Source organism: Aedes albopictus, chromosome 1 (assembly GCF_035046485.1).
Source record: "Aedes albopictus strain Foshan chromosome 1, AalbF5, whole genome shotgun sequence".
NCBI lineage: Eukaryota > Metazoa > Arthropoda > Insecta > Diptera > Culicidae > Aedes > Aedes albopictus.
In genome coordinates this window covers 148,907,081-149,020,985 of record NC_085136.1, presented here as the reverse complement: position 1 = coordinate 149,020,985, position 113,905 = coordinate 148,907,081, and the positions used below count along the sequence as shown (strand labels likewise).

Here is a 113,905-nt window from a genome sequence, read left to right as displayed (position 1 = left end):
TATTGGCATTCCTTGCGAAATTCCTCCTGTGATTTCTTCAGGAACTCCTCTAAGAGTTCCTCTACGCACTTTTTTTTTAGATTCCTTCAGGATTTCAGCGATTTCTACAAAATTTCTTCCAGAAACCCCTTTTCCAGTTAGCCTAGTGGTTAAGGCTATGGATCGCCAATCCGGAGACGGCGGATTCGATTCCCGTTCCGGTCGGGAAAATTTTCTCGACTCCCTGGGCATAGTGTATCATTGTGCTTGCCTCATAATATACTAATTCAGGCTGGTAAAGAAAGCCCTCCAATTAATAACTGTGGAAGTGCTCAGAGAACACTAAGTTGGAGAGAGGCAGGCCAAGTTCCAGTGGGAACGTAGAGCTATACAGAAGAAGAAGAAGAAACCCCTTCTGGAATTCCCTCAGAAATTGATCCTTGGATTTCTCCCTGGAATTCTTCAAAGAATACCTCAAGGAATGTCTCTAGAAATTCCTTCAGGGATAGTTCCAGGATTTCTTTGTGAATTCCTTTGAGGATTCGTCTAAAAATCGTCCAGGAATTTCTCTAAAAATTTCGCTAGAGATTCCTCTAAGAATTCCTCCGGAGATTGATTCCTCCAGGTGTTCCACTAGAGATACCTCAAGGAATTCCTCCAGAAATTCTTTCAGGGATTCCTCTAGCGATTCTCCAGTGATTCTTGAAGAAAATCCTCCAGAAATTCTCCAGGGATTCCTCATGACATTTATGCAGGGATCCCACCAGGAGTTCTTCTGGAGATTTCTCGAGGATTACTCTAGGAATTCCTCCAGAGATTCTCAGATATTCCTCTAGAGATAGCTCAAGGAGTTCCTCTTCAGATTCCACCAGGGATTCCTCCAGGGATTCTACGTGAAAGTTCTCCAGTGATTCTTTAAGGGATTTCTCTACGGATTCCTCCAGGGATTCCTCAAGGAATTTTTACAGTCATATCTCCAGGAATTTCTCCAGCAGTTCCTCCTGGGATTTCTCCAGGGATTCATCTAGGCTTTCCTCCAGGATTTTATTGAGGGACTTCTCCAGGAATACCTTTAAGAATTCCACTAAAAATTCCTGAAGAAATTCCTCCAGGAATTCCTGAAGAAATTCCTCCAGGAATTCGTCCTGGATTTTTTTTCTGAAATTTCTTCAGAAATTTCTCCAGTAATTTCTCTAGGAATTTCTCCAGAAAATCCTCCTCCCGGAGTTTATACAGTCATTATTTCAAGAAGTCCTCCAGAGACTCCTGAATGAATTCCTCCTGAGATTTCTCTAGGAATAAACATTCAAGATTTTTTTCATGAATCTCCCAGGAAATTCTCCAGGAATTGCTCTCGGTATTTACCCAGGAATCATTCCAGGTATTTCTCCAGGCTTTCATCGAGGCATTTCCCCGGGGACTCCTCCAAGAATAACTCCATGTATTCCTCCAGGACTTCATTCAGGCATTTCCCCAAGGACTCTTCCAGGAACAATACCAGGAATTACACCAAGAATACCCATGAATTATCCCATGAATTCCTTCAGGATTTTTCCAGGGACTCCGCCGGAAATTTATCAAGGACTTTCTAAAGTAATTTATCCTGGAATTACTCCCCCATGGATTTCTCCAAATATTACTCCACAGATTCTTGCGGGAATTATTTCATGGATTCCTCCAGAAATTCCTCCAGGAGTTCCTCCGATGATTTCTCCAGTAATTCATCCAGAAATTCCTCTGGGAATTATTCTAGGAATTTTTCTAGGAAATTTTTCTGAAATTTCTCCAGGGATTGCTTCCAGAATTCCTCTAGAGATTGCTCCAGAATTTCATTCAGGGATTCCTCCAGGAATTCTTCAATGGATAGTTCTTTGGAAGTACAACAAGAAATCCTCTAGGGATTTGTCCAGGAATTCCACTTGGAATTTTGCCAGGAGTTGGCCCAGAAGTTCCTTCAGACATTCCTCCTGAGGTTTCTCTAGGAATTGATACACGTATTTTTCTTAGAATTCCCAAGGGATTTTTCAAAGAATTTCTCCAGAATTTTTTCTAAAGATTCTTCCCGGAATTTCTCAAAAGGTTTCTTCACAAATTTCTCCAGGAATTCCTCCCAGGAATCCTCTGGGAAAATCCTCCAAGTATTCATCAGAATTTCTCCCAGGGTTTGCAACAGGAATGTCTGCAGTAAGTCCTTCAGTATTTTTTTTCCAAAAATTTCTCCAGGGTTTCCTCCACGGATTTACCCAGGGATTTCTTTTAAAATTTATCAAGGGAATACTCCAGGAATTCGTCCAGGAATTTCTCCAGAGACTCGACTAGAAATTCCTCCACAAATTTGTCTAGGAATTCCTCCCGGAATTCTTCAAGCGATTTCTTCAGCAACTTCTTCAAGCAATTCAGAAATGTCTTCAGTAATTTCTTCGGATATAATTTCCGAAATTACTCCAGATATTCCTCAGGCATACCTGCAGGAATTCCTCTACAAATTTTTCTAAAAATTTCTTCAAAAAATTATTCAAGGACTCTCCCAAAAATCCTGAAGAGAATTTCTCTAGAATTTCATTCAGTTATTTCTCCAGGAATTCTACTAGCACTGGCGTAGCCACGGGTGGGGTGGGGGTTTAGGGTTAACCACCCCCCCCCCCCTGAGCCAAAACCTCTGGAACAAATTTTTAGTATAAAGCGCTTTACGACGAAAATTTTTTTCGGCTGCGCCGTTATTTTCAAACTACGAATTAAATTACTCATTACTGTTTGCAATATGTAAGTGTCATATCAAAAAAGGTATCATTGATCATTGAAAAACCCTCCCAGAGACAATTTCTGACTACGCCACTGTCTACTAGGGATGGTTCCTCGGAAGTATCCCAAGAATGCTTCTAGATATTTCTCCAGGAACTCCTCCTGGAATTCCGCCAGGAATATGTCCAAAAGTTTCTCTAGGCATTCCTAGGCATTGAGGTACCTTCAGAAGTTGGTTCAAGGATTTCTTCAGAAATTCCTTCAGGGAGGTTTCCAAGAATTCCCCTGGGATTCTTCCAAGAATTTCTCCGGAAATTTCTCTAAGGATTCCTTCTAGAATCTCCCAGTAGGTTTCTTCACAATTTTTTTCAGGGATTCCTCCCAGAATTCTTCTTAAGAACCCTCCAGGAATTCATCCAGCGATTCTTTCAGGATATCTGTCAGGGTTTGCTCCAGGAACTCATCCGGAAAATTCTGCAGTAAGTCATCCAGGAATTTTTCCTGGAATTCCTCCAGGGATTCCTTCAAGAATTCCTCCATTGATTCATCCAGAGATTTCTCTAGAATTTTTTTTGGGCATTTGTTCAGGATTTTCTCCAGCGATTTCACCAGGAATTTGTCCAGAAGTTCCTCCAGGATTTCCTCTAGAGATTCCTCTCAGAATTGCTTTAGGGTTTTTTTCAAGAATTCCTCCAGGGATTTCTCCAATAATTTCTCCAAAAATTCCTCTAGAAATTCCTCCAGGAATTCGTCCTAAAATTCCTCCAAGAATTCCTCCAGAAATTTGTCTAGGAATTCCTCCCAGGATTCTTCAAGCGATTTCATCAGAAATTTGTCTGAGAATTCCTTCTATTTGCTCTAATGATTCCTCCAGGAATTCATCCAAGGATTCCTTCAGGTATGCTTTCAGAAATTCCTCCAGGGATTTCTACACGGTTTACTCAATGCATACGTGCAACAATTCCTCTAGGAATATCTCCAGGAATTCTTTCAGCGATTACTCCAGCAGTTTTTTTCTGGAATTGCTCCAGGAATATCTGTAGTTATATCCTCAGAAATCCTGGATCTTTTAAAAAATTGATGCAGGGGTTCGGTCAGAAATTTCAAAAATCCGTTCATCATCTTTTCAAGGGAATTACCTGAAGTTTTTTTTTTGAATATTTTGAAGGATTTCTGTAGGAATTCCTTTGACGATTTGAATTGGAATATCTAGTTGCTACAGAAATTCATCCTGCAATTCTTTCAGGAATATATCCTGTTATTCTTTTACAGTCTTTGTGACTTACTTCAAACATAATAGAACTTACATGCTAGAAGCACTTTCAGACATTTTTCCATGAAATTTTCCAAGAATTTACACAGTTCAGACTCTTTCGGAATTCTCCCAGGGTTTCTTCCCGAAAATTCAGTTGAAAATGCACCACGAATTCCTCTAGGAATTGATATCACAATGTTATCCACTGATATCACAATGTTACTGTCCATATACGATGGCGCCTCTGTTTACATGCGGTTAATGGTAGAAAAGTTGACTTCATTGATCCATTCCTTCAGGTGAATTCCAGGATTTTTTCAAGAATTCCATCATTTGAGATTTTTTCAAGAATTCCATCATTCCGAAACTACTACGAAAATAATTCTTCAAGAAAATATTTCTGTAGGGTTTACATTCAGAAATTCTAACAAGGCCTCCTCGAGGGTCTCCATTAGTGATAGTGTCAAGGTTTTTACGAGAATACCTTCAAAAATTTTTCCAAGTACCTTCCTGGAATACGTCAATTGATGAGTATATAAAACTGAGGGTTTATTCTTAGAGGAATAGAGATCCAGGCTATTTCAAGATTGCTAATAAGGTAAAACAAATTGGATGATTATTTACTGGAAAAATTCCAGTCAATTATGTACACAATTTCTAAAAATCTTTGGACGGGTTTCCATTTGCGTTATACTGGAGAAAATTTTGAAGGAAATCATGAAGAAAATTCTGAGTTAGTCCTAAAAAGAGTTCAGCTGTGATTTGTTGCGATAGTTTTGTAATTTGTAATTTGCAATTTATTATTCAATGTAAACCTGTCAGTTACATAACTTTTAACCAAGTCAAGGACTATCAGATGAAGATATCAACAAACAAATAGGTGTAAGCTCCATAAGAAACAATGCACGAGTAAAGAACCACGCTGATTTGTGTAGAATAGACGATCTTTTTTCTTTCCAACGCAATGTTCAAAATGCAACAGCGAAGTGTGAAGTAATGCTATATGAATATAATTATTTTCGTGTCACGTTTAGTTATAAAAGGCAGTTGGTATAAATTTGCTAAAGCTGCTCGCCTCTGACCGAAAAGCTGGCTACGCCCTAGTCTTCTTTTCCTTTTTGGCGTAATGTTGAAACTGAAAAATACACGATGCGCAAGAAACTCAAGGGTATTATAGTGACCGACTAGAAATCATCTTCACCTTCAATTATATGGGCCTGTTTGTGCAAGAGTGGACTCTACGCTGTGTCGTTTTGCCTTTCTCGTACACTAAGTGTACTGGAAAGGCTATATGTTCACTCCAAAAATGACTTTTCGATAGAAGGCCCGGAGGGTCGAGTCACATATACCAATCAACTCAGCTCGATGAATTGAGGTGATGTCTGTGTGTATGTATGTGTGTGTGTATGTATGTGTGTGTGTATGTGTGTATGTGTGTGTACAAAAAAAACTCACATCACTTTTTGGCAGTAAACCTGAACCGATTTTAATGACCGACGGTTTATTCGATGGGGAATCTGGTCCCATTGTTTCCTATTGAAAATGGTTTTGATCGGTCCAGCCGTTCCGGAGTTATGGCCATTTAGGTGTTCCGGATCGGTAACCCAGGAAGGGGCCAGATATGAAAACGCTACAAACCCATCCATGCGACACATCAAACTACGGCATATTCGATAACTTGATGAACGGTAAGCAGAAAAATGGTCTCAGACCACATCTGAACCGGTAGTGTCCCGGAACCGGTTCCGGGTGTCCCGCCGGAAGTGGCCAAACATAAAAGTGCACTAAACCCATGCATGCGGCATATCAAACAGCAGCTTTTTCGATACCCTGATGAACAGTAAGAAGGAATACATTCTCAGACCATATTGGAGCCGGTAGATGTCCCGCCGGAGGTGGCCAAGTTAACCAAACCCATGCATGCGACATATCAAATAGTGGCTTTTTTGACATCCTGATGAAAGGTAAGCAGGCAAATATTCTCAGATCATATTTGAACCGGTTGTGTTCCGGAACCGGTTCCGGGTGTCCCGCCGGAAGTGGCCAAATATGAAATTGAACTAAAACCATGCATGCGGCATATCAAACCACGACTTTTTCGATAACCTGATGAACAGTATGCAGGAAAGCATTCTCAGAACATATCGGAACCAGTAGTGTTCCGGAATTAGACCTGTGCGCCGCCGCGCCACGCCGCCGCCGCCGACACTTTTTGCCCCACGCCGACGCCGACCGTGATATCGGCGGCGCGCCATACGCCGATGTTTGTCACGCCGCCGATTTTCATTTTTCACGCCGATAATCAGTGCACGAACAAAATTTTGTTAACATTAAGTTGAGATAAAATACTAAAATTTTTTCGAAGCTTCCTCTGAAATTCTAATCAAAGAATTCTTCAGAAGTTCTTTCAGAGATCTCTTCAGGAGTTTCTTCAAAGATGTCTCCAGTAGTCCCTTCAGAGATTCTGGGATGCCTCTAGGAGTTTCAATATGCATTTTTTTTTTCAGAAGATCTCTCAGGAAGATCTCCAGAAGATTCGTCAGGGATTCCCATAGGAGGTCCTTCAGAGATTAATCAGAGAGTTTCTCCAGGGATTTCTTCTGAAATTCCTTCAGGATTTCATACAGGAATTTCTTCAGGAATTATTCCAGGAATTTCTTCAGAGATTCCTCTAGGAGATCTCTCAGGAATTCCTCTAGAATTCCAGCAACGGGTTTCTCCTGGCGTTCTGTGTTCTTCAGAAATCACTGCAGGAGTTCCATCAAGGGTTCCATTAGGAAATCACTCCAAGAATTTTTTCAACAATCCCTCCTGAAATTCTTTCAGAGATTCCTCTCGGTATGCCCCATGGAAATTTTTCAGAAATTCTTCCAGGAGTTCTTTAGGGATTTATCTAGGAGTTCCTTCAGATATTCCTACAGAAGTTCCTCCATAGATTGAATCATGAGCATTTTCGAGGATTCATGCAGTACAGTAGTTCTTTCAAGGAATGCTCCAGAAGGATTCAGGGATGCCTCCAGGTGTTCATTAGGAATTCCTTCAGAGGTTCTCTAAGCTATTTCAACAGGAGTTCTCTCGGGTATTCTTTCAGAAATCCCTTCAGAGATTCTTTCAGGAGGATTCATAGATGCCTCCTGGAGATCCATCAAGAGTTCCGTTAGAAGTTCTTTCAGGAATTCTAACAAACGATCCTAGAAATTAGTCTAGGAGTTCCTGCAGGGATTTCATCTGAAGTTCATTTGACTTTGTAATGGTTTTCCCAGTCTTGACAAATACAGCTATTTTCGGAAATCCATTCATAATTTAGTATAATAGTTCCTTTTAAGAATCCTTCAGGATACCCATAAGGGATTCCTCGAGAAGTTCATTTAGGAATTCATCCATGAGTTCTTAAAGGGATCGCTCTTGGGGTTCTTTCTAAGATTTTTCCAGGAGGACCCACGGATGCTCCAGGAGTAACATCAGAGATTTCCTACAGGAATTCTTTCAGGGAAATTTGTTAATTTTTTTCGAGAATTTCCTTAGGAATATAACCAGGCATATCTCAAGGATATTATTGTGGGATCTCTCATGAAGTTTCTACAAGAATTCCTCAAGGCTCAAGCATTTCCTTCCGGAATTCCTCCAGAAATTCTTTTGGGGACTCCTCCTGACAGTCTTTTGGGGATTCCTCCTGGAAATTCTGCAAGGATCTCTCTACCCAGAAAGATTCCCTCGGGAGATTCCGCTGAAAATCCTTCAAGAATTCCACCTAGAAATTCTTCGGAGATTGTTTACGGAATTCTTTCGGGGATCCCCCTGACATTCCTTCAGCAATTTCTCCTGTAATTTATTCGGGGATTTCTCTTGGACTTCCTTCAGGGGTTCCTCATGGACTTCCTTCGAGCATTCCTCCTGAAATTCCTACGGGAATTCCTCCTGGAATTTATTTAGAGATTCTTCAAAGAAATCATTCGGAAATTCTTTCAAGGATCCCTCCTGATATTTCGTCGTGGATTCCTCCTGAAATTCTTTTAAGGATTTCTCCTGATATTCCGTCGTGGATTCCTCCTGGACTTCCTTTGAGGATTCCTCCTGGAATTCCTTCGGGATTCCTTCTGGAATTCCTTCGAAGATATAACTTGAACTTCCTTCTTGGAATTCTTCCGGGGATTCCTCGTACAATTTCTTCGGGGGTCTCTCCTAGAGTTCCTTCAGGAAATCTTCCTGAAATTTCTTTGGAGATTTCTTCTGGAATGCTTTCGAGGATTTGTCCTAGACTTGCAGTATGACCCATAAAAAAATGCGACAGTTTTCAAAGTCATTGTTCCCCTACTTCGAACTGATTAACCTTGCATGTATCTATTGGCTAGTATAGTATAGCCCTTAATCTGATAATGACAAAGGAACGTAGACTGATTTCATGCACATGCCTTTGGAAATATAACGTTGAACATATGGATGTCGGAATCGTCCACGCGCCAGAGGCCGTTTTTTAAGGATATAATTTTCATTCAATTGCTTTCATTCACATTCAATCAAATTTTATTTTTAAAATAGTACTTTTATGGCTGGATAAGGTCTTCAGGAGTTCGTTGGTTCGTCGGACAAGAACGAAAAAAATATTAACTTATAAATTGAGAGACATTTTCTGAAAATTGAATTATTTGACAAATGATAATTTTTAGAAAATATTATGTTTAAAGCATGAAATTGTTTTTAAGTACTTAGTATTTGTACCTATCATAAAGGTAGGTTTATATTCCTTCACCGACAAAAAATATTTTGAAAAATGCTCAAACAGTGCTAAGTTTTTTATCAATTTATCTTAAAAACGGTTTTTAATATGTAGCACCTTTTTTAGTTTTTTGTTTCCTAAACATTTGAAATTATTTTTAAAATATTGTTCAAACATGGGCATATTAAAGAGTACATATTTCTTCATGGTTTCCATGTGTTTAAAATTTTTTACCTTAGTTCATTTTGCTCTGAAAATTAGCGGAAAACTAGATTTTTTTTTAGAAATTGTCAACAATTATAAGGTATCCCATATACGTAACCAATGAATATTTTGACAAAAAATTTAGAGATCCTGTATGACAATTACCTCCTTATTGTATCCAAATCCAAAAAAGTTTAATTCATTAGGATTATTTCATTAAAAATCATCAAATACCGCAAAAAAATGGAATGTCGCATTTTTTATGGGTCATAGTGTACTTCATGGACTCCATCAGAAATTCTTTCAGAGATTTCATTTGATACTCCATCGTGGATTTCTGCTGGAATTTCTTCAAGGTTTCCTCCTGGAATTTCTTTGATGGAATTCCTCCAGCAGTCCTTCTGGAATTCCTCCTAAAATTCATTCGCGATTCCTCCTGGAATTAATTTGAAGATTCGTCCTAAAAATTCTTCGGGATTCCTTCGGGAATTCCTTCAGGAATTACTGCTGGAATTTCTGTGGGGATTCCTCTTGATATACCTTGAAAACTATCGAGGATTTCGGTTTGAAATCCTTCGGATATTTCTCCTAGAATTCTTCAGAGATTCCTTCTAGAGTTGCTCCTGTAATTTCTTCGGAGTTTCCTCTTGGAATTCCTTTGGAGCTTTCCCTTCCAATTTCTTCGGAGATTTCTCATGGAATTCCTCCTAGAATTTCTTCGGGGTTTTCTTCTGGAATTCCTTCGGTGAGTCTTCCTAGAATTCTTTCGGGGATTCCTCCTTCCTGAGTTCTCCTGGAATTCTTTCGGGGATTTCTCTTGGAATTCCGTCGGTCCTCTTAGATTTTTCTTAGGAATTTCTCTCGGAAGTTATTCAGAGATTCCTCCTGGATAAATTTCGTTGGTTCGTCCTCAAAATTCTTTGGGGATTATTTCTTGAATCCTCCTTGAAATTCCCACTGAAATTATTTTAAGGATTTTTGCTGGAATTTCTTTGGTGTACTGCTTAAATTCCTTTGAGATACGCGCTGGTATTCTTTCGGGATTTTCTCTTGGAATTCTTGCGAGAATTCCTCACAGAGTTCTTTCGGGGATTTTTTCAGGGACTCCTCCTGAAACTCCTTCGCGGATTCCTCTTGGAATTCGTTCGGCAATTCCTCCTAGAAATCTCTCAGGGATGTCCTCTGGAATTGCTTCAGAGATTCCTCTTGGATATTTTTCGTTGACTCCTTCTAGAAATCCTTAGGGGATTATTTCTCGAATTAACTTAGAAATTCCCACTGGAATACTTTCGAGGATTCTTTCTGGAATTCCTGTTAAGATTTCTTTGGGGATTACTGATGAAATTTGCTTGGAACTCGTGCTTGATTTTTTTTAGGATTTCATCGTGCAGATTCTGCGGGTATTTCTTTTAGAATTCTTTCAGGACTCCCTCATGGAAATTCTAAGAGCATTCCACCTGGAATTCCTTCCGGGATTACTCCTAAATTCCATTGAGGATTCCTTTTTAAATTCCTCCGCGGATTCCTGCTGGAATTCTTCTGGGGAATCCTCTAGGAATTCCTTCGGAAATTCTTTATAAGTTTTCCCAGGGTTCTCTCTAAGAAAGATTCTTTAACTATTTATCAGTGATTCCAGCAGAAGTTCGTTAAGGGTTTCATAAAGCAGTTCTTATAGGGATTATTTCAGAAGTTTCTTCATGGATTCCTCCAGGAGATTCTCAAGGGCTACTCCTGGAATTCTTTCGGAGATTATTCCCGGAAATCATTCGAGGATTCCTTGTAAATAGTGCGACCTTATTATCAAATGTGAAAACTGCAGCAAAATCTATATTTTATCCCTTAATTTGCAATGGAGTAATGCAACAAGCACTAATACGGATACGGGTAATGTCACAATAGATCTAATTACTGGCCACAGTGACGAACCCGAACAGGAATAAAAAAGGTTTTCATTCAAACGTAAGGTTATAAGTACACAGGGTTAAATGTTTGACAAATGAACTCAAGAAAAAAAATCTGTTTGACATTAATGAAAATTCGATGGAGTCAAACAAGATGTTTGACCATTGGTTTCTTTTTGGTCAAATTCTTCATCCTGTGTACTAGCATAATAATAATTCATGCCATCAATAATTTTGAAAAAGCGAAGACTGGACTACAAATTCTACAGCGTAAAGACAACTTCTTCGTTTTGCCAATGTTGACATTACGGTCAAATTTTGGTCACGCCGATTCACGCCGCCGCCGCCGAAAGTTTCCACCGGCGTGACGCCGATGACGCCGCCGCCGCCGGCTAAAAATGGCCCTCACGCCACCGCCGAGTAAAATAAAATCGGCGCACAGGTCTATTCCGGAACCGGTTCCAGATGTCCCGCCTGAGGTGGTCAAGTTTAAAAGTTAACCAAACCCATACATGCGACATATCAAATCGTGGCTTTTTTGATATCCAGATGAACAGTCAGCAGGAAAATATTCTCAGACCATATGTATCTGAACCGGTAGTGATCCGGAACCGGTTCCGGGTGTCCCGCCAGAAATGGCCAAACAAAAAAGTGAACCAAACCCATGCGACAAATCAAATCGCGGATTTTTAGGTATCTTGATTGGCAAAAAAAAAAAAGTTCCCGGCCATGTTTGGAACAACCGGTAGTATTCCTCACCGTTTAAGGTTGCCCCATCGGAAGTGATCAAATGTAAAGGAGAACCAACCCCATAAATAGCTGTTTTGGTAACCTGATGAACGGTTAACAAGAGAAACAATCATAGACCACACTTTGGAAAACCAATACTGTGCCGAAACCGGTACCAGGTGCTCCGCCGGAAGTGGTCAAATGTAGAACGGAACCAAACGCATGCACACCGCGCATTAAATATCGGCTTTTTCGATGACGCGCAGAACGGTCAGCAAGAAAAGTCTCAGGCCACTTTAAGACTACCGGTAGTGTACCGAAACCACTTTCGAGTGTCTCGCCGGAACGGTCGAAATGCACAAATAAGTGTTTGACAGTACATCAAATAGCAGCTTTTTTGAATACACGATGATCGATTCGTAAGAACATAGCCTCAGACCATATTTTAGACAACCGGTAGTGTCCCGAAACCAGTTCTGGGTGTCCCACTGGAAGTGGTCAAATGTAAAAGTGATCTGTACCCACCCATGAATGAGATAAATCAATCGTGTTTTTTTTTGGGTAACCTAATGAACGTTAGCAATGAAATAGTCTCAGACTATATTTGGGAGACCCGGTGTGCTCCGGCACCTGTTCCGGTACCGCATCGAAAGTAAGAAAATGTACCATGCAACATATTACATCACGGCTTTTTGAATAACCCGAGGAACGGTTAACTAAAAAATAGGCTCACACCACATTACAGACTACCGGTAGGGTTGCACAACCAGCGTTTGGTGCTTCGCCGGAACTACGAAAGTAAATAAAATCAATGCAAGTGATAAATATGTGTAAGAGAACAAAATCTTACAAATTAAACCCACATACAAACAGACGTCGGACTATTCTCACTACCTATCGCTCTTGTTTTCAACGGTCAATAAGATATAGCCCTTAAATGTTCAAAAAAAAAATTTGTGATCTGTGATTGTGTAAAGAGTTATAGCTTAGCTTGTTAGTATCGTCTTGATATTGATCAGCCTCCAGTGTTAGTGAAGGTGCTCAACAAAGTGCTCAAGCAGTCAACTGAGAAGTCTGATATTTTTCAGCCCTGCTTATACGTTGAACATAACGTCGGACTATGTGCAATCAATAAGTTTTAAGTCAATTCAAAGATGTCTTTGATAAAATGCTTGATTTTCTATAAAAATATTTGGATTCAGAAACACTTTGACTTAAGTTGTCGGAAAGATTGTGAGAACATGTTCGACGAGAAAGGCACTATCACCACTAGGTGGATTAATTTGGGTTTTTTATGTAATTAATTGACAACACCCAATTTCGACCATCCTGCCATGGCGGAAATAAAGCAACTGGTTAGTATCTTTGTTGATCTCATAGTACGGTATAAATACATGTACAAATATCACACTTATGATATCTATTTCTGAGGTAGCAAATAGGGACGATATGTTTTCCCAAACAGGCCTTTTTCTTATTATGTGACATTTATTTTCTCTAAAAGTTCAAAACCTTCTTCAGAAATTCCATTGCAAATTCTACCAGTTTTTTTCCCCATGATACTTGAATTACACATACATACACAACATACACAAAATACATTAGATGCAGCTAGAAAATCCAGAGGTTCTTTGGGATAACCATCCAAGAATTTCTTTAAAACTATCATTGAGATTTCATTTCTCGGTGATTTAAAAAAATAAATTGTATAAAGCATTGCTACTTATATAATTCTGGTTCTAATAGACTAAATTGCATATGCCATTTTGGATAATGATCTTGACAAGTTGACAATAGTCTCCAATAATTATTAATTCAAACACATATTATGCCAAATGCATTTCTATTATATATCTATGTTTGTCAATAAGACAGCGGTTTTCAGATTTTTTTTTTCTTATTTATATATATAAAATCATGAAAATTTTCAGGGGGGGGGATTAGCAGATTTCGGGGGGGGGGGGGGATGGGTGTTGTGAATACGTTGCCGTGACTATGATTATATTCGAAAAATATTCGTAGTGTTTCGTCTGTTTGTCTGTGGTTTAACCTTTTGGAGCCGATTTGTTTCGCCGCTGTCGACGCAACCTCGCTGGTGTCGAACACGTTTGTCATATATGACCCCTCCGGCTCCAAAGGGTTAAGTCAAAAGTTGCCATTTTTTATAATTTTTATCCTAGAGGCGAGTGAACCTAGCTTTAAAACTTCTATAACAAAAAAAATAGATAATTTTTATTTTGAAACAAATATTGCTATCAACGCGTAGACAAATTTTCAATCCGTTCATGAAAACCATAGAAAACGGATAAACTTTGTACTACGTCAATGGTAATTTTGTATTCTATTTTTCCGTGTAGTTGTAACGAACGTAAATGCAACACATTAGGGTGAATTAAGCCATGTTTAGCCAGTACTCAACAGATAGCACCAGTTGCAAACGGCAGGCGGGCTTTTACTCCTTATCGACTGCCGATCATGCATATGTATTGTTGTTCCTGTGGTTGTGTTTGGATTCTTCGAGACTATGACGATGTTCAATGGGATGCTAGTAGAAGGAGTGGCTCATTATCAAACTTTCAATCTGCAAAACGTAAATAGTGGGTCAAGCTCAGTCACTGATAAGACGAAAAAGACGCACTAAACAGGAAATAAACAGCTGAAAGACAAGTGTTTGTGTATTTTTTAGTAGGGCAGTAAGCACTAAATATGTAGACGGCGATCAGAAGAAAGCGTAGAATAGAAATCAAGTAAACAAGAGTTAGAAAGGCGAACAATACTAAAAGAAGGTGAATTATTTGACCGATAGCTCAAGGACGGGTTAATTGAACGGTAGGTTAATGGTCCGATGACCTTGTCCAGCAATGTCAATGCTGCAGCAGTAACCAACAGTAGCCCAATGGTTTCGGTGGTATCTTTCGCGCATCTTATCACCATCGCTACACGTTTCGCTGTGCACAGCCTCGACGCGGCGCGTCCGTCGTCACACTTTTTGTGCTATGTTTGGCGATAAACAAGTTTTCATCCAAAAGCACCGCTACGATAAGCTAAATCTGAAGCACACACAAAGAACGCGATGATGGATTTGAAGAAGAACTTGGAAAACCAGGAAGGGAACCGCGTGCGGCAGAGGAGCGTCGACGTCGACAGGCGTTCATTTCAGTATAGCTGAGCAGCTCGACGGGTCCGGACGCGACAAGTGATTTTATCGGAGGAAAGTTAGTGTTTGCGCGAAGAAAGCCGTCAGTGCTGAGTCAAAGCGTCTGGAGACAAAACAAAGAAAAAGTGTGAACTCAACTCAAGGGTGTATAATTGTACCCTGCATCTATATAGTGAAGGGTCGGTTGGGGAGAGTGCAGTGCATAATTATTTGAAGTAGTTGGAATCGCAGACGATCGGGCGTTGCGTGCAGTGCAATCACGCTGGAAATCTAAGTGAGTCAATATAATTGCCTAAAGCGTTAATTGTTGCAAAAACTGGTTCATGCATGCATGCGGGCATTTAGAGTGTACTTAGTACAATCTCGCGATTTTATCTAATCAATAAATTGATTCTAACTGACTTGCACACGGATTTACCTTATCGGCGGGTGAACCGCAAAAAGTGTATCTTATTATAAAATCAATCAAACGGAACGGTTTTGCGACAGATTTATGGCAGCTTTGTTTTTTTCCTTTCCTGTATCCCCTTTTTAGAACTCCGAGCACGCTTGAATGTTTGGAAGCGTACGCGTACGGTTAGTTCAACGAGCAACTCATATCAGCAGATGACGCAGTTGGAGAAACTACGCCTGCCACTAGTGGTGGCAGGATTGTTTGTGTTCTCAAACCTGTTGATCACTGGCGTCTCGCCGTACCGGGTTGGAGTGGGGCGAGCGGACTGTACTGGACCCCCAGTCGAGATTGGATTTGTAAGTACAGCACTTGAATGTGGTGAATCGGGTATCTTTTGAATGGCCATAACAAGTTGCTAAAATCAGTGTTTCTCAAACTAAAGGATGCTACTTGTAATGTACTACAGCAAATTGCAGGATTTTTTTTGATTCAAAAGAGTGAAGAGGGCATACAGTTTGAACAAATATATGATTAATTCGTAATTGGATAAAACACATGAATTCGGAAAGTTCTTGATATCGAAACGTTGGTAAAATCTTTCAGATGTTTTATGATTAAAGACTTTTTCCAGTGCGGCTCTTTAACGTTCTTAGCTCCTTAAAGATAACAGATCAAGAAATTTCTGAAGTATTAATTTTCTCTATTTGTTAAATTAACGTCATAACGTTTTCACGTTTTCGCGTAACAATATTCAACACTATTTATTCCTGACACAAGGTAGGGTGTGGAACTATTTGGGAACGGGTTTCCATTTAAGGCACTTTCCGCTTTGCTTACCAACGGGCTTCATTTAGATACAAAGGCCGTAGAAAGTGAAAGTCCCATTCGCAGCTGTAAGGCGCCTTTTTACATCGCGGGTAAGCAAGGCACGCTAGCGGTTCTAATAATTTCAATTCATAAAATTGTACGAATCAGCCTTTTTAGATTCGTCGGAATACCATGTTGTTCAATGGGGCCTGCTTCACACCTTCATCTTTAAACATGTAGACCAAAATCATTCTAATTGTGATCAGCCGGACGATATACAAGCAAAAGTAGCTCATTTATATATCCATTAACGAAATGATACTTTATTTCTACCTTCTCGGAGATTGTAAGAAGAAACAAAGGTAATCTATAAAATAACTGTTGTTTTATGTGAGCGTATCTGTTGAAAGCATATCTACCAAGACAGTTTGAGAAACACTATAACCGCAACTACTGTGACTTGTTTCGCGCTGCCATAAAACTGGTTTCCCCCTTCATCGGAGAAAGCACATTTAACCTTGCATCATCGACTGACTCCTCTTTCATCCCTTTACAGATGGGCTACGCCGAGTTTTCTCAGCGGGGTCATGGTATCCACTTGCGACAATTTTCCAGAGCTTTCATTTTCGAGGATGAGCTGGGCGAAAGGATTGTATTCGTTAGCGCAGATGCCGGCATGATGGGACACGCCGTCAAGCGGGACGTGATCGATCTGTTGCAGAAGAAGTACGGTGATCTGTACCGGTTCGAGAACGTGGTTCTCAGTGGAACGCACAGCCACAGTGTGCCTTCGGGATTCTTGATGTCGTTCCTCTACGACATTGCCTCGCTGGGGTTCGTTCCGCAAAATTTCAACGCACTAGTGGAGGGCATTACGCTGAGTATTGTAAGAGCGCACGAGAGCATGCAAGAAGGACGAGTTTACGTTTCGGAAACGGAGGTTGCCGATGCAAGTATCAACCGCAGTCCAAGCGCTTACGAAAACAATCCTAAAGATGAACGAATGCTCTACAAAGATTACACTGATAAGAAACTTGTACAAGTGAAAGTAGTTGATAGCGAGGGAAAGCCATTAGGTGCAATCAACTGGTTCGCCGTTCATCCGACCTCGATGAATAAAACCAACTGCTTCGTATCGAGTGATAACGTTGGATACGCGTCAATTCTGCTGGAACAAGAAATGAACCCGGACAGTCTACCAGGGCAAGGGAAATTCGTGGGGGCAATGGCTGCGTCCAACTTGGGTGACGTTTCACCGAACGTCATGGGACCCAAGTGTGAGAAAACGGGTCTTCCGTGCGATTTGCTAACGTCTTCCTGTCCTAGCGGTACAGGATCGTGCATAGCTTCCGGTCCGGGGAAGGACATGTTCGACAGCACCCGAATGATAGCCAAACGGATTTACACTGCGGCGTCGGTAAGTGATAGTAGATCGTAAATACCTCCCAATGCGTTCCCTGAGTGGGTAAGCCTCTTTCCTCCATGCCAAACAGGATATCAGCAACTTGTTTTGGTAAAGCTGAGCACACGAGTTGGTGAGCACGTAGACAATTTCTTCAGTTGTCGGCTCATCCTCCATGATGTCAAGTAACGCCTCGGGCGCTTTAAATTTAGAAGCACACGGTACAGAAGCGTAATTTTTACAAACGTCAAATCAGGTTTTCAGATGCGTGGTTTGTGCGACTTGCATGAAAACGAAGGCGTGTGTACATTAGACTGGTCGACTTTTTGGAACAAAGCTTAAGATTTTCAGAGACTGTTCAATATTTGAGTAGCTTTCAATAATCGGCGAATCACCCTAATATAAAAGTTTAGCATATCACGGATACCTGAGGCCCTATAAATATGTTGTCTACAGCAAAGTTTCTCAGTTGTTAAAAAAAACTTTTTTTCAAGTGGCATCTTCAATGGACTCTATGCCCATGGCAATCAAAAAAAATCTAGGCCTAGCAATATTGAGCTAAAGGAACTCTCATGTAGATCTAATGGAGGGAGATACAAATGGATGATCTAGGTGGTCTTGAGGGGGAACAAAAGAGGGTCTCAGAGAGGATTTTACATGGGTTAACCCGGGAGCGGTCGCGTGGTGTACTGAGTACACGCACCATGAAAAAGCACGCTTGTGATTAACAGTGTGAGTGCTCGAGGGTTAAGAAGGGATCTTAAGGGGTTTTAGAAGATTTAGGAAGGGTTTTTGATGGAGTTTTGTCAAATATTCAAGGATGTTTCAACAGATTTTATGTGGACAAGGAGTTCTAGAGAGGTTTCAAAAAAGTTTTACGGGGGTTACAAAAAGGTTTCGGATGACTCAAGGATATCCGTTATTTTCAAGAAATTTGTGGGGTTTAAGTTTCAAGAGTATTCTGAGGAATTTCAAGGGAGCTTCAGAAAGTTTCAGAGGTGTTCTAGGGTGTCTTAGAGAGTTCCAGATGGTTTTAAGGTCTTTTGAGCTTCAGAATAATCAGCGCACACAGCCCACAATCCGGAAGAATTGATGATGAACAAGGACGCACTCTACGCGCAGCTCGAACGCGAGTACGACCACTGCCCAAGCCAAGAAATCAAGATCATCATTGGAGAATTGAACGCTCAGGTAGGCCAGAAGGAGGAATTCATACCGACGATTGAAAAGTTCAGCGCCCACGAATTGACGAACGAAAATTATATATGACTAACTCTAAAAACAAAGTGTAGCACCTTTTTCCAATACAGCCTCGCTTACGACTAAACTCGGAGATCATCGAAGCAAACAAAATCGAAAATCGACCACGTTCTGGTTGACGAATGGCACTTCTCCGATATTATCGGCGTCAGGACCTACCGTGGCGCTAGCATCGACACTGATCACTACTTGCTGATGGCCAAACTGCGCTTAAAGCTATCCGTCATCAACAACCGCCACGGTACAAGTTAGAGAGATTGAAGCAACTGAATGTCACCTCAGTACACGCGCAGAATCTCGAGACAGCGTTGCTAGACGAGGGTGAGCTCGATTTGGTCCTTCTAGAGAACTGCTGGAGTATAATCTAAGCAACAATCGCTGACGCGACCGATAGCAGCATTAGGTACGTGAAACGTTGTTGACGAATCGAACGATTCAACGAAGAGTGCAGAGCGATTTTATAGGAGAAGAATGCAGCGCTGGTAGTAACGTTTCAGCAAGGGACCCGACAGAACGTGGAACATTACAAACAGAAGCGGAAGCAGCAGGCTCGTCTCTTTCGGTAGAAAAAAAAAAACGCCGGCTGGAAAAAGTGGAATGCGAGGAAATGGACCTGCTGTGCCGTTCTCAAGAACCACGGAAGTTCTACCAGAAGCTCAACACAATCCGCAAGGGCTTCGTGCCACGAGCCGGTGTTCATGCCGACAGGAAGAATTGCGAACGATAGGGCAAGCCTAAGCAGCAGTTTTAGCCTGTCTATAAACTACCAAAGTCTTACTTACCTTACCGATCAGGCTAAGGCCTGGGTGGCCACTACTGTATATAGTAACCGTCTCCATTCCACTCGGCCCATGGCTGTTTGTCTCCAGTTCCACCCTCTTTGTATGGTCTGCAGATCGTCCTCCACTTGGTCGCTGGTCGAAGTTTATGCTCCATAAAAATTTCGAGGTTTTATCAACAAAAGTCTTCGAGGGGAGGAGAGGTAATTGATATGGTCAAAAATGTGAAAACGTTGTTGAAAGGTATGCCTTACGACGGACAGGGGCATTTTCAAGGTGGTGGAGGACTTCGCGTTTACCACGGATCAAAATTTAAATATTGCAGACAACAACGTTAGCCTGAAATACGAAGGCACAGCATCAGTGGCAGTCGGGCAAGTCCGCTCTTCTTTTACCACTCTCTGCGAAAGGTTGGAAAGTTGTGTCATGCCGCTTGTTGCGGAAGTCATCCTCCCCATGTTGTCGCTGATAATGCTCTAATCTACATCCAGAACTTGTTCTTGATACAGCGCCCAGTTGAAGTTCAGGTAGTCTGTCGAACAATTTCTGGAGAAGACTGATATTTGATAGATGTTTCTCTAGCGTCTAGCCCTACTGCCTTCAGATGTCCGCAAAGCTTTTGAAACACCAACCCAAAGCTGACTAGTGCTTCGAACCGATCGGGTTTCGGAGGGGTGTCGCCCGATCCTTCGCTACTGAGTGTTCATGGGTTCAAACCACGATGCCGAGGTGGAGGAAACGGAGGAGAACAAGCACGTCCGCAGACTTATCCTCGTTGCGATTGATGATTTATTGAGCCGTTTCGTGCAGGTCCCAGTACTGCTTCTTCGTTTTATTCCGTACACGAATGGCTCCGTGTTCACGCTGGCGACTTGCTGTCATTTGTGACTGCAGCTGCTGCTCCATTTCACGAAGGCGCTGTAATTGGCTCTCCACTTCTGCTACTTGAAGTCGAAGTGCGTGCTTCGCATTCACGCTTCCGCTGCTCGAGTTGATTGCGCAAATCTTCCTCTCCTAAATGCGCAAGGTCCCAATTCTGGATTTTCGATCTACCCGTTCACGATCCTGCGCCGTGCTGCAGTTACAGGCTGGATGGATATTCGATTTACGAGATCGACTGCCCTCTTACGTCTGGTGACGATATCCACTCGGGGATTCTCCTGCTGGTCCTGAATGACCCGATGTTCCGCTTCCGGCTTGCGATGCAACTGTAGTGCATTTTGTTTCTGTCGCTCTCCTGTTCAACACGTCGGCGCTTGTATTGAATACCGAAATGGTTAATCTTTGGAATTACGCCAGTGTTCGTGCCGACTGGCACCGCTTCTTCAACCTTCAACAGATCCTCATAAGGCTGAAGATTTACGAGTGCTAATTCGTCGCGTTCGTCTTGGTCTACCCCGACTACACCTTCGAGAGATTTCTCGGATTCGTCTCCGATAGTGATGCTTCCCAAAAATCGTGAAATTTATTTCACCACAATATAATGCTCCTGCTCCGTTGTAGTCGATAACGAGGGGAATTATTGCTGCCACAGCATTCAATGGTGTTGACGAAGGATGTATCATCTTGTACCACCTGCGGACGACCAGATCTTGCACAACCCTGTTGATCAGCAATCACAGACGCCGGTTTTGATTGATACCACATCGGAGCTCTCTTCTACCTTGGCTTGCTTCACCCAACCTTCAGTGCGTTTCTCACTTCTCTGGCTGCTCCGTATACTACGGATACTTCCGTCTTCGTCGCCGTCCTGCTGGTTCAGCAACTCATGCTTCAAGACGATGTAGTGTTTTTCTCGTTCCAGCTTATCCTGCAGTTCTCATTCGTATTGCTCTCTTTTCTTCTCGACCTTCCCGCGACTCAGAGCGAATTGGTTCATGTACAGCCCCAGCCCCGGCCCCAGAATTGATTTTCATACACACAAAAGTGGTTGAACGCATAGCGGTCGGGTCAACATTCGCGGATGAAAAATGGTATCAGAAATTGCAATGCTGACGCCGTATCATATACCACTCGCAACTCACCTCCGTCATTATCGCCTATAATATCGGGATAAATGAACCATTCGACGACGAAGTCGACACCTTGTCGTTATCGGTCGGTGATACGTTCGCATTCTCCTTCTGCATAGCCCTCGTTCGTGACTGGGTCCGTCGAACGTTGTCCTGGAGATCCATATCGATCAGGATAAAATCTTTAGGAAATATTGCGATCAACTTTGTAAGAGTTCTTCCATAGGTTACCAATCCCGAGGGATTGGGTGAAATCACATCAATCACTTTCTGCTGATAGTCACATTTTGCCCGTCATCCCATCATCGTTGCCGTCAGATCCAACGACAACAGATAGTGACTGTGTTGGTGAATACTTTTCAAACCTTTTGAAATGCTCATTAAAATCTCTCCAAAACTCCCGGAAACCCCTCTGAACCTCTACCCCCTGTAACGCCTCTGAACCCCACCTAATATCCTCTGAAACTTCCAGGAATGATCCGAAAACCCCCTGAACTCTCTTAGACTCCTTATAACGCCCCTGAAACTCTATGAAAACGCCCAATACGCCATTGAAACTCCCTGTAATGTCTCAAAAGTTCACTGAAAATCCTCTGCAATCCCCTGATATGCCTCTGAAAATCCCCTGGAACTCCCTCAAATCCCTTGTTAAGCTCCTAAAACCTGCTGAAATTTCGTCGAAACCTCTCCAGCCCCTGGAACTCCCAGAAACCCAATGTGTCGTCCCTAAGCCCTTGAGCAGATTCTCTGAAATTCTCTTGAAAAGGTTGGATTTCCAGGTGTGTTTAAAGGGATTTCAGGGACTTTTTAATAGACTGACACTGCTTAGAACGGCTCTGAAACCCCGCGAAACGGTCACACTCTGAGATGCCTTGGAATGTCCCTAAAACCACTTTAAACTCTCTTAAATACCCGTGTAGTACGCCACCCCTTTATCATCCCAAATAAACCATTAAAACCCCTACCTCTTACACTCCAATCTTGCAGCAGGCCTGGGGGAGGAGGGGTTGAAAAAGGTCAATTTTTGCGTGACCCTATCCGATGGTATTAAAACAGGATCCAGTGTTAAAAAAAAAGTTGGTTGTCGAAATAGGTTAATTGATTTTTCCGTGAATTTCTTAATTCCGATTTGTGGCTCCTCTTCTAGCAGCACCAATGAATAGACAAGAACACAGTTCATGTGTTTTACGTCATGCCGGTACTGTATAGAACCATCATTGTATATGATTCTAAGCTAAAGGTACGCTGCTACACTTTCAAAAATGTATCATATCTCTTGTAAGCCAGTAATGACGTTTAAAACAACCCAACGTGCTTTCAATTCAAAGATGATACAAACAAAATGTGCGACGCTTTGTTGAAGTTCACATTCAAAACACGCTAGTTCGGTACTTGGCATCTATTTACTGACGACGTAGTTGTTCTCAAGCGAAATCAAAAAAATCATATGCATGATATGATTTTTTGCGACTTGTTCTTAAGTAGATTGATTAAAAGAAGGCACGTAAAAGAGAACGCCTCCATTTTCGGCGCAATTTGTTGCTCGAGCTGTGCCTTCAAGCGCTTCAAAGTGCTTGTATCGCTCACTTTGCGCATCGTCATGATACGCCCGATGATACGCATAAAAAGTCTTGGCATAAATGAATGAATTATTGTTCTGTATTACTTTATTGCTGATGCGTGTATCTCTAAGCGTATGTATGAGTAAAACCACGGATTATCCCACTAATTCGATTTTTATCCTAATTTCAGAAACTACTTCGCACGAAGAAATCCCGCGAAATCCGGGGTCCCATAGCATTTGCCCACAAATTTATCGACATGACGGCGGCCACGGTACCGTACTACAACCGTACTAGCGAACGCAACGAGGAAGTGCACGGCTGCTATCCCGCCATGGGATACAGTTTTGCGGCCGGAACCACTGACGGACCGGGGGCTTTCGATTTCCGGCAGGCAATGCTCACGGACACCACCTTCTGGAATACGGCTAGAGATTTGATTGCTGTGCCTACATCGGACGATAAGAGCTGTCATGCTCCCAAGCCTATTTTGGTTGCTAGTGGTCGTACGACTTTTTCGTATGAAACGCAACCGAAAATTGTTCCGGTGCAGATTCTGCTACTGGGAGACTTCGCTGTAGCTGCTGTTCCGGCTGAGTTCACAACCATGTCTGGTAGACGACTGAGAAAGACAATTGAAGAAGCCTCTCTGGAAGCTGGAGGGAAAAAGGTTAAGGTTGTGGTGGCAGGATTATCAAACATGTACACGAGCTACGTTGCAACCCCAGAGGAATACGCCATTCAGCGGTACGAAGGAGCATCGACATTGTATGGTCCACATACTCTAACAATTTATTTGCATCATTTTAATGCACTTATGAAAGCCATAGTTAACGGAGAATCTGTTGAGGAAGGGCCTTCGCCACCGTTCGAAGACTACAAACAGATAACGCTCTCTACAGGGGTTGTATACGACGGGCATCCGTTTAGAATGTACTTTGGAGACGTGCAAGAACAGCCCAATGAGAGTTACACACGAGGAGAAACAGTGCGAGCCTCGTTTGTGGCGGGTAATCCTCGAAACAATTTAATGCACGAAAAGACTTATTTCACGGTCGAGAAACAGATGGGCGAGGATCAGTGGAAAGTGATAGCTACGGATGCCAGTTGGGAGACCAAGTTCAAATGGATCCGAAAGTCCACATTGTTTGCCTACAGTGATATCGAGTTCGAGTGGCAAACGGGACCGGAAACAGACGGAGGGGTTTACAGAATACAACATTTTGGATACTGGAGATACATTCTGGGCGGGACCTACCCTTACAATGGTACTACTAGAAATTTTAGCATTTTATAGATAGGAGATTAATATACAACAATTGTATCGAAATTGTGATAGAAACGAAGTAACAAGAACTAGTCAAATTAATATGAGTTTACTTTAGCGGTTTCATTTCTGATGACCATCCTTGTGTTTATGCCGCTTCTCGCAGCAAAGCATGCTCTCTAGTGTCCTTGTATCAATACTCCTTCTGCTTCAAGCTTCGTCAAACTCTCATGTCCGACGTTCTTGCTCTCTGCGCTCCACGCCTTTTTGTGTCAATCGGATCAAGAGCAAACACCAAATTTGCTATGGTGCACATCGAAACGGTTACAACATGCCAAAGAGGGGAAGGTTGACGCCTTCGTCATCATAAGATGGACGATTCTAAGTACTCAGAGGTCCTCAAAGCAATCAAGAGCAATGCCAGCTCGTACAGCCGAAACTCGCAAGGGCACCACCTTGCCAAATGTGTGGCGGAATAGGTCCTTGGTGAGGATGTCGAGGTGAGGGATCTCATCGCGGAAGAAAGATCATAAACTTTGACGAGATCATGGACGTGGAAAAGCTCGTCACGGAACTGCAGCGCCAGTGCGAGGTGCAGAAAACCGCAACAGCCATTCGGCTACGGAAAGGCTTACGAATAGCATTGGTCCTGCTACCTGTGGCGGATGCTAACAAGCCCGCTGAGATAGGAAAGCTCAAGGTGGGCTAGTGGGTATGTCTGCTGGGTATACACGAGCCACCGGAGGTTTGCTGCAGGTGTCTAGATCCGGGATACAAGTCGTGGGTCTATAAAGGCTCTAATCGGAGAAAGGTTGCAGTCGATTTTGAGTTGAAGGGCATAAGGCGGAAGGAAGGTACCCGGTGTGTCTCCGTGGTGGGTGATCAAGCAGTTCACGCTGGAATGTATGACGATCGTACTGACAGCACAGACAAACAGACATACTACTTAGAAGAAATTTGTTTCAAAATCATCGTTTGGCATCTCACTAGCACCCTCTATAATGCTCAATCCGAAGCATTCATTTGCAGGTGTTGTTTCCCTCGGTTCGATGTAACAATTTAGCAGGTGACGACTCCCTCGTTGCGTTACCCATTCATAAAACATGAATGAAGGTTCATGATTGAGTCATTGTATGTAAACATTGATCGGCGTCGCGTTCATTTCTCTCGAAAATTGAGAGGTGGTGTAGGCACAGCAGCGCCACCATGACACATGCGAGAACAGTCCGAACCACACTGCATTTTCAAAATGACCGTTAAATCGTGCGACGATTGTGATTTGAGTGGTATGTCTGTTTGTCTGTGCTGACAGGGCGATGGCCTGTGGTAATAGAGGGTGACTTCAATGCCTGGGTGGTGGAATGGGAAAGCAGTTTCACAAACCAGCGGGGTCAGATCCTGCTAGAGGCACTGGCCGGCCATGCCAGATGTCGAATTGGCTAATATCGGTGCCAAAAGTACCTTTATCCGGTACTGGAGGGTAGACAATGCCTACACCCACAGCGATCTTCTCTGATGGTTCGTTACAGTATCGGCTACTGCAGTGGGTAGAGGAAGGGGCAGCTAGGCCAAGCCCTCGTATGTGGAAGCCATCCTACTTCAACGACGAGGTATTGAGGGAGGCGCTTCGCTGTGCGCGAAACTTACCTGTTCTAAATGGTGACCAGCAGGTAGCGATGCTACCAGAAAGCAGCAGCACAAGGGAGCAGTATTCAGACGGCTTCTAGAATCGAGTACTAGCGGACGACGCAAAATGGAGTCAAAACTGCTTTCGCAAGACGAGGTGTTGAGATTAAAGCTCCCGGTGGGCGTGATCCTAATCAGCTTCGCAGACGATTTTACGCCAGAGGTCTACGGTGAATCGATTAAAGAAGTGGAATTGACTGCAGCCTACTCGATTACAGTTGTGGAGGATGGATGAGCTCTAGAAGACTCACAATCATCAGGAGGAAACGGCGGAACACGTTTTGTTCGTGTGCCCGCGTTTTCGCACAATGTAGGACCACATGCTTGCAAACGACTCCGGCTATCGTCCAAATCATCTCGGAGCTGTAGAGGTGGCGCGTAAACGTCGACTACGCAAAGCAAACCAGTGTCCTGCGGTCAAACTCGACCCTCTTTGGAACAAGAGGCCAAGCAGAGAACATTCTGGTAGCGTCGCTGTTGTGGCGTCGGTGTACAGGGTTGGATTCAAACTCGTGGATGAAAATGGGTCCCGGTATCACTTCTTAATAATTGGAAGCAGGCATGATGACCTTGGTGTCCTTCTAGAAAGAGCGCGAGTTAGCAACGGAGCTACCCAATTGGCGCTAAAAGAATGCTGACGACTTTGCTGCAACAAGTTGGCAACGGAGCCGCCAGAATGGATACAATGGAGATTGCTGACGACGGCATACGGGCGGATGGCAACCATCGGTCATCGGCGCGGGCCAGCTGGGGACATGCGACGACGAAAAGTGCTAATGCAGGCAAATGAAGTGTGATTAATTGAAATATTGTAATAAAGGTTTAGTTCGATTTCGGCTTTAGGGTAGTCAAGTAGCTTTTTTTAAAAAGAAACTTCCATCCGAGAATTTTCAACTCGCGCCATGACGTTCGTTTCCGCGAGATCAGCTGCGTATCTCGAGGCTGCGATGTGCAATAGCGCCTCTGCGAAGCAATGCCTTGCAGTCCCGCAGAGACGTTCGGCTTAGAATGGAAATGGTTTAGTGGGTCGGGATTGTAATCCCACCTTCTTCGTCGGCTGTGAGAGACGGTCTCCAATCCCATACTAACTGAACTTCCCGCATGCTGAGCCGTTACTTACAGAAAAAAATGAGATATTTTTTAGGAAGAGCAGTAGAAAGAAAACTACACTTCGGTTGACGGTTAAACCACGGCATAAATATCACAAGGCAGGCTAGTAACCTATGTAAACATCATTTTTGGATGTAAACATGTGACGTCGTTCTTATCGTTTTACGTTGATCAAATTGGTGAGGAGTACTAGATCATTGTGTAAACGCCTATGAACGATTTGAATTACGTCATCAAAAAACTGTCAGATTTCCGGAAGGTATCTCCTTATAAATATTGTACACCGTGGGTTAAACTAGTAATAAATATTCTACGCCTACTGTGATGGGCTGAGGCGTCGCTTTGGATTACATATTTAAATTCAAGCTCTGCCCGCCTACTGCTACTGATGACCTTGTGCAGATCTGGATTAACTCCTAATTGTTTCCGGAGGGTCTCCAATCGCACACGATGTAATGGCTCGGTCAACATTTCGACTAGCATCTCTTCTGACGGACACCTCGCTCCATACGATCACTTTCCATCAATTTTATGCAGCTCTGGTTGTTTTCGTACACGATGACGGGATCAGAAGATGGAACTCCAACGTCCTCCAGTAAACGCTTTGTCCAAATGAGTTCCTGACATCCTTCTGCTAGCGTGATCGGTTTTCAATTGGACGGACTTCATTAGACGGAATCCATATTCTTGTTCCATATGCGCCGCGGACTTCTTGAGGCCGTATAGGCTCTTCTTCGGTTCCGGAATAGAATCCCTCGGGTTAGTGCATATAGATAACTTCATCCAGCTTTCCGTTTAAGTACACCATCTTGACATGCCTCACGAACCAATTGTTGCGGGCAGCGACAGTCAGCAACGCACAAAACGTGGCTTGCTTCGCCACGGGCGCAAAAACTTCGTCGTGAAGCCTTCACAACTAACAATTGCAAGTCACAAACAAGCAAGCTTGCTGAATTGTTGCTTAATAATGGTAATGATAGCTGAACTAAAATTATGCTCTACACATTACTGTTTAAATGATTTTTCAATTGAGAATGTAGTCAATGTTCGACTTTCCTCATCGGTATCAACAATGATAAATTAAAGCACTTTTCAAAAGTTTAACAAGAAATTTATTCGACAAGCATTGATTCCTTATCAAAAGAGTTTAACAAAACATTTGTCTGCATCTTATTAAGCTGATGTATCGATAAGCATATGCTCCTGAACAATGTGCCTTTCACTTGTCAAATAAACGCCTTCAGCCCGTCATAGTTTGACTCGGAACTTTGTTCGGATTATGGGATAAATCATGGCTAAAACTGTTTAGACAACCAAGTTATTAAAAAACCATTATTTTAAACGAATTACATAAAATAAAACAGAATAGAATTAACATTGAATTAACATTGAGTACCAAGAGACGTAATGAACGTAAAAATGAGGCATTCATTTATTATTATAAGTCTGTAACAAGATATCTCGTACCTTGATTATTATATATTTTATCTTCCGCAGCAGTTCGATTGTACGAGACGCTTGGATCGATGCATTTGACATTTCAGTGCTATCGTGTTTACTGAATATTGTTCTCACAGTCACCTAGATAATCAAACAGCATTCAGAAGTCGACACATTTCAAGTATCCCTAAACATCCTTATGCACTATTTATTGAACATAATATCAAAATTCCATGACAAAGGCATAAATAAAAAAAATGGCTAACGGATTTTCGACTGAGCATCAGTAGATTACCTGAACAGATGCTGTGAATGCCAAGACCGTACCGCACCACAAATTGTCATACATTTTTAAAGATCGATATTTAATAATAGAAATAAAAACATATTCATATCGCAATAAGTTCGTCTGGAAACAATATTTTCAATAAGGACCAACACTTTTTGGCCACATTCGATACAAGTTTTCTCACCGTGCGATAAAAATACTGACATCGAAACCAGAATGGAAAACACGTGTTTTGGGCTGAACAGCTGTTGAAGTATAAGGCGTTGTTCAGTTGATTACCACGTGCTGTGCTAATTCACCACTGCTGAACACTAGTTCAGGAGTGATCATTATTGAGTCATGGGAAGATTATGTTTTGCTTTGGGTGTTGCATCTCACCATCTCTAGGATGGCGCAGATAGGAAGACATGCGGCTGTCAATCGACAGGTCTCGAGTTCTAATCCGGATTTAGGCCATTTTATATGTAATTCTTATTTCATAACAGGTGTTCTCAACATGAGGGCAAATAATTACTCTCGTGAGAGTTCAACATTTTTGCCAAAGCTGAATAACAACTTTCTTGTACATTCGTAAAAGTTTTGAACAACAAAAAATTAAGTTGGTGCACAACATGATGCTTTATAACTTCTCCAAATTTGTGTGAACAAAACCCGAACATAGGTTGTACGTGAAAATAATTCAAATGTTATTCAACATTATGCCGAATCAATTCGTCATAATGGTGCCTGTTAAATGAGTGATTGTTAGTTGGGACGAGGTGTTGAGATTAAAGCTCCCGGTGGGCGTGATCATCAACAGCTTCGCAGACGATTTTACGCCAGAGGTCTACGGTGAATCGATTAAAGAAGTGGAATTGACTGCAGCCTACTCGATCACAGTTGTGGAGGATGGATGAGCTCTAGAAGACTCATCATCATCAGGAGGAAACGGCAGAACACGTTTTGTTCGTGAGCCCGCGTTTTCGCACAATGTAGGACCACATGCTTGCAAACGACTCCGGCTATCGTCCAAATCATCTCGGAGCTGTAGAGGTAACGCGTGAAGTCGAGGAGTGACTAGTTCAGGTGGTAATGAAGAGGTGGACCAAGGATTTGGAGTCGACTACGTAAGGCAAACCAGTGTCCTGCGGTCAAACTCGACTCTCTTTGGAACGAGAGGCCACGTGGAGAACATTCTGGTAGCGTCGCTGTTGTAGCATCGGTGTATAGGGTTGGATTCAAGCCCGTGGATGAAAATGGGTCCCGGTATCACTTCTTAATAATTAGAAGCAGGCATGATGACCTTGGTGTCCTTCTAGAAAGAGCGCGCCATGATGTTCGTTTCTGCAAGATCAGCTGCGTATCTCGAGGCTCCGATGTGCAATAGCTCCTCTGCGAACGGAAATGCCTTCTAGGCAGTCCCGGAGGAGAGACGCACGGCTTGGAATGGAAATGGTTTTTTTCCTTCTAAACCATAGGGGGATAATCTGCTCAACAGACACCCTAACAGAAGGTTAGGGTAGTGTAGGTCTGACAGGCCGTCTTCTACAACAAAAGTAAAATCCAGGACTACTCTCTCCTCGTACCCACTAAACCATTCCTATGGTCGCCAAACCCTACGTCTCTCCGGAACCACCAAGAAGGTATTGCTTCAGAGAGGGGCTAGTGCACATCGCACCCACAAGGCCTAGCAGCAACGAACATCGATGACTCGCTTTGGAGAGTCCATCACGGTAGCATGCTGGCGCTTAGCCAGTTTCCCGAGTGGTCCTCGCCACTCCCTTTGTCCTCGGAAGGCGGGCAGGGTCAACCCCGCCCGCACCCTACTGCTGAGCGGACATCAAGAACTGATGCCCACGTGCAACCCGATCTGACCTGCCCGTAAGGAAGGGTATCACTACCTTTCAGGCCCTATCAGATGCACCCGTAGGTTGCAGACAGCAGGATCTCACCTACCCCGACCCTTGCCGGGGACCCCTTTCCAACCACGGGCTCGGATCCAACCCAGTAGACCGACGCCACGACAGCACCGCTACCGGGACTTCCTCTCCGCGGCCACTTAATCGTTGTAAGGGTCGATCTCGACCGCAGGGCACCGGTATGACCTACGAAGCCGACTCCGAACCCCTGGACCACCTCTTGTACTGCATCTGGACTAGCCACTCTCCGAGTCCACGCGCCACCTCCTCTGTAGTTCCCAGACGATATGGGTGATAGCCGTTGAAACGGCGTTCCAGCCAAACTCATCCCTACACATCCTCTGGACCAAGTTGTCCGGATTTGTGTCCTCCCCGCATGTGGCAAGCATGCGGTCACGCATTGTGCGAAAACGCGGGCACACGAACAAAACGTGTTCCGCCGTTTCCTCTAAACCATTGCACGCTGGGCATTCGGGAGAATCCGCATGCTCGAAACGGTGTAGATACTGTCGGATGGTATAGTATGGACGTAGCAACACTAGCCAGAAGCTTGCGCTTACTGGCGTACACCGCAGAGCTATTGGACATCATCCGGGACAGTGCCGCAATAGCTGTGGAGGCTCTTTTACAGGCATAATCGACGTGGCTACCGAAGGTAAGCTTATCGTCGATCATCACGCCCAAGTGTTTGACGGAGCGCTTTGACAGGATAGTACAGTCTCCTACACTGATCTCCGTCTGCTGTTCCGACTTCAGGTTGTTAACAACCGTCACCTCTGTCTTGTGGTGAGCCAGCTCCAGTTTCCTGGACCGCATCCACGCCTCCACAACCTTGATCGAGTGGTTGGTAGTCAACTTTACCTCCTCGATCGTTTCACCGTAGACTTCGAGCGTATTGTCGTCGGCAAATCCGAAAATCACCACTCCCACTGGATACTCTAACCTCAACACCTCGTCGTACATGACATTCCATAACACCGGACCCAGGATGGAACCTTGCGGGACTCCTGAGGTTATGTAAAAGCACTTCCGACCCACCTCCGTGTCGTAGACTAGTACATGATTCTGAAAGTAACTTCCGAGAATCTTGTACAGGTACTCCGGTATCCCAAGACGCAAGAGTGCATCGGCAATAGCAGACCAGCTGGCGCTATTAAACGCATTCCTTACATCCAGAGTCACTACCGCGCAAAAGCGAATTCCCCTCCTCTTAGGCTCGAGTGCTTTCTCGGCGGTTCGATATGATGGCGATATCCGTCTCCCACTCAGAAACTGCCTGACAAAGCAGTTGCTGAGCCGCATCACAGTGGTTCAGGTTCAGCTGCGTTACCTGCACTGTGATTTGTTGTTCACTGCGGCTTTCTTGAAGGCCGAGCACCTTGGACCACCCATCGGATGTCTGTTGTTCGAGGATTTCCCGGTACAGATCATGCAGATGGGCGGACTCGTGCAGCTTTGGGCCTTATGACCTTCAGCGCCGCATCGCCTGCACAGTTTGCGCCTGTCGGGGCCTTTGCAGTCCCACGACTTGTGTCCTGGTTCCAGACACCTGAAGCAAACCTCTGGTGGCTCGTGGAATGTCAGGTGACATACACACCAACCCACCTTTATGCTCCCTACTTTAACGGACTTTTTGACGTCCGCCACAGGTAGCTGACCCAAAGCTATCTGTGTCCCTGCTGGCCCTTTCCGTAGCTTAACGGCTGCGGCGGCCACCTGCACATCGCACTGTTGCCGCAGTGCCGTGACGAGCTCTTCCACTTCGGTGATCTCATCAATGTCCTTGACCTTCAGAGTCGCCTCATGTGTCAGAGCCCTCACCTGCACACCCTCACCAAGGACCTCCTCTGCCAGCCTCTTATAGGTGGCGCCCTTGTGCTCCTTCTGGCGCTTCAGCTCCAGGATCATCTCGCCCGTACGAGTACGTCTAATACTGCGTACGTCGGCTCCAAGACCCTCAAGCTTGGCGTCGCTTCGCATCATCTTCAAGACGTCCGAGTACTTGGACTGTTCCGTCTTGATGACGATAGCGTCGCCTTTCTCGCGCTTGGCACCTGCCCTCTTACGCCTTGGCTTGGCGTCCTGCGCTACTACCTGCGGATTCTCCTTCTTCTTCCTCTTCCGCTCTACCTTCGTCCAAGGGGGGTCCTCCCCTTGGATCGCCCTACTCTGTGGCTGTTGAGGGCCCACTAGCGGTCGCAACCCCTTGTTCCCATCGTTCCGGGACGGGCCAGCCTTTTCAGGCCCACCCTTCCCAGCTATCCGGGAACCCTGGCTGGGGTCCGACCTTCCGGCATTATTACCGACTTTCGGGGTAATGATTCGCCTGGCCTTGCGAGCACCGCCAGACAGCTCCTCGCCTGACGGTTGCCTCGCCCGCTTCTGCGATTGCTTGCCCCGTTTGTCGCGAGCAGTCGCTTCCGCCTTATTCGGACTTCCTGCGAAGGAGAAGGCCTCCGTTTGGGTAAACTTCGGCACTTTCTCATTTGCAGGCTCCGCTGCTGCAGCAGTCAGCAAGGCGAGTGCCGCGTGCTCCTGCTTGGTATCGTCGATCGACGCCCTAAGTCGAAGCAAGGCCGTTTTCAGGTCCTTGCTTATGTTCGACTTAGTGGACGCAAAGTCGATGATTTTGCCAAGCTGCTGCTCAGCCACCTCTATTGCGGACCGTCCTTTGGATCCACGGTTGACGGCCCTCAACAACCACGCTCCGTCCATAACCTCCACCGGCTGGCTTGCCGGGAAGTGGACTGGAGCACCCACGCTTGAGCTGCGTACGCAACTCCCAGCGCCTATCTCCTCAATTCTCCTTGTCGGAGATCTCATCAACCCGCTTCTTGCGAAGGGGTTGATCCCACCACTATTTCCACCTAGATTCGGATTTTTATTTGACTTCATGATTAAATCCCACGAGTAGCACGGGAAAGAATGTCCACCACGCCAGAGCTCTGCATTAACGCGGTAAGGGACAGCTTACTGTGGGGGGTGCCCAGGTGCCCCACAGGCTCCGTTAAAGATCGAGCATCTTTTTCACCCCCTCGATCACTCATTCCTCGGCACGGGTCGCTTGACACCTTGAATTGGGGTTAGTAGTCCTATTCTTAGCCGGCAACTACGCGGCTGACTCGCAAGCGGGGGGGGGTGCGTCAGGCCCTAGGACATCCGTCCCTGCTGCCCTGTAATGGGAATGGAAATTAGTTTAGTGGGTCGTAAATGTAATCCCACCTCCTTTGTCGGCTGTGAGAGACAGTCCCCAATCCCACACTAATTGAGCTTCCCGAATGGGTGTCTGTTGAGCCGTTACTTACAGAAAAAAATGAGATGTTTTTTAGGAAGAACCGTAGAAAGAAAACTACACTTCGGTTGACGGTTAAACTAGTAATGAATATTTTATTCAAAATCTATTCTACGCATACTATGATGGGCTGAGGCGTCGCTGTTACATATATATATATAAATTCAAGCTCTGCACGCCTACTGCTACTGATGACCTTGTGCAGATCTGGATTAACTCCTAATTGTTTCCGAAGGGTCTCCAATCGCACACGATGTAATGGCTTGGTCAACGTGTCGACCAGCATCTCTTCTGACGGACACCTCGCTCCATACGATCACTTTCCATCAATTTTTCGCAGCTCTGGTTGTTTTCGTACACGATGTCGGGATCAGAAGATGGAACTTCAACGTCCTCCAGTAAACGCTTTGTCCAGATGAGTTCCTGACATCCTTCTGCTAGCGTGACCAGTTCAGCTAGACCAGGTAGAGCTCAAGGCCACCCATGATTACTTCCTGAAACTCCACTGAATGACACCTTTGTATCATATTTTGTGGTTGAAAACAATAATTAAGATAGGACTTCAGGTGCCTATTGAACTTTTGCGCCAAGATTGTGATACTCACCGCAATATCCGGACGCGTAAGGCAACATACAGTAAGCCTTCGATCAAGCTGCAAGTTGCCTAGGTCGAGCGGAGTTTTTGCCGGCTTGGCGTTCTCTTAACTCAATCTTCCGAGAGACTTCTGGATGTACGCCTGCTGGTTGTGCTTGAATCCATCTCCGCAACGTTCCAAATTGCATCCCCAGGAAATGTCGGACATTGCCAAGGTTTGTGACAGCGAACCGCTCCTCAAGATGTCGCAAAATAGAATAAAATTCTTTCTCGGATTGTGTGGCCACAATTATGTCATCCACGTATATGAGGATGTGCTACTCCTTTCTTCCAGATGTACAGACACGGATCGGCTTTCAATTGGACGGACTTCATTGGACAGAATCCACCTTCTTGTTCCATATGCGCGCGGACTGCTTGAGGCCGTTTCGGCTCTTCTTCAGACGACAAACGGTGCGTTCGGTTCCAGAATAGAAACCCTCGGGTTGGTGCATATAGATAACTTCATCCAGCTTTCCATTTAAGTACATCGTTTTGACATCCATATACCTCACGAACCAATTGTTGCGGGCAGCGACAGTCAGCAGCACGCAAAACGTGACTTGCCTCGCCACGGGCGCAACAACTTCGTCATAACCGACAAAAAAAACTTTTGCATGAAGCCTTGTGCTACAATCCTCGCTTTATATCTTTTGAAATTTCCCTTTTTGTCCTGTTTGGTTTTGAACAACCACTGCATGCTCGTCGGGTGGCAAGTCAACAAGCTCTCATGTGATGTTGTGCAGTAACGCACGATATTCTTCCTTCATTGCAGCACTCCAGTGGTCAGCGTCTGCGGATCGTGACGCTTCGGTGAAATTGCGAGGGTCACCACAGCCCTTGCTCACGAGACAGTTGATAGTGAACACTCCTTGTTACGTTTGCTGCTGGCTCGCTGCGGGAACCGACGTCACTCGTAAAGTATCGGCGTTTGATCGATCCTGATGCTATTCTGGAAATTGGTAGGAGGGTAGACCTTTGTTCAGAAGATAAAAGTCATGGCACTTGCCAGGGAATACGCGCTCCCTGCCGCTGCGTCTCACGAACTGGTGTAGGCTTTCTAAGTGGAAGCCGGACTTGATGACGTTTCGCTGATGAAGACGACGTTGCGACATTTGAAGACCTTTCTGAGCACAGGATCGTACAGGCGGTATGCCTTGGTGTCTTCGTCGAAGCCAACGAGACTGTATTAGGTACTTCGAATTGGCATTCCATTTACTCCGCTTTTGCTTCGGGATGTGTGCCATTACCTTGGTACCGAACATACGGATGTGCGCCAAATCCGGCTTGCGGCCACTGACTGCATTCTTTTACCGGAGTTCGCTTGTGCCCCCTGGTCGGGGAATGGTTCACCAAGTATGTGGCAGCTGCTACCGCTTCGGCCCAGAATGCCTTGGGTAGATTCGTCTCAAAAAGCAAACATCGAGCCTTATCGGCAATTGTTCATATCACGGTCTACTTTGTCGACGCTTGGTGCCTACTGCTACTCACAACAGTTTTTAACTGGAGTGCCATTTCCTCGGCTATCATTATTCTACTTCGTCTTGGAACTTCAGAGAACTTAAACCGTTTTCATAACCTGGGGATGATAATCTGTATAATATAGAGGCAATAACAATATTTATTATCTCTAAGGATATTTTTTGCAGTTGGAAGAACAGGTATGAACCTAGTGTATTTCCTGTTAGAATTTAATTTCGGTTAGTATTATAAAACCTTTTAAACTATGTTTCACCTATCTCACACGAGTTGGCAGCACGTTACCACTATGAAAGGCGGGCTTTATAAAGCCAAATATTTTTTTCTCTCCCACCATGACTGCTTGTCTCATTTTTCTCTCTTCGCTGAGTTCTGTTTACATTTTGGTTCGTTTGTTATTATTCACCATTTCGGCTTCCACACGGTAGGCAGCGCACAGCTGAACGCCGGCTCGAACATATGATTCATTGCGCTTCTAAGCTTGGATAGGCGGGCGTCCATACCACACTCTCCGTGACGACTCGCGACGGTAAGCTTCCCAACACCACCAGCCCAATACACGCTCAGTGAAATGGACAAGAGAAGACGAATGGTGGTAGGTATCTTCCGAACATCTAGAACCGTGGTGAGGCTAATAAACCAACTGCTGACGATTTGCTGATGGTACCGTTTTCCTGTTTGTCTGCTTTGCCTGATGCCTTCGCTTCGCACCCCAACTCGCAGTCACAACTTCCACCGTCACGGTCTAGACTCTTGCGTCGCATGATGTTCGTTGTTCGCTATGGGCATGGGGGTAAGAGTAGAGACAGTTTTTGCTCATTCAGAGGCAAGATTGATTCGATTCAGTTTTGTTTGTGAACTCGGTCGGTAAACACGCGGAACAGCGATTCTAGAGGCGTCACTCGAACCGGACGACGATTTTGTTGATTTGCGCGGTTAGTGATTGTGTGTATCGTGTGTGTTATCGTTTACAATTGTTAGCAGGATAAACCTGTTTTTAAGCAGGAAGTTAGCGGATTGGAAGTGATTGGAAATTTTGTGTTTGATAGAATTGGACAACGTTTGACAGGAAGCAAAATAATATTCAGGAAGGACAGTCGCTGTTCTGGAATATTACGACAGAAAGTGGCTTTCTAAAACTAGTATAAGGTAGGTGATAGGTGGATAATTGTTGAGAACTTATATGGGACTAACACTAGTTTACAATGTAGAACGTTTATCTTGAACTTCTATCACCGACCATAAATGTTTATGCATACTAACAATTTGGAAAAGGAAAAAAATATAAATAGGACTGTTTTTGAGTAAGCTGAAAATTGTGTTTAACACTGTATAACACAGAAAAAATAATTTTAAATTTAAATTGTTATACAAAAATTCACGCATCTTGCGTTACAGAGAACCAATTTCAAATCATAGAATACAGTTTCTGCGTCAGTATTACGTGGGCAGTGGAGGGTATATTGGGAACGTCTCCGTACAATTTTGTCAATTTCAAACCAAATGTCTTGATTTTTTTTTGTACACGACTAGATACTCTACGTATCTTACGGCGTACCAAATGTCGAATTTTAATTTAATTTTTAATTTAATTTAATTTTTTTAATTGATTTAACTTCCTAATTAGCGAACAAGCTCAAAAGTAGAGTGTTTTAACTTATTTTGTTAATTATCTTTGAAATATGCGTGATAAAATAAATGTTTTTGTTAGGAAAAGTTAGGCTCCCTGTTCCGCTGTACAATTTGTTTGATTTAAAGCATCCCTAGAAAAGTTCCTGGATAAATCCACGTAAAAAACCTGGGAGGAATTATTGGAGAAATTCTTACAGAAACCCCTGGATACAGCGCTATAGGAGTTCATGTAGATTTTTTTTGATAAAGTTATGCAGGAATACCAGCATGAATTTTTGGAGGAACCCGAGCAAGAGTTCCTGAAGAATTCCAAAAAAAGCTTATGGAGGAATCACTTGAGGAATTCCTGAAAAAATGTTAAAGAGAAACATCTGAATGGATCGTTATAGAATCCCCGTAAGAATTCCTGGAAGAATTTTCGGCGGCATTCTCGGAGAAACTCTTGCAAAAAATACCTACAAGAAACGAAGCAGAAACTTTTGGAGGAATCGCAGAAAGAATTTCTGGAGGAACCCCACCTCGAATTCCTTAAGAGTTTCTAATGGATAAATCCCTGGAAGAATTACTAGAGCAATTCCTGAAGCAATCTAAGCAGGTAATCTACACCGTGGCCAATAAGTTCTCATACAAAAAACAAATTAAGAAAATTTTATTTTTCTTCACATCTGTGATTCATATTTTAAATACTGATTAAATAAAACATACAGTGTTTTTATAACCCTAGCAGTACACTTCCGTTTTCTGAAATTGGTTTGCTCCGGCACGCAAGAAAAATATTTGAAAAGTTTTTCATTCTACTAGCCTATGGTCTTATGGTTCTAGAGTCCATAAGATTGAATTTTGAATTTTTATCCCAAGTATTGTACCAAAGCTAAACTTGGGTTAATTTCCTTGAAAAGTGATTGTTACATTAAAAAACAAAACATTATGAAACGTGGGTTCGATACCCGGATGGTCCAGAAACGTTTCATAATGGAAACTTCCTTAACTACCTTGTTGCCTTTCTCGTACACCAAGGTGTACCGAAAGGCTATATGTTCACTCCAAAAATGAAATTTTGATAGAGCCCCCGGAGGGGCAAGTTTCATATACCAATCTACTCAGCTCGACGAGTTGAGATGATGTCTGTGTGTGTGTGTTAGGGTGTCCCAAAATAGAAAAAGTGTTAAAAAGTTAACTTGCTCACCCTTAGAATGATAGATTAGGGTCCTAGCAACAATAGTTCCATACATGAAAACTCAATCAAAAAATATTTAGAGGTTGCACTCATCGATTTTATGAAAAATGGACGATTTTTGGTATTTTTACCAAAAAAATGCTTATATGAGTTGAAAAATAAAAGAAATAAAAGTCATCAATCAAAGTAAATCATAGTTCAAGGTCCCGCAAACAAAGTTTGGAGGGAGTTTAGGTCGACAAAACTGATTTTATATATTTGGCAAAGGTTAAAATCTCAAGAAATCGCGATTTTTTTCACCAAATTTTTCAAAAATGCTCAATTTATAAGGATTTTGAAATTTTTCGTGTGATTCGCGATTCCCTTATTTTATAGCAAATTTTATGTAGATGATTTCGGCTGAAGACAGTTTTGAGCTATCTCTTTCATGAGCTGAGATATCGGTATGATAATGATAACACAATCAATGACAAAATCGTGTTTTCTTACGTTAATCGATTTTGTTCACTAGTTTCCATGGCTACCATGCAATTAAAACAACACACGACAAATGTTTGACATAATAGTACATGCAAGTGTACATTTTTTAAGAATGTCAGGAATTATTGGGTTGCTTTGATCATTACTGATTCATACTGCATGACAGCCACAATATGTAAAGGTTTTGAGAGTTAATCATCGTTTTATATCTATATATGCTGAACATAACTTTTCACACCCGATTTGTGAATACGAGAAGAATTTTTTTTCTTAGATTTCATCTGTTGATCAGATAACAATAGTAAGCCACCGATTCAAAACTTGTAAATTTGGTTGTAAATTATGTTTTAACGAGTAAGCTGCGCAGCAGAAAGATTTTAGCATTGACATTTCTTAGCTTAACACCTCTTGTAACATATTAGACCAGTCACTACACACTTAATTTTGAATTTGTTTTAACGAGTAAGCTGCGCAGCAGAAAGATTTTAGCATTGACATTTCTTAGCTTAACACCTCTTGTAACATATTAGACCAGTCACTACACACTTAATTTTGAATACCGTGTTCGGTAAATTTTTGACGAAAATAGAACAGCTGAATACAGCTATAACGGATTGTTTACCTTTTGCACCCGTTTTTGACAGTTGATGTACTGAGCCTCAGTAAAATCGATTACCGAAGCTACCGAAAAAGTTCTGCTGTTCTATTTTCGTCAAAAAAGTACCGAACAGGCACTTCAGGATTGCGTGTGTAAGTTATATATTTTTTAATAATAGTGGAACCTAAACATCCTAATGCTTTCTAAAATCCAACCCTAGCTGCAAATATGTGCGCTAATAGTTTGTTTTTAAAATCAAATTATATAATAGATCTCAATATTATGTAAAGAATCTGCTTTAGTTAAAATTCGCGAAAAAATAAAAAACTATAAAACTATATTTTTCTTTCTTACAGTTTTTATTAGCTAATTTTAGTTGTTTTAATGTTAGAGCAGAAGTTCTGGTATAACTAGAAAGAACCTATATGTTAGCTTAACAAGAGTAGCAACACCTATTTAAAAAGGTAAACATTGTTGAGCGAACTACACATCACTCAAGATACATCATAGAACTTCACACATGGAATTTGATTGTGTGACTTGCGATCACTTATATTATTAAAATTTCGCAACGAGTCACTTTTTGAGTCTTTCTTTGAATCAGTAAGCACAATAGAGGTAATAAACTATAGAGGGAGAATGTCGCTGGCGTCGCCGCCGCAACATCTCTTGCTGGCGAAGATAGGGAGGGATATAAGTATCAAAGCGAAAAAGTATGCAGTTTGACAGATAGATACCCGGGATGTTTGCGAACGAGAACAAAGGGAACAGCAGCGACATTCGTCCTCTATAGTTTATTAACTCTATTGTAAGCACAATCAATGTAAAACTATCAAAGTAACCTATTTTTTTTCTGGAAATCTTCAAAAATGTGTACTTGCATAACATAACATGCCAAACACTTGTTATTTGCTTTTTTTGCATGGTAGCCATAGAAACTAATGAACAAAAACAAATAACATAAGAAAATTCGATTTTTTCATTGATTGTGTTATCATTATTATGCCGATATCTCAACTCATGAAGGAGATAGCTCAAAACTGTCTTCAGCCGAAAAAATCTACACAAAATTTGCTATAAAATAAGGGAATTGCGAATTACAGGAAAAATTTCAAAATCCTTATAAATTGAGCATTTTTGAAAAACTTGGTGAAAAAAATCGTGATTTCTTGATATTTTAACCTTTGCCAAATATATAAAATCAGCTTTTTCGACCTAAACTCCCTCCAAACTTTGTTTGCGGGACCCAGAACTATGATATACTTTGATTGATGACTTTTATTTGTTTTATTTTTCAACTCATATAAGCATTTTTTTGATAAAAATACCAAAAATCGTCCATTTTTCATAAAACCGATGCGTGCAACCTCTAAATATTTTTTGATTGAGTTTTCATGTATGGAACTATTGTTGCTAGGACCGTAATCTATCATTCTAAGGGTGAGCAAGTTAACTTTTTAACACTTTTTCTATTTTGGGACACCCTGTGTGTGTATGTGTGTGTGTGTGTGTATGTATGTGTGTGTGTATGTGTACAAAAAAGGTCACCTCACTTTTAGATAGTAAATATCAACCAATTTTAACGATTGATGGCTCATTCGACGCGGCATCTGGTCCCATTGTTTCCTATTGAAAATGGTTCGGATCGGTCCAGCCGTTCCGGAGTTATGGCCATTTAGGTGCTCCGGAACAGGTACCCCTAGGAGGGGCCAGACATGAAAATGCACCAAACCCATGCATGCGACCCATCAAACCACGGCATTTACGATTATCTGATGAACGGTAAGCAGGAAAATAGTCTCAGACCATATCTGAACCGGTAGTGTTCCGGAACCGGTTCTGGGTGTCCCGCCGGAAGTGGCCAAATATCAAATTGAACATAACTCATGCATGCGACACATCAAACAGCGGCTTTTTCGATAATCCGATGAACGGTTAGCAGGAAAACAGTATCAGACTACATCTGAACCGTTAGTGTTCCGGAACCGGTTCCGGATGTCCCACCGGAAGTGGCCAAATATAAAAGAGTACCAAACCCATGCATGCGACACATCAAACAACTTCATTTCCGATAACCTGATGAACGGTAAGCAGGAAAACAGTATCAGACCATATCTGAACCGGTAGTGTTCCGGAACCGGTTCTGGATGTTCCGCCGGATGTAGCCAAATATAAAAGAGTACCAAACCGATGCGTGCGACACATCAAACAGAGCCATTTTCGACAATCTTACGAACGGTAAGCAGGAAAACAGAATCAGACCATATATGAACCAGTAGTGTTCCGGAACTGGTTCCGGATGTCCCACCGGAAGTGGCCAAATATAAAAGAGTACCAAACCCATGCATGCGACACATCAAACAGCGGCATTTTTGATAACCTGATGAACGGTCAGCAGGAAAGCAGTATCAGACCATATCTGAACCGGTAGTTGTCCGGAACCGGTTCCGGGGGTCTCGACGGGTGTGGCCAAATATAAAAGAGTACCAAACTCATGCATGCGATACAACAAATAATGGCTTTCCTGATAACCTGATGACTGGTTATTATATTATATTTGGTATGGGGAAGACTTCCAGAGTCCAAAATGGCGATCAGGATATCCAAAATGCCGATCTAAAATTTAAGATTGCGGCTCCGAATTCAATATCGCGCCTGTTTAATTGAGTTTTAGGGCCTGAAACAATGCATTATTGGTATATTTGGTATGGGGATGATGTCTGGATTCCAAAAATGGCGACCAGAACATCCAAGATGACAATCTTTAATCTTAAATGGCGGCTTCAAATTCAAGATAGCGTCTTTTTCTTAAGAGTTTGAGGCTCAAACATCGAAAGCCAGATAAACGATATGATTTCTGGTATGATGAAATGGATTTCTGTTAATTGTATGAAAGTGCGATACACATAAACATTTCGCTTGAGTTTTATTGAAATGGGGTTTCGAAGGCACGAGAAAGGCGCCATCACCGCTAGGTGGATTAATTAGGGTTTGTATAAAATATCTTCATGACTACCACACGGTATACATATGCAACATAGCCATTGGCAGTGAGGAATCTCAGTTAATAATTGTGAAAGTTCTCACAAAATACTAAGCTAAGGAGCAAATTTGGCACAAATTTCCCAAATGGAGGAGAACGTACTTCTGGAGCCGACCTACTAATAAGCTGAGGAGCAGGCTGTGTCCCAGTTGGAACGTTACTCCAGAAGGGAGAGAGCGAGAATCTATCAGCAATTTAAATCGATATTGGTTTAAAACATTTGCAAAAAGGTTTAGGCGTTTTTTTTATCGTTGAGATGAACCAGCCTCGGGTTGAAAATCTCATAAATAAAGACATAAAAAAATTAACCGTTTTCAAAAATTACATGAGATTTGTTCATTGTGTATTTTTATACGACGCCAAAAGACATCAACTGAATGAATGTTGATTATAAACTGGCAATGGTTGAGTGAAAAACACTTTTAATTTTCTACTTCAATATTAAAGGCTGACAAAATCGGGTCAAAAAGCTGACAAAATCGGGAGTAGACAAAATCGACAAAATCGGGTCCCCACCGTAGATTTGCAGTTACGAGCTGAATTTTTGTATGTTTCTGCAATCAAATGGTACAAAAATCGTTGGTATTGATACCGTGGCTAATTCAATGCTGTTTTACTCGAACAGCATCAAATAAGACAAGAAACCATAATAGCCACGCTTATTACAACATTTCAAGGCAGAAACCGAGGTTTGATCATCTCACCATACAAAAAATCAGCTTATTATTTTCACCGAATTTGTCCCATTGAAAACCAATAAGAAACTGTTTGGAAATGAGGATCGTCAAAAACAGCAAAGGGATTACACCAAAAAATGTCTGGTGAAGTTTTGTTTCATGCATTAAATACATATTAAATTTCAGAAAAAAAACTTGAAGATTTTTCTAACAAGGATCAGGCCATTTAAAAATAGTAGCTACTCCAATAATCACATAGCGAACTTTAAAAAAAAATGTTGGCAAAATAATCAGTAATAAAAGTTTCTAGCCGGATGTCTTATAGAACTATGTTTCCCAGGAATGGCAAAAAATTTGTCAAAGAGTGTTTTCCTAAAATTTTATGAAAACAGTTTTCTCTGAATACAACAAAAATAATAATAGAATATTACTTTAGACATGCATCTTTATTATTAGTTCAATAACTTCTCCAAAACTGATATTTGTTGTTGAATCCCAGACGATATTTTTTTGAGTCTGCTGTTTGACAAGCAATTTTGAAAACATCACATGGGTCACATGGGTCACATCTTCAAGGATTTCTTTACAATTGCCCGTGATTATGTGTCTCAAGATTTCTCAGAAAACTTCTTTGAGAATATCCCCATGAGTTTTTTTTTCCGAAGAATTCTTTAGGAGTTTTTCACAAGTTTTTACCATGAATTCTAATAATTTCTCAGAAGAATTACTTTTGGATTTTTTAAGAAGATTGCGCCAGGGGTTCTTTTGAAGACTTCTCCAGGTTATCGAAGGGTTCTTCCAGAACTTCCAAGTGTTTTTTTTTTTCGAATATTATTTAAGGAATTTTCATTCGTTCAGAAATTTCCGCACTAACTGAACACAAAAATGGAACAAAAAAAAAACAGGTCAATATTATCGAATTGTTGCTTTCATTTCAAAACCCGTTACTGTTGTGCTATTGTTGATAAGTTGATCAATAGTACAACAATAACAAAACTGGTACTTCAACAAAACATGTTATTGAAATGTAATTGAGTTAATGTATATCAATAGCTCGACTATAACTAAATGAGATTGTCCAACAAAATTTGTTATTGAAAAGCTATACCTTGATAATTAAATAATAACAAAACAAGATATAAAAACAGGTTATGTGATTTCGTAGTTATTAATTTGATATTCTCCTCTGATCGGGCACCTGGTCCGCCCATCGTGCTCCCTGCGCTACTCCTTCTCCTTCTCCTTCTTGTGCCAACCAGATCGGTAGCAAACTCCAGCTATGCAGGGTTGTTGTTCGGCATTCTTGCAACATGCCCTGCCCACCGTATCCTTCCAGTTTTGGCCACCTTCTGGATGCTGGGTTCGCCGTAAAGTGCAGCGAGCTCGTGGTTCATCCACACATCGTTCTCCTACACACAGCTGAAGATCGTCTTTAGCACGCGTCGCTTAAAAACTCCGTGTGCTTGCAGGTCCTCCTCGACCATAGTCCATGTCTCGTGTCCGTAGAGGACCACCGGCCTTATTAGCATTTTGTACATAGTGCATTTGGTGCATGGGTGACCCTTTTTAGACCGCAGCTTCTTCTGGAGCCCGTATTAGGCTCGACTTCCGATCTTGATGCGCCTTCTAATTTCACGACTCACGTTGTTGTCAGCCATCAGTAAGGATCCGAGGTGAAGGAATTCCTCCACCACCTCGAAGGTATCCCCGTCAACGGTAACATTACTACCCAGACGGATCCGGTCGTGTTGGATTCCGCCTACCAGCATGTACTTTGTTTTTGAGGCATTCACCACCAGTCCGACCTTTGCTGCTTCGCAGTTTCAGGTGGGTGTACAGTTCTGTCACAGTTCTAAATGTTCTAGTGATAATGCCCATCTCGTCCGCAAAGCACAGAAATTGACCGGATTTTGTGAAAATCATTCCTCGGCTGTTGGGCCCGGCTCGTCGCATAACAACTTCCAGAGCTATGATGAAGAGTAGGCATGACGTCCATAATTTTGTTACCCATAATTTTGTTTGCAGTACCCGGTGAGATTCGAATGAACTGGATAGTTCACCCGAAACCCTTACGCAATTGTGCACACCATCCATCGTTGCTTTAGCCAGCTTCCCAGCAAAGCCATTTTCGTCTATGATTCTCCATGGCTCTGCGTGGTCGATACTGTCGTATGCCGCTTTGAAGTCGATAAGCAGGTGATGTGTTGGGACCTGGTATTTACGGCATTTCTGGAGGACTTGCCGTACGGTGAAGATCTTGTCCGTTGTCGACCGGCCGTCGATGAAGCCGGCTTGATAACTTCCCAAGTACTCATTCGTTTTTGGTGACAGACGACGGAAGATGATCTGGGATAGCACTTTGTAGGCAGCATTCAAAATAGTGATCGCCCTGAAGTTCTCACATTCCAAATGGTCACCTTTCTTCCTTCCACTCCTCCGGTAGATGTTCAGTTTTCCAGATCCTGACTACCAGCCGATGCAGACATGTGGCCAACTTTTCTGGGCCCATCTTGATGAGTTGTCAGCTGCTTTGTTGGTTTTGAGCTGGTGATAACTTCCCTCAGCGTGGGAGTTGGTTTCCGTCCTCCGCTGCACTGGCGTCGTCGTTTCCTCCTTTGCCGTGGTCTCCCGTGCCTACGTTCTCCACGCCATTCAGGTGCCGATCGAAGTGCCGCTTCCACCTTTCGATCGTCTCACGTCCGTCCGTCAAAAGGCCCATGTCTTTATCCCTGCATATTTCGGCTCGCGGCACGAAGCCGTTGCGGGATGCGTTGAGCTTCTGATAGTACTTCAGTGTTTCTTGGGAACGGCACAGCAGTTCTATTTCTTCGCACTCCGCTTCTTCCAGGCGGCGCTTTTTCCGCTTCTGTTTGTAACGTTCCACGTTCTGTCGGGTCCCTTGCTGCAGCATTACCACCCTCGCTGCGTTCTTCTCTTCCAAAACCGTTCTGCACTCTTCGTCGAACCATTCGTTCCGTCGATTCCGTTCCACGTACTCGATGGTGCTCTCGGCTACGTCGTTGATGGCTGCTTTCACTGTACTCCAGCAGTCCTGTAGAGGAGCCTCATCGAGCTCGCCCTCGTCTGGCGAGCCGGTTGTTTCAGTCGCTCTAGGTTGTACCGTGGCGGTCGCCGGTATCGTACATTGTTGATGACGGAGAGTTTTGGGCGCAGTTTTACCATCACCAGACGGTGGTCGGAGTCGATGCTGGCGCCACGATAGGTCCTGACGTCGATAATGTTGGAGAAGTGCCGTCCGTCAATCAGAACGTGGTCGATTTGAGATTCCGTCTGCTGTGGTGATCTCCAGGTGTAACGATAAGGGAGGCTGTGTTGAAAAAAGGTGCAACGAATGGCCATATTTTTGACGGCGGCGAAATCAATGAGTCGTAGGCCGTTTTCGTTCGTCTGCTGGTGGGCGCTGAACTTAGCAATCGTCGGTCTGAATTTCTACTCCTGGCCTACCTGAGCGTTTTAATCTCCTATGATGATCTTGACGTCGTGGCTTGGGCCGCGGTCGTATCAGAACATTGGCTCAGGCGGCACGTTCTCCGACTGATAGGAGATTTGTGCCTGGCACTTTATTGCCATTCATCACTTACCTGATGGGAGAAGAAAGAGGGAGTTGAAAAGGAGGAAAACAGGAATGGATATTTGGGAAAGGAGTGAAAATTTGTACGGTAAAGGATGATAACGTTCAACAAGCATCCCAAAAGATACTTGAAGAAAATACAGGGGATAGACAAAATGATCGGGACAAGCAAAATTTTCACTTTTCAAAAAATGTTCAACTTGCTGTAACTTTTCGAAAAATGCATAAAATATTCTCAAATTTTTACTGTGAGTGCATCAACTAGTTGTGCATCAGTAGTTCAAATTTGAAAGAGATCGGGCCATTCTTTACGAAGTTATAAAGATTCTTGAAAAAGGTAAAATTATCCGATAGCCCACTTTGAGCTGTTATATATCCGGATTGAATGAATCGATTGAAATGAAATTTTGACCATTCATGACTTATATAATGAACTCTGGAAAACATTTGACTTAACATGAAATGTTTAACAAGAGACAAAATTATAGCGATTTTAATTTTTTCACGATTTTTTAGTAAATTGGTCCATTTTTAATATACATTCTATAACTTCTTCAATTTATTGGTGGCTATGTTGTTACTTTCTTTCAAAATACATTTATATATAAGTCAATTAGAGGAAAATTAAATGAACTATAATTTACATCTTGAATTTTGAAACGATGTTGATATTTTGGAAAATTTGGTGTTTCATTAGAAAAATAATGTAATCGTAATAATTTTTTTCCGTGTTAAAAATATTAAGTTAAGTCAATTGTTTTTCATAGCTCATTATATAAGTCATAAATGGTCAAAATTTCATTTCAATCGGTTCATTGAATCCGGAGATATAACAGCTCAAAGTTGGCTATCGGATAATTTTACAGTTTTCAAGAATCTTTATAACTTCGTGAAGAATAACCCGATCTTTTATAATTTTGGACCTCTGATACACATCTAGTTGATGAACTTACAGTAAAAATTTGAGAATAGTTGATGCACTTTTCGAAAAGTTACAACTAGTTGAACACTTTTTGAAAAGTGAAAATTTTGCCTGTCCCGATCATTTTGTCTATCTCCTGTATATATGTAGGATTTGACAAAAGGATTCAGTATGAAAACTTTAATTCAACCCTACATTCAGTTCAATAAATTATGCTGAATAATGCTGAATAATTACGACTTTACACACTTATTTTAGAGTCACTTGTTCGGCTGTTCTATTTTCGGTAAAAGTTCGGATTACCGAAGTTCAGCACAGTTTTACCGAAGTTCAGCTAGTTTTTACCGAACGTTCGGTAAACATTACTGATGGTTCAGTAGAGTTTACCGAACGTTCGGTAATTTTTTGACGAACTTCGGTAATATGGTGCTGAACATTCGGTAATCTGAACTTTTACCGAAAATAGAACAGCTGAATACGGTACTTTATTTTAAGTGTGTACGGCCTAATAGGCCCATCTAATGTATGCCCATTTTTATGTCCTGCATGATATGAAGGCATACATTTAGTATCAGTATTGTACATAAGGAAATGTAATAATAACGGTAACTGTAACAAAAACGTCCGGGGTGCATTTAAGGGTTAGAGCAAATTGAGGTCTCAAGAAGATCTAAGGAAGGAGATGGCGTATGAGTGAATTAGGCAACCTTAGGGAGGGATACATCAAAGGGTCTCAGGGATGATTTCACAGAGTTCCAAAGGGGTCTCCAAGCGAATAAAATATTTCTGGGGGGTTGATGTTGGTTTTAAGGGGTTTCTGAAGATTTTTTGATGTTTGTTCAAGAGCGCTTCAAGCACTTGAGCGTTTTAGTGATTTCCATGGGCATTTCAATTCATTCAGGGAAGCATCAGGAACCGCTGGAGCTAACATTGGCGTTTCAGGGGTCCTCCTTCAGTTTATGGGAATTTTCAGATGAGTTTCAGTGCCTCTCAGGAACGTTGCAGGAGGTTTTGTGGAGCATTCCAAAGGGCTCAATGGGGATTCTGAGAAGTGTGATTGTCGTATGGGGTCTCAAAGGCGTTTCAAAGGGTTTCTAGATAAATTTTAGGGAGCCTTTTAGGGTTTTAGAAGCGTTTTAGGGAATCTCAGGGTGTTGCAGAGGATTTTCAGAAACGTTTCGGGGGTTTCAAAGGGTCTCAGGGCGACTCAGAGGGCGTTTCAGAGGTTCTCAGAGAGTTACAGGAAGTCTTCAGAGGCGTTTCGGAGGGTATGATTGGTATTTTAGAGGGCCTCAGGAAGAAATTTCAGGGGGTTTAAAAAGGCATTCCAGAGATCTTGGGAAACTTTGTGAACACATGAATTTCCTAATATGCCTTTGTAACCTTCTGAATGTCATTAGAAGAGGATCAGTGTCGGCCACTATTGAGGAGAAGAGCAACAGACGTAAAATTGTGTAAGCTGGGGGCTAGGAATCAAACCAATGATCATCCGCATATGAAGCAGCCCAGATGCGCTACAGGCCCCGGCCGGAGTTAATATTGGTAAAACAGTTATGCAACAGCAATGTGTTGTATGCCTTAAGCTTGCTGTACCGGAGCCAAGTGGAATAGTGTGTTCATACTCAGGTCCGATTTATTTTCTGACAATTCGTCTAGCACTGCTGTAGAAAATGTAATTGCTAAACGATTGATTACGAATTCATGGCAAATTTATAAAATTTTGGTCCATTTCGATGCTAATTGAAAGTTACATCTTTGGGTTCTATTTTCTCCAGTACCTACTTTTGTCGAATGTTACTGTTATGCGGTTATGGGCAGTCTAGTAACTCCGTAGTCTAGAAAAGCTAAGGGCATCTGGCTAAAACATTGTCGTGAGTTCTAGTCCTACCAAAGCACATGGATTTAATATCACAAATTATTTAGCAATTTGTCTGTCGAACATTAATTCCTATTGGGTACGTGAACATCGAAACGTTATAACGTTAACCTCCGGAAGAAGCCATTTATCCAAAACGTAAGGCACATTTTTTTTAATATGGTACTCTGGACCCAATGTTCAATGTAAGCGAGCTAGATCCAATTCTTCAACGATTCACATTACACCAAACACGCGTAACAAACTGTCGTAGTATGATTTTCGTATGCAAATTATGCAATACTCTTTGAATCAATATTCTCTGGATAAAAATGCTAAATGAAATAGCTTGCGTCATAAACCGTATTACGACAATTAATCAAAAGAGGGCCGCTAGTCAAATTTGGCAGCGTTGTTAGCTCCCATGGATAGAATTTTGATTGCGGCTATATTCTGTTTCACGCAACACTGTCCCATATTGATAGGACACCGTATGTATCATTAGGCATTTAGGCGTAGAACGGCAGAATAGTGATTATTATGCAAAGCTTACCTTAGCTTTAAAAGTTTGTCTCTTCTATGACGACAACGGATACTCTTTTACCCATCTTGATCGAATGCCAAGAATAATTTTGGTTCTGTTGTACTTTTTTGTTGTTTTCTTTGAATTCGTGTTTAGGTATGGGTATGGATACCTATTTAGGATAGAAAATTTAAAAAGGTAAATAAAAGTTCCCCATCAACAATAGAACGACGAGTACACACCCCGCAGCATAATCTAATCGATGGAATCAGCCACTGAAGTACAAATCCACTTCCACTGCATTCCTTCCGTGGTTCATCATTCTTTACTTGCGATCTTCATCCATATCGGCCATCAAGTGCTGATAAGGCGATGATCAACAGTCCGTTTGCGTTTCTCAAGTATCCGAGCGGATTGTCATATAACCGGCATCGTTGTCAGCTTGCTGGTTTAGTTCTAATCAAGCTTGACAACCGCATGACGGCGCGGCGTGTTCGTTCTGGTGAGACTGCTCTCATTCTTGTTACTCGTTGTCCTAGAGCTCGGTTCGATAAACAGTGCCTAAGCGAGGATTGCTTCAGTTCGGTAGATCGTGCCAACTAGACTTAATAGTCGCATGCGACCTGTGTTCTACAAATCCAATTGGTAAGAACTCGTGCCAAAAGTTTCCATGTCGTAAAGTTTTGCGCCGAAAGTGAAAGCTTTCCGCTTGTTCTGAGGTAAATCAATTATCCGCTTGTGTTTCTGTAATTGCCCCTACCGCGGGTGCCGTCGCTTGCAACGCCGGATAATTGTGGCATTCGTCCGCATCGTCGTCGCTTTTTTTTGCTGCGCTCAGAACTGGAGGTCGACGATCTACCGGTAAGGTGGACCAGGTTCGGATTCAGCATAGGAACTGCAAGGAAAACGTGCCTCTAGAGATGAGTGCTACGGTGCGATGCAGTGTAGAGTAATCAAGGCTGTTGGGTCGACTCAGCATGTGGGTTTCGAATGAATATGTGCAGCATTGTAGGAAACGTTTCTGTCTTTCTCTATCTCTCTCGGTATAAAAATATCATCGCGATGTTTAACGATGTCGAGTGGCTTGTTGAAAAATGACACTTGTAAGGTAGCGTGAAGAGGAGATAAGTGGCCATCCAGTTCCTAGTGGTTATTGAGTAGTATCAGAGGATTATTCTCCGGTGAAGAAATATGGCACTGGGTAAAGAATTTGTTATTTTGCAAATAACACTGCTTATAAAGAAACTGACGCAAAAGACATTGTGGAAGATTATGATCAGCATAATTTAAGTGTAAGAAACCTTGTTATTTTCGTTTAAATATTGCAAGACTTTGTGAAAGATCTGTGTCAAAATAATTATTATCTCAAACCGAATTTTATTACTGCAGAGTGAAAAAAAAATAGCATCAGATTTGTTTTCTTTTATCATTTTCGTCATGAATCACACTCATTACCTTTTTCGTTTATTGGAAGTGTGTGGGTAATTGAAGGTATTTCAAGTGTCAAGTGCAAACAAATTATCTCCCAGTTCATGCTTGAACGTAATTCAAATCATTGCTCGAAGGAGGTCGAACCACCAGTATAATTACTTCATCAACGGCGTCATACTGGTCTTACTAGGCATCCAGCTTCAAGTTCGAACCGCCCGTTAGCAATCATCTCTCAATACGCCAGAACACATAGATGGGCACTTGAATTCGAGAGAGTGGCTGCTTGGACAAGGCAGCATTAGAGGAAAAAATAATGACTCATCAATGACGATTGATGAATATATGCCTTGAATTGTGGAAACTTGAAATGATCTACGAAGGAACTTTAACTCATGTACCAGTACGTCTGAGATATAATTGGTGCAAACCCCTCAGAAGAATGAAGGAATGATTGGGTATTATCGATAAAGGATAATTGGTGGTCATGGAACACCACTACGCGTGAGCAGCCTTTTTTTATTTTTTTTTATCATTGTGCAGGAAATTGTGTAGTTCCAGGAGTTAAATATGCAATCAGTTATTTGCAACTGAACTCCCAATTGTTTATCAGCCATGTGTTGATAAGATTTGGAAACAATAACAATAACATTCACATTGCCGCCAAACCCTTTGTCTCTCCGGAACCACCTAGAAGGCAATGCTTTAGAGAGGGGCTAGAGCACATCGCACCCAAGGTTTGCTGCGTAGCCTGCAGCAACGAACATCAATGACACGCTGTGGGGAGACCATTAAGGTAGAATGCTGGCGCTTAGTCAATATCCCGAATGGACCTTACCACTCCTTTTGTCCTCGAAACCACCTCGTCTGGGCCAAACTGTTCTACAAGCATCAAGAACTGATACGTGCAACACGGTTTGACCTGGTGAATTCTCAGGCCCAATCAGCTAGCAACCAGAAGGATTTGCTGACAGTGGAGTCTCCACCTGCTCCGGTCCATACCGGGGACCCCTTTCCAACCGCGAGCGCGGATCAAACCCATTAGACCGACGCCATCAACTAAAACCATTGATGGCCCACCAAAAAAGAGAAGGACTGCCCACGATCGTGGTGGCTGTGTAGCATCTTGACAAGATCATCGACTTTGCGTCCACGAAGTCCATCATTATTAAAGATTTGAAAACGGCCCTGTTGCGACTTCATAAATCGATGGACATTGCCTAGCAGGAACACGTGAGACTCATGAAGACTACGAAGTCTACCCAGACGGAGGCCTTCGCTTTTGTAGGTACATAGTCCAAAAGGTGTGGCGGATACAACTGCTCGGTATAAGCACTCCCAGAAGCGGGTGAGGCAGCCGTCAGCTGAGGAGCTGTCTAGCGGTGCCCGCAAGGCTAGGAGAATACTGTCCCCGAAGGTCGGCAGTAATGCCGGCAGATCGGGCCCCAGCCAGGCGTCCCGGAAAGCTGGGAAGGGTGGGTTTGAAAAGGCTGGCCCATCCCGAATGGGAGGGAACAGGGAGTTGCAACTAACGGTAAAGGCTGGGTATGCTGCGCAATTCAGATCCCATTGTGATCCACTAGCCTCCTATCCCTACTTCCACGCGGTACCGGCCGGAAACTATGAGCAACATTAGGGAAGATCGGGTAATCAACCCCGGTGGGAACTTTGGTCGTAGGCGGACAGGGAAGGGGAGGTTTACTTCGGTAAACCTGAGCGTCTGTTCTCCAGGAGGAGCGGCTCACAACAGCGTCTGATCCCCATGTTAGGGGCGGCTGATTTACGTCCGAGTGCCAGGGAAGGACTCTAAGCTCAACTGTGCACTATGGTCCTCCGGAAAAAACCATTGCAACGGAAAATCAGCAACAGAATAATACGAACCGAGACCAACGGCAACGACCCCAGCGAACAAAAAGGACTTGCGATTGGAAACTCGGTACGTGGAACTGCCGATCTCTCAACTTCATTGGGAGCACCCGCATAATCGCCGATCTACTGAAGGACCGCGGGTTCGGCATCGTAGCGCTGCAGGAGGTGTGTTGGACAGGATCCATGGTGCGAACGTTTAGAGGTAATCATACCATCTACCAGAGCTGCGGCAACACACGCGAGCTGGGAACAGCTTTCATCGTGATGGGTGATATGCAGAGGCGCGTGATCGATTGGTGGCCGATCGACGAAAGAATTGAGGTTTTTTCAGGTTGAGGATCAAAGGCCGATTCTTCAACTTCAGCATAATAAACGTGCACAGCCCACACTCCGGAAGTACTGATGATGACAAGGACGCATTTTACGCGCAGCTCGAACGCGAGTACGATCGCTGCCCAAGCCACGACGTCAAGATCATCATAGGTGATTTGAACGCTCAGGTAGGCCAGGAGGAGGAATTCAGACCGACGATTGGTAAGTTCAGCGCCCATCAGCAGACGAACGAAAACGGGCTACGACTCATTGATTTCGCCGCCTCCAAAAATATGGCCATACGTAGCACCTTTTTCCAACACAGCTTCCCTTATCGTTACACCTGGAGATAACCGCAGCAGACGAAATCTCAAATCGACCACGTTCTGATTGACGGACGGCACATCTCCGACATTATCGACGTCAGGACCTATCGTGGCGCCAACATCGACTCCGACCACTATCTGGTGATAGTCAAACTGCGCCCAAAACTCTCCGTCATCAACAATGTACGATACCGGCGACCGCCACGGTACAACCTAGAGCGGCTGAAGCAATCGGATGTCGCCTCAGCATACGCGCAGAATCTCGAGGCCGCGTTGCCAGACGAGGGCGAGCTCGATGAGGCCCCTCTAGAGGACTGCTGGAGTACAGTGAAAGCAGCCATCAACGATGCAGCCGAGAGCACCATCGGGTACGTGGAAAGGAATCGACGGAACGAATGGTTCGACGAAGAACGGTTTTGGAGGAGAAGAATGCAGCGAGGGCGGTAATGCTGCAGCAAGGGACTCGACAGAACGTGGAACGTTATAAACGGAAGCGGAAACAGCAGACCCGCCTCTTTCGGGAGAAAAAGCGCCACCTGGAAGAAGCGGAGTGTGAAGAAATGGAACTGCTGTGCCGTTCCCAAGAAACACGGAAGTTCTATCAGAAGCTCAACGCATACCGCAACGGCTTCGTGCCGCGAGCCGAAATATGCAGGGATAAAGACGGAGGCCTCTTGACGGACGGACGTGAGGTGATCGAAAGGTGGAAGCAGCACTTCGATCAGCACCTGAACGGCGTGGAGAACGTAGGCACGGGAGCCCACGGCAACGGAGGAAACGACGACGCCAGTGCAGCGGAGGACGGAAATGGACCAACTCCCACGCTGAGGGAAGTTAAGGATGCCATTCACCAGCTCAAAACCAACAAAGCAGCTGGTAAGGATGGTATCGCAGCTGAACTCATCAAGATGGGCCCAGAAAAGTTGGCCACCTGTCTGCATCGGCTGATAGTCAGGATCTGGGAAACCGAACAGCTACCGGAGGAGTGGAAGGAAGGGGTAATCTGCCCATTCACAAGAAAGGCGACCACTTGGAATGTGAGAACTTCAGGGCGATCACTATTTTGAATGCTGCCTATAAAGTGCTATCCCAGATCATCTTCCGTCGTCTGTCACCTAAAACGAATGAGTTCGTGGGAAGTTATCAAGCCGGCTTCATCGACGGCCGGTCGACAACGGACCAGATCTTTACCGTACGGCAAATCCTCCAGAAATGCCGTGAATACCAGGTCCCAACGCACCACCACGGTGTGCAAAACATCGACTTCAAAGCGGCATACGGCAGTATCGACCGCGCAGAGCTATGGAGAATCATGAACGAAAACGGCTTTCCTGGGAAGCTGACTAGACTGATTAAAGCAACGATGGACGGTGTGCAAAACTGCGTAAGGGTTTCGGGTGAACTATCTAGTTCATTCAAATCTCGCCGGGGACTGCGACAAGGTGATGGACTCTCATGCCTACTCTTCAACATCGCTCTGGAAGATGTGATGCGACGAGCCGGACTCAACAGCCGGGGAACGATTTTTACAAAATCCGGACAATTTGTGTGCTTTGCGGACGACATGGACATTATTGCCAGAACATTTGGAACGGTGGCAGAGTTGTACACCCGCCTGAAACGCGAAGCAGCAAAGGTCGGACTGGTGGTGAATGCCTCAAAAACAAAGTACATGCTGGTAGGCGGAACCGAAAACGACCGGGTCCGTCTGGGTAGTAATGTTACGATAGACGGGGATACTTTCGAGGTGGTGGAGGAATTCGTCTACCTCGGATCCTTACTTACGGCTGACAACAACGTGAGCCGTGAAATTCGGAGGCGCATCATCAGCGGAAGTCGGGCCTACTACGGGCTCCAGAAGAAGCTGCGGTCGAAAAAGATTCACCCACGCACCAAATGCACCATGTACAAAACGCTAATAAGACCGGTAATCCTCTACGGGCACGAGACATGGACCATGCTCGAGGAGGACCTGCAAGCACTCGGAGTTTTCGAGCGACGCGTGCTAAGGACGATCTTCGGCGGTGTGCAGGAGAACGGTGTGTGGTGGAGAAGAATGAACCACGAGCTCGCTACACTTTACGGCGAACCCAGCATCCAGAAGGTGGCCAAAGCCGGAAGGATACGGTGGGCAGGGCATGTTGCAAGAATGCCGGACAACAACCCTGCAAAGCTGGTGTTTGCAACTGATCCGGTTGGCACAAGAAGGCGTGGAGCGCAGAGAGCACGATGGGCGGACCAGGTGGAGCGTGACTTGGCGAGCATCGGGCGCGACCGAGGATGGAGAGCGGCAGCCACGAACCGTGTATTATGGAGAAATATTGTTGATTCAGTTTTATCTTGAATTTGATGTAATACTAAATAAATGAATGAGGGAGTTGCAACTGTTGTTAGGCCCTCAGCAACCATAGAGTAGAGCGAACCAACCACAGGTCGAGCGGAAGAGGAAGATTAAGTCGCAGGTCGAGGCAGCAAGGCGTAAAAGAGTAGGTGCCAAGCGCGTGAAAGGCCACGTGCTCGTCATCAAGACCGAACAGTCGAAGTACTCGGACGTCTTGAAGGCGATGTGAAACGACGCCAAGCTCATGGGTCTGGGAGCCGACGTGAGCAGTATCAGACGATCTCGTACTGGCGAGATGATCCTGGAGCTGAAGCGCGATAAAGAACGCCGCCTACAAAAGTTTGGCGGAAAAGGTCCTTGGCGAACGGGTAGAGGTGAGGGCAAGAGGCGACTATGAGAGTAAAAAACCTACACACTTAAATTCAGAAATTGATCTCGGTAAACGGTTTACCGAGAATCCAACAGCTGATATCTCGGTAAAGTATTTACTGATTCTCGGTAAAATGTTTACCGAGATTTCGGTAAATTATTACCGAGTCTCGGTGAACTTTGTCGAAATCTCGGTAAAAAGTTGGATTACCGAGATCTCGGCAAAGTTTTGACGACATCTCGGTAAAACTTTTACCGAGATTCAGTGAAAATTATTACCGGATTCTCGGCTGTTGGATTCTCGGCAATCCGCTTGCTGAGGTCGGCGAATTAATTTAAGTGGGTAGACGAGGTCACCGAAGTGGAAGAGTTCTTCACGGCACTGAGGCAACAGTGCGACGTGCAGGTGGCCACCGTAACCGTTACGCTATGAAAGGGGTCGGTAGGGACACAGGTAGTCTTGGTTCAGCCACCTGTGCCGGATGTAAAAAAAACTCCGTTAAAGTAGGGGGATCAAGGTAGGCTGGTACGTATGTTATCTGTTATTCCACGAGCCACCGGAGGTTTGTTTCAGGTGTCTGAAACCAGGACACAGGACACAAGTCATGGGACTTCAAAGGCCCTGACAGGCGCATACTGTGTAGGAGAGGTGTCTGAAACCAGGACACAGGACACAAGTCATGGGACTTCAAAGGCCCTGACAGGCGCATACTGTGTAGGAGATGCGGCGCCGAAGGTCCATAAGGCACAAGTCTGCACGAGTCCACGCATTTATCTGATTTGAACCGGAAAATCCGTGAAAAACAGGCACCCAACGGGTGGTCCAAGGTGCCCGGCCTTCAAGAAAGCCGCAGTGAACAAATCACAGTGCAGGTAACGCAGCTGAACCTGAACCACTGTGATGCAGCTCAGCAACGGCTTCGTCAGGCGGTTTCTGAGTGGGGGGCGGATATCGCCATCATAGAGGTTCCATACCGAGTACCCACCGGCAACGGCAATTAGGTCACGGATGGGCCGAGAAAAAATGGCGGCGATATGGACGACGAATAAATACTCCGTCCTTGAGTTGGTGTCTACTATCTATAAGGGTTTCGTGGTTCCCAAGATAATCGGGTCTTCTACTGTAGCTGGTCACGCAGATACTAGACTATTTGATGACCGTGCTAACAGGACGAAGGCCTGGGCCGTGGAATGGGAAAGCCGTTTCACGAACCAGTGGGATCAGATACTGCTAGAGACACTGACCATACTAGATGTCGACCTGACTAATGCAATGTCGGTACCAATCATCCTTACCAGGGAGGACGTAGAGTGCTTCAAAATGCGCGGCACAAGAGGCATACGCAGGACTGCCAGAATGGCCTCCATGGTCAAATGGAAGTGCACGTGGGACAGTTCCACCAAAGGAGGCTGGACCCATAGGTTGATCCCGATGGTAAATAGTTGGATTAACAGGCGCCATGGGGAAGTAGCATTCCACCAAACTAGGGTCCTTCCAAGTCAATGTTGCTTCCGGCAGTATCTACAATCTACATCGTTTCGGTCATGCGGGTTCTCCCGAATGTCCGGCTTTTGCTGATTTAGAGGAAACGGTGGAATACGATTTGTTCGTGTGGCCGTGTTTCGCACAATGCGTAACCGCATGCTTGCCACATGCAGGGAGGACATAGCTTTGGATAATCTTGTCCAGAGGATGTGTAAGGATGAGTTTGGCTGGAATTTCGTTTGAACAGCTATCACGCACATCGTTTTGGAATGGCTACTACAGATGCGGTATAAGAGGTGGTCCAGGAGTTCGAAGTCGGCTTCGTTAGTCACACCGGTGCTCAGCAGTCAAAATCGACCCTTGCGGCGATTAAGTTGCTGAGAAGCGAGCATTCTGGTAGCGTTGCTGTCGTGGCGTTGGTCTCTAGAGATTATTCCCATATTTTTTTTAGGGCCTCCTCTAGATATTTCTTCTGGAATTCAACCTGAAGTTTTTCAAAGAATTCTGAAAACCTTCTGGTAATTCCTCCAGGGGAATTCTTTTGGGATTATCCCCAAGGCTCTTCCTAAAAGTTCTCTGCTTATATTTTTTTAAGGGATTCCTCTCGAGATGTCTTGTCAAGTCTATGGGATATGTAGTGTCTCTCCTCATTAATTTATAAAACTACAATGATTGTTCTTTGGTGACATTGACATTATATCTTCAGCTTGTATTGTCGCGCTTATCTTTTATTAGAGTCCTGCGGCGGTCGTACGCTCGCAAGGCATACCGCCGCATGACAGTCGCAAGGCAAAACAAAAGAAAAAGTGTTCCCGCCAAAAACAAAAGCACGTGGGTTTCGCGAAGTGACAGATGTTTTCGAATGTAATTGTGACGAACGCCAATAGTAGCTCAGTGGAATGAGTGTTCTTGTTGTCAAACCCCATATAGTGGAATTATATACTTTTAAATCTGGTGACGCTGTTATGATTAGTGAGTGTCGCGCTGATATCAGAAGCCAAAGGCAGATAATCGCCATATTCTGATTTTTCTTGAGAGGCATAATATACACTAACAATGAAACGCACTGTTCGTTCTCCAAGAATGTTGCACCCGTTTTCCTTGCATCTTGGACGAGGTGTCATGAAACTGGATCAACGACGACAACGTGATCCCAACAAAGGTCGGGTCTTTGTATTTAATCTATCAATATTATGTTAATGAGTTAATCAAGTCCACTGCAAAGCGAAAAGCTACCGATAATGCCGAAGACAATTCTCGCGGAATACTTTCAAAGGGCTGTACAATCAGTGAGAGTTTGTTTCCTCTCTTACTCTCTCAAAATATGTTCTCTTCTATTTCAAAATTTGAATGATGTTTGTCTATACCAAACAAAAGACTAATTTTGTGATTAGCGGTTTACACAAGGAAACTGGTGGCTCTTATTTTTAGATAAAACGTCTGGAAATCTATATGAGCTATGCTCATTGAGTATTGATCCCATAGTAATCAAAATATGACACAGTAATTGCACACTTAATACGCTTTTACTCAATGCAAAACTTAGTATTACATATTATCATTATTGGTTCGGAGTGAATAGATAAAAAGCAGAGTGAAAAGACAAACATTGATTGATTTGTCTTTATTAGAGAGACTTTCAGCCCTTGGCTGGTTCGTCTCTCCAAAAAGACAAACAGTTACTCTATATGAAAGTTGCATTAAAATTCACGTTGCATTAAATCAACGTGATAATTATGACCAGCTGAATGTTCAACTAGCAAGTCATCTGCTTTATCCAATTGTGTGAATCACACTTGGAATCACATGACTGGCCGTGTAATTGACTATAATCACTCATAATTAAGATTCCATCTAAAAGCTCAAATTCACTGCTCACAACGGTACCGACGACTACGCAACGGCGACAACATATGCATCAAAACACAAATTCACACATTTTGGAGCGGGCTTTCGGCGCACTCTCTTTCGGTGCGAGATTGAGATTTTGTGAACTGCAGCCAACCCAACCGTGAAAACCTCTACGTCTACGAGTCGGTCGCCAAACAATGCTCCCGCAGTATCGAAAGTAAGCTCACGTAGGCAGCTTGTGGACGTGTAGATTTTCGGTTCAATGAAACTTTTGGTGACAAGTTCAAGTTCCAGCCCGTTGCGAGTTTGTGCCATTTATTGGCCGTACGCGTATGTGTTCATCGATCGATGCCAGCCAGCGTTCAATATCTAAGGACGCAAGATGACCAAATTCTTTCGATGTGCGATTGCGAAATCGTCGTGGATGTGAGAATCAGTTTATGGAAGTGAAAAAGTAAAAGTGCACACAGTTATGCAATGTCATCGCGCAGTGGTCTCACATCAAGAGAGTGTCCTGAGAGTACACATAAGATGCAGCAAAAGTGCAGAACCTGAGAAGAGAAGAAAGTAATATCACTAACGTGATTTGGATTGGCTGCTAGACATAGAAGAGGCAGAAGTTTCGCAAGTCCAAAGCAGCATTCAAACAACATCAGCCCATGTGTTGCAACTTGTTTGTGGTGGCCAAATGGTAATTCTATCGGCGGTGGTGAGCTGCGATGACGATTGATTTCAGTGCAACATCGACATCGGTGGAACGCGATTTTCAAGAGGACAGACAACCAAATTCGAACGGTTTACCCGACCATCGCGTTTAGTGTAGTGTGGTGTGGGCTGTATGGAAACGTGCTGAAGAATAAAGTGAAGTGGCAAGGTGATCGTACCGAGTTGGTCGTGATAAGTGCTGGGTGTCTTTTTGCATCATGTTGTCATGCTTTGTTCAGTACCACTACTACCACAATCAGCAATCAATCGCATACCGTGCCCGTCGAGTGTGTTGTGATGCATATATTATAATAGCTCAGAATCAACCGTGAATACATATGGGGCGGTGGAAGCGACATCCAGTACTTACAGCAATTGAAGAGACTAACCATGAATAAGGTAGTAGAATTGTTGATTTTTATATTTCATAATAATGAGTCTATAGCCTAATATATGAACAGAACATCTAATGAATTTACATTATTTTTTCTATAGAATGCTTGTTTTTCCTTATTGATACATCAAGATGAATTAAGAGGTTGTATAGCCTTTCCAAAATCAAACTTTCAATTATTGAAGACAACAATCAGCTTCAAATGGGATGTGCGGTTACTAGAACACAGTGAAGAAGTCCGTATCTTTCGGCGTATTTTCTGAGTGTATTCGGCATTTCTCCTCGATGCAGTTGACTAAATCCAGCAGATAATCATGTTGGCTACTTGTGTAATTTTAAGATACGATGTTATTGACCGCTTAAGTGCTCATAAACCACTTTAAACAGTAGAATAGCCAAGCCTGTATACTCTATGACCCCTTCAGTGAATTTCTGCCTCACGAGCAAAACGTCAGATCAAACGAAATTGTCATATGATAAGTTCTATGACTTAAGCGGCTCCTGTTTGCAACGATACGCCGAAAAACGTTAACAAGTTCCATGGGATCTATGAACGGATGTAACAGATGATTCATCAAATGCAAGTCAACATTGCATTCAAAAAAGATTCTTACACAGCTAAACCTGAACCACTGTGAATGCGCAGCAGTTGATGTGGCAGTCAGTCTCGGAGTCAAGTACAGACATCGCCCTGCTAGCTGACCCCTACCGCATCCCACCCGATAACGGGAATTGGGTAGCGGATAAGGCTAAGCTAGTGGCGATTTGTACAACCGGTCGTTTCCCGATCCAGGAAATAATTTCCAGGTCGCACGAGGGCTTCGCAATAGCGAAGATCAATGGGATGAATTACTGTAGTTGTTATGCCCCACCCAGGTGGCCGATGGACCAGTTCTCAGCAATGCTGGATGCAGTAACAAACGCGCTAGTAGGGCTGAGTCCCGTGGTCATCGGCGGAGACTTCAACGCCTGGGCGATTGAGTGGGGTAGCCGATCGACTAACGCGAGAGGCTGGGCAATTTTCGAAGCCATGGCAAGGCTGAATGTGGATGTCGCGAACGTAGGTGAAATGGATGGAAACCGGTATACTGGTGGTGTCCTGAAATCGCAGAGCTCAGAGCGTCCTACCTAAGAGCGATGAGGAGGATGCAAAGAGCTCGTATCGATGAGGGTAGAGCGGAAAGAGGTGAGGTCTATAAGGCGGCTAAACTGGCACTCAGCAAAGAGATTAAGACACGAAAACGAGCTTGTTTCGAAAATCTTTGCCAGGCAGCCAATACAACACCCTGGGGCGATGCCTACAGAGTAGTCATGGCCAAAACGAAAGGAGCGTCAGCGCCCCCCGTGATGCTACAGAGGATCGTGGAAACACTGTTCCCGCGCCACGATATCAGACCATGGGCTGCCGACAATGGACGAATGGACTGTACATTTTACGCAAATTGCTTTCAATTTACGAAAACTGCTTTTACGAAGCATATTCGTTGAGCTTTTACGAAAGTATTTTATCAGTGCATGAAGTCGGCCATCGACCCTGAAATGTTCAGAATGGCTATGCAGATGTGTCTGGACAGAGACTTATTTCCGTAGGGGTGGAAAAGGCAAAGATTAGTTCTGTTGCCCAAACACGGGAAGCCACCTGGCGACCCGTCGGCACACAGACCTATCTGCCTACTGGACACCTCCGGGAAACTGTTGGAACGAATCATTCTGTCGAGGCTAATGGTCTATACCGAGAAACCAGTCGACTCTGGGGTCTCGGATAACCAGTTTTGCTTCCGGAAAGGTCGATCGGTGGACGCTATCAAGGCCGTAACCGAAACGGCCGAGATAGCGCTCCAGAAAAAGCGAAGAGGAATTCGTTACATCGGATACTGGAGAGCTATTTCCAGAATAGGGTGCTACCCTATGACACAGACGAGGGCGAAAAGAGGTACAACATCACCGTGTGAGTACCACAAGGGTCAATCTTGAGCCTGGTAAAGGGCGAACACGATGAAATTGCCACACAGAAAATATTGTAGAACTTTTGATTGCGTTCGCCAAAATAGCTAATTTTTTTACCATGAATAGTATATTATGTGTAGCTAATACTGTAAAATTTTCATTAAAATCGGTTGAGTAATGGCGGAGATATCGTTGAAACAAGGAAATTGCCACTTGAGAGTCTTACAAATAAACATTTTGGAAAATATCACTTTTTTGCCGTTTCAACGCTGGCGCCAAAAATACTGAACCGATTTCAATGAAAATTTTTTTGTACGTTAAGTATGTATGTAGAAGTAGTTTTTTCAAAATTTCATTCAATTTGATCATACCGTTAAAAAGTTATAGCCATATATGTCGCACTATGTCACAATAAGCAGATGTGGTTTTTGGTATAGTGAAATTCAAACTGCTCTTACTTTGAAAGTACTCAACAAAAATGGCTGAAATTTTCACTGTAAACAGTTTAACACAATAATTTTACACTGTCAAAGTTTTATAAAAATCGGGACAGTGTTACCAGTTCTACAGTCAAAATAGTGCACGCGGAACTAAAAATGGTCAAAAAGTACCTAAAATTTACCTTGAAGCGATTTGAGCTTTGGATATTTACTAGAAAAAGTACTGAACCGATCAAATTTTTACCACTTAATTGATACTATGTTAAGAATATCGAGTGAAATTTTCAAACGTTTTGATGAGGTAACAAAAAAGTTATAGTCTAAGTAATTTTTTGAAATGAGTGTACAAGTTTTCTAAAATCTCATTTTATGATATCGACAATATATGCGCCAATACTCAACCGATTTTAATGAAAATTTTATGGTATTAGCTACGCATAATATACTATTCATGGTAAAAAAATTAGCTATTTTGACGAACGCAATCAAAAGTTATACAATATTTTCTGTGTGGCAATTTCATCGTGTTCGCCCTTTACTATGGAACGCGGCGTACGATGGCGTATTGAGGCTCACACTTCCACCAGGCGTAAAGCTGGTCGGCTTTGCCGGTGACATTACCCTCACGGTATACGGCGAGTCAATAGAGGAAGTAGAACTGACAGCGGCGCATCCAATTGGCATAATCGAAGACTGGATGAGGTCTCGTCAGCTGGCACTCGAAGAAGGAAATGGTGGTGGTGAACAATCGCAAGTCTGAACAACATGCGGTGGTCACCACAGGCGGGTGCGCGATCAACTCCAAGCGCTCACTGCAACTAGGAGTCATGATCGATGATAAGCTGAACTTTGGCAGCCACATGGAATATGCTTGCAAGAGGGCAAGCATGGCGGTTATGGCACTATCGAAGATAATGTCAAATAGCTCGGCAATAGTCTCGAGTAAGCGTAGATTTCTCGCTACAGTAGCGGTCTCCATACTACGGTATGGCGCTGCTGCATGGTCGAGCGCGCTAGTGGTCAAGCGATATGTAGAGTGCCTCGAAAGCACGCACAGGTTGATGGGCCTTAGGATCATCAGCGCATACCGTACGGTGTCAAAGGACGAAGTATGCGTGCTGGCGGGTATGATGCCCATAGCACTTGTGGTGTCAGAGGACGAGGAGTGCTTCGCGAGACGCGGCACAAGAGGCGCGACACGGATTGCCAGAACATCATCTAAATTGAAATGGCAGAGGGATTGATCATCCCCCAACAAGGGTAGATGGACACACAGGCTCAAACCGAGGGTACCCAAGTGGACGAATTTTCACTTGACACAATTTCTGCCAGGCCGTGGGTGCTTTAGGTGGTATCTGCACAGATTCGGACATGCAGGTTCTCCTACATGTCCGGAGTGTGCAGACTACGTCGAGACCGCGGAGTATGTGCTCTTTGAATGCCCACGCTTCGTGGAGCAAAGGTCGAGTATGCAGGAGGTATGCGGTAGAGATATCACTCCTGACAACATTGTTGAAAGGATGTGACGGGGGAGGACAAGTGGGATGCCGTTTCTTCCACGGTATCTCGAATCGAGAAAATGGCGAGCCGAACAACAGCTAGTTGAGTTGGCTCCACTTCCCATCCAGGAGCTTGAGCCCAACGGGTAGTCTATGTACTAGCCAGGGCCCGAGCCTCCGTGGAAGAGCGAACAACTTAAGGCGGTAGCAGATGGAACGCTTACCATTAGAGTGTACTCATTGTACGAAGTCATCCCCCTTCTCAAAGTCATCCCTAACGGGTGTACCGCGAAGGTAAGGAAGAGAGAGAAAGGGGTTTTAGTGTCGCCCCACATAACCTGAGGACCCACCTCTCGGATATCTGTAGAAGCAGATTTCCTCTTTCTATATAAAAAAGATCCACAAGCTTCACAACGCCTTCAAGACGCCCGAATTCTTCGACTGTTCGGTCTTGATGATGGACGCGTCGCCTTTCTCGCGCTTGGCACCTACTCTGTTAAACCTTGGTTTGACGTCCCTAGCTTCCTAGACCTACGGATTTATCATCTTCTTCTTCTTCCGCTCGACCTTCGTTCAAGGAGGGGTCCTCTCCTTGGTACACCCTACTCTGTGGTTGCTGAGGACCTAACAACAGTTGCAACCCCCCGTTCCTATCCTTCCCAGCTTTCCGGGACACCTGGCTGGGGTCCAACTTGTCGGCATTACTGCCGACCTTCGGGGTTAGTATTTGTCGGGGAGCGACCCGAGCTGTTTTCAGTGGACTGTAATTTTGTTGGGGGTCCCTTGCCCGACATCGCAGTTGTGGTTTACTGGCCCGTTCTGGCCAGTTCCGTCATTGTTCCGTTTAATGTGCCACAATAAAACACTTAATTTGACTTAAAACCAACATTTACTTTCACATACTATATTTACAGAACTATACAGATAACATTTAAAACGCGATACTACACATATGGTGGTCCAAATCCTACTAACTTTAATATCAAAAGCCTGCCTAAGGTTCGTCTATTTACTGATGATTGCCAAAGACACCCGATGTCGTTAGTCAGTCGTCGTTGCTTCAGGGGGGGTTACAGTGTCTTCCATAATTGTCTAGCTATCCATAATGAGTGATGCATGCTACTCTCCAACATCCTCACCCACCCAGAAATTACCCCAAATTTCTGAACCGCATTCCAAACTTCACCTAGAAGACCATGCTGCTCCATCCAGTGACCGTTTTGGTATGACTGTCTCAGCTTCAGTGGGCAATCTCACCCACCATCGAAGACTGTGAATCCAATCCTTCTAGCATGGTATTTCGTTGAATGATGTATCAGTATGCCTTGTGTACACGATGTGTCCCTTCATGTGTTTCTTCGGATGAAGATGATGATCTCGACCTGCACACTGTGGTACTTGATGATCACATTCAAATAGCTAAAAGTGTGTGCTTCATCCAACCCAGACATGGAGGTCCGTGGTAGACTACCTTTCGAACTACACTGTGCAATGTTGGTTGTGGTGGGTAATAAGATAGCGATCAGTTGCTCCAATTGTAGTAGTCGCAGGTTCACTCGTTTTTGTAAATCGGCAATGTGTGCGTTCGTGTAGCGTTGTCGATTTTGTTGGTGACCATCTCAGGTAGTCCAGTGTGGATGATATTCCTCTGTTGCCCTTGGTTGCCGATATCACCTTCCTACGTACGTATTGGTCTCGTTCTAGTTGCGGCGACATCTATCCATGCGACTCGATGCCAGTCCAATTCGAGTGCGCCGTGTCGAGGTTGTGCGAAGTCGTGAGAGTCCGGTTGGAATAATAGTTTTGATGAGGATAGTGTAGATCTGTAGGCCCATGCTTCGGCGGGCATATACCAAGTGTATTTACCTGTGAACCCTTGTTTGGGCGCTTCCGTGAGAATTGTCCGCCGTTGAATCCGTCAAAAACGAGCGAGATAATAGTTCGTGTAGGATATTGATAATGCGTGTTATTCGGTTGTGTACAATAATAACAATGACGTTTATTTCCTTCCTCCTGATTCTCAGCCTACTATAACAATAGTTACGATCTTAGCCTACTACATCTCTCCCTTTCTTCAAATAGCAGAACTATTCTATTCAGCGAAATCTTGTATTGCACAATTTTTTATGATTTTCAAATCGAAGCCCCGTTGCACTCATATAGTGATATCATGGACTCCCTCCAGAAGATACTTTCGTCAATCGTCAATGTTCATCCATTAAGCCTTCCTCTGCGTTTTCCGACATCCAGCATAGTTTTGGTTATCTAAATAAGAATATGAAATTTCGATTACTATACCAATCAATATCTTGAAGTAATTGGCGTTGACTTAGCCATGTTTACATACGTTTACCTCCTTCTTTTCATCATTTGGTTGAATACTCTTACCACAGTAGTTGGAAAATGTCTCCCTTTGATTCTCCTATGTACCATGATTAAAACAGCTTCGGATTTCGTCATGATGGATTCTTCAATTGTTCAAACTCACTTTCCTTATATGGAAGTTATCTAAAATAAACTTCAAGATACATTATACACATATTCATATACTTTAAAGTTACTAAATAATACGCCAAACGAACTGAGCTGGGCTCCTTCATTTTGGTCTGTCATCAAATAAAATCATCTTAAATGGACTAGGATTCGTAATCCTCTTCATTCATTTTTTTTTTCAACTCCAAATAGACTAGGATGACTTCATCCCCTATATTTGGTTACAGAAACGGACTAGAGCTCACTGAGCTCCCTACGTTTCTTGCTAGGAATGGACTAGGATTTGTAATCCCCTACATTCCATTTTTTTCTACTCCAAATAGACTAGGATGACTTCATCCCCTATATTTGGTTACAGAAACGGACTAGAACTTTCCGAAAGTTCCCTACGTTTCATGCTAGGAATGGACTAAGATTAGTGATCCCCTACATTCCATTACTTTTTTTCTTCTTCGAACTCCAAATAGACTAGGATAACTTTATCCCCTATATTTGGATTCAGAAACGGACTAGAACTCCCTGAGCTCCCTACGTTTCTTGAAAGGAATGGACTAGGATTTGTTATCCCCTACATTCCATTTTACCTACTCGAGGTAGACTACGGTGCATTTATCTATATATACAAAAATGAATAAAATTCAGAAAACCACGATTGTCTGCAATCCACCATTCATTTGGTTGTTCTGTTCTGTTGATGTACTTAACCCTCTACGCACTGCGATGGTCTAGTGTACGTTCAGCGTGCCTGTCTAGATCATATATACCCAAACATCCTACTAGGGTTAAACGTTTAATTCACGCTGTAATTCGCCAGTCTGATGAAAACTAGTTTACTGCATTAAGTTATCTTTCAACATGTCGTATCTCGACATTTCACAACTCGAAGTTCTCTTTATCTCTACATGTCGATGTCCCTTTATTTCGATATCTTAATATTCAAACCATCCGGTAAAAGCAAAGCGATCTTTTGTTCTTACGAATCTTCTCGGTTACGAAAGCTTGCTATTAAAAGTATTAATCAAAATTGTACTTCGTCTCGAGATCTCCCAGTCTCAACGGTTTTTTTTCGAGATGTCAATCATATTTCTGTGTAAAAATGCCTGCGAAATTTAATAAGATTAAACTTTTTCATACTGTGTTTTGAACTCTAATGCATTTTCACGTGTATGGATTTCTTTCAACTTCATTTTTAGTCGTGACACTTGATCTTTTTTTTTTCAATTTTAAAACCAGTAGTGATGATTTGTGTGAGTGCTAGTCATTACTTCTAAAAAATAGATATCTTAATCAGCCATTTGAAGCCTGAGTCTCATGGTTAATTTATTTTTACCGTTGCTAAATCTATATTCAACCATTTAAATTTAATACACATTAAAACGCTATTAGAATGATTGCTCTTCTTTGATCGTTAGTTTTAATTTCATCAAACCTCAATAAACATCAAACACCTATTAGTTATTGAATTTTCTTCTTTGTCCTGACCAAAACACATTTTTTTTTCTCCGATCTAATGTTGATCGTAAGTTAATTGTATAATTACCCATGCAGAACCAATATTTAGACTTCAGATAATCTTTATGTAAAGACGTAACAGAAAACAGCTCAAATTTATAACAACAGAAACTCTCATAAATATTATTTCAATGTTTTTTTTTCAGTTCAGTTTGTCAGAAAACTGTACACTCAAGATCAAGTTTTATGCTTGAGATTCAGTATAAAAATTATCAAGCATTTAGTTCAACAGTAATGACATGAGGACAGTCAATCACATACATGTATATGGCTTACGCTTACTAATGATATAAATTATTCTTAATATAAACATCTGAATCAAGTAATGTTTGTTTCTTCTTTTATTTGTTTTCAGAATTTGTATGTAGTGTACATTTATTAAATTAAAATATGTCAGAAGAAATTTCATGAGAAAATCCAATTTGTTTACAAACAAGAAGTTGCAAATAGCATATTGTTCAACAAATATATAAACAAAACTATTAAAAACACATACAACGCACATGTTGTACATAAATATTTCTATCTAACATACGACTAAATTAAGTTATTTTCAAGCTCCAATAACATAAATGGTCGAAATTATGCTACTAAAGTGCCTCATACAATGCATACGTTTGTGTGTGCGTGACAGTAGTTTGACAGATTTCCCATGGAAAACTGTCTAAAAACGCAAACCTCGACGGAACGGACGCTATGTGTTCCAGGGTTTAACAGTTGGTGTTTACTGCAATAATTTTTTTTGGGTGGTTAACAAATTTGTAAACTGTTATTGATTTGTTTACTTACAACGTCCTGTATGAAAGTAAAGTATCACTCGATCAACATTTGTAAATTTGAAATATTATTTGGTAAAATTCATTCTTATTGTCGAATAATGTCCTCCGACACAGTTGGAAAATAACAAATAAATGTAGTAACAATGCAATGGAAAAAAATGTTCAACACATATCGTAACAGGTACGCCTTACTAGAAATTGACAACAAAAACAAACACATATACTTCGTGACTTTAATCATGTGTATTAAATCATCATAAATAAATGCATCCTTGATTACATCAAGTAATTTCACTCATGATGAATTTTGCTCAAAATGTTAAATCTAACAAACTAAGCAACTATAGTGTTTAGCTTCTTGTTGTTTAGCAACTGTTGCTGCCTTCAACTTTCTACCACATTGAGAAATAGCTTGAATGATCTCATCCATGATTCAGTATGACTTGTTCATTTCCATATATTGATAATCAAATCATAAAAACACCATATCGAAGATTTCTCAGGTTAATGGATCTATTGATTTATCTTTATTATAGAAACTTTAAGCCCTTGGAGATTTATGGAGTATAAGGTTCCTCTTACCTTCAACATTTGTTCAGTAACTCTATGACTTACTTCTCGCCGCACTATTTTCTGTTCGAACAAAATCAGTTTATCTTGTTCCACAATTTCAATATATATATAGTTATTTTTGTGTTCACCATTTCAAAACAAGTCACTTCACATTTTCACAAATTCTCGGAAAACATCTAATTTCCATCAAAGATGCAGTTCTCTTCAACTTTTCACTAACATGTACACTCTTCCGCCAGTCTTAGTACTTTTATGATCTACACAATACTTTACTACATACACTTCATCTCTCTCTGGTTCGATCAATCTACTGTTCTCTTCTTCCTATTAACAGATAATTCAACCGCGAAAATAGATATTTATCCTCGTCGCCAATGTAGGATATTGATAATGCGTGTTATTCGGTTGTGTACAATAATAACAATGACGTTTATTTCCTTCCTCCTGATTCTCAGCCTACTATAACAATAGTTACGATCTTAGCCTACTACAGTTCGGTGTCCGCCTTCCATCCATTACGCCGCCGGTGTGGATGAGTTTATCTTCTTGGGAAAGTGTGGTGGTGTCCGATCTAGTGAATTGTCGCCTTGAATAATCTTTGAATCCAAAATTTGATGGTTTTTATTCCGCAATTTGATCTGGAATCGTCTTCTAGTGCCTTTGGAATCCATTAACCGAGTGAATACTGCCATCCGTGACAATATCCGATACCAATCAAGGATGAGTATTGATGAGCCGCATCAGATACTCGGGATTTCGTGACTTCCTCGTTTAGTCACTGGATTAAATTGTTGATTATGAGTTCCGCCATCCTGTAGCAGTCGCAGCCCGTGCTGCAAACCAAACCGTGGAAAACCAGTTGTGGTGGCATTGGAGTGCTGCTACCCTATAACAGCCGCAGACCGTACTGCGTTACAAACCATAGTGCACCGTTGCACCGCCGGGTAGTGTGCAGTCACCATTGACTACACTTGGCCTTGATTGGAATTTGGATCCGATGGACACCCCTAGTGTCCGAAATGGGATAGTGCTCCCCGTGGATACCCGTTGCATTAACGTGAGCATGAACATGTTCCCAAAGGCATAGTTAGGTTCCATGCAATCCGTTTCAGCTAGCCAGAAAACTGATCGATTTCCTTGTGATGTGTTAGTGAGCTCTGGCCAGTCCTATGAGCCCCCATGGTAGTGTCCGATGATCTCGTGGTTGAGTGAGATCCATTCTCATCGTTGGATGTGAGGTTGGATGTATTGGGAGACCACCAGTTGTGATGTGTACCGTTGCCATGATTGTAGTGATAATCTCCATGATCGAGTGATTGATTGGGTGACGATCCGAGTGATATTAACCCGAATGATGTGGATGAAAACGTTGAAGCGCCCATGCTGAACTGGCGCTCTATTAGCGTGCCGTTGAGCTAGTAGTGATGTGTTGAAATTGGTGGTAGTGAAATTCTTGGATGGTTCGCTGATGATCGTCATTTTGGTTCCATGATGTCAACAATCATCTTCCCGAAACAGCATGTGTAGATGGCGACGTAATTCCATGATGATTGCGGATTGATATGCGGTACTTGGAGTGATGCACTCCATCCATTTTTAGCCAAGATGAACGTTGAATTGAACACGAAAGGTGAGTTAGCAATTTGATTTACTGAATTTCGGCTGGACATATACTGAACACTTATTTACCTGGAAAACCAGTTCTGGGGCCTGGTTCAGTAGTCCAAAATCCTCAAAGACGGGATCCGATTGAATCCGCCATCATGTTCAGTTGGGCTGAGTATAGCTCTCCTGGCGCTGCCGATCACCTTGCACAGCCTGATTAAGTGTTGGGTTGTGACAACAGGTCCAATTGTCACTAATGGCGTAGAGTGTGTAGCCTTCGCGCGAATTTCACATCGGGTCGTGATTTCCTTTATTTCCTAGGAGTCTCAATCACCGTTGATCTTCCAGGGTCCAGTATCCTTCTCCTAGACCTATCCTTCTCCTAGTCCTATCCGGCTCCTAGCCCAATCCGGTTCGAAGGACCAAAATGTCGGGGAGCGACCCGAGCTGTTTTCAGTGGACTGTAATTTTGTTGGGGGTCCCTTGCCCGACATCGCAGTTGTGGTTTACTGGCCCGTTCTGGCCAGTTCCGTCATTGTTCCGTTTAATGTGCCACAATAAAACACTTAATTTGACTTAAAACCAACATTTACTTTCACATACTATATTTACAGAACTATACAGATAACATTTAAAACGCGATACTACACATATGGTGGTCCAAATCCTACTAACTTTAATATCAAAAGCCTGCCTAAGGTTCGTCTATTTACTGATGATTGCCGAAGACACCCGATGTCGTTAGTCAGTCGTCGTTGCTTCAGGGGGGGTTACAGTGTCTTCCATAATTGTCTAGCTATCCATAATGAGTGATGCATGCTACTCTCCAACAGTATTCGTCTAGGCTTGCTCCTCACCTGACGGCTGCCTCACCCGTTTCTGCGAGTGCTTACCACGAGCAGTCGCATCCACCACACCTTTTGGGCTACCTGCGAAAGCGAAGGCCTCCGTATGGGTAGACTTCGTGACCTTTTCTTTTCTTTAGATCATACTAACATCATCATTATATGTAACACCCTCTGAATATGTTTGATTTTGACTGTAATTCAAACTAATGTCCTATAGGGGTCCAAAATTCGAGCGTTACCCTATGTTTGCCTAGTATTACATTGTTTTTGCTGAAAATTTCAGGTCGCGATATAAGAAACCAAAACTTGAAAAAAAAATTTCGATATTTTTCTTCAATTTTCAGTGTTAACGTTACAGCAAATAGGGCCCATATAGCCGTGGCGGTAAACGCACGGGTATTCAGCATGACCATGCTGAGGGTGACGGGTTCGATTCCCGGTCGGTCCAGGATCTTTTCGTAAATTTCCTTGACTTCGTTACAGAGTTACAGCAAATCCAGCATGGTTCGATGCTTCGTTTGTCACGCAGAGGACTGCTATGGTCTTCTTTTTTTCTTACCCCGCATTAAAACTATGCTGCTGTGTTGAAAGATAGGTTGTCTGCTTGAGCCGTACGCTTGAGCCACAGTTATGTTGGCTAAGAAAACTTTGCATTGGTGGGATAGGGATGCCACTTCCTTGTTGTCAGATGTGTGCTTCCAATGTTTGTATGGAAAGTTTAAAAGGGATTTCTTAGTTTTTTTTCCTCAAGCCTCTGACGAGATAAAAAAAAAACAAAAAGTTGGTTGAGCTTGCCAATTCGCACTTCCATCGCGTTGTGCTAAACGCCGATCGTGCCCAAATATGGCAGTTATTTGGATCTATAAAAAGAACCTGATTTGTCTGATCGAATTTGAAAAAAATAAAAATCCTTTATATCATATTCTCGATGGACCCAGCCATTTAAGTTTAATCCGTTTTTTTTTCTGACGTTGCCAGCTGTTGTCTCAGACAGCTTGACATTTAGCAACTGTAGAAATGCTCTGAAAAGCGTAGGTCAAGAATAAAAATGATTGTGTCTGGCTTAATCCCATTTAGCAAGCTTACCAATCATTATCATGGTCATTTGGAAAATTATTTTCGGACCATAATGTTCCAAAATAGACACTCAAATGATTTGAATTTTAAATAAGTTTGGCAAATATAGAATTGATGTGCTCCATGCAGCTAGGTGCTCTGAAATTGGATGAAATGTGGGTGGCCGCCGTATACCGTCCAATGTCATTGAAATGCATTTGTTTAGCAAGATAACGTACAAAATCATGGACATGCATTAAATTTCAATAAATCTTTGGTTTGAATATTTTATGGGTCGCGAATTTTGACACTAATAGATGTTATAAAATATTAAATATTATGGCTTAGTCTGCTCTTTCTTGTTTTAATGCTATTTCTACTAAAATAGAGCATGCTTGTTAATCTAGGTATGTACCCGTTCCAGAAGTTTCATTTCAGTGCAATTTTTTTTTTCTCTTGAGCAACTCTTGCTAATTTTTTGATTGATTTCTTGACTGAACTTCCCATGCTTTTAGAAACTTTGTTAATTGCTTTAACATCCATGCACTAAACAGAAACACGTGATTTGTGAACAGGTTCAGATTTTATTTGCGAAAAAAATCCACGTGCTCTGGTGGGAATCGAACCCACGACTCGCAATTCGTTAGACAAGTGCTTTACTATCTAAGCTAACGAGCCAATCAATGATATAAGGTATTAAGGTAAATTATAAGGTAAATTAAACTCGATTCTGCTTGATGATGCAGGTTATGAGTTCAAATCTCACTAGAGCTGTGGAGCTGTTTTGTTTTCCTAATTAACACCAACAATGCATCTATCTGTACATATGAACATGTACTTTGAGTTTTATGAAAAACATAATATTCTAGGCATTACTGGTCGAAGTGACATACCGTGATTTCGGGTGAAATTGATCACTTTTCGCAGTTTTTGGCGCCTAATTTTTGAATGTTTATCAATATGGTTGAATTCAATGCTTTACGGCCATGGTTTTCATCAGTCATCGAGATTGAAAATTTTACAGCAAATCATTTTATTATAATAAATATCATTTTAAATAAAAAATCAAAAATTTTACTTTCGGGGTGAAATTGATCAGTCAGTGAAATGTCTTTGTAAGTGCTGAAAATATTTTACTCTATCTGAATTAACCTCCCTAGAATGCGAAATGCTATGCAAAACTGTTACAAGTTTACTAAATTTTTAATTATTCAAGTTTAAAGTTTATTAAATCCAAAGAAAACGCCTGAGAGTATGCAATTTCCTCACTAATTATGTGTATCAATATTGTACTTTTGGAGAAGTAAAAGTGTATACATAAATTACAATATTTACAGGACTTTTGATGACGAAATCTGGTTTAGCGAATATTTTGCAGCTACGAACATGTACTCGAATATTCATAACATGTGCGATACACCTACGCTAACAAAAGTTTGAAAGTGTCTATGAAGTTAGCCTAACATGCCCCGAGCAGAAGAAAATAACAAAAGCATAAGAAAATGTGTTATTTTGGCAAAATAACTGAGTAATGAAATAAGTTATTTTCATGTTATTAACTTAACAAATTATGTTATAAACTTGGCTGTCATAAGCGGCAAAATAACAAAAATCATATAAAAAAAAATGCCCCTGGAAGACCAATTTAATAACATGTTTTGTTAGTTCGATAACAACATAATAACAATGAATTGGGGAAATATTTCAATAATAAATGTTGTTATTTTAAAGTTATTGATAACAATCCGAAAGCAAAATTAGTTATGATATCGAACTAATAACAAAGTAAGTAATAATGCTAGGGTCTTGTACCATTTGGGCAGATGTACATATTTTTGGAACTTCCCGCTGTAACTAAATCAATTTTATACCTAATTGGCACACGTTGAGTTATGTACAGTGTTGCGATGGCAATTTGATGCTTGGTGAAACTGGTAACGCTATTATCTAATAGGAGTCATTTAAATGAACTGGGATTGTTAGAAGATTTAGTAATAAGAGTTGGCGAGTTCGTTCCTCTACTGGTGTAAAATAGGAAACTATTATGTAAGTTAATTTTAGTGAAAATGCAATGTAATGTTATTTAAATGAATTATATTTATAGCATTGAAGCTACCGTAAAAAGTTGCTTTCAATATGTGTTTCGATCCGGAGAAAACTCGGGCCAACATACAGTATCGCACCCCCCAAGCAACACATATGTTATATATTAGTAACGACAGCGCAAGTTTTGGTTGTATACAAGTTTATTTGACGTTATTCCAACACAATGTTAGAATTACGTAAAATTAACTTATATAAAACCAAAACTTGCGCTGTCGTAACTTTTATATAACATGTGTGTTGCTTGGGCCTATACAAAAATTCAAATCAATTGGTTTGAAATTGACTTAGTTATAGCATCAAGTTCCCAAATAGGTACACCTGCACAAATGGTACAAGGCCCTATATAATGTAACCGTTCGGTTCCAATTTGTTCTTGTTGGCTTCGCCACAAGCAAGGTTTTTAAATATCCATCCAAATTAAACGCGTGACATTCATAATAGACATGTCGGAATGAATGTTCACCTTTCACTAAGTACCAAGTATGACAACAACCCAATTCGAGCAGTTTGAGTTTGAGGGAAAAAGATGTCACAGCCCTGTTATATTTATGGCCGCTCATAGATGGTGCCACTATACACAGGGTGGACTAACATAAGCATAACGAGAATGCCATATTTAAAAAAATAGAGTTATGTGAAACGGCATTGCTTATAAAAGCCGCCTGATGTCATATGCCCGTTCTTCTTGTAATCGTGATCCTCCCACGGAATTGTAGTGCGCGCGTGTTTAATCGCTAATATTTGAGGTCAGAAATGATGAACCTTTTGTTTGTGATTTTGTTTTATAATTTCTGTATTTTTCTTTTGTATAGGATCCGTACCGTCGTTAAAAAGTTAACGTTAGTTATATTAGTAAACTAAAAGAAGAATTAAAAGTGTTAGTAAAATTAGTAATTGTATGCATCAGTGTGGTTAGTGTCTATTGTTATACTAAAAGTTATGTTACAATCTAAAATTTATTGAAATTATAGTTAAAATCACACACACACAAACACATGGAAAACGACGAAGATAAATAAGTTAAAAATGTTATAAGAAAAAGGTAAATATCTATCTAAAACTAAGTGCAATATTGAGGTTAGGTACAGGGGCGTTATCAAGTGCTAATCTTTGGTGGTAAGGTTCGTGAAAGGGACCTTTTTCTTTTGTACTCTTTTCTGAGTTTTAAATAGAATACCGCTTCGGAAGAGAGGCTCTCCGAAGACCGAGCAAGCTTCTAACGGAAGCATTACCACTTCCGATCCGATGTTCATCGTGGTAGTCTCGGTCGGTGGTCTTCCCGACGCCATAGTACGAAACCAGCCATCTAGCTATCCGAAGGTTAGCCAACAACCGCCATCTTCACGCAAAAACGGCTACGCTCAAAAATGTGTTCGGCCTGCACATTTTTAGTAAACATCCATGCCGCACATGATTGTGTTGGAAACACACATTTTTTTTAATTTCTCGTACGCTCATATGAGCATGTATTTTGCAATAATTTCGACATAGCAACCTCACTGGGTTTATAAACCACCTTCAAATACCGAAAAATATTGATATTTCGCAAAAATGTGAGCGTACGAGCAATTTAAAAAAATGTGTGTTTCCAACACAGTCCCTGTGCGGCATGGGCGCTACTCAAAAATGAGAGTTTTTATTTTAGAGAGTTCCTGAACGAACGTACCGGTAGTCGAAGCCAGGCTTCCGGTGACCTCTACCGCCTACCGGCGAAGTAATCATCAGTCGTCTTGCTGAGTTTTTTTTTTCAATTAAATTTATTTATGGAATTCAACGTTACTACATTTAATATTTACATTTACATTTCAGAGATTTGGTTTACCTTTCAGCTGAGAACAATACAAATTCATTTAAGATACATTAATACAAATAACAGAAATTACTAGCTAAATGCAGCTTTTTTTAGGGAAAAGAGTTTAAAAAACCCTAGATTTCAGAATGTCTTAAAACTAATATCACAGATTTTGAGGGGAGAGTGCTCCGATGAGCGGGTTTGCTGACATCTCGCAGGACGTCCTGAAGGATCTCGTGGCTCTTTCGATGCTGGCACCAATGGCTAGCTTGTGGAGATCGCTGAGTTAACGTACAGGTAGACTGCCCCAGGTTTCCGGTGACCTCTACCGCCTACCACAAAGCCGCTTCTACCAGCCATCCCAAAGTCGACCACCATCCTAAGATCCGGATCAACCGTAAGAAACTAAAGCCAGCACGTATGTACCTAAAGTGACGTCACAATAAACTTTTGTAAAATGTTAAAAACCTCCATGTTAGTTCAGGATCGATTAGCAAGAGCAACTCAGGGTTATACAGCTTTTTCACCATTTCGAACTTGATTCGTTTCTCCCGGGTCCATAAAGGGACCACCAAGCCTCGCCTTGGGTGGATCATACTATTAACTACACCCCCCCCCCCCTTTTGCTTATATTAGTTCACTCTTTGTCATTTAAATCCTTCTATGAGCAGTTTACTAACTTATTTACTTTTGTTAGAATGGGTCAGTTGTCACGAGTGTATGGGTGTGAAAGGAAATCCATAAACGACCCATGAGATAAATATCCCATGAGCCACCGAGTTACAATGAATAACAAAACAAGCGTTTAGAGCACATCAAAAATCACTGCTAGTTATTATATAAAGTCAATTGAAAATTACACAAGGAAAAATACAAGATGAAAAAATTTCTAATAATGTAAGATGTACAATAGCGTGGGACACAAAAAGACATTTTACTCCTGTACACTTTTTGAGTTCCATTTTGCTCCCATATCATCTGTGCAAAATTTCAGATCGATCGGAGAAACTATATTTTAGCGCCAGCCATTTTAAGTTTTCATACGATTTAGTATGGGGAAAATCACTTTTTCAAAGAAAAATCGCCACAGGTTGCCCCTTAACCCCTAAAAATAAATCGATGGATGATTTCTGTTAGAAATTTTACGAGGAATCAACTCTCCGAAGACCGCAAAGCGATCTAAGGTATGTGGAAAAAGTTATTGACTGAAAACCGAATGGTATGCAAACGCTGTTTAACATGTAAGGAATAACAATAAACAATAAAATCTCGTTATTTTATCGATCGCGTGAGGCCCAATGACTTTTTCCACGAACGTTGCATCGGTTTGCTGTCTTCAGAGGTCTGATTCCTAGTGAAGTTTTGTACAGAAATCATTCGTCGACTTATTTTTAGGGATCTAGGGGAGACTCCTAGCGATTTTTCTCTGCAGGAGTGAAATTTCCCCATAGTAATTCGTATGAAAAACTAAGAATGGCGGGCGCTAAAATATAGTTTTTCCGATTGATCTGAAATTTTGCACAGTTGATATGTGACCAAAGTGGAACTCAAAAAGTATACAGGAGTTTGAGTTTTTCCATTTTTTGTATTTTCCCATATAAACCGTGTACCAGGCTAATGTACAAAGCATGGCTTGCTCACAAACTCATCAAGTAAAACAACATTCTGATGTCCACTACATCGAATTTCCTAGGAATAGCTATGAATATACGTAAATAAATATTGCTGTGTGCGTTCAAGTTGCAAACGGTGCCCAAATGCGCTCCAAACGCGGTAACACAGTGTTACCAAAGGCAACTTAGCAACCATAGCCAAAACCATCGCCAACCTAGGATTCAAAAGCTCCCATTGACATCGGGTTTGTTAGACAATCTTACCGCATTTGGTGCTCCCGCATTTGATATTTGCATTCTAAATGCACACAGCAATACTAAAAAAGGAACATAAAACAGGTCATAATTTGATTGGACTACTAATTAGATCATACACACGGTATGCTGTAAACAAAATCTCGAATGATGTAGTTTCAATTTGAAAACTTGTTATTGTTGTGCTATTGTTTACTAAATACATATTTGTACTCTCTCAATAGTATAATAATAACTGAATTTGTTCCATAACAAAAAATATATATTATTTTATGGGTGTATATCAATAGCTTGATCATAACAAAATAAGATTGTCAAACAAAACAGGTTATGGAAAACTAATGCCTTGATAAGTTAATAATAACAAAACAAGATATAAAAACAAATTATGTGATTTGATAGTTATTAGTTTGATATTCCCCTCTGCTCGGGGCAGTTTCGGAAAACATTGAATTTCATACCGAAATATGTGACTAATTGACTGTAAAACATGTTAACTCATCATTCAATAACCGTTGAGCCAGACAATGGACATTTTCCACAAATTGTTTTAAGTTTGAAACGATATTATCAACAAATAAAAATGCACCTTTCGTCGTTCAATTTCACCCACTGATCAATTTCACCCGAAATCAAGGTACTTTCAACTACCGAATCTGAAATTCTAGACGAACATTTGAAAAGGGCCTATCTGCTTTGCGTAAACAAACATGTTTCTGTCTCTGCAGGGCCCATCTGCATCCACCCACGCACATCAACACCCTTATCAGAAAGAGTGTTCTTCAAGCTATCTGTTAAGGGTGTTGATGTGCGTGGGTGGATGCAGATGGGCCCTGCAGAGACAGAAACATGTTTGTTTACAAAAAGCAGATAGGCCCTTTTCAAATGTTCGTCTAGAATTGAATAAGGTTTATTTTTCTATTTTTGGCCACCTCGTCGGTGGGTGATTAGAAGACAACCGACAAATGTTTTCAGAAATTTTAAACTGGTGGTGAAAACAGTTTCAGTTTCTCATTGTACCTACTCGGAAAAGTAAACCAAAATCGTTTACACCTATCCGAATTGTTCGAAACGTTCCTCCTCCTCGATCAAGCTTGTTCAAATTTGTAGCATGTGCTCTTACTTCATAAATTGTGACCTTTAGCATTACCCATGGTTATTCAATAAAAAAAACAACATTTACTACTTCTCACTTGAACAATTTATGCATTCCCTTGAAAGAGCCACTCAACCCCTCTGGTACAATTTCGCAAGTATTTTTGCCAATATAATTACAGCCGCATTGCTTGCTTCCTCACCGGAAACCATTACTTAAAATGCCTTAGTCATTCTCATGATCACCACGGTCCACGACATGAATCAGTGGGTATATTTACCGTTGTTGAACGGAGAAACTATTCCACCCAAACAGGTCCAATTAGCGGACCCATAACACCCATGCAGATCGTGCGATGCTCATTTGTTGGTAGCCGCATCTTCTCCTCCACTAGCATTTCTTCCATGGACGAACACACCACATTGTGTATCATCGTTCACTCAAGGTCAAGGTGCTTGCACCAGCTGGGCGCCCGAAGCTCTCCAGCACATTGAAAAGGAAAGCGACCTTGAAACCTGTTAAAATACCGCTAACTGTTCACAGCACGTACTAGTCGGAGTAAGGGGACAGTCTTAGAAATGGCATTTCAATACATCGCCGGGGGTTGTTGTGCTTTGCATTAGGGTGGTACTATACCTAAATATGAAAAAAAAAAGTTTAACTTTGGAACCTTCTATGTCCCATAACAATAGCAGTGGCTATTTCTTACAATAATATAAAAAAAGAAAATCATGTATCAACGACCAAAATCTGTCATTTTGAAATTGAGCTCAGAAAATAAAAGTAGGGTACTTTTTTCAATCGCATTTTTGGAGCTCTAGGCATGATTTTACACTAAAAGTAATCATCAGCTCGCCGAGCTCAAAATGATTACAAACTGTAATCAGTATCAAAATACAGAATAGAACAAAAAAATAGCTTTGTGTTTTCAAAATGCTGCGTTAATGATGATTCAATTCCAAATTGGCACATTTGTATAAAACTCAAGAATCAACCACCCTATCAGTATGTGTTGAGCATACCTGTGTGGACTGGACATCGTGTTGGACCGGTTAAATTTGTGGTGGACGTGTGCGTTGTTGTTTGAGGGCCCATATAGCCGAGGCGGTAAACGCACGGGTATTCAGCATGACCATGCTGAGGGTGACGGGTTCAATTTCCGGTCGGTCCAGGATCTTTTCGTAAAGGAAATTTCCTTGACTTCCTTGGGCATAGAGTATCTTCGTGCCTGCCACACGATATACACATGCAAAATGGTCATTGGCAGAGGAAGCTCTCAGTTAATAACTGTGGAAGTGCTCATAGAACACTAAGCTGAGAAGCAGGCTTTGTCCCAGTGAGGACGTTACGCCAAAAAGAGGAGAGGAGAGGTGTGCGTTGTTGTGACGGCTTTTTGGAGCTAGGTCGTCACCTACGGCACGGACAGCACCGCGCACTATACTGTATCAATGCTACTTTACTGCAGTCGACATTTTGAACCGGTTGGGTCGTACACTTACCTACACACAAATGGATATAATCATATAAACAGTAGTAGCCGATCGATTGAGTAATCGACGGTCAGCACAGAAGGTGCTGATTTATGTGCATCGATCACCGTTATTTTTGGTGCACTTTAACTTTTTGACTTTCTCGTACAATGAGGGACTGTTCATGAACAACGTAGATAAAATTTTAACCATCTCAGACCCCTCCTCGTAGGCTTTCCTCCATACAAAAATTTGAAAATTTGTATAGAGCGTAGGCTTTGGCCAGACCCCCTCCTTTTCTCCCCTAAAAGCCTACGTGGTTTATGAAGGTGTAGTGAAATGTCATATGATCGTTCCAAGCGATCACGTGTCTGTGAGTAGAGAGAGAGGGTTTTTCGCAATCGGAACTGCACAAAAATTACGTCACAATTCAACCTGACCACCCATGCAAGCAATGAAGAGGCCCTATACAAAAAGTGTAACATAGGGGGGGGGGGGTCTGTTGTGTTATGTGAGGTCAATTTTTGCGTGATACTATTTATGTATTACCCCATCATTAGGGTGATACTTATTTTGCAAAATCTATCCGGGATATGATTTCCCAAGTAGAAAGTGATGTACTGGTGAGCTGTGAAAAAATAAACAATTTCGGTTGATATTTAGGGGTGGTGCAAAGGGTTTAAGTGGAATTTATGCTAGAGCCAACATAAAAAAAATATATTTATTTTCAAATATAACTTTTCTAAACTAATCGGTTATTCTAGAACCTAATTGGACCAAATTTGACCTAAAAATTGCGATACACGATTCTTGTTTTGCGCGGGTCTGGTTTTTGGTATAACTCAGTAAATTTTTAACCAATTCTTATTTTGTACACATGTAGGCACGATTAGTACTACCTGTGTACAAATTTTCATGAGAATCGGTTCAAAATTGACTTAGTTATAGCAAAATAACGACCCGTGCAAAAAAAGAATCGGGTGTATTGACGGTTTTCCCCTTATCGAACGCGACGATTTGAATCCGTCGCGGATGAAACCGTCGCCAGAGTCGTCGCAGCCAATCAGCAGGCGGGAGTCTGACGTTTCTCCGAACTCACTAACACAAACAGCAGCAGAGGTGGTGCTTGATACGTTGCGATGATTCAGAAATGACGACTGGAAGTTGGCAGCGCGTTTTGTTATGAAAGCAACATACAATATCTCCACTGGTTTTCGAGTTTTCCAATTTTTTGGGTTGGAATCGATGCCGACACTAACATTAATTTTAGCTTCAGAAACGCTTCCTCTCTGCTTGCCTCTCCCATCGGAATCTGGTTTTAGTTTTTGTGAGTTTTGTGAGTTTAGTTGTGATCAGGGACGTGCAATTTCGAAAGGAAAACATGACGCGCGAAAGCTGTAGCAAATCGTTTCCCATGCGACGGGGCTGCTGCGATGCTTCATAACTCACACTGCAACACGCTCGTTCATTATTGCTACTGAAACAAGTGTGTTTGAAAATTAATTAACTACATCGGCTGTTTTCCTACTCCCCGCATCGACCAATGTGGCGCTAGCTTCTATGCGCGAAAAATCGCTAAAAGTAAATCGCAAAAATATTGTATGGCGAATACCATCTAAAGGCAAATTCTTCAAAGTGGAACACATTATTCGAAAAAATATTTGGTAGTGGTTGACCACTATTAACACCGACAAACTGACGTGACTCTCGGTTTCAGAACATGACCGAGAATGTTAAACGGTCAATTCAAAAGCCAGTGATCACTAATGTCAAATTGACAGCAAAAAAATTATGACGCACTTGCATCAAGCGGCGGCGCCGGCGTCGTGATCCAACGTTTTGTAAACAAAAACACGTGATGGACCATCACTGATGGTCGGTATAATGAGTCTGCGTCTTCAAGTGCACTTCGAATAGGTCATTTTTACCACCATTTCACAATTAACATTTCAGCATAGAAGCTAAGAAAGTATTAAATGAAATTAAATGAAATCAAATATTGGTGACTGTTTCCACCTACTTGAACATTCTTCTGACCCAGCGAATTCATCGAGCGTTGTGACGATGTTGCTGCTCCTGCTGCCGCTTAGACATCAAGGTCTCGGCTGATCACTATTTTATGTTTTAATGAATGAATTCATATCGAATTAATCACTAATATTGTTCAACCAATAAAAAGTATTCGGAAACTTTTAATTTAAGTATGATACATAATATTATGATAAATCGAAAGCATCTCGATGCTGAATAGCAACAGCAAAGGCAAAGGCAGCGATGACCGACACCGACGATGGCGACGACGACGACTACGACAGGCGACGCCGGCAACGCCACGGAATGTAAACATGCACTCTACATTCAAACCAATCAAAACATGAACATCTGTTAAATTGATAAGCGTTCAACGCTTACAAAAGCTGTATTTTGAAACAGAATACATTTATTTTTATTTTCTTCGTCAATTATCAAAAATATAATGAATTATTTTCAACTAAAGAGCATCATCCATCGTTTAGAAAACCTTTTCATTTCAACACACGTGTGTGTGGTAATATTTAGGAGTGCTCGATATTCTGCGATCAAAATACTTCTGAACCAAAATCAACAGATGGCGCTAGTGTTTCAACGGTTTTAAATTTGAACTTTTGGACGCGCATTTCGTGATACTTTGTTCTAGCCACCACGTCAGTTTGTCGGTGCTATTAAGCCTACCAAATATTTTTTCGGGAAAAGCTTTGTATTTCAAGTAATTCAAGTTTAGATGCATTTCGCCATACAAAATTAAATTGATTTACTCCTGCTGATCAACTGTGGCTGCGCGCAAAGCGGGTAGTCCATTGAAGTGAAACACTTTGGATTTTCGTTTCAATTGTGGGTCATTGAAAATTTTCAATGTGCTAAAAACACTATTTAAAACAATTTTTCAAATAGTGGTGCACACCAATAGAATGATCATTATGTTTTATGAAAAAGGAACACAAGTTCGACCGCTTAAATCCAATTAACCAGCGCCCGTAACCATTGAGAGACTAACGCGCAAGAGTGAGGCACACTGCTCTGCCGAGTGAAGCACAAGCAACGCCACCCCGAAAAGAGACTACCGAGTGCTACGATGAATGAGAACGTTTTCCGAATCGAAAAGAAAGACTTGAATAGTAGTCCTGTTCAACGACGTAGGTTGAACTTGCTCGAAGTTGCTGCATCCCGTTCTTACCCGTTTGATGACAAATGGGTAAGAGTGAGATGCAGCAACTTCGAGCAAGTTCAACCTGCGTCGTTGAACAGGACTAGTGTGTCAATCAGATAAAGTGACTCATTCAAATGTCGCATGAAAGTGTATCATTGAAACGAAATTAAACGCCCCTGGTTGCGATGCTTGCAAAGTCAGATACAATTACAAACTCCTATGAAGCGTTGCACGTTTTTCCGACATTCCGACACCGGAAAATTTACGATTTACGATTTTACGATTTTACTCCACCTTTTCTCTACCAATTTGCCATCCTTTCTCGTTCAGCACGTAAGTAGCCAAGATACTTGATTTCCTTTCTGCAGAACTTCGACTTTTCAGCCGAAATCGTGAGTTTCACAGCCCGTAGCTTGCGAGCTACTTCCTCCAGTGCCTTCAGGTGCACTTTAAACGTCCGGGAACATATATGACAATGTCGTCAATCTTGTGAAATGCAGAGGGCTCCATATCGGCGAACAGGTGTGTCATCACTCTGGCAAGTGCTTGACTTGCTATACATAATCCAAACGGCACGACTTTATATTGGAAATGCCCTCGTGTCGGCACTGTGAACGCCGTTAGAAGTCTTGTAACTGTTAAAATGCGTCCTTCAGGTCAATGGGTTGATATATAGGCACAGCCACCCAATGACTGTCGATATTTGTGGAATTGGGTAGCCTTCGTTAACGCTGACGGAGTTCAAATGTCGTGGACGCACTTGGTATAGTCCCGTTTTATTCTTAACCGCGACTGGTGGATTGTTCCAAGGTGAGAGCACAGCCTCCTCAATTACGTAGACAATCATTCTGTAATGGTCTCCAGTTAGCCTAGCGGTTAAGGGAAGATTCAAAAATTACGTCCATCGTTTTTCGGGATTTCCAGACAGCCCCCCCCTCCCCCCTCTGTCACGCAATTTCCCTACGTACTGTCACACTTTTCTAGACCCCCCCCTCCCCCAAATGTTGGACGTAATTTTTGAACGTTCCCTAAGGCTATGGATCGCCAATCCGGAGACGGCGGGTTCGATTCCCGTTCCGGTCGGAAACATTTTCTCGACTCCCTGGGCATAGTGTATCATTGTACTTGCCTCACAATATACAAATTCATGCAATGGCAGGCAAAGAAAGTCCTTCAATTAATAACTGTGGAATTGCTCAAAGAACACTAAGGGTTTATGATGACTGTGTCGAGATTTAATGTGTCGGGTACCGTGATTTCGGGTGAAATTGATCAGTGGGGTGAAATTGATAGACGTGAGGACAATTTTTGTTTGTTAAAAATAAAACTTTGAACTTTAAACAATTTGTAGAAAATGACCATCATGTGGCTCAAGGGTTATTGAATGATGAGTTTACATGTTTTACAACTAATTAGTCACATAGTTATGGTACTAAATTTAATATTTTCCGAAACTACGTGTTTGCCGAATTACCGTAGCTGTATCGCACATGGAATAAATATTCAAATGAATGCTTATAGCTGCCAAGTGTTCGCTAAACCTGATTTCGTTATCAAAAGTTCTATAAATATTGATATTTATGCATAAAATTGTACTTTTTCTAAAGTAATGACTTGTTTGGTATGAAAATTGCATACTTTTAGGCGTTTTCTTTGATTTAATAAACTTTAAATTTAAATAATTAAGAATTTACTAGACTTGTATGAGTTTTACAAAGCTTTTCGCATTCTAGGGTGGTTAATTCAGATGCAAAATTTATTTTCAACACTTTCAAAGCCATTTCACTGACTGTTCGGCAATGAACACAAGAACAACTCGGCAAAAGCACTGGACTGTATAGCACGGGGTATAGCACGGCAGAAGAGAGAACGGGGAGTTTCGGACTGCGAGGGAAAAATCACTTTCACTATTCCTAACACTTTATTTCTCTCCTTGTCTTCTATTTACACTTTTTCACTTTACACTTTGCGTTGTTCGAGCCACGCGAACGCTCGTAACTATTTCACTGGTTGAATTCAACTGACCCGCTACTGCGAACGGGTCGCATATTTATATCAAAAAAATCAATGTTCCAGAATCACGTGGAAGGCTCCACGCGCCTAGAACCCACGCGACGTTTCGGGAACCACCATCACCACGCTACCTGCAGAGCGACGAGCATCGATGATGATCATGGCTACGGCGGCAGCGTTCGCTGCTGCTCTCACGGTTGGATCTCACGGCACTCACTCTCTCGCCGCTGGTCGCTGCTGTCCCGTCGGCTCGGGTGATTGCGCGTGCTTCGTGACGGTCATCGATGACGGTTCCGATGCGATGCGATGGTTGGTGTTGGTTGCACATCTCAGCATGCTGCTGCCCACGTTGGAAGCGCATCTTCGCGAACACTGACTGATCATTTTCACCCCGAAACTAAAATTTCTGATTTTTTATTTTAAATGATATTTATTGCAATAAAATGATTTGCAGTAAAAGTTTCAACCTCGTTGACTGATAAAACCCGTGGTCGTACTTGTTTTAAAGCATTGAGTTTTACCATATCGATAACTATTCAAAAATTAAAAGCCAAAAACTGTGAAAAGTGATCAATTTCACCCGAAATCACGGTACTTCTGAGGGCTCTTTTGTTTGATGCGGAGAAGGCATTCCTTCGGGTGCTGATTCCCCGCTAGCGGATGCGTACCAATCCAAGGCGTCATCCTGCAGATGATGTTTGATTGAAGACAGCAGCGTTACATCATTCATTCCCTCCGATTTTGCGAACACTTCCGCCAGATCTAAGAAGTTTTTCAGCGATGTGGTGTCCTTCTCTCCATGGAATTTGAACGACCAATAGTGAATTGCTTTCAACATTCGCCTCCACACGTTCTGAAGCTACTGGTGGTCGATGCGCTGGCAGTTCTCTGCGTGTGAGGCGTTCTATCAGATCTGCGTATAGGCTGGCGTTGTTCGAAATGATGTTTCTGAATACCATTTTATTGTTGTCATTGTCAACACCCGGTAGGGTATCGTTGTAGTCAAGCTGCGCTCCTTCTAATTGTAGGGAGACTGCTTTTCCCCTTCCTCTAACATTACTGTTGAAACGTGGCTCTTGTGGATTCCTCAGTGCCAGTCCTCTTGCGCGACCGCCACCCAGCGGTGAACTCGTCGCTGTGAGATGAGGTTCGTAATCTTCCCTGATGCTGCTGTTGTGTAGAGCTTGGTTGATGTCTCTTGCTGCATGTGTGTCCTGCGCTGTTTATGGCCACCGTTGGGTCCTGTGTGCTGAACGCGCACAAAATTTGTCATTTAATCAAATTTGACATTTAATGTCGGAGGATCGCTTCGATGTCGTTGTTGAGACTATTCGGCAACTTCAGTGATGTCCTCTCTTCTCGTTGGCGTTGTTGTCTACATCTGATGCTTCTCTTGGTGGAACTATATTATTCACTGCACTTTCACTACGATCACCGCGACGTCCGATTCTAGCTAATGCAGCATCGGTTGGCGCGTAACATCGGATCATGGTAAGGTTTCGAAACCGTGAATCTGGCTACAATAATTCTCTCATAATTAGTTCAGCGGGCCCATATAGCCGAGGCGGTAAACGCACGGGTATTCAGCATGACCATGCTGAGGGTGACAGGTTCGATTCCCGGTCCGTCCAGGATCTTTTCGTAAAGGAAATTTCCTTGACTTCCTTGGGCATAGAGTATATTCGTGCCTGCCACACGATATACACATGCAAAATGGTCATTGGCAGAGAAAGCTCTCAGTTAATAACTGTGGAAGTGCTCATAGAACACTAAGCTGAGAAGCAGGCTTTGTCCCAGTGAGGACGTTACGCCAAGAAGAGGAGAGGAATTAGTTCAGCACTTCATGGACGCAACGTGGGCGTAAGCGCTGAATTGAAAACCAAATCCTCGGTGACGAGGAGCGTGATCACTTCGTAGGCCAGAGTGCAGCAGAATTTGACCCGATACCAATCTGTGTTCCCCAAAGTTTGGCCAACGGACTTCGCTCAGTCCAAAGATCTCAAGCTTCTTACGGCATACCTCATTGGCTAGCTGTTTCCCCTGCTAGGCTAGTGTCAATACATTCCAAGTTCCAATTGTGGCCCCAACGTGGTCCCAACCTGCTTAAAGCCGTTGCCGTTAAATCAGTAATCTTTCATTTTCGGTTTCTGTAACGTTTTTTTGGGGTTCGGGAACAGTTAGTTGTTGGCCTTAGGTCCCCTATCTACCGTGGTGAGGCTGCCACCTAAGGTATAGCCACAGAAAAACAGAAGTAACACTCAGAACAAATTTCATTATAAGACATCGTCACGAAAACGTAATCCCCTATGCTAAACGTACTGTGTTTGGCCGGGCCGCCTCTAGATGGCAGTAGTGAGCAAACGTCAAACAGGAGCAAAAACGATACCAGCGCCGCGAGTGGTCAATCGACCTACTACTGACTATTTGAATCAACCGGTAAAAATGAGAGGCAATGAGAGTGTTACGTCTGTCTCTCTGTGGTATAGCTTTCAGTGGAGGAGCATTTCTAACTCAGCCGCTGGATACCAGAACAAACGCTTTTAGAGCCGCACTTCCTTGGTGAACAGACGCTCCTTAATCTAGCTGAAGTCAGAAGGACAACAGTGCTCAGCCTGCACTACCAACTAAGCAAAAGTCTACAATGCATTATAACGAAAAGGCTGGCAAATATTTCCTAGAAATATGCAACCTGTTTGCCGATTTTTATTCAAAAAACTTACTCAACAAACTCTAATTGTGATCGTGTTTATGATTATTTTGAAGCTCAACCAGAATTTCCTAGTGATGTAGGTATCAACCCTATCAATATGCACGACATTAAATCTGCTCTCAAGAACCTGGACGTATGAAAAGGATTTGGACCTGATGAAGTTCTTCCTGTATTTACGAAGAAACTTGCAACTGAGTTAACTGCTACTCTGTTTTGATTGTTCAATACTAGAATCCGGAGTATATCTAAAAATATGGGAACGGTTATTTCTGGTGCATTTTTTTCAATAAAGAAATCTAATGTTACTAGTTATCGCGGTATTGCTCTTATCTCATGCTTTTCAAAACATTTTGAAGCAACTATTATCAAAGAAATCTTCACTTTGAAGAAAAACTTCAAAACAACATGGATTTTTTAAAAGTCGCTCAACAGCCACAAATTAACTTGAGGTCGATGATTATTGGTAGATTATTGGATTGGATCATTGGAAGCAATGTAAAATGAAAACCATGTAGAAGCTTTTTACACCGACTTCAACAAGGCATTTGGGAGATTCGATTTACTCATGCTACTGTTTAACCTTCGTTTTGCATCACGTTGGGGACACCTCGCTGACGTAGTGTACGGTTTGGATAAAAAATGACCCAATGGATGATGCCAAAGGATGGTTGAATTACAAGTAGGGATCTAACCCCAACTTCTAAAATAGATTGATTCATATTTCATCCCAGAGGGAGAAGTAAATCGCCAAACACGGCAAAGTTGCATGAAAGATTTTTAAAATTTGTATGTTCACTAGCGCCGTCTAGTGACATAATTTCGAAACAAATGTCCCATTTTATGTAAGTCTATATCATACTGATCACCCAAGTAACCATGACGCTGTATATAGAGCATTTATTTCGCTTTATAGTGTATTACATATATGACATGCGATATAAAGTTGTTCAGTCATATAGGCACTATTAAAGTAGGTTTAAAGCCGAAAGTGGTGCTACTATTGTTGATTTAAAGCAAGCTTTACTGTGGTGATTGCTAAAGCATATAAAATGCTTGTACCTTATAGCTAATGCAATCAAATCGTATGGAATGCATACTTGATGCATCATGTCAAAAATGAAAAAAAAGTATGTTTTTCATTTTTCTATCTATTTTTATCTTCCGATACTCTCACTTTGATGTTTTTTATTGTATTTCGGGAATTGAACCTAGACTACTGAAACTAAACCACAATGAAACTCGGACACGCTAACGCTGTGTGCTACGATACCATGTATTTTGCACCTGGAAAAATGTGCAACATAAAGTAACGTATACGTATAGCTTGTGCCTTATTGAGTTGTGTTTTCAGCAACTCTAAAAAATGTGCTGGGGTCTGAATGCCATCAGTTATGTTACTCTCGAATATAAATTCGTCAGTGTTGATTCTGCTATTTTTTTTTGGTTTCATACGTGCTCAGTTCTACCTAAAATACAATAAATAAGAAAAGAAACAATACAAACAGCGCTTTAATCCTTCCTTTTGTGTTAAATAAGGAAACCGATACCCCACAAAATTTTGTTCCCTCGGCATCTGATTGTTTTCATGTCTCAACCAGAAACCCAATAAACCATACATAGTATAAATTTTCAAACAGCAACATCTGACCATGATAATCTAAGTGATCCGCAGCAATCCATGAAAATTTTGGTTTGCTTTTCTTTTGTTTCGAATGGTTCTGTTTCTAAAAGTGTTTTACAGTTTTTTTTCGAACTGAGCGATATTTTTGCTGTAGTAAATGCATATATAAAGTAATAAATGCTTGCATTATAGTTTGCTATAAAGCTTTTAACATGGTAATGCAATGAAGCATTTAACAACGGCTCTATAGAACAAAATAGAACTGTCAAAATCTCGTAATGCTTCAATGCTTTCATAATGTAGATTAAACGCTTCATTACTTGACAGATGTAAAATAAAAGTTATGTTGCATTAGCTAAACTATAATACGATTGAATTAATGTTATGATATAATGCTTGTGGTTACTTGGGCAACTTTGTTGAAGACACCATCTTTTTAAATTTCCACGGACCAGCACGAATCCATTTTAATCGATGTTTTTTAATCTACTTGATATTTTTGTATACTATTCCTTTTTATGTGAGAAACCATTTTTTCATATCAAAAGTTTATATTTTGTCTCGACTAACTTTCAATTAGGGCCTATGAAAAAATGGAACACAAGCAAATAAAAAATTATAACACGGAAACGGCTTGTTCGATCGGAAAGGTGTCTTCAGCAAAGTTGTAGAATAATATATTGCGGCTCTCAGAAAAATACACATTGAAAAAATTATTTAGTTTTTCTTCTGAAAAACTGAATTTTGTTACCAAAAATCAAATATCTCAAAAAGCTATTTTTTTACGTTCGTGTTTTTTTGTGAGAATAAAGTTCATTTTGTTAGCTATCATCTCTAAATTTTTTAAAGTGGTCAAGAAAATGTACAAAAAAGTTATGGCACTTTGATCATTTTTGGTTGCGTGTTTTTTTTTTTTTTTTAGAGTGCATGACGAATTTCCCGCAAACTAGATTTTGGGGTAGGCAGCACCCTCTCAGATTTCAATGGAATTGTGTAGGTATGAAGACTATGTACTTTAAAACAACGTTGCATACTTTGTTGTTTTTTTTTTTTTAATTTTTCTTCACTAATATTTGAAAAGGGCTTAAGTTTTGACCATTTTTTTTATACCAATGTAACTTAAAAATAACATGACCTACAAAAAGTGTGGTATGTGTGACTTTTAGGAATTTGTCTGAACTTTCAAGTAAAAAATTGAAATATTGAAAAAACGATCACGCTAAAAAACGTTAAAAAAATAAATTGAAGTCAATTTGGAATACATGCCCATTTGCGAAATTAAATTAGTCCTATTTCGGAGAACCAAACCACACCAACCGTTAAGAATAGAATTCAAAATGGATCAAAGTAATTAAATTGCTATTATCTGAATCCAACCCAACACAAACTGTTTTTTTTTTGAGTCAAACTAATTTTTAGGTATTTTTATACGTGGATTTTCACATATTAATATTGAACATAGCTTTTTTTGTTTCAATTATAAATCTATCCAATACAAAGAATATAGTTTAGGATTCTCTTTTGAACCAGAACACCAGATCTGTTACACAGAAATTCAGAATATCAATCAGAAGTCGAATTTCAACTTAAAAGTTTCCTTATTCATAGGAGAATAAAATAAATACTTTGCATTAGATAGACTTGTGAATCAAACATATGGAGCTATGTTTAATTTAATTTTTGAAAATATCTGTAAAAAACGCCCTGGATAAAAACATTTTTTTTTCTACCGGAGAGAAACACGCAAAATGATGACATGAAGTATTTGTTGTTAGAAACCGTCCATGAAAGATGTAGCATTTTAGGGTAAGTTTATGATATTGCTACGAGCCTTCTATTAGGTATGGGAGAATATACTTTAAGAGGGGAGGAGCTGTCAAAAATTTTCCACTTATGCTACCGTGATTTCGAATGCAGCGATATGGTCAAACTCAAACATTACAGAATCCTTGAAAAAGGTCCAATAAGGACCGAAACGTCGAGTTAACAAAACATATAGTTGTTTTATATTGACCAAATTAGACTGAAATGCCAATCAAAGATATCATCCAACGTACAGTCGATCACCCAAAGAAAGTCAAACTCAAAACAATAAAACAAGTACGACCACGATTCTCATCAGTCAACGAGTTTGAAACTTTTACTACAAATCATTTTATTGCAATAGGTAAATATCATTTAAAATAAAAAATCAATAATTAAGCTTTCGGGATGAAATTGATCAGTAAATGAAATACCTTTGCATGTAGCAAAAATATGTTTTCCACCTGAATTAACCACCCCAGTATGCGAAATGCTATGCAAAACTTTTACGAGTTTTCTCAATTTTTAATTATTCAAGTTTTCCTCTCCTCTCCTCTTCTTGGCGTAACGTCCTCACTGGGACAAAGCCTGCTTCTCAGCTTAGTGTTCTATGAGCACTTCCACAGTTTTTAACTGAGAGCTTCCTCTGCCAATGACCATTTTGCATGTGTATATCGTGTGGCAGGCACGAAGATACTCTATGCCCAAGGAAGTCAAGGAAATTTCCTTTACGAAAAGATCCTGGACCGACCGGGAATCGAACCCGTCACCCTCAGCATGGTCATGCTGAATACCCGTGCGTTTACCGCCTCGGCTATATGGGCCCTATTCAAGTTTTAAATTTAGTAAATTTTATGAAAACGCCTTACAGTATGCACTTTTCATACTGAAAAAGTGATTACTTCCGGAAAAGTGCAATTTTATGAATAAATTCGAATATTTATAAAATTTTTGATGATGAAATCGTGTTTAGCAAATACTTGGCAGCTAAAAGCATCCATTCGAATATTCTTTACATGTGCGATACAGCCACGGTAACAAAAGTTTGAAAGAGTATTTGAGATTCGCCAAACACGCAATTACGGAAAATATTTAATTTAATACAGATATATGCGACTAATTGACTGTAAAACATGTAACTCATCATTCAATAATCCTTTAGCCAAATGATGGTCATTTTATACAAATTGTTTTAAGTTTAAAGCAATATTTTTAACAAATGAAAATGACCCTCTTACTTACCTTACCGGTCAGGCTAAGGCCGGGGTGGCCTCTGCTGTACATAGTAGCCGCCTCCATTCCACTCGGTCCATGGCTGTTTGTCTCCAGTTCCGCACTCTGCGTAGGGTCCGCAGATCGTCCTCCACTTGGTCGACCCACCTAGCTCGCTGCGCTCCACGTCTTCTTGTACCGGTCGGATGACTCTCGAGAACCATTTTAGTCGGGTTGCTATCCGACATCCTGATGACGTGACCCGCCCACCGTAGCCTCCCGATTTTCGCGGTATGGACGATGGTTGGTTCTCTCAGCAGCTGATGCAGCTCGTGGTTCATTTGCCTTCTCCAAGTCCCGTCTTCCATCTGCACTCCGCCGTAGATGGTACGCAACACCTTCCGTTCGAAAACTCCAAGGGCGCGTTGGTCCTCTGCACGTAGGGTCCATGTTTCGTGCCCATAGAGGACGACCGGTCTAATCAGCGTTTTGTAGATGGTTAACTTCGTGTTACGGCGAACTTTATTCGATCGTAGAGTTCTGCGGAGTCCAAAGTAGGCACGATTTCCTGCCACAATGCGCCTCTGAATTTCTCTGCTGGTGTCGTTGTCGTCGGTCACCAGTGAGCCCAAGTACACGAATTCTTCAACCGCCTCGATTTTATCACCGTCGATATGAATTCGGGGTGGCGGGCGCGGTGATTCCTCCCTGGAGCCCTTTGCCATCATGTACTTTGTCTTCGACACATTAATGACTAATCCGATTCGCCTGGCTTCCCTCTTTAGTCGGATGTACGTTTCCGCCATCGTCTCAAATTTACGATATCAATATCATCAGCGAAACCAAGCAGCTGAACGGACTTCGTGAAAATCGTCCCACTCGTGTTTATCCCCGCTCTTCTTATTACACCCTCCAAAGCAATGTTGAACAGCAAGCACGAAAGACCATCACCTTGCCGTAGCCCTCTGCGAGATTCGAAGGGACTCGAGAGTGTCCCTGATACTCGAACTACGCACATCACTCGATCCATCGTCGCCTTGATCAACCGTATCAGTTTATCCGGGAATCCGTATTCGTGCATAATCTGCCATAGCTGTTCTCGATCGATTGTATCATACGCCGATTTGAAATCGATGAACAAGTGATGTGTGGGCACGTTGTATTCGCGGCATTTCTGCAACACCTGGCGGATGGTAAATTTGGGAGAGTATCTTGTAGGCAGCGCTCAGTAGTGTGATCGCGCGGTAGTTTCCGCAATCCAACTTGTCGCCCTTTTTGTAGATGGGACACACGATACCTTCCATCCATTCCTCCGGTAATACTTCCTCCTCCCAAATCTTGGTAATGACCCAGTGTAGTGCTCTCACCAGTGCTTCTCCACCGTATTTTAGAAGCTCGCTTGGTAGTTGATCTGCTCCAGCGGCTTTGTTGTTTTTCAACCGGCCAACCTCCTCCTCAATCTCTTGAAGGTCAGGGGCCGGAAGTCTTTCGTCCTGTGCACATACTCCTAGATCTGTTACCACGCCACCTTCGGTACCTGCAACGTCGCCATTGAGGTGCTCATCGTAATGCTGCCGCCACCTCTCGACCACCTCACGCTCGCTCGTGAGAATATTCCCGTGATTATCTCGGCACATATCGGCTTGTGGCACAAAGCCTCTGCGCGAGCGGTTCAGCTTCTCGTAGAACTTTCGTGTGTCCTTAGCGCGGTACAGCTCTTCCATCGCTTCGCGATCTCGTTCTTCCTGCTGGCGCTTCTTCATCCGGAAGACTGAGTTCTGCCTGTTCCGCGCCTGTTTGTAACGTGCCTCATTCGCTCTCGTACGGTGTTGCAGCATTCTCGCCCATGCTGCATTCTTCTCGTTTTTCAACTGTTCACATTCGCCGTCGTACCAGTCGTTTCTGTGATTCGGAGTCGCGAAGCCTAGTGCTGTAGCCGAGGTACTACCTATGGCGGATCGGATGTCCCTCCAGCCATCTTCAAGTGTAGCTGCGCCAAGCTGCTCTTCCGTTGGTAGGGCCACTGCTAACTGCTGCGCGTAGTCTTGAGCCACTTCTACGTTACGAAGTTGCTCGATGTTGAGCCGCGGCGTTCGACTTCGACGCGTGGTGATAACTGTCGAAAGTTTTGAGCGCATGCATACAGCGACTAAGTAGTGATCCGAATCTATATTCGCACTGCGGTATGTGCGGACGTTGGTTATATCCGAGAAGAATTTACCGTCGATTAGAACGTGGTCGATTTGGTTTTCTGTTTGGTGGTCGGGTGATCTCCAGGTGGCTTTGTGGATATCTTTGCGGGGAAAGAAGGTGCTTCGGACTACCATACCACGGGAGGCTGCAAAGTTTACGCATCGCTGGCCGTTATCATTCGATACGGCGTGCAGGCTGTTTCGCCCGATTACCGGTCTGTACATTTCCTCCCTTCCTACCTGCGCGTTCATGTCGCCGACAACGATTTTCACGTCACGCGGCGAGCAACCATCGTATGTTTGCTCTAACTGCGCGTAGAACGCTTCTTTCTCGTCATCGGGTCTCCCTTCGTGTGGGCAGTGGACGTTGATGATGCTGTAGTTGAAGAAACGGCCCTTAACTCTCAACATGCACATCCTTGCGTTGATCGGCTGCCACCCGATCACACGTTGTCGCATCTTGCCCAACACTATAAATCCTGTTCCTAGTTCATTGGTGGTGCCACAGCTTTGGTAGAAGGTAGCCGCTCGATGCCCGCTTTTCCACACTTTCTGTCCAGTCCAACAAAGTTCCTGCAACGCCACGATGTCGAAGTTGCGGGGATGTAGTTCGTCGTAGATTATCCTGTCACATCCTGCGAAACCTAGTGACTTGCAATTCCATGTTCCAAGTTTCCAATCGTAGTCCTTATTTCGTCGCGTGGGTCTTTGCTGATTGTATCGAGTCGTATTTTCTCCTATGTTATTCGCAATGGGGATTTTTACGGGTGGCTTATTGGGCCTACGCCAACACTCCTGTCTCGCCGGAGGGCCATCGTGCCAGTTCTGTTTAACGTCCCAACCAACACTGGGACGACCACGCTGATGGGGCTACCACCTTGGATCTAGCTGGGCGTGGTGCAGCGTTTCTTACTCAGCCGCTGGATGCCAGAACAGACGCTGTTTGAGCCGCACCTCCTTGGTGAACAGACACTCGGATCGTACCTCCTCAATCTAGCTGAAGTCAGAAGGACAACAGTGCCCAGGCTGCGCTACCAGCTAAGCACACAACTCTTAGCTGGCGGCCTTTGTCATCGTTTGACCCGTGGAAGCATGAGGTAGGAACTTGTGAGGACCAGAGCTATATTGGACGCTCTCCTTATCGACTCACCGTTTTGCAGCCCCCTCACGTCGATCAATTTCACCCCACTGATCAATTTCACCCGAAATCACGGTACCTCAAAAATGCTTTTCTTCAAAAGTGCCCATCTTGCGATATATGGCAAAATTTTCAATAATAACAAAAAGTCATGTTTTGCAAATGTAAAAAAAAAAAAAAATGACATATTTTTTTTATTTGCATTTTTTTGACTTTTAAGGCGAAACTGGAAGCATTTCCTCACTTTTTGGTCTTTGATTTTTTATTAAACAACGAAGCTATATTTTCAAAATCGGTTTTCGTGCACATGTAAAAAAATAGATCAAGGTATCTTCGGAATTTTTTTTTGCAGAGGAAAATGTTTTTCGTTTTTGCAAAAACCATTTTTGAACAAAATTTCACAAAAAATGGTTTCTGCAAAAATGGAAAACATTTCCCACCTCGAAAAAATTCAGAAGATACCCTGATCCATACTCTACATGTGCACGAAAACCGATTTTGAAAATATTGCTTCGTTATTTAATTTAATACCAACTAACCATATGAACCAAAGCTCCGGTAGATCTTTTAAGCACTAAAACTTTACTGAAGAAAGAGATAATTGACCACACCTCCAAATAACCGAAACCCAATAGCTCTTAGTCTCCTATAACGCTCTCCCTGTCTAGTAGGAGTTCCTTTTATATGAATTCGTTTAGTATACTGAGGATACTGTTCGTATGTTTTTCATAGTTTACATCTTATGAATCAGTTATTTTTATTGTTTTCATCATTTCATAGTTCTCGTATGCTTTTCATACATTAAAGAGCGAAATCCATAAGACTTGTCGTATGAAAAATCTCATAAGAAGCATCGTATGAAAATCATAAGATGTGTTATGAAACACCATTGCTAAAAAACAACAAAACCTTTTATTGGCTTCCAACCACTTCAACTTCCGAAGCGTCGATGGGCGAATGAGTAAAGCACGCACTCGCTAACCTTGATGTTCCTGGTTCGATTCCAGGTTGCGGTTTTTTGAAATTTGTGCAAAATATTTCATAAACATATGCATGATAGTCATAAGACAAAGTTTCAGTTTTTATACGTTATCGGTATGATTTTCATACGTGAGAGTTATGAAATTTATACAGTAACAGTATGACAATAAAAGTTGGTGCTTTGAATCCAAAATCATAGTTCGTAACTATGATTTTCGCAAGAAATTCTTGTGGCAAAAAATCATAGTTGATTCGTATGATTTTCGGAGTTGCAGTATCCTCAGTGTATGAAACTTTACTGTACAGTATGTGGCTGAAAAGTGGATGAAGACCCGTATGCGTGAAAAAAAAACGATGACGTTTTTCAGCTTTCTATCTCATGAATAGTGAGCCAGCTGTTTAGCTACTAGTGAGTCATTTAACTTCCTTATGTCTGCTACGCTCTGATGTCTTCCACGATCAGCTGTTTGGTACCGGCGAATAGCTGCTTACAAACTATTTAATGGGGTCAGCTTTTAAAGCAATCCGCTTAGCTGTAGTTGCTGCCGTGTCACAAATTGCCCCGTTAATTTTGCATGACAAAGCTTGTCAACATAATAAATCTTCCTCCTGCTACACCATATGATGTAGTTCAGCTGCTGTTCTATATTCTACACAATAATCCACTTCCTGGTAGCTAATTCCAGTCACGTAATGCTATCAGATTCTGCTCACACATTCGAACACAGCCGGTATGTGTGTTCTATCTGATTAGCGGCGACATTTCCTTTCAATTTGCCATGGATCAGGCAGGCCTGATGATGCTTCATTGAACTGCCCATATTTGCACTGTATCCCATGCTAATCAGTAATTTTAATATTCACCTCCCACATGTGATTTCTCTCCCTCTTTCTCGATCCGCAGAGCGCAAAAGATGCCATTGTGATCTGAACCACAGTTCAGAACGGAAGTGACGCGGAGCAGCGCTGACGACAACGGCGACAACCAAGGCCAATCAATCACCCAACTTGGCAATCTTTGGACATCGTGTCCAGTCGATAACTGCAGAAACAGTAGTGAAATATGATAAGTATTCAACACCTTTACTGGACATGCTGTGCGTACGTACTGCTGCTTAGCATCGTGATGACGTCCAACCTCGCCAGTGCCGCCTATCGAGTTGGGGTGGGACGAGCCGACTGCACAGGACCACCGGTGGAGATTACGTTTGTGAGTAGACGGTTTGTATTATAACGGTTGATGTCCTCCCATCCGATGGTATCTTCTTTCAATGCACTCTGCGGAGGTCTTTGCTCATGGGTGCATTGATTAGAGCAGTTTCATTTGTTAAAAACACCCACTTCCTGAAACCATTATCCTGAAACTTTTTAAGACAGACCAATTGTTACCATATTCTAATAATTTACTCCTTAAACAAAATATTTAGTGAAGAAAAAATAATAGTTTTTGTTTTTAATAAAATTTTAAAAGTAACTTTAAAACAAACAGAGCTTGGGGTTAAAATGAACAGTTGGTTCAAACTTTATATAATTTTTACAAGATTCTGTTCAAACTCGGTAGGGTAGCGTACCCAGAAATCGCCCACACCCCAGTTTTCGCCCACCCTCTGGATCTTTTTTATTTTAAACACATTAAATCTGTTTTTGAAAGATCAATTTTAATGACAATCAATAGTTTTACATTATTACTCATCAAAAACCTATAATTGTAGCATTATATTCTGAAATTGATTCATAAATCGTATGTTTAAACGAACCATGCATAACCAAGCCCTCAGCATATGCTGAATCACTAGAAAGGCCATAAATGAAAATAGGCATAAATGTATATATTAAAAGTGTTTCTCGATATATTTTCGCTTATAACGTTGAATATCAAATAAATTATGTTTTAAAAGCTTTTTTAAGTGGAAATATTGTGATCTACTTCGCGAAATTCCAATTACATCAGAAGGCGAAAACTGGTACTCGAATTAAGTCGCTGATCCATAATTCGCCCTGGGCGAATCTTCATATACTGTACTTCTCATACCCGCTGAGCCAGTTTTCGACCCTCTTTGGCGAACATTATCGAAAAGCTGTTATTTTTATAAAAGCAGTGAGAATGCCTAAAATAGCTTTATTTCTAGTTCAAAATCGTTTATATCTCGTAGCTATTTTGATAAGAGGGTGAACTGGAACCAAAATCTTTGAGGGGAGGGGTTATATTGTTAAGCAATACAAACTTAGGCCAAGGCGCATGTGATTTTTACCTTCTTCTGGTGGGCTTCGTGGCCGTGCGGCTAGAGGCGTCAGTCATCTAGACGTTTCGTAAGCCTAGGAGTGTGGGTTCGATTCCCGCTCCAGTCGGGGAAAACTTTTCGTTAAACGGAAAATTCTCCACAGTGGCCCGGTGTTATGTGTGTTGTCCGTTGTCATATGTTAGTGCTTGTTCAGTCTGTACAACCTCTGGTTGAAGACGGTGTAGTGTCTTTTTTTTTCTAAATGATAAAGCCACGATGTTTTTGTTTCAAAGAATAATGAAAATGAAGGAAGTTAAAACTCTGTCAGATTCAAGAAAACGTGTATTCAAATCTTTTGGATTGATTTACAAAATTCAGAAGCAGGATGACGGGTTCCTCATTATACACTCTGCCGTATAAGCCAGACAGAGTCTATACAGTCAAAGCGTTAAATAAAAGCATTGGTATTCACCAAGACCATAATGAGGGTGACGGGTTCAATTCCTGGTCGATACAAGAACTTTTCGGAAATTCTTTGACATCCTTTAGCAAAGAATATCTTTGTATCTGCCACTCAATTAAGAAATGCAAAATGATTATTTTCAGAGAAAAGCTCTTAGTTTATAAATGTGGAAGAGCATTATACAAGCTAAGAAACAGACTTTGTAAATCATCAGAAATATTGATATCAAACATCTTGAAGTTTATTCTGTAGATTCATTCTGTTATAAAATTAATGCAATGAAGAATTAAGTTCTCTTGAGGGCTATAACAGCTTTTTTGATTGCAAGGTAGGTAGAAAACGTCCGTATAGATTATTTATGTTGGTTCCGAGTCACAATAGGTTGTTATTCTGAAGTTTAATACCTATATGTTGGTGTTGCATATGTATAACAATGCTTCTCGACACAGGACACTCGACACTCGACAAGGAGCTTGACCGAAAGCCATTTTGCGGAAAACCATCTGGCGAAAAGGGTCGTTTATCCGAATGGCGTTTGAATGAGTTATGATCAACAGATTTTAGAGGCGCAGAAAAACTTTGGATAACATTCTAGCACAGACAAACAGACGTCTCACTATACTCACTTCTCATCGTTAACATTTTTAACGGTTAGTTCAAATATTTTGTAGCTCGCAAATCGCTCGCTCGGCGCTCCCATCGTTTTTGCTCCTGTTTGACGTTTGCTCACTACGGCCACCTAATGAGTGGTTTGCGTAACACAAAATTCAGCTCAGTTCTTCTGATCTAGTACTCCATCGATTGTACCCTATTTAAAAAAAAAGATTGCTTCACCGGTTCATTTTGGTAACTGTTCAATGGAAGAAAAATTTCTGTAGCAAATAAGGTGAATTTGATTTTAAAAAAATGGAAAATTGACGAAAATATGAGCAATTTTGTCATGTGGATACCTTGCCGACTATTTATGGTGTATTTTTCATCAGGCAACATAGATCAATAATTTTGACGTCATACATTATTATCTTAGTTTTCCTACATAGAAATGCCATTATCTTAAGCAACAAAACTTATAAAGTATGCTCAAACAAAAAAAAAATCAAAGTGGGCGAAAACTGGTTCCAATGGTGGGCGAAAATAGGATCACGGGGGTCGAAATTAGGGACCTTGAGGTCGTTTTTAATTAAACCATTTAATTAAGATTACACAATATTATTTGTATTTTTTGTTCCGTAATATAAAGAATACATGCGTTTTTACATATTATCGGAAAAATATGAGATATACTTGCTCTAGAAGCATGATTTTTATGCTGTGGAAGACAAATTCACACATAAACTGGGCGATTTCTGGGTGCGCTACCCTATATTGAAAACTCTAATGTATATCGTTACATAACTAGAGTAAAAGTTAAGAAAACATGTCTTACTTCAACAAAATAAGATTGTTATTAGAAAATCCACCTGTTTTAGTACACTTTTTTCAAATAATTATTTCAGTACATTGCAAACTTTATATAAGAAGTTTCAAAATCGTAGCACATACAATTTACATCAAATTTACTGACATGCAGTTGAAAATATCGAAATTACACGTTTAAATTAACTTCTAAATATGTGTTCATTTTACCCCCATCGAATGTTCATTTTACCCTCACTGTTTTTCGCTACCGTAAAACGGGGTATCTTTGATAATGCGGGTAACTTTGATAGTGCGACAGGCATTGTATAATTTATCTTATAACTATGACTCCTTCAACCAGTTAAGAAAAAGGCAAACGTAGATCAATTCTATACATATGAAAGTTCATCTTAGACGTATTTTCATTAAAACCTAGTTAAAATACAACTTGTTGGACAAAAAATAAAAATTGTTAATATTTTTGTCATTTGTCAACCCCTTCAAACAATCTGCTATACGACTTCGTTACAACTATTTTTTTCAATGAATGGACTCTTATTCTCGTTAGAATCATCATAGTAGATTGCAAATCTGGCCTTGAATCTCTTAACGAAGTGTGTTTTTACGAAATGGAAGCAGTTTTGTAAATTGTGACATAAATCTCCATACATTGATAAACGCCTAAAAGTATGCAATGCCCTTGTAATAACTTGTAGATAAATCAGTGTTGTTCAAAATTTGTTAATAAAACATTGAAAAACGACCCAAAAAATAAGAGAACTCACCATGAGTAGCATGTAATCATATGTTGATGTACCGTTAAACATATATCTTTACAAAGATAATGATTTTTGATAGCTAAATTCACTGTGTTTTTCACTCAGTACTCCACGTACACATTTTTATATGTAAAATTTAGTAAAAATTGATGATTTGATACAAAAAAGCTATCTGATATATTCCACAAGGCTTTTCTTATCATGTTCATACTCCTAAGATTTCAATCTGTGGTTATTTTTCAAGATTTGATGTGTTTTTCAGGGCATTATCAAAGTTACCCCGAAATGAAAATCTGATTCTCGCTCATATGGAAAACTAAAAGTCACCCAAAATATTTCAGATTATCGAATTTTTCAATTGCAATTGATAACTGATACGCCAGTACTTGTTTTAAAAATATAAAACTCGGGGAAATACTGTTGCATGGAAAAATATTAAGAAAACTCGCAGAAAAACTATCAAAGTTACCCCATTTTACGGTACTCGGCTTTCTAGCATTTTTTGCAATCGAAAAAAAAATACGAAAACTGTAGTTTTGAACATTTTTTTCTTCTAGAATGTTTAGAAAATAATACTTTCTACGATATTACATGGTAAAATATAAAGATTTTAACATATTTTCATTCAAAACGACGCCAAACGCTTAGGGTGTTCATTTTACCCCCATTTCCCCTATCAGTGGAGAACACCTAACGGGCGCAGGTCTTTATCAACAACTACTCGAGATATTATATTTATGCAACGGAACCTTATAACTGAAGTTCTTTGTCATAAACTCCAAACACCAATGTCACATGATTAAAATAGTTTGGCTCACTATTCTTTCACAAGGAAAAAAAGTTCGACCGTGGTGTCATCGAGGTTACTCCTAGTTACTCACTGAGTAACCAGCTCTTAAGATAACTTCCCTACAGTATGAGCGCCCAAGGATTACTCCACAAATTCCCCGGAAATGACTCTACGGATCTTAAAAACATCTATCAAACATTTATACGAAATTTTTCTCCAAGGGTTTTTAGAGTTTCTCAGCAGGGATTGATTTAGATATTTCACTAGAAATTTCTCCGAAATTTCTCTAAAGGTTATCTGAGAAAATCTTGAAAGGATTGCCTCAGATATTCACCCATGAATTTCTTCCTAAATCCTTAAGTGATTCCTTCAGAAATTCTTTGCATTTGGAAAACAATTCATGAATATCGTCAGACATTCTTTACTTTAAAGAATTATCCAAAGTTATTTAGAGATTACCACAGAAATTTTTTAACTTATCTAGTGGTTTCATCGAGAAATCTTCCAGAGATTCATTCAGACATTCGTACAGGAAGTCCCCCAGAAATGTGTTCAAAAATTTATCTAATGTGTCCAATAGGTACATGTGAACTTTTTTTTTGTAAATTCAAAGGTTTCTTCATGAGAAATTCTTTCCGTAATTTTTATAGTAATTCCTACACGTTTTTTTTTTTGTTTTGTTTTTAGGATAGTGCCTGTGGCTTCGTCAGAAATATCTCCTAGAGTTCCACTAAAGATTTTTGAAAGATTCTCTGAAGGAAAATCTAAAAAAACCCTGGGTGATTGTGAAGGAATTTTCTTAAAAAAAACTCCTTGTTATAACCTTTGAGATTCCAAAAGGATATTCTTGAATTTTTTTTGGGGCGAATCCTGGAAAAAAATCTACAAAAGTACCTAAAGAAACCTCTTTGATTCCTCAACCATAAGATACTTCTTGAGGAACTCTAAAAGCTGGTTTGCGAAAAAAAAATGCTTAAGACTTTTCTGAAGCATTACCGGATAAATTGATGAAAGAACCCCTGAAGTAAGGTCTTAATAAACTATAGATAACCCCTCCAGAAACTTCTAGAGAAATCTCTGTTGGAAATTTCAGAATCTCTTGAGAGATTTCTAGAATATAAGTACTGAAGGAAACTCTGGAAAAAAATCCAACAATAATTCCTGAACGAAGCCCCAAGAGGAATTTTTGGTTGAGTCTCTGAAATAATCTCCGAATATTTTCATTAAAAACAACTACAATTGAATCTGACGACGTTGCTGCGTGATCGAAAGTACTAGTGATTAACCGAAACGTGAAGCGACTGGAGAGTACTTATAGGCTGATGTGCCTTAGGATGGTCAGTCTCAAAGGACGCAATATGTGTGCTAGCGGGCATGATGCCCATAGTAGTAGTGTAGTGGTGGCAGATATACTCTAGTATGGGAACCGCTACTGTTGCGAGCAACTTTCGTGACTACTGCCGAGCTTCGATAATGCTATAATCGATATGATTGCCCTTTTGCAAGCATATTCTACGTGTCGGTTCCGATAGCTCTAGCCGACACTTCATACTCTAACATTTATTCGACACTTATAACTACATTACTGCTATCTTAAATTACTACGTATAACAAATTCCCGATTGTTCAGGTCCCCGGACTGATCGCAACAGCGTTTGAGATGGCACTGACTCCTCTTGTACAACAACTCATATCCGAAGTCGCTTGCGATGATTTTAAGGGCTTGTAGGTAGCTATTCTGCATGCACGAATCAACCTCACGATGGGTCCGCGTTCGTGGGAGATACCGACGTTGTTCACCACCACATGTTCCTATGGTAGGTAGATAGTGATGAAGTCCATCCGATGATTGTTTCTGCTAGATGTGTAGATCGACGACGACGTGCATGAGACTAGTGGACTGTATACGTAAGAACCATCAAGGGTTGTAGACAGTGCGAGGAGTTCAGAGGCTTCCAAACACCACGTGCCTATTGAATTCCAGCTTGTCATTGATCATGACCCCCGGTTGCTTCAGTGAGCGCTTGGAGTTGATCGCGCAACCGCCCATGGTGACTACTGCCTGCTGTTCAGACTTGCGAATGTTCACCACTATCACCTCCGTTTTGTGGTACGCTAGTACCAGCTGTCTCGACCTCATGCAGTATTCCACTAAGCTAATCGCGTTTGCTGAGGTCAGCTCCACTTTCTCTATTGACTCGCCGTACACCACGAGGATAATATCATAGGCAAAGCATCCCAGCTTAGTGTCGTAGATTAGCACCCTATTCTGGAATTAGCTGTCCAGTATTCGGAATAGTTCTTCCGGGACTCCTAGGTGGTGTGGTGGCGATGGCCAGGTGGCGATGGCGAAACAGGTGACGCTGTTTCACGCATTCTTCACATCCAGCGTGACAACCGCGCAGTAGCGGATAGCCCTTCGCTTCTTTTGGGACACTAACTCGACCGTTTTGGTTACAGCCTTAAAGTTCCTAATGCATCACGTACCTGTATATAGCAGTATGCGTTTGTACCGGAATTCTCCACGAACTTGGTCAGTTTTGCGAAATTGGCACAGAAGAACTTCCGAGTGAACTTTGACGAGTACGGTTGTGAGATTAGCGACGCGGAGTAGTGGCTACGGGAAGTCGCGTCAACGTGTCGTGGATTATGCTACCTGAGAATAGCAGATGTGACCATGGCTGCATCGGAAAAGGCGCACAAAGTGAACTGTAGACACCAGTGGCACAAGCGGATCGGGTATCGTGACTGGGCTGTTGCTGAGCGGATCATCAAAGAACAACTGACTACCGGGATCGAAGTGAGCGACAGTGGACTACGCAGATTACCGATGATTAGAGCTGATTCACGGTTACGCACCTGTTGAAGTACAACACGGCGTGTGTATGGGAAAGGTTTATAACAAAAAAATAGGCATCGTAAAATTTTTCGCTATTCAAAAATAGAGGCTTTCAGCTTTCATTTGCACGGTCCCTCAAAAAAATCCACCGAGGGATCTCGAACAACTTTTTCAGAATACTGTTTTTACCCATACAAAATGAACGGTTCCAAATTAATCCCTATTTCTACTTAACAAACATACCCAATTTTTGTATGAAAAAGTTCCCCCGATGGAATATTTCGATGTTGGGCTTGAATGAAAGCTAGAAGCGTCAACTTTCACGTAACGTAAAAATTAGCGATGCCTATTTTTTTGTAATAAATTTCTTTTACCAGACACACCGTGACAAGAACGAGGTGGCTGGCAACATCAGGAATTACGTGCGGAGGATGGGCAACATCTTCGGGTGCAAACTTTGCGTTGTGCGCTCTGATGGCGAGAGAGAGTTTGATAATAAAGAGCTACGGGCCTTCTACAAATTCTACAGTTTACAAGATTTTACTCCCCGAAACAAAACGGCGTCGCTGAACGCAAAAACCGATCCTTGACCGAGATGATGACTTGCATGCTGGTGAACGCTTGTTTGGGGAAGCGATACTGGTGCGAAGCGATGCTCCCATCTTGATCTATCTCCACCACACCTTATCATATGTAGTAGGGCTGGAAGCCGGACTTGAGCAATCTTCGGGTTGTTGGATTCCAGTCGTACGTGCACGTGCCTGACTCGAAGCGGAAGAAGCTAGACAGTAAAGCGACCAAACTGACGTTCATCGGGTACGCGATGGAATAAAAGGGCCATCGATTCGTTGGCCTTGAGATGGATCAGGTGATCATTAGCCACGATGCCCACTCCATCGATCTGGGGAATGGAACGTCGACGATGGAAGTAACTATCCCAGGAACAAGCAAGAAGCCAGAGGAACAGGTTGTGGTGCTGCCGCTGAAAAGGGTTCCCAATAACGAAGTGGATAAAAAGAAAATAATTTCTATGAAGTCGACAATAGAAAGCCAAAAACAAGCACAATTGTTCGTAGATCGGAGCGGTCTTATCGAGGAACACGACCAAAGCATCTCGACGATTACGACCTGGACTACGTTGCAGCGTGCGCAGTGGAAGAACCCATGATTGAGAAAGAATTTCTTGAAGAACTTGTGTGGCACAATACCATTGAAGAAGAATTGGAAGCGTGTCAACGAAACGTGGAGACTGGTGGAAAAGACAAAAAAAGAGTCATCGCATCGACATGGGTCTACAAGGTAAAGTAGAATGAAGAAAACCGTGTTGTGAAATTCAAGGCAGGGCTGGAGCAAAAGGATATGCGCAGCGATTCGGTGTCGACATTGGTGAGGTGTTTGTCCCCGTTATTAGTCAAGCAACATTTCGGCCGTTCTTGACCGTGGAAGCGAAGCACGAAATGTTTGTTCAGCATCTGGATAATAAAACGATCCATCTGTATGAAACTTTGGAGGAGGAAGTTTACATGCGACAACCGCCTGGACTCGTGAAGCTTGGGAAGAAACAGATGGTGTGCAGGCTCCAGCTTAGCATCTATGGAATGGGCCAGTCTACTCGCTGCTGGGACAGGAAGATGGATGAAGTATTCGTTGAGTTTGGATTTAAGGCCGCTGCAAAAGATCCCTGCCTCTACATTCGGGACAATGGCAAGATAAATGTTCTTCTCCCGGTGTATGTTGACGATCTTCTGCTTGCTACCTGCAGTTCGGAGGGATCGCTGATCAGCCGCTGTGGTTGGGTTCTCCGATGCCGACTAGGCTGGTGATGCTTCTACTTCCGGAATGGTGTTTCAGTTCAGCGGCGCAAGTCATGGGCAAGTCGTCGCCGATCATCCGTGACCCTTTTGTCCATGAAAGCCAAATTCGTCGCGCTCGGCGAAACATGCCAAGAAGCGCTGTGGCTCCGATAGTTACTTCGAGATTTCGGCGAACCCCAGGATCAACCAACGGTAGTAGTTGATGACAACCAGAGCTGTTTGTACGATCGGAGAGGACGCTTCAAACACATAGACTAGACACCTGTGAGCACTTCGTGCATGAGCTATGCGTCGATTAGAAGATTATTCTGCAGTACTGCTCAACCGATCGTATGGCTGCCGACATCAATACAATTCCACCGCGTTGATCTCCGGATTCTGCTCGCCGTCAGATATTACCCTCCATGAGCAATCGCTCCACAAATGCCAGCGTATCGAAACGTGAGGTAGGCCATCCCCAATGGCTGTCAGTGACCCTCGGCTGCGGCCGTCTTTCTCCGTATTCCAATCTATATCGAATCGCCCATGGGTATACCCATCATCGACCATCCAATCTGAGCTGGGTATAGACCCGGCCGCTACAGAAGATCACATCGATGATGGACTTTGCACCATTCCTACTGTAAGTTTTTCTGTCACCTAAGTTCGCGACATCCACTTTCATTCTAGCCAATATCTTCTCGCGTTAGTCGAGTGGCTACCTCTTCTCAATCGCCCTGGTGTGCAAATCTCCACCGATGACTATGGGAATCAATCTCCCATGTTCTTAACGAAAGGTTAGCTGTTTATTGTCGCATTTAGTGATTAAGTCCAAAATTGAAAACAATCATGCCAAAGCTCCTAAAACAATGTTTTGTATATTATGTTACATATATCTCAGCTGCATGTAATGCCTTCAATAAATGTTATGCATATTTTAATTCATTTCTTTTTCTTAATTTTTGCAGATGGGCTATGCCCAACTATCGCAGCGTGGTTATGGCATCCATCTGCGACAGTTTTCTCGAGCATTCATCTTCGAAGAAGGCGGTAAACGGGCCGTATTTGTCAGCGTGGACGCTGGAATGATGGGCCACGCTGTTAAACGCGATGTCATTGCGGTTCTGCAGAAAAAGTACGGCGATCTCTACACCATGGACAACGTGGTGATCAGTGGATCGCACACCCACGGTACCCCTGGAGGGTTCCTGATGTACCTGTTGTACGATATGACATCGTTGGGATTCGTTTCGGAAACGTTCAATGCATTGGTCAAAGGAATAGCTCAAAGTATAATCAGGGCCCATATAAGCATGATAGATGCCAGAATTTACGTGTCGGAAATCGACGTTGAAGAAGCAAACATCAACAGGAGTCCCAGTGCTTACGATAACAATCCAGAAGAGGAGAAAGCTCAATACAAAGACAACGTTGACAAGCGGCTGGTTCAAATGAGAATGGTCAACAAAAACAACGTGGTGTTCGGAGCGATCAACTGGTTTGCTGTGCATCCGACATCGATGAACAACACGAACCGTTACGTTTCGACTGATAATGTGGGCTATGCATCTGTTCTGCTTGAGCAGGAAAGGAACAAAAACAGTTTGATTGGTAAAGGTGAATTTGTGGGGGTCTTTGCCTCAACTAACCTGGGAGATGTTTCTCCAAACATAATGGGACCGAAGTGTGAGAAAACTGGACTTCCATGCGATGTGCTGACATCATCGTGCCCATCCGGAGCAGGAGCCTGCTTTGCATCTGGCCCTGGGAAGGATATGTTTGAAAGCACCCAAATGATAGCAACTCGGTTATACGGCGCAGCATCGGTCAGTATTTTTCCTCTATTTTGTAATAGTTGCGTTATCATATGACATGTATTTTTTATTTTGTAGCATCTATTGAGCAAATCCAGCGGTAGAGAAGTAACTGGGCCAATTGGATTTGTGCATCAATTTGTGGATATGACGAAAGCTGAAGCAGTATATTTTAATCCCAAAACGCGAGAGTTCCAGCAGGTCCGAGGATGTTATCCAGCTATGGGCTATAGTTTTGCAGCTGGTACGACCGACGGTCCTGGAGCGTTCGATTTCCAACAGGGAACGATCACTGATAATGCTCTGTGGAATGCCGTTCGTGATTTCATTGCTGAACCTACACCTGACGATAAGGAGTGCCAAGCTCCAAAGCCAATTCTTTTGGCCACAGGAAGAGCCAAGTTCCCATACGATTGGCAGCCAAAAATTGTTCCAACTCAACTATTGCTTATTGGTGATTTTGCGATAGCAGCTGTGCCTGGTGAGTTCACCACGATGTCAGGCAGGAGAATGAGGGATGAAGTCTCCAGGGCGTCCGTTGCAGCTGGTGGCAAGGAACTCCAGGTAGTTGTGGCTGGCTTGTCCAATATGTACTCCAGTTACATCACAACCCCCGAAGAATACGAAATTCAGCGTTACGAAGGTGCTTCTACTTTATTCGGACCACATACCCTAACGATTTACATACAGCAGTTTAAGAAGATGATTACTTCAATTTACAAAAACGAAACCTTGGACGAAGGCCCAACTCCCCCATATCAAGACGACAAGCAAATTTCTCTGATGACAGGAGTAATCTTTGACGGTCATCCTATTGGCCGTGAGTTTGGATCCGTCAAGGTTCAACCACTGAATACGTACGAAAGAGGAGACACCGTCTACACCACCTTCATAAGTGGAAATCCCAGAAACAATTTGATGCATGACAAAACCTACTTCACCGTTGAGCAGAAGCAGATCGATGGAAATTGGACAGTAATTGCCACGGACGCTAACTGGGAAACAAAGTATAACGGTTTTTCATACATTCATCCGATTGGTTCAATTGCATTCTTCATTTCAGGTTCAAGTGGGAACGCCAGTCGACGATTCTCGGTTTCAGCGATATTGAGTTTTCATGGGAAATCGGACCCAACGTGAAGCTTGGAACTTATCGGATCAGGCATTTCGGATACTACCGGTACATTCTGGGTGGTGTGTATCCGTACACAGGTTCAACAAAAACGTTCATTGTGGAGTAATCTAAATGTGGCCACATTCCAAATATGCAGAGCCGTTTGTGATAAGTGAGTGAATGATCAAACGTTGAACAATTAGTGTGTAGAGTAGGTAGTGTAGATAGGGTGAACTGAATTTAAGACGCTGGTTATCCAGATTTTTGCCAGTATTTCCTGGTAGCTACAAATTGGAACCAAAAATCCTAGTCATTGTTGATATATGTAGGACGCAAAACATTAGAGTAATTTTAAAATGCTATTTTATCGAATGGTATTAAGTAGAAATGAAAGAAGGCATTTTAATAATTTGCATAATTTTGCCCAGGTGTGCATCGGGGTTACTCTAAGTTACTCATTAACCTGGGAGCGGTCGCGTCGTGTACTGAGTACATGCACCATGAAAAATGCACGCTTGTGGTAAACAGCGTGAGCGCGGCGTCGCTGCAGGTAGTCAAAGACGCGACTGCTCGAGGGTTAAGTAAACAGCTCTTGAAGTAAAAACATCAAACTCCCAGTATGAGCGCTCTTGCAGGATTCTCTCATTAATCCCTCCAAAGTCCAAATAAAAGGAATATTTCTGGTTTTTTTTTATCTTCAATGATTTTTTAGTTTCTTCCGAATCAGAGAAAAATTCTTAAGTTTCACTCATTACTGCTCCCAAATACCCCAATAGATTATTTTAGAGAATCTTACATAGCTTCCTTCAGAAGTTACTCCATGAATTCCCTCAGAAAACCCAGTTTTTTCATAAAATTTTCCAAAAATTCTCCAGAAATTCGTTCAGACATTTCTTCAGCAAGTCCACCAGGGATTTGTTCAGTAATTGCTCTAGCGACTCAATTGTAGAGAATTTCTCAAATCCTCCAAGAGTTTCACTATACTATTTCTCCAGGGATTTTCCTAAAAATTCGTCAGTAATTCCTTCCTAGGAATTTCAACAACGAGAAGTTTCTCCATGATTCCTTCAATTATTTCTTCAGATATTCCTTCAAAGATTGATCCAAATGTACCTTCCATGATTCCTACAGGGGTTTTACTAAGTAAGTTGTCTATCAACTGGGCACAAATTTCGCCT

At 42.1% G+C, this 113,905-nt stretch overlaps 2 protein-coding genes across 4 annotated transcripts; both read left to right on the top strand.

The window, feature by feature from the left end:
• Positions 1 to 14,096: 14,096 nt before the first annotated feature.
• LOC109425173 (neutral ceramidase) lies at positions 14,097 to 24,275 on the top strand. Its single transcript, XM_029861761.2, has 4 exons — positions 14,097 to 14,958; positions 15,220 to 15,434; positions 16,442 to 17,302; positions 23,091 to 24,275. The coding sequence occupies exons 2-4, from the start codon at positions 15,291 to 15,293 to the stop codon at positions 24,195 to 24,197; spliced, it is 2,112 nt and encodes a 703-aa protein (XP_029717621.2). The 5' UTR covers positions 14,097 to 14,958; positions 15,220 to 15,290; the 3' UTR covers positions 24,198 to 24,275.
• Positions 24,276 to 36,722: 12,447 nt separating this feature from the next.
• On the top strand, positions 36,723 to 113,089 carry LOC109425180 (neutral ceramidase). 3 transcript variants are annotated; one of them, XM_062845573.1, is made up of 5 exons: positions 36,723 to 37,144; positions 100,420 to 100,725; positions 110,768 to 111,625; positions 111,692 to 112,620; positions 112,677 to 113,089. In XM_062845573.1, exons 2-5 carry the CDS (start codon positions 100,579 to 100,581, stop codon positions 112,852 to 112,854), a joined length of 2,112 nt encoding a protein of 703 aa, XP_062701557.1. In that variant the 5' UTR covers positions 36,723 to 37,144; positions 100,420 to 100,578; the 3' UTR covers positions 112,855 to 113,089. The 3 variants fall into 3 exon arrangements, with proteins under 3 accessions (XP_062701557.1, XP_029717616.2, XP_029717617.2); XM_029861756.2 differs by lacking the exon at positions 36,723 to 37,144 and adding an exon at positions 50,939 to 51,139; XM_029861757.2 differs by lacking the exon at positions 36,723 to 37,144 and adding an exon at positions 60,529 to 61,580.
• The last annotated feature ends 816 nt before the right edge of the window (positions 113,090 to 113,905 follow it).

Bases quoted from the DNA above. Each gene is read 5' to 3' on its own strand.
- LOC109425173 (XM_029861761.2), top strand. From the start codon at position 15,291: ATGACGCAGTTGGAGAAACTACGCCTGCCACTAGTGGTGGCAGGATTG. The intron at 15,435-16,441 runs GTAAGTACAGCA...ATCCCTTTACAG, and splicing joins CCCCAGTCGAGATTGGATTT to ATGGGCTACGCCGAGTTTTC. The intron at 17,303-23,090 runs GTAAGTGATAGT...TCCTAATTTCAG, and splicing joins GGATTTACACTGCGGCGTCG to AAACTACTTCGCACGAAGAA.
- LOC109425180 (XM_062845573.1), top strand. From the start codon at position 100,579: ATGATAAGTATTCAACACCTTTACTGGACATGCTGTGCGTACGTACTG. The intron at 100,726-110,767 runs GTGAGTAGACGG...TAATTTTTGCAG, and splicing joins CACCGGTGGAGATTACGTTT to ATGGGCTATGCCCAACTATC. The intron at 111,626-111,691 runs GTCAGTATTTTT...TTTATTTTGTAG, and splicing joins GGTTATACGGCGCAGCATCG to CATCTATTGAGCAAATCCAG.